The sequence below is a fragment of the Plectropomus leopardus genome, chromosome 17 (genome assembly GCF_008729295.1).
Source record: "Plectropomus leopardus isolate mb chromosome 17, YSFRI_Pleo_2.0, whole genome shotgun sequence".
In the NCBI taxonomy this organism is placed as follows: Eukaryota; Metazoa; Chordata; class Actinopteri; order Perciformes; family Serranidae; genus Plectropomus; species Plectropomus leopardus.
This window is the reverse complement of record NC_056479.1, coordinates 1355489-1491158: the sequence shown is the minus strand read 5'-3', so window position 1 is coordinate 1491158 and position 135670 is coordinate 1355489. Positions and strand designations below refer to the sequence as shown.

General features: G+C 40.5%; 7 protein-coding genes across 7 annotated transcripts; all 7 read right to left on the bottom strand.

Annotated features, from left to right (window-relative positions):
- Window positions 1-1775: 1775 nt before the first annotated feature.
- On the bottom strand, window positions 1776-15246 carry tspan4b (tetraspanin 4b). Its single transcript, XM_042505075.1, has 8 exons — window positions 14899-15246; window positions 10558-10627; window positions 10104-10295; window positions 9596-9670; window positions 8835-8930; window positions 7159-7272; window positions 4324-4407; window positions 1776-2284 (listed from the first exon to the last, which is right to left on the bottom strand). Exons 2-8 carry the CDS (start codon window positions 10624-10626, stop codon window positions 2216-2218), a joined length of 699 nt encoding a protein of 232 aa, XP_042361009.1. The 5' UTR covers window position 10627; window positions 14899-15246; the 3' UTR covers window positions 1776-2215.
- Window positions 15247-16883: 1637 nt separating this feature from the next.
- On the bottom strand, window positions 16884-25179 carry unc119.2 (unc-119 lipid binding chaperone B homolog 2). The gene is made up of 5 exons (XM_042504309.1): window positions 24918-25179; window positions 19079-19192; window positions 18518-18608; window positions 17944-18116; window positions 16884-17032 (listed from the first exon to the last, which is right to left on the bottom strand). The coding sequence occupies exons 1-5, from the start codon at window positions 25177-25179 to the stop codon at window positions 16884-16886; spliced, it is 789 nt and encodes a 262-aa protein (XP_042360243.1).
- Window positions 25180-27405: 2226 nt separating this feature from the next.
- On the bottom strand, window positions 27406-41515 carry LOC121957152 (synembryn-A-like). Its single transcript, XM_042505674.1, has 11 exons — window positions 41426-41515; window positions 39664-39711; window positions 35380-35553; window positions 35012-35133; window positions 33462-33597; window positions 32112-32300; window positions 30176-30270; window positions 29838-29988; window positions 29494-29589; window positions 28228-28372; window positions 27406-27692 (listed from the first exon to the last, which is right to left on the bottom strand). Exons 1-11 carry the CDS (start codon window positions 41513-41515, stop codon window positions 27406-27408), a joined length of 1533 nt encoding a protein of 510 aa, XP_042361608.1.
- A 2540-nt stretch (window positions 41516-44055) lies between these two features.
- On the bottom strand, window positions 44056-91367 carry prr12b (proline rich 12b). The gene is made up of 17 exons (XM_042504911.1): window positions 90904-91367; window positions 79393-79550; window positions 77768-77929; window positions 72906-77464; window positions 69724-69930; window positions 67462-67536; window positions 63348-64188; window positions 62440-63053; window positions 62234-62350; window positions 60365-60498; window positions 57548-57812; window positions 56749-56980; window positions 56529-56648; window positions 51743-51840; window positions 51480-51611; window positions 47231-47326; window positions 44056-45088 (listed from the first exon to the last, which is right to left on the bottom strand). The coding sequence occupies exons 1-17, from the start codon at window positions 90984-90986 to the stop codon at window positions 44954-44956; spliced, it is 8028 nt and encodes a 2675-aa protein (XP_042360845.1). The 5' UTR covers window positions 90987-91367; the 3' UTR covers window positions 44056-44953.
- A 361-nt stretch (window positions 91368-91728) lies between these two features.
- On the bottom strand, window positions 91729-99892 carry prrg2 (proline rich Gla (G-carboxyglutamic acid) 2). The gene is made up of 7 exons (XM_042505432.1): window positions 99707-99892; window positions 99513-99609; window positions 98375-98547; window positions 97912-97945; window positions 95769-95886; window positions 94397-94540; window positions 91729-92119 (listed from the first exon to the last, which is right to left on the bottom strand). The coding sequence occupies exons 2-7, from the start codon at window positions 99595-99597 to the stop codon at window positions 92077-92079; spliced, it is 597 nt and encodes a 198-aa protein (XP_042361366.1). The 5' UTR covers window positions 99598-99609; window positions 99707-99892; the 3' UTR covers window positions 91729-92076.
- Window positions 99893-107223: 7331 nt separating this feature from the next.
- Window positions 107224-124708, bottom strand: rras (RAS related). Its single transcript, XM_042504668.1, has 6 exons — window positions 124109-124708; window positions 119420-119507; window positions 116676-116778; window positions 114966-115074; window positions 113710-113828; window positions 107224-111830 (listed from the first exon to the last, which is right to left on the bottom strand). Exons 1-6 carry the CDS (start codon window positions 124193-124195, stop codon window positions 111743-111745), a joined length of 594 nt encoding a protein of 197 aa, XP_042360602.1. The 5' UTR covers window positions 124196-124708; the 3' UTR covers window positions 107224-111742.
- A 2730-nt stretch (window positions 124709-127438) lies between these two features.
- Window positions 127439-135216, bottom strand: si:ch211-195b15.8 (dual specificity protein phosphatase 16). Its single transcript, XM_042504164.1, has 5 exons — window positions 135030-135216; window positions 134631-134725; window positions 130927-131086; window positions 130684-130807; window positions 127439-129109 (listed from the first exon to the last, which is right to left on the bottom strand). Exons 2-5 carry the CDS (start codon window positions 134721-134723, stop codon window positions 128299-128301), a joined length of 1188 nt encoding a protein of 395 aa, XP_042360098.1. The 5' UTR covers window positions 134724-134725; window positions 135030-135216; the 3' UTR covers window positions 127439-128298.
- Window positions 135217-135670: the final 454 nt, after the last annotated feature.

The following is a 135670-nucleotide window of genomic DNA, read 5'->3' as shown; positions in this document are numbered from 1 at the left end:
TTCTTTTCTTGTCATGCTGAATGTATTATTTCATTATCTGTAACATTTATCCTGTGCAGGGTTGTAAGGGCTGGAGCCTATCCTAGCTGACAGAGAACCATTCACACTTATATTCAAACCCATGGGCAATTTATAATGCGTGTATGCATTTTTCAAACATGGGTAAACCCACTAAAAATAGGCCATAGACCGCCTTCCCATTACCAGTAAGGCAGAGCTGTGTACACGGCTGGATGGAGGATGGAGGCCTTTGACAACTTTACAGTGGTTATTTCTCCTTATATATCTGTAACTTTTTTAGTCTTTCTTTCAAACTTGTTGCAGACTCCTTTTGATGGATGTTTTAATGCTGTTTAGGTGGAGATGGAGGGTAATCAGTGGTGGCTCATCATTGCATCTCGCAGGTTAAGGAGCCAAAATCAGTGTGTTCATCTGGGTGTTGTGTTCCATCAGTGCCGGTCAGAGCCAGTGGCGATAAAATGTGAATGCTAATTGTAACCTTTCCCGTTGCGTTAAAAAGCCAAATGTTAGCAGGTGTTAGCAAGTATTTTGGACAGTGGGAAAGAGGCTTTAAAGACAGACAACCAATCATGGTCACATTCACACCTACAGTCACCATTAAACCTTCATGTGTTATAACTTTGGGAAAACCGCAGAAAACCCACGCTGACACAGGGAGAACACGTTAACTGTGCAAAAGGCCATCCACTTGTCATGCGTACTTCACGCAAACAGACGTTGCCAGGATCGATCAACTTTTGCACCAATCACGATCCTCCTTTACCTGTCAATCTTCATTAGTTAGTTAGTATCAGTTCTGCAGCTTCGTGGGCTTTTGTCGGTCTGAGACGGAGAGAGAAGCATGTCGCCACACACACATGTACACCCATTTCTACAATAAATGAGTGGTCATAAGAGAGAGAGAGAGAGTGTGGATTCTTTCATCTTGTCATTAAGCCATCATGTTCTAACCGGACAACCTGTGGTGATTGCAGTAATTCAGAGTCAGCTCCTAAATTCATTCACCTCAATCACATTAACACCAAACAAGTTCTTATCCAGCTCTGTCAGTGACCTTTCATGTCTACTTATGGTATTTTAGGTATCCATCTGCATCAGCTGTTTATGCTCCAGGATGCTGTTACCATGATGTCAATAAATGCACATAGTGGGATGAAGCAGCACGGTCCTTATGTTTACACAACAGCACATGGCAATCAACGCGGACCGTCACCATGGTTAGAATTAGGCAACACAGTCACCGACATTTAGGATTAGGCAAAAGAGGCACACAGGGAGGTGTAAAAAACATCTCACATCCACACAGGAAATAAACTCCAGATTCCTGCATGAAAGTTGGTTGTTTTGGGACCCATCAGCTTCCCCACCCGCACCATATATTATGTTGTTTGCGGTATTGTTATTGTCTGATGCTGTTCCTCAGAGTTTCTTGTGCATGCGACCAGTTTCATCATGCATTCTCAAGTGACGCCACCTGTGTGAGTTGCATGGGGATGTGCCAGGTGCCATCTGGCCGACCAACAGTGTATAAAAACAAAAACGCTGGTTCTGTCCAAGCACGTTCTCATCTGATGTCATCCTGTCGCTTTCTGATTAGACGCTAATATGCCAAGAGCACTGACAGAGCGGATGTATCTGACAAGTTCAGAGTGAGAATGAACTGAAACTCCTCACAGAAGGGCCCTATCCGGACAGTGGGTTGGAACTGCAAACCTCTGCACCACCGTGTCGACCAATAATGGAGAATGAAATCCAAATAATGAAATTATGATAGGTGACAACAGTTACATTCTTCTTTCAGTTCTACTGAGTAACACAATGCATCTCTTGTTGTTTTGTGAAAAAAATATGAACAAATTTCACTATTATGTTCTGTGACAAAAATTCTAGAATAAGCAACTCTGGAGACAAAATACTGTAAAATATGGAATGATAAATGGAATTTTAAAATAACATTTATACGGCTGGTATGCAGACAACCAGCCTCCTCAGTGTGTTTCCTGTCCCACCTGTGCCAATGGGGCAATCTTAAGGGAAACTTTTAACCCAGTGCCCCAGGGCATTTAAAAAGTACCCATTTCAGGTCTGGAGTCTGCAGTCTTTGAAAGTTATGATCAGGTGTTAGGTGTTAAAGATTCCAGAGGAGTTTGTGAGAGGCCTTCCTATCAGGAGCCAGAGAGCAGCTGGTCTGTAGTCAGTCCAAATGTTTCTCAGCACACAGAATCTGACAGTACATCAGCATGGAGAACACCAGGGCCAAGATCTGACAAGACAAGAGATCAAATACTATTACAACCTGCCAGAGACTAAAAACACATGATAAAACAGATAAAATCCATGTAAGTTTGATCCTGTTTGAAACACTGTTTTTTCCAAATTTTTACTTTTCAAGTTGAAAGAAATGTGGTTGACTTAGATTAAAGTGTTGGAGATATTTAGCCACTTTTACACTGCCTGTTCAAGACGGGAATATTGCGGCATTATGTTTATAAGGTATGATTGCAGGATGGGAGGACAGAGTGGTCTCACCTTTAAGCCAACATGGGAGGTAGTAACAGCGCCAAAACAGTGTAAGTATAAACAGCAAACTAGCAGGACAAGACCACCACCACCAGAAATTTATAAAGCAGCTAGCGACCAACTCAAAGAATAAGAGCAGCAGCCTGAAATGTCCATTTGAAATGAGCAAAGGACGAGATCACAACCAAATAACAGAAGGCGGGTTTCCATTAATCCCCAAATTGTGCAAACTGAAAATGTAAATAGAAAATACGCCTAATAGAATCATGTCCATATTAATAACTCCCAATATTGAAAAAAGTGTTTGTACTCGCATGAGCTAGTATTTCAGGCACTTTAACGAAGCCGTATTTGGCAGTATGGAACTGGCTCCCTCATGATGCAGCAGGAGCTACAAGAGCTGTTATTACATCACATAACTCTTCAAAAGCTGAGAGGATCATACGGAAGTTTTGAATCCACAATTCCTCTGTGAAACCGTGGACTATCAGCTCCCAGAAATCCCTCACACATGGCCGCTCCCATGTGTCATGACTCCGGTCGTGACTCCAGGTTTTCCTTATGTTCCTTTCCTGTCTCCCTTATGTTTCCACCTCCCCTGTGTGTCTGAGTGCTTTGGGTGTGGCTTTCCTTCACCTGGCTCCTGATTCTACCTACACTCCTGTCTTCAATCATCTCATCAGCAAGCAGTATAAAAACCCATGGACATCATTGTTTCATCAGACTCTGTGGTTGTTATGTCTCGGCCGCGCTGCAGTTTGTTAACAGAGTATTTTTTCCCTGTGCTTTTGAGCCTGTTTTTTGCCGATTTTATCTTGTGCTACAGATCTCCAGCTTCTGCTTCCATGCCATCTCCACATCTCCATCTGTATTTCCTCACACTGCTTTTCCCAAACCTGTCCCTGCCTCCTCTCAATTCCCCCAGCACTCTTCCCCAACATGGAACTGTATTCACTTGCCCAAGATAGTTCCCCAACACAGAACTATCTTCATAACTCATCTGTGCTCGAGCCTGCTCTTGGGTCCTACAAAAACACCAACACCTAACACTTGCCTTTCCATTACAGCTCCATAACACGCCTATGTGGCCTTGGATTGGAAATAATTTTGTAAAATATTACTTAAGGTTTGTGCAAATCTGTAATGGACACTTGCCTTGAGACGATAAATGATTACTACTGCCATGTTAATGCCATTGTTATTGTTTATGAAGCCCTGCCAATGCATATTTTTAAAATCACACGAGAGGCTGACGGTGTCATATTCAGTGTCATATCCTTCATGCCTCTTTTGATTCCGTGATGCTGGATACTATTTAAACTCACACATTGAGGCAGTAAGATGGCATATGTCATTTTGCTCTGTTTAAAAATACAAATGAGGCTTAAAAAAAGGACTTAGTGGCAGCCCTTCTGATTCTGATTCTGATTCTGATTCTAAAAAGGGCTAAAGGGTATTTTCAACTTGTAGCAATATGTTGTATTTCAGGGATTCATGCATATTACTGTATGTTAAAGTACATGATATTTTTAAAATAAATTCAGAAGTGCATCTCTGCTGTCCTGCTGCTCACACTGTGATGTGTATAGTGTTTTTAATAATCAGTGAAGTGCTTTACTCCTTTTAAATAGAATATTCAGCACACACCACCCTCAAAGAAAAAGTGTCTTTTTGTGTTTTTGTTTTTTATAATCTTCTGGAGTTTGAGGCTTTATGAGCCCAAAGAAATACAGAATGTTTCAACTGACAGCATAACAGCAAAAAAACACTGAAGAAAACTACCTGCACAACACCAATACACACTCCGAACACCAGGACTGAGGGGATGTTATCCAGCAGCCACTGCCTGGCCTTCTGATAACACGGCTGCAGAGGAAACACACACACACACAAACAGAGTTAGAGAGGAGGCAGCTCACACGGAAACAATCACATGTAGGAGAATAACATCAGTAAAGACGAGCTATAAGTGACAGGAAGAAATGATTCTAACTTATTTTAGACAGCAATTAAGCCTCAGTGTGGGACTTTGTATGTTACCGTCCCAGTTTATGATTTGCATGATAATGCTCAGAGTTATCAGACCAATAAAAACACCTCACTGTCTGTGCTGAGGTAGAGCGTCTCAGAAGCTGTGTAGATGATAACTTCTGTTTAGTATTACAGCTTTCATTATGTTTCATCATGTTCGTTTTGGCCATCATTCTTCTTATCATCACTGACACTGTGCTCAAGCTGATTGCTGAAAGAAAGACCTACAGTAAGGCAGTAAGCAGTAAAAGGATTCCCCAACATTATCAGAGAAAAGCTGATCCAGAATGAATCTGTATCATTCTTAAAGCTGTGGGGGCAATGCATGAAAGTAAAGTCTTAATAATAACAATAAAAATAAAACCCCATTTGCTGCCAGTTGGTCTAAATAGTCCCTAAGAGGTTTGACCTAAATGCTGCATCCAACATTTTTTTTAACTGCCTGGTTCTCTGAATCTGAATGTCTTCCAGATGAGATCTGATTCTCACACACGAAGAATGTAAGGAATGTTTCATTCTGCTCGACTTTTCCACAGCTCTGTGTGTACACTACTTTAACTTCTCAGTAACCAGTTTCCAAAGTGTTCCCTTTATCTGCACATTGCACAGCTCTGACTGACATGGCTGCACAGATCTAAGCTTGTTGTTGCTGTGCATCTCTCTCTCTCTCCCTCTCTCTCTTTCTGTCTCTCTCTATCTCTCTCTCTCTCCATGTGTCATTTTCGCATGTGGATTACTGTAATTTTATTATGTAGATATGTTGTGTAAAAATGACATCTATTGCATGTCTGCCCGTCCTGAAAAAGGGATCTTTCCGCAGTTGCCCCTTCTGAGGTTTCTGCCATTTGATTTGATTTTTTAAAACAGAGGGTGACATATGTTGCAAGGATTGTAAAGCACCCTAAGACAAATTAAGCTTTGAGGCTATATAAATAAAATTGAACTGAATTGAGCTACCAGTCATTTCCTGGCATGCTTTAGTGTTGATTCTTTTTACTACTCCTCAGGCAGCTTCTGGTCTAAATCAGGGCCGCATTAAAGTTACTTATAGAGACTTGCTCCTTGTTCAAGTTAATAATTACACTGAGTAGTCCTGTGTTCACCTTTGAAAAAATAAAAAAATCCATCTGCTCCTCTGCAAAACCAACAACAACACGGTGGCAGCTGACAGTTAAATATTCATAGAAGTATTGAACGCTCAAAGTCAAACCAATCAAGAAGATCTATGTAACAGGCCTGAGGCTCCTCTGAGATTCACTTAGGGGCTGTTTACATGGCAATGGGTCTTGAATGAAATGTTACATTTGTGTTGCAGTTTGATTTTTTTGTTCACACAACCACGGCATTTTCGGGTTCTGAAAATGCAAACTTGTTCCAGAGTATAATCTTTTGATTACGCTGTGTAAACTGGCAATGTATAGATCCAGTGCAAACAGTGATGTCCCAGCTACACTTCATGCAGGCGCGTGGTCTTCTTCTATAGTGTGTCATTACAAAGTTACACTGCCAACGACTGGCCTGGCATGCATACTTTGTTATTTTTGCGGATTTGTGTACACAATGGTCATTTTCACAATGTTATTATTATTTTCAAACACAAAGGAAAGACTTCTCCATATTTAGTAGGGCTGTGCTCGTCTAAACGTGGCCTCAGTCACTTGTCTTTTGAAAACTGAATCTGTTGACTTGTCAGCCATGCTGCTTTTATCACCAAATCAGCTCTGGTTTTTAAACTGGTTCCATTCAGGATTCTTGGAACCTTGGTGCTACTGAACGAACAATCCTGAGTTTGCATCAGTTTTGATCAGAACCATTGTAATCAAGGATGTATCATCAATAAAGGCTGTTGCACAATGGAAGTAAACAATAATTCACAGATTACCTGTGAGATTTGCTTTTACAAAAAAAAAACTAAAAAAGCATTGCCCAACTATTAAGGAGTGACTACATGCTCTTTTTTGTCTGAAGTCTGTCTTTCACACTTGACTTCTCCTTTGTTGCCCTCACCATCCTCTCTTTCAGACAGATGTGCAAAAGATGTTGTAAATAACAATTAAATGACAGTAATGACTAGACGGGGAGAGATGCACAGCAATAATGGTAACAATAAAATAATACATGATAGACATAAAATTAATAAATGCAATATATGATAGCAAGTAATGTTACATGCAAATATCATAGGTGTTGATAAGAGTCCCATGTGTACGTATGATTGTGTCAATTTATGCCTCTTACATGCATTGTGTCTTTTCAAAATACACTTCAGTACACATAAAGCCTCAACTGGACATACACTTCAGCTGTAAATAATTACCCCAGCCTTGCTTTGCAGCAGGACCTACTGGTAACTGAAAGATAATCCTCAGTGGAGTCAGCAGAGCAACTTGGCCACAAACACTGGAGGCAGTGTGCACTTACTGCTATGAGTCCTTGTGGCTTAGTTTTACTGACTCATTTGTTAAAAGTATTCAGACTCAGCATCACATCTGGAACACATTTAAATTTCATCTGAGAATCGGGCAAAATAAAAACAACATGTTGGTTGACTCTAAAGCCTCGCCTCTAACTGAGCAGCAAACCCACCTCGCTCCATCCGTCCACACACTGGTCCATCCCCACAGAGCAGCAGGACGACGGCAGCGTCCCATTCAGCACATCATACCAGTCTGTTTTATTTGTTACTCCACAGCACTTGAACTGGAAAAAGAGACAGTAAAATTAGAGTAAACAACACCTAAACAGTCACTACTGACTGCCCAGAGTGAAGAAACAACTCAGGGACACACTGACATCACTTTTTTTTTTACAATCCCGGTACTTCCCCCACCACCGACACCGACACCGACACAAGCTGTAAGATGAGAACATTTGTGACCTGGAGGCCATGTTGGAAATCTGAGCACCAGCCACAAGCCAGAGCAAACATTTTTATTTTACAGCTAAAAAATCATTAAAATTTTCATTAAAATCATTTGAGGAGAGAAATAGACTATACAGTAACAGAATTTGGGTTCCTATTTGATAAGTGCTGCCAAGTTTGACAATTTAACTGCAATTGATCAGTAGAGATTGGCATGACTAAGGGCTGCTATGATTGGTTGTTTTCCTGTAGCTGTGGTAGATTAGTGAGAGTCATTAGATGCACAAGGAGTGGGAGGACAAACATGATTTTTTGATGAGGTTATCTGTCATGAACTTTTGTATGAATACAATGACACTTTCCATGTGGACTTCTTTTGAAGAAACATTTTAAATAATAAGTATTGAAGCTTTATATAACATTATATAAAGCTGTGTTGAGTTGTGATTGGTCGGTCTTTTTGGTAAAAATGTTCAACAAAGGTCTGTTGGAAACTGCAAGATACTGTAATGATCGTATTCATTCCTTCATTTTCCGTAACTGCTTGTCCTCACAAGGGTTGCAGGGGAGCCAATCCCAGTTGTCATCGGGCAGAAGGCGGGTTACACTCTGGACAGGTCGCCAGGCTATCGCAGGGCCGACACATATAGACAGACAACCTTTCATGCTCACAGTCAAACCTAAGGGCAATTTAGAGTCACCAATAAACCTGACCTGCATGTCTTTGGATGTAATGATAGTAATTAAAGTAAATTAGAGGACGAAAGGGAAAATTAATGCTATCCTGACATTTGTGTGTGTGTGTGTGTGTGTGTGTGTGTGTGTGTGCGCGTGCGTGCATGTGCACAGCTACTCCATTGCTGCATAACCCAGTATTAAAGAAATTCTGGAATATGCAAATACCTAAGGATTGCAAAGTTATGTAGCTTGGAAATGTAAATGATTGTGTTATGGACTATGGTAGATATTAGACCAAGACATTATTGATCACAAACAAACAAGCAATAACAAGGAACTGGAAAAGACTGAACCCCCTGAACTACAGAAAACTGATTAGAAATTATGAGAGATTTATACCATGGAAAAAACACGACCTGCCAGCTCAGAATGGGAGGAAGTGTTTTTGATAGCAAATAGAGGAAATGGATGATCTAAGACACAGTGGAAAAAAAACTTTTGGACAATTACATGTATTTGTGCTTGTTTTTGTGTTGTTGTTTTTCCATCTCTCTGAAAAAAAATAAAGTGATAAACTAAAACATAATAAAAAAAAGTTGGCAACTACAGCATTAGAGGTGGAATGACTGTTACAACTTCCAGCTGCAGAGACATCATTAATTTTACTGAACACAGCCTGTCCTATATGCGTAAGACGACATACATTGCTTGCTGTGCTCACCATTTTCTGGACATTGTCCCAGGATTTTTTCAGTCCAGGTTCTGAATTATAAATCTTCATCCCTTCCTTTAATTCACCCTGTGCTTTGGAATCCAGCTGACAAAAACAGAAAGAAGGAAAGAAAGAAAGAAAGAAAGAAGGAAAGAAAGAAAGAAAGAAAGAAAGACACTCATTTATTTAAATGTTCCATCCATCCATGAGCTATACTTGCTCTTACTTTGCAGGATCTCTGGGGCTCCCAGCTAGGATGGGCAATCCATGAGGGTAACACTTTACAACAAGGTCAACAGTAAAAAAGCAGTTACCAAGGAACTAATGAGCAACTAATGAGCAACTAATGAGCGATTAACTAGTTAATGGTTCTTGAGTAACTCCCAATGCAATATCACACACTAGCTACTGATTATTCAATAAGAACTGAGCATCAAGTTATAATAAGTTGCTCATTAGTTGTCTCACTCATTTCAAAATTAACAACTCATTAGCTACTCTATGACATTTGATGGGTGGTTACTGAAGAACTGACCTTGAAATTGTAGTTAGCTTTCTCTGTTAGCTGTTTTCTAAATTACCTAATCATTCACTAATGATTAGCTACTGATTGATTTATCATGCTTTGGCGTATTTTATTCTCATTCTAATTTCATTCTCTTCATTTTTTATTTTATTAGACTGTTGCAAGTTGGTATGGTATGGTCAGTTAAAGAGTAAAGAGTTAAAAAAAATGCGGTGTGCATTGTGCTGGTAGCTGGTGAGCTCACCTTGTCATGGAAGACGTGTATGACCACCATCAGAGTCACCTCTGTCAGCACCAGGAGCAAAAGGATCACAAAGAACTGCACAGCAGAGAAGACAAGTTAGACACTGACATTATGTATGTTATCTCTCTGCAGATCTCATGCAGGGGACCTATCACCACCGCATCATGAAATACAAGATTACAGAAGAAAATTCTAGAAAAAACTGTGCTGAGATAATAAAAATTACGTCAACTTAGTATTGTATGAAATTTTAACTCAAATTTATGTGTTAATTGAACTAAAACAAAATTTAAGTTGTAGTAAGGTGATGAAATTGGCTTAATATTTTAACCCCTCCACCTCACATTTCATACTTCCATACTTCAAAACTTGTGTTTTGCTGTCAGTTATTAAATAAGCTCTACTTAAAAATGATTATAGAAGAAAAGCTCTCCCTCATTACTGTTGGCTATCATAAAGAAATTCTCCCCAAAATCCCCCCAGCCTCTCTGTGATGTGGACCTCTCACCATGAACAACAGGCAGCGCTGCTCTTTCAGGGCTCCGAGACAACCCAGGAAGCCCGTCACCATGGTAATACCACCGGCCACCAGCAGCAGATTGGCCGCTGAGAGGGACGGGAAGGACAGAGGAAGAGAGGAAAACTCTGCCTGCGTGAAGGACAGCCAGACTCCAACACCGAACAAACCACATCCTCCCAGCTTTACAGGAAATAGAATGAAACAAAATGCACTATTAGTAACAAAGCAGGGTCCTGAAAATGGTTTCTAGTGGAGAGTGAGACATTGTGACAGATGTAAATGATTGACTCGGCATGATGTGACTCAGCGTTAAATCATTTCCAAAGCATGCATGAGTCTCACTCTGCACAACTGTTTTATCTCAGAAACACTGAAGATTTCTTTGGAAAGTGTGACAGAGTAAAGACATACAACAGCAGCCTGGGACTGAGCAGATACTGACCCAGAAGATGAGGTTAAAGACAAACATCAAATATTTGACACAGCACAGACACCTCCGGGACACCGACATCCTGCAGAGGACAGAGGACAGAAAAGATCAGGAGAGAACCATGTTTAAACAAAGCTGCGTGACACCTCACACTCTGCCTGCTGACTGTATGTTTGTGCCTTCATGTGGCTTTCTGTGGTTAAACAGCATACTGAGGGATATATGTCTCTTTTATAACTCTGTTGTGGTGCGTTCGGGGTTTCTTTGGTGAGAGAGTTGGCGTGTGAGGGAAAATGTGGAGAATGTGTATCAAAATGTTTTTCAAGTCGATCCAATTTCTTTTGTGAGGCTCAAACTCACAGATTTGTCTCCTTACAGCTTTACAGTTGGAACACAAACAAAACCCTCTCATCTCTGTGTTCAGGGGCATGTCCAGTAAGTGGACACCCCTAAAATCTGATTGGCCAAACCATTATCCTAAACCAGGTTCTCAAACTTAATATTTAATGGTCCAAAACGATCAGTGATAAGCAAATTACTTTTATTAAACTTGCTTATAACATTCAAGTTTAAGGCAGTCGTAGACATAATAAAGTCACATACTACACCATCATACTTGGATAATAACATCCTTGGATAATAACATCCTGACTGCATTGTCGACATGACGTATACTGACAGAAGACGCCGCAGCCTCTTTCTCGTGCCCGCAGGGCACAACGTGAACGGCCAGTAGCTGTTAACTAACTTGCTTAACCACTGAACCTCAAGTTGCTCCCGATGCTGCATCATCGGAGTGTGCATGTGTGTGAATGGTTACTGAGCAGCAGGTGGCACATTCACACATGGGTAGCATCGGCCACCAGTGTGTGAATGTGTGTGTGAATGGGTGAATGTGACGTGAAGTGTAAGAGCGCTTTTAAGAATTGTCAAAAAGACTAGAAAAGTGCTATACAAGTACAGTCCTTAATACAGTCCTTAACAATGTGTGAATGGGTGAAGGTGACATGTAACCCAAACCCTGATTTTCAGTGGCCCCATTTGGAGACTGCATTAAATAATATGTGGGGACTGCTAGACTTAAGTTTTAACCAAAATTGACATTATTTTAATACTTTAGTGATCACTTCACATTGTAAATGCTGTTTTGATTATGTCCAGGACAGTTGTCATTAATAAATCTATCTTGTGCTGTGTTATGAAAGGCAGCTACAAGCTTTTTTGGCATTTCACTGTAGCACATTGTATTCAGAAATGTATTGTAGCTTTCAAGTTTTCCCCATTTTTCCTAATACAAAATATTGCCCACACAGGCTCATCTATTTAAATTTTGTCATTACTTCATACTTTGACTGTATTTTGAAAACTGAATTATGTAGCCTAATTTTGAAGATACAGTTTCTTTTTGTGGAGTGTGGAAATAAAGTAAAAATAAAGTATTGAAGCCATTTATGGTGCCACTGTGTTGAGTTGTGATTGGTCGGTGTTTTCGGTAAAAATGTTAAACACAGGTCTGTATGAAACTGTAATATACTATAATTATAGTTATTAAAGTAAATAAGAGGCAGGAAGGGCTAATTAATGCTATTCTGACATTCGTGTGTGTGTGTGTGTGTGTGTGTGTGTGACCAATTAAAAAAGTCTGGACACACCAGTGTTTGTGTTTCCACAGTGCGTGGGTCCGTGCTGTACGGTGGTGGAATGATACATTCTGGTGGTCACATGTTTGACTTTGTTGCCATGACACAACGTTCTGAAGTTTAGTTTCCTGTTCTTTTTGCACAGAATGAAGATTGTGGTTTTAGACCCCACATCTACCAGTGGAATCATGTCGGTAGGAGGTCACTATAGAAGGAGGAATAATTGCAGCATCTAACTCTCACAGTGTGTGCTCATGTGATGAGTATTTAACCCTAACCCTGGATCAAGGTCAGTTTTCTTGTGCTGCATTCAGACACACTGACTAGCATTTAAACCTGTAAAACCTGAGAAAAATGGTTTGATTTCTCTATAAAAAATACGGGAAAAAATATAATGAGGAACTTGGCAAGAATTATTCAGTCAACTGCAAGAACATTAGTTAAAGGTGACTGTTAATGGATTAGATTTTTTAAAAAAAAGAACAGATTTGATCAAAAACGAGGGAAAACGGTATTTAAAATTCTGTTCATTATATTTTTAAAATGATGTTACAAAAAAATGCATTTTTTAAAAATCTTGTATTTATGTAATTTTTATAATGCTTAACCAATGTCTTGTATACTTTTGGTCAATTTCTTGTTAAGCTGCTTGTCGGCGTCTTCTCGTAATTCTGAAAAAAAATCAAGCCAATTTAAAAGAGTTAAAACTATCACTTCTGCAGGGCTGTTTCCTGATGTTTTCAGAGGCCATTCGTAGTTAGTTTCACAGCATCAGCACGCAGTCACCTTTGTGTTGGTGTGTTTGTGAGCAGGGTGGTGGTACTCACACTGACCACACGGTCTGACACAGGAAGTCAAACTGCTGACAGGAAGGAAGCTCCCTCCTCTCCTCAGTAGACCTAATTATACTGCAGAAGGCATTTCCCATGACCACAGCAGACCTGTGACTCACAGGAGAGCTCCGAGCTTACAGACTGTTTCAAAGGTGCTGTGGTCATGTATGATGCATATGAACTGTAGGGATGTATTCACTGTATGAACTGTCTGTATTTCTTTCAAAAACATGGGAAGAATATAGGGGGGTGACAAAAAAACAGGGAAATGACCTGGAATAGATAATAATTTTGAAACATTATTTAAAATTTGTAATTATGACCATTTTCCCTATCTTTTATCTTTTTCCACAGACATTTTTTCCAAATTTTTGAAAAATAGTTTTCTAAATCTACTGATTTCTTGCACTTTGTTGATCGTTTCTTACTAAGTTACTACTAAGTTCTTACCAAGTTTGCATGTTTTTGAAAGAAATTGCACCAAGTATCTCAGGGTTCAAAGGTTTAAATAACTGAGTACAGTATCTAAAAGCAGCACAAGAGGAGTGATGTCGCACCAGGTTTGAAAGACTTAAATATGGGGGAACTTTGATTTTTGTTCTTGTCATGTTAGTGTAGGTTTCTACCAGCTGGGGCAGCTGTGGCTCATTGGTAGAGCAGGTCATACTTGGGTTGTTGGTGGTTCAGTCTTTGGCTGCTCCAGGCACATGTTGAAGTACTTTTGGACATGATACTAAACCCCAAATTGCTCATGATGCCACGCCATTAGAGTGTGAGTGCATATGAATAGTTACCAAGTTGCAGGTGGCACCTTGAACAGTAGCCTCTGCCACCAGTGTATGAATGTGTGTGTGAATGGGTGAATGTGACATGAAGTGTGAAAGCGCTTTGACTGGTTAATAAGACTAGAAAAGCGCTGTACAAGTACAATACAGTCATTAACAACAGCAACCCTCACACATCACAGTGTTTGATGAGATGTGCTATGTTAAATGTTAGTAGTACTTTGGGGCATGAAATGTTTAGTGGTCGACGTCGGCTACACGTAAGCAGGTTTTAAAGATTCAGGGGCACAGCTTCCAGGAAAACGTCCCCTTTCCAGAGCCTATGGTAGAAACATACTCCCCCCCAGCAACCCGTGGCTATTTTTTAAAATCCCACCAGCACTACTCTTTTGATCACTGCTGTAATGTAACAAAATAATAACACTTTGTTACAGTACTTTAGTATTTTTTGGCAGTATCTGTACTTGACTTGAGTTTTTACTTTTCTGTCACTTTCATTTTTACTTCACTTCACTTCCTTAGTATAATGTATACTATTACTCCACTATACGTATTAGAGTGAAAGTGTTTTCACACTTTCCAATCTATTTTGGCTTGTGGCCCCCAGGTTGCCCCTTACTAAGTATTCCTAAAAATTCTTACTGTTTTTTTAATTACCAGCATTTACTTGTATTTTCATAGTTAGATTTAACATCTTAAAATGACTTTTGATGCTTAGGAAGAGTAAATATCAGATACTTCAAGACTTTTACTCAAGTAATATTCTAATAGGTGACTTTCACTTCTACCAAAGTCATTTTCTCATATCTGTACTTTTACTACGTATGGCTTCCAGGTTCTTCATCCGTCGCTGTATTTGACTCATGTTTTGGATCTGGCTCTCAACAGTCTGTCTGATGAGATCTTCAGATGCTTTGCACAGTGGAAATATAGTTCCATCCTGATGCATCTAAACTAAACATCAACATTAACACAGGGTGAAATATGCAGCCTGGTCATTTAAACATGCTTTTGCACATGGTACTTTATCAAAGTAGAGTTTCTGCTGTCCAGATTTAATATCTGTGTATTTACATCTGTAGCTCAAGACTTTACCTGAAGATGAGTTTGGGTTCTCTCAGATCTTGTCTTTGTCACACTTCTCTCGGGAACTTCGGCTCCTTCAGCTCTGGTTTTAATCTTAGTTTTCCTTTTCGTTTCTCCTTTGGATTGGTCCTTGAACGGGCCAGGCTTTTCCCTTTCTTTTCTTCCTCTGTATTGTTCCTCACTAGTAGATTGTGTCCGCCTGCTCTCCCCAGCTAACTTGTCCTCCTCCAAGATTCTGAACTTTATATTGAATGTATGTAATTTTCCATCTGGAAGGTTGTACCCCCTATCTTCTTTCCTTTTGTTAACAAAAATGCGTCTCTCTCTCTCTCTCTCTCTCTCTCTCTCTCTCTCTCTCTCTCTCAGTGTCTCTGTCTCTCTTCCTCTCTCCTCAATTGTTTCCAGATGTGTGTGTTGTTGCCCGCCTCCCTCTGTGTTCCTCCCCTTCCCATTTTTTTCTGCTTCTGCCATCAGCCTGTAAACCTTGGCCTGCCTGTCTCACTTTCCTCTCTGTGTTGCAGAGATGTGGAGTTGCTGCTGTGTTTCCTCTGTCACTGTGATGTTCTCTGACACTGCTCGACATGCACATACTCACACAGCTGCACACACAAGCTACACACTTTCTGTCCTGACCAAACTGTAGATTTAGTTTGACATTATTACTGACCATTTTTTGAGCATACTGTTGTGTTTTAGTGTTTTACGCTGCTTTCTATTCCTTTTACTCCAACATAAACATCAACTTGCAGAGATTAAAATCTTTGTGAACACAGGATCTGCTTCTATGGCCGTCAAAGTTAGTTATCATATCAAAGTTATCATTTAACAGCAATACACAAGTGCAGAATGATTTTAAAAACCTGCAGATCTTTTTTTCTTTTTTTTTTTTTCAACAATAAAGACAATTTTGTCTGTAAGCAAAATGGATATGTTTTAATGCCTGCTTAGATATTCCAGAGGAACCATTTTTGTGTCTCTAACTTCCATCTGCCACCCACAGTGATTTGGTGACCTGTAAAAGAAGTTTCAAACCTTGAAATTGTTGTCATTATACTATACTATACTATATTATAGATAAAATAGTTGTTATTATTATTAAATAATAATAATAATAATAATATTAATAATAATAATAATAATAATATAATTTTTTATTATTATTATTGCACACTCCATCTGTGGCATTGTGTTTTGTGATCAAACTGCACATTTTAGAGCTTCCTTTTACAGTGACCATCCAAAGACACAACTGTGTAGTAATGATGCTGTTAATCAGCAACTTGATATGCCACACCTGTCAGGAGGATGAATTATCCACCTTCTTAGAAGTGCTCATTGACACAGATTTTAACCAATCACAGACCAAAATCTGACAAATATATTGATAGAGTGCATGAAAAAAAGTCTTAGATCTTTAACGAAGACCTGTGAGAAATGGAAGTCAGAACAAGTGTTGTGTTTAAATTTTTGTTTAGTGTAATTTTTATGTTTTGCATATAGAACATTTACATTACTGCTCTGTGAAAAACCAAACTCATAACATTTCATTTTAGCTTTCATATGCTCCCTGGGAGTGTACAGAATATACATTCAAATCCAGACTGAGTTACATATGTAACTATAGTTCAATGAATTATGGGTAGTATGTAAGCTATATGTACATCTATATTTCCACAGTGTTGCAGCCAGGAAAAAAATATTTGTATTTTTAAGTGGGTGACAGAAGGGTGTGGCTTAAATTGAACACGATGTTTTTACTTGTCACAGTTATTATAATCATCTTCTCACAACTACAAGAAGAATATGCATGTATACATAGCAGGTGAAAAACCTACAACAGCGTTTTCATATTTGAATTTAACAATCATCGCTGATCCCAAGATTTAGACAATAGTTGAGATTTTCTTTCATCTCATATAAAACAACAATAATACAACCTGCATAATTTGTAAGCGTTGTAAATGGAACAACATTAGAGTTCATACTGCACCCGTTCATTGACTGTTTCCGTATTCCCTCACATTATCCCTATCTCTCTGTGGGCTAAAGGAGTACTCAGCTTTGTGATGCATGATCAGCTTGTTGTTGACAAAGTAGAAACTGTCGGAGCGAGTCTCAAATGGGCTGGAGATCATTTCCTCAACTAAACAAAGCAAAAAAGAAACAAGTTCAGAAAGTTAGACATTGTAAGATGTGTGTAATGCAGATTAAGAGCAACACACAGTGTTTTTTTATCTTCTAAGCATTGAAACATCATAACACCATCTTTTTAAAAATGTGTTAATTCCACTTTTAATGTGTGACATGCTTCTGTGTGATTATGGTTCCATGGAAGTATTAAGGTTTAAATGGGAGGGCAACATCTTCTTAAAAAGGCAGGTTATAACAACTCAATATTCGTATGGTTTTCTGTTCATATAATTTACCTGAGCAGGTTCCTCTGATTTTTCTCAAAATCATGCCAAGAAGGCAACAAACAACTTCGCAAGTCATTACAAATGTCTTGTCAAAAGTTAAAAAGTTTCATGAAAGTTACCTGAAAATAAGTAAAAAAAAAAATAATAATAATAAATGAATAAATAAAATGACCTTTAAAAAAGTGCTGAAAAGAAAGAAATACATGTATTTATTTATTTTTTTGTAAAATAATTTTAAACATAGAAATTTTATAATTAAAAAAATAGTTTTCTTGATATTTTACCTTTTTTTTAGCACTAATCCTCCCCTCTTTTTCATAAATATTTGTAGATAATTTTCTTATCACATTTTAATGACTGAGGGGGCATTTCTTGCCATGTTGGTCAATGCCTTTTCCCTGCATGTTTTCAAATAAATGGTTTAGGTTTCAAAGGGTTAAACAGCTTGTGAATGGCACAATAACACTAATGTCAATACAGGTTTCAAAGGGTTAAGATTGAGGGAAATCGCAATATGTGCAAAGAAAATATTAATGTTGGTTATTAATACCCCGGTAATATGAATACAGTTCCTATAATGGACTGAGCCTTACGTGACATTTGAAACCATTTTATTATTTGTGTGTGAAGGTGGTACCTGTGTCTGGGTCCAGCTCAGGCAGGCGGTAGATGTGCTCGCAGGTGTTCCTGCTGTGTGGGATGCAGAAGCCAATCTCAAAGTCAAAGGTTTTGAGCAGTAAGTTTTTGAAGAAGTGTCTCTCTATGAGACGGAAGCGGTTCAGCGCCCTGCTGCCCACCGTGAACTCCAACCTGAGAGACAGACAGCTTGTCAGCTCTAAGTGTCAACACTAAGGAAACACTTACATTAACTTAATACATGGTTCCACTGTCATAACACCTGATAGACTTCTGCACAGGCAGAGAAAAACCATGGGATCCCATGTGATTTCAGAACTTTTATTTATTGTTTACCACCTGAGAACTGTTAGGTTCTGTTTGTGTTATGAGCAGTTTTGAGATATTGAGCTCCAGAGTTTTGCTTCCCAAATAACAAAAATGATATGAATCAGTCACTGTAGTATCCCTGGTTAGTCTTTTTTGATTGGTTGTTGTCTTTAGGCAAGGACAGAAGGAATTGCCTTTTATTCACACACACACACACACACACACACACACACACACACATATATATGTATATATCTTTGACCTACGTAGCTCCGATCTCTCTGAGGGCCAGGAACACTGGGGAGAAATGATACTGGATGAATCTGTTTGTATCAAGTTCAATGACTTCTTGAATTTCTGGGGAAAAAAATAAAGAGAGAAAAAGAAAAAAAATTACACACTGAGTGATTATAGATGCAAGCCAATACATGCTGATGTATCTGAATGTTTCCAACCTTATGAATTAAAGGCCTTTTCAAATGCTTTTCAAACCATCCTGAGTGCATGGATCTGAATCTTTTATACCACAGTTTTTTGGTTATAAGTTCCTCCTTTTTATGGAGTATTCCCTTCTATGAGCAGTGGTGGTTTGAGGGGCACCAGAAGTACTCCTGCTGCTACTCTTTTTTCATTCACATAGGTAAGTTGAGAGAATTTATTTTCCTCTGTATAAAAATGCATTGTAAAGTTCAACCAAAGATAACATGAGGTTTGAGCATAGTTAATCAAGTTATCTCAGAATATCAATACTTTGAGTCTTATATTTTCTCTCCTCCTCAGAACATGAAGCATCTCTACACATGTAAGAATAAAGAGATAAAAGGTACCTGTTGGACTGTTTTTTTTAATATCGAGGATGACTGCTCCACTGGCCAGGTCCCTGATCTTGAAGCGAGAGAAGTTGACATTGTAGATGTTGTCCTCTGGTGAACACAGGTACTCTGCCACACACAGCCAACAAGAGTATTCACCTCCTCAGCAGAGTTTTATAGTCATGACACTGGATGACAGGGAGAAACTGAAGAGAGCAACACTTCTGGGAGTGCCCCCATGTTCCAACATCCCATAATTGATAGTAATGAGGATAACACAAAACAAGATTGGCTAAGTTAGCAGTTTCATCGAGATTACATATGCCAGCTGGCATGTACACATCCAGGTTTTTTTTCAGTATAAAATCATAGAAGTTTAAGTGCAGTGTGTTTTTTTTTGTTTGTAATTTAATTGTTATTTACGACATCTATTGCATGTCTGTGTTGTATGCTGTAAAGCCCTGAGGCCAATTGTGATTCGTGATAATGGGCTTATAAATAAAATTGTCTTGACTTTACTCTTGCTATGTTACTATTTACTTTTGGAGGAACAATTTCTTGAAGAAAGTATGGATGCTTTATTTTACATTTGTGTGGTGGTGTCACTCTGTTGTGTTACGATTGGTTGTTCTATTTATCCTTTAAATTAAACTTTAAACAGGAATATGAGACACTGCAAAGTAGGTAATTACAGTAGGTAGTAAAGCTATGCTGATGTGTCTGCCTGCAGCAGCTCTCGTACTTAATGCCCCTCTGCTTCAGTCAGTGCCCCACTTTGGCAAGTGTAAAAAACACGTCACACGTCACCGCAAAACTACCCTAAAATGGAAGACCACCAGTACCTGTATTGGTATTGTTGCTTACTATGACGTCATTTCTTAGAGAATTAAAATGTGTCATATCCCTAAAATCTGTACAACCTAACCTCAAAGGTTATGTCAATTACATTCAGTTCAATTTTATTTATAAAGCCCATTATCACAAAACAGAGTTTGTCTAAGTAGGCTTTACAGCATACAACATCCCCCTGCCCTTCGACCCTCACATTGTCTCAGAAAAAAAAACCCTGTAATGGGGGAAAAAAATGGTAGAAACCTTAGGAAGAGCGACTGAGGAGGGATCCCTCTTCCAGGATGGACAGACGTGCAATAGATCAATTTCAATTTCAGTTTTATTTATAAAGCCCATTATCTCAAAACACAGTTTGCCTCAGAGGGCTAGATGTTGGAAATAACAATTAAATTACGGTAATGAAAAAAAGGAAAGAGAAAGGGAGAGAGAAAGAGAGAGGGGAAGAGAGGGATAGAGGGGGAGAGATGCACAGCAATAATGTTAACAGTAGCATATCATATAACAATAGTGATAGTCGTGAAATTACTAAATGCACTCTATCAGTGTTGTGTTTTACACTGTTACATACTTTATTGTATATGCTGTTACACTCCCTGACCACAACGTGTCACTTTGGGACAGCGTACTGAGTGAGAGACAGGTGCGAAGAAGATGTGTGGTGGCAGAAGATAGATAGGAAGAGAGGAAGTACTCACACTGCAAGGTGTACAATACAAGTGTCACGCGCTATTAAAAATAAAGTGTTGAAGAGAACGCCAGTTTCTTTACTTGATTCACCGACACCACAAATTGGCGACAAGGATGAGTGTTTCAGTGCCGAGCCCATGGCCCTTCCTTCAACATGTTGGTGACCCACCAATGCCATTTGAAACGTGACCCCCATTTCAGGGGTTGTTTTTGGGGAGTTGGGCCTAAGGCAGAGGGATGTCCCATAGGCCCTCTGAGACAAATCGTGTTTTGTGATAATGGGCTTTATAATTACAATCGACTTGACTCTTCTACACTCTGCCAGATCAAGGTAAAACATTTTCCATGGCAGCGCTGGAAAAGCATTTCGTTCCTAAAGCAAATGTGGTAGCTTGCAGACACACATTTAGACAGCGCCTTCAAAGAACTTATGAAATCGCGAAGCAGTATGTGGCAGCTTTGAGAGCCTTAGCTACACCGTATGGATGAATGGAAAGTGAGATGATAAGAGATCAGCTCATTGCCAATGTTACTTCTCGAGGGAAAAGTTACTCCTTGAGAAAAATCTCACACTGAACAAAGCCTTTGCAATCGCATGCCAGGTGGAGGCAGCAGTTAAAAACAAGAGTGTCGATGATGTCAAGCTTGCGACTGTGGCTTTTGATAAAATTACCTATAATGTCAACATTGAAGTTCCACAAGGAAATCCTCACATCCTTGAGCTACTTGTAGATACCGGTGCATCTGTATCTATACTGAGACAATTTACAGGCTGATTTACCTGTCATTGGCTGCCTACCAGTTACAGTTTCCATTCCAGATCAAGCCAGCACAGTCCCAGCCTCCCTCTACATAGTTAAAGCTGGATCACCCCTGCTGAGCTTGGGTCTAATTAAAGCACTCAACTTTAGAATTGTTGGTGGCAAAGTGAGCTAAACCAAAGAGGACAATGCAAAAGCTTCTGCTGTCACTACCCCAAGATCCACAGTGAACAATGTTGATCCTGCTTCACCTGATCACCTTGGGTATGTTAAAGGGTTTATTCGCAAGGTACAAATAACTCCCACAGTGGAACCTGTACGTCAAAAGTTGAGACGTCTACTGCTGACTTCTGCTGTTTGCAAGGAGGTGTCAGCTGAGCTGAAACATTTACTTAAAGCAGGCATCATAGAACGAGTGGATGCATTTAAATTTGTGAGTCCCCCAGTGGTAGCACGGAAACACAGAGGTTTGTGTTGACCTCCGTGAGCCAAATAAGAGTGTGATAATGGACTGTCACCCTCTTCCTCATATGGAGGACTTGTGCGTAGAACTAACTGGTGCTACTCATTACAGCCAGATTGATTTGAGCTCTGCTTACCATCAGTTGCCTCTCAATCTTCATAGCAACTTCACCACCTACATAACCAATGATGGACTATTTCGGTTCACATGAGTTCACTTCGGCTTGGCTTCAGTGGACTGATGCAGCAGATCAAAGCTTCGCTAAGCTCAAAAAAATGCTCCTGAATAGCCCAGCATTTGCAATCTACAACTCCAGCCTGCCGACATTCATTACTACAAGCGCCTCAGACTATGGGTTAGGTGCTGTCCTGACACAGCCGCATACTGATAATAGTGAATATTGAATAATACTGAATTTCCTGTCAACGACACCAGAACTGCTGCAGAGTCTGAGCAGGACTTGGTGGCATAGATAGCTGAAATATCCCCTCTCCTGACTGCACTGCCCCTACCTGATTTCAAAGCTGAATGCAAGGATTGCTCTGAGTTTGTGCAACTATGACAAATCATTAGTTCAGGATAGCCTAGGGGGAAAAAGTCAATTCAAGGTGAGGTACAGCCTTACTCACTTTGGAGACACCACTGATCTTCCCTGGTAGTCCCAAAGTCTCTGCGAAAGCGGATTGTGCACCTAGCTCATGAAAGGGACCAGGGCATGGTTCACACAAAACAGCATTTCAGAGAGCTATACTGGTGGCCTCACATGGATGACCTTGTTCATACTGGTCTGTCATCATGCCCAATTTGCCAGGCATGTGACAAGACAGCCAAGACTTTTCCTGCCTCATTACAACCTGTGGAGTTTCCTGGGTTCCCATTCCAACATGTGCCAGTCAACATTGTGGGTCCATTTGAATGTGGAGCCTATGACTGCAGAGTTGCCATCACCCTCGTGGATTATTTCAGTAAATGGCCAGAAGTAGCCTATACGCCCACTGCAATTACAACCACCATCATGACGTTCCTGGCTTCTGGTTTTGCTCATGAAGGAAATCCCTGCACTATTACAACTGATAATGGGCCACAGTTCATGTCTTCCACCTTTGCTGATTTCCCGAGGGAAAGCGGCGTCAAGCACATCACCAGTGTGCACCAGCCTCAGGCAAACAGGTGTGTTGAACACTTTAACAGAGTGCTGAAGGACAATATTCAGGCGGCACAAGCGTCCTAGCTTCCCTGGAAGCCTGTGGTCACCGAGATGCTTCACAGCTATCGTGCCACGACCCATGCTACAACCAGTGAGTCCCCTTTTCAGCTTCTGAGGAAGAGAGCGATGTGGACAAAACTCAATATCTTGCCACCTCCTTGAGACAGAGGAAAGTATGAACATATCAGGGCCAGAGTTGGGGTACAACAGGCTAAAGTGTATTTTTGGGGGATTTTTCTCTTTATTGATAGGACAGCTGTAGAATGACAGGAAATGTGGGAGAGAGAGGGGGAATGACATACAGCAAAGGGCCACAGCTGGAATTGAACCTGGGCCGCTGCAAAGTCCTCAGCATAGGGGGCGCACACTCTAGCAGGTGAGCTAGAGGCTGCCCCAGGGGTACAACAGGCTAAAAGTAAAAGAAACACGGACACCAAGAGAGGTGCTAGGCCCCACAAAGTCACTGCTGGGGCTCAGGTCAGAGTGCGGAAACCTTTCCACATTGGAAAGGGAGAGACTCAGTTCAGTGATCCCTTGACTGTGTCCCTGTCTCCTGAGTGATGGAAGAAGGTGGAATGCAACACGCCTTTCTTTCTGCTCAGGGAGAGCTAGAGATTCACCAGAGGCTGACCCTACAGAGGAAAGTGTCAGCCCAACAGAGACTTCAACAAAACTGACTGTACAGCAAAATGGGAGAAAAACAACAGCTTGGACTAAAGACTATGTCTATGTCAAGTCAAATCAAGTCAGTTTTATTAATAAAGCCCTTTTCACAAAACACGGTTCCCCTCAGAGGCCCTTACAGTGTACGACATCCTGCTGCCCTTAGACCCTCACATCACCTAAGGAAAAACTCCCTTGTAATGGGGGGGGGGCTCAGGAAGAGCGGCAAAGGATGACGAGGGATCCCTCTTCCAGGATGGACATGTCATAAATAACAACTGAAATACAATCACGAAAAAAAGGAAAGAGAAAGAGAGCAGAGAAGAGAGGGAGAGAGGGGGAGAGATGCACAGCAATAATGGAAACAGACACGTCATTTTACAATAACCATAGTTGTAAATGACTTATCTTATCTTATTACTTAGACTATGTCTTATTTTTGAAATGTTACACAAGTGAAAGAAAGCAGAGCTTGAGGTTTGTTTTATATGTAAGTCAATAAACCATAATTGATAAAAAGCACTGAAATTTTGTCATTAAAAAAATATGTAAAATTGACATTTTGCAATAACGCTTTATCGACATTTTGAAAATGTTGCTTGAATTTTGTGCAAATCTGTTGCCACACTTTTATCTGTCTTTTAGCCTTATGGCATGAAGGGGCTAGCCACATCTACCTCTAGGCTCAAAGGCCCTGATCGGGCCATTGAATGGCTGTTTGCACATCTAACATTGTGAAACAGTTTTGTGATTTTTCCCTTTCATTAGGTTTCATTAAGGTTTATTAGGTCTGGATTTAGAACGAGCCCAAACCAGGAAAATTAGCTCAGCACCAGAAGTACCTTCAAGTATGTGGACACCCCTTTACACAATGTTTTGTGTACTTCACCAAAGACAGTTAAATCAACATCTGTGGCTGTCTCCAAATATAAACACTATAAATCTCAAAACAAGGAATGGTTTATACTATTAATTAAACTGGACTGTATTGTATTTTGTATTTGTTTCCTACCCCTTCCATTTTCAACAATAACACCTGTGTCTCTTAGTACTCTCAGCCACATTCTCCTTTCCCCATATAAACACACTGTATACTCACAGCTCATATTTCAAACACTGAACCACCTGATAATTCAAAGTGTTCACAGAATGCAAATTATTATTTCATGGTTATTTCATGTTCTGAGGAACATTAACTGCTTGTAAAAAAAGTTGACTAACCCTCAGTGTAACTGTCCAGCTGTAAGACATGCTGTGGGGTCACCGGTTCACCAGGTCTCCATTCAGAGACCACCTCCCCGTCCTCTGCTTCACCCAACACTCTCCCTCCTGAAATAAACCCATTCCAATCCTCCATGCCGCCATCCACCACCATCTCTTCATCTGTCTCTCCGTCTTCCTCCTGCTCCTCTCGGCCTTCTCCATTTGGTGTGTGGCACTCTTCCTCGCCGTTTTCAACTGTGGTTTCCTCCTGGCTCTCCATCTGGTATGACAATGTTCTAATTTAATCAGGCTTAATTTGTTAAATGTGTCTGTTTGCAAAAGTGGCAAGCGGCAGCTGCAAAGGATGCAATCCACAAATGAGCTCTTGTGCTCAGGCTGCTGGTATCTAAACTGATTATGTCTGTCTGGATTTGGCTACCTGAGTCACTCCTTAATTAAATCTGGACACAGACTATGATAACATCACCTGATGGTCAAATAACGGTGAGCACAAACTCTGGACAACATGCGAAAAGAACAAAGAAAAAACTTTTATTTGGTAATGTTAACATCTCTACAATGTAGACATACATATATATGTATGTCTACATTGTAGATATATATAGATAGATAGATAGATAGATAGATAGATAGTGCTTTTCTAGTCTACTGACCACTCAAAGCGCTCTCACATTCACCCATTCACAAACACATTCACACACACATTCACACACAGTCACATTCTGTACAATCCTGGAAAAAATAAATTTTATTTTTGTAACTGTAATACTTCACAACTTATTACTGTAGAAATGATACAATGACAGATACAAAGACGTTGTGATTATTTCCAGAAGTTTACTGGATGTAATTGTCATATTTCACAATAAATTGTGAAATTATTATAATATTATATAATTATTGTGAAAGCAATGCAACTAGTAGCCAGTAAGTTATTGTAAATGTACAGATAATCATTTTGCACTGTGGGTATGTAGCATGTAATATGACTCGATCCTTGAAGATGTATTTGTATGTGATCTCTTACAGTTCACATAATAAACTAAGGAATGTTCTCCTTCTATCAGCACTGATGGTTTTAAGACATTTTGCTCAGGCTCTTTGCCTGTCCGGCTCTAAATACTGCATTAAATATTTGTCTGAAAAATGTAAGAAGCTTGTGGACAGACAGGGCAGGTCTATTGTTCCATATTAGACTAGAAGAGATTAGACAAGTTGTGTCAAATTGGGGTAATATTCAGTATTCAGTAGTATTCCGATCCCTTACTTTACTCTGTTACGAGTAAGAGTCTTCATATCTTACCATTCACACGCACTCACTCTCTGATGGTGCAGCATTGGTAGCCATTTGGGGTTCAATATCTTGCCCAAGGATACTTCGACATGTTACCCTGGAGGAGCTGTCAAACTCCCAACCTTCCCATTAGTAGACAACCCGCTCTACCTCTGAGCCACAGCCACTCTAATGACATGTTTTTAAAATCCAATTCCACAAAATTTAATGATTTTGTATATTATAAAATGATACAAACAATGTTCAGAGCAGAAACCCAGAGTGTGTACAAAGTTTTTTCTTTAGTGCAGGAGAGCAAATGTGATTTGAGAGGTTTTTGTATGTTGAGGTTTTGTTTTTCTATTCCAAAAGCTAAAAAAGAAGAGTAAAGAGAGATGTGTTTCTATTGTTTGAGTTAAAATATGAAATAATGCCCATATAAATGTGAAAATGTGTAACTTATGTTTGTTTTTCAACAAATGGTTTACAACACTTTTTGAGCATTAAAAGTCTGAATGATATCTGTTTATTCAAGAATGTAGGACAGGAAGATATACACTTTTTCTTCTGCGTTAGCCTTTTCAGTCACTACTTCATACATAGACTGCTGATTTTGTGGGATGAATGAAAACACTACAAAACAAAAAACAAACAAACAAAGCAACAGCAAAAGGTCGATTCCTGGTTGCATTCAAAGCTGAAATGATTTCTGAACTTTTGGAGCAGCACACCTCACACAGTGCAGGACTGCAGTAACATGTCTGTTTCAAACAATGTCACTGACTGTGAATGTCCTGCAGCCATGTGCTGGAGCATCTGATTTAACAGTGTTTCACTACTGATGTAATACAGCAGGAGACATTTGCTCTAGAATCAGGTGGTGAAATAAGACTGCTTTTCACCTTTTCGCTAAGTCTACTCTCCCCAGTTTACGTCAATAAAACTATTTTATTATTTCTGTGGTTTACATCATTTTATTCCATGTGCTTGTCTTTTTTCCCCTGTGGCGTCAGATCACAATCCTCCTCTGATTCTTCCTCTTCCTCCAGTGTGCCGCCTCTCATCTGGCCCCAGAGAGGAGCCAGTCTGCCCTCTGCTGTCACACCCATGGGCTGGATAATCTGGTCCCTGTTAGACAGAGTCTCATTAGTTTCTCTGTGATCCTCCAAAGCAGATTTGTGCCACATTATAGGTAATATCAGAATTATACACTCACTGTGACAGTCTGTTGATCATGCTGATGAGGCGGCATGCCTCCGCCTCCTTCTCCTCCTCCGTCATGCCCTCCATCGGGTCAGGCTGCTCCGCCTCCACCCGGCCAGTCACCAGGTTAATCCTGGCTTTGGCCTCCCGGTACTCCTCTGTGTCTGAGTCGGAGTCACTAGAGTAGTGAGAAGAACTCTGTCTGTCTCCTGAATTCCTCCTGCCGTGCAGCAGTCCCCGAGCTGCCAGCAGCCCTGCAGCGTTGCCGTACCCCGTGTATTTGACAAAGCGGCTGACTGTGAAGGGACACAACATGCAAACTTAACTGCTTGGTACTCTTTGCATATAAAGTTGAGTTGAGTAGTTGTATGTAGTTGTTCAGCTGGTTTCTCAATAAATAGATAGAGCATACCAATAAAGCATGTTCAGCGATTTGACCTATGACCCCAAAAATGCACCAAAAGTAAGAACATTTTGGTTTTAGTTGAGGTAAACGTGTGGGAAAAATTGTAAGTAAGTTCAGTGGGACGCTCAGGATGGCAGCAACATGCAGTACAAAAAGTTCATGCTAACTACGCTGAAGCTGGTTCATTTTTTCCATCAGAAATACTAAAAGAGTGTATTATATGAAGTTGTGAGCTGTAAATTCACCACTTGTTCATGTTTGCGGTAAATGCTCTCAAGCACTGAGGACAATCATCTTTTAGCAACCATGGCTGCAGCTTTCATCAGTCACGCCTTCAAGAGTTCAACAAGACATGACAATCTACCCAGAGCCTCCCCAAACATTTCTGTCAGGAAGAGGCAAAAATAGGGGAGTAAACTAAATACCATTTTCCTTGCAGAGCACAAAGAGCAGCTCAGCAGCACAGTGTTTCACATCCGTGTCAACATGGGTCATCAGGCGCACCAGCTGGCCCCGCACTGTGGTGTCCTGCTCAGGTCGGATGGCAACGTCCCTCAGTGGAGGTAAAATCTGCGCTGAGACATGGGGTCAGATGACAGGTCAGTAGTGTTGTCCCAATGTTAAAGTTACCAGACAATGCAAAGTTTTTATTAATGTCTATGAAACTTTATGTACTGATGATTACACTTGACTACAACCTGCCCCCCTCTCTGACTAAAAGTGATTCGTTTATTTGAACCACAAGGCCAAAAATTTAGCAGCATATTACAGTACAGGAGGGGAACACCTGTCATGTTATAAGCATTACAATAACTCCTCTGTCTCATCCACAGTCATAAATACTGTACTAATAATAAACAATTTGTCTCCCCTATTTTGCTGCCAACAATGCAAAAATGCTCTAATAATGATTGTATGGTATCTGACAGTAGGAATCGATTCCAGAGTTTGGAGCTGATGTCAGAGAAACACTTTGAGGTGGACTCAAATCCAGTTTCTAAGTCTACACCTAAGTTTAGAAAAAAAGTTCATAACCCTTTCAGATGCATCTCACACACTTCCCTTTTACACCTGAGCAAGTTTGATTTCTTTCAAAAACATTGGGGGAAAAGGCAATGACACAAATTGCAAGAAATTAGTAAAGGTGACAAAAAATGGCCTGAAAAATAGTTTTAAAAAAGGGGGGAGAATTATTAGAAATAATTAGAAAATTATCAAAAACCAGGGAAAATGTCTAGAAAGTTATATGTGTAACCATAATAATTATATATTTTCTAATTATGTTACAAATCTAAAAAATATAATATATGATAATAAAATAATACATATAATATAAATATTTGGTGTTTGTTTTGTGCTTATTTTCAGGCAATTTTCTTGTAATTTTTTACTATTTTTAGTTCTTTTTTGGGCCATATGAAGTTAAATAGCTCATTGCCTTCTCCCTATGTTTCTGAGATAAATCAAACCAATTTGCACAGGTTTCAAAGGATTAATACTCAGTTTTAAGGTAAAGCACTGAGGGGTTTGGACTGCCAGGGTCAATGCATCAGCTTTTAGAGCAGCACTTAAACTGAACTGTAGGACATTGCTGCAGACTGAGGGGGATCATTTCCTGATGCTGTATCTGTGAGAGTGATGCTCACAATATTCACTGCACTTTTGCAAAATGCAATAAGAAAAGACATTACCTTTTGCCGTAAGTAGTGCCGCGTCTCCCTGTGTACCCGAGAGCTCTCAGTCAGCAGGTTGAGTACAGGCGTTAGTCTTTCCTTCAGCCTCTGACCCTGTGGAACAGCACATTAAAGCCAAGCACGTTCACATAAGTCAGTATGAGTCAACTGGACCTGAAATACATGACCATGTCTAAACTGGAAATGTTTTTTTTCCAACCAAATTGTATGTATAAAACACACATGAGCACATGTTCTCAATAAAGTGAGCATAGAAAATGTTTGCTAAAATACAAGTATTTATCATTCAGGTGACAACAAGTATTCCCGACACCTGCATATTTACTTCAACGCACACTTGCCCTGTTCAGACGTCTGTCCATAAACTGCAGCAGTGCGTGGACACAGTCCATGTTGACTCCCTCCCACTGATGGGATGCCTGGTCCACACAGACAGACAGCAGCACGTCCAGACACGTCAGCGGTAGAGCTGACAGGATATTCACAGTGTGTCTGCAGCGAGAAGGAAAAACTTTTTTAAATAATCACATGAAAAATAATAATAACAATAATAATGATCTGTGTTCTTTTCACTGAGGTATTGGCTTTGACTTTTATAGGCTGCAGTTGCACCTTCACCCTTTACATCAGATGGATTTTGTTAAGTAAATGTAGCTATGTTTAAAGGTGTAAAACTGACCCTTGGAGTTCCTCCAGCCTGTCTTCTGCATCACATGACAGCAGCAGACAGTGTCGCAGCACAGCAGCCAGGTGGCGATACAGAGCAGCATCCTCCTGAAAAACACACAGTTTTTAAAGGGGCACTCCAGGGGGGATTACACATGAAAAGGTCAGTTTACTTGTCATGGTTAACACTAATCAGTCATTGGCTCTGGAAGAAGTACAAGTCTGACGTAGGCTTTTTGGAGGGTCTAATGAAAGATACTATTGAGGGCTGTGGCTCAGGGGGGAGAGTGGGTTGTCCACTAATCGGAAGATCAACAATTAGATCCCCAGCTCCTCCAGTGTGCCTGTCCAGGTATCCTTGGTCAAGATACTGAACCCCAAATTACTCCCACGGCTGCGTCATCAGTGTGTGAATGTGTGTGTGAATGGATTAATGTGACATGTAGAAAGATATATTTTTTAGGCTTATTCAATGCCTTTATTTGATACGACAGATACAGTGTAAAAGGGGGGAGAGAGAAGGGATGACATGCAGCAAAGGGCCAAAGCCAGACTCGAACCCACGGCCGCTGTGGCGAGGACACAGCCTCTGTGCATGGGGCGCCTGCTCTACCAACTGAGTCACCAGGCGCCCAGTGACATAAGGTCTTTGAGTTGTCAGAAGAGATGAAAGGAGCTATACAAGTGCAGTCCATTTACTTGTTATTAAGTTACACTGTGGGATGTGTTGGATGCAGTGTTTTCTGGATCTTTTGGCAGCTGGTGACATGGCATAAAACCCATGGGTTCCAGTTGAGTTTAGCACAACGAGATCTGGAGCCTTCACCTTGTGGACTCATCTATGGCAATACTGGACATACAGGTTGGGTGCTTTGCCATTTCAGCAGAAGGTAAAGACAGGGCTTGGAGGGAGAGCCAGGTGCAAGAAAAGGAGTGGTACCACTTTCGTAACGATGAAGCACTGGCTCTAGAACCAAACCCCTGGATAGGGGCTGTGGAAGCGGCTGGGTGAGTGTGAGGATACTCCAGAGGATGAGAGGTTTGTCACTGCAGAATAATGTACTTTGTTGAGTACAATACACAGAAATGGTGCTGTAGAGGTGCTGCAAAGTCCCATCATTATTCTGCCTTTGCCTTTTTACAGAAGCAAACAACTGTGGCATTGTGTTGCTCCAGTGTGTGATTACAGACAGCATGCCGGCATGCCGGAAGCAAAAGAGGGGTAAAGTTAAACACAACAGCATCAGCCTCCAGTGGGACATAACATGTTAATAGCAATCATTTACCATCTCTGTTATCTGGCAGCTGATTTCATCCTCTGTTCGGAGGGTAAGGAGCTCTTAAATCTTTGGCTTCTGGTCTCCTCCTTTGAGTTAGCCGCCAACTACTGATTTTTAAATCTCCCTTGGTGGTTTGCACTGTTTTGGTGATTTCACTACCTCTGCTGCTGGCTTAAAGGTGAGACAACTCAGTCACCCCTTATGACTTGACTTTGACTATTTTTAAATGACATACTATAGATTAGACAGTTTTTGAGTTTTTGATTGTTGTGTAAGTATGAATGTTATGCTATGTTATGCTGTGTTATGTTATGTGATGTGATGTGATGCGATGCGATGCGATGCGATGCGATGCGATGCTATGCTATGTTATGTTATGTTATGTTATTTTATTTTATTTTATGTGTATTTATGTAATCTTGTACATGAAATATTTTAAATGAAAATAATGGAGACCCCAGGAAGAGTAGCTGCTGTTTAAAACAGAAGCTAATTTGGATGACATATTGTTCATTGACTTTTTTGTGCTCTTTTGGATAACATACTATACAATGACTTTTTTGTACTATTTTAGAGGACATTCCAAACTATGTCTTATTTTTGCTATGTTAGACTACATATGATTCTGCTGTTTCTATGCTATTTGGGGGGACATATTAAAGGAGTCACCTCGTCTGGCTCCTGCCTGTGGGACATGTGGGTGATGTTGAAGAGTGTCTTGAGGATCTCAATGACATCCTGGGACATCGCCATGGAGATGGGAGGAGTTGTGCTGTCACTCAGCACCTCATGTCCCTCCCCCCAGCTCACCGCCAGGCACTGTTCCAGAGCTTTGGTCAGTACGGATACCCCACGCTCCTGACAGCGACAAATACACCGCACATCATGAGACTGACCAAAGAAAACGTTTCACTGTAACTGAGCCAAAGACTGAAGTCATGCACAACATTACACGTCTACTTGCATACTATATATTGAGAATTTTGTGACTGATTTTCTGTTCAGTGTTTGACAAAGTGTGGCATTTTCAAATATATGCTGTATACTGAAAAATTCATTCTGATGTTTAATTGTGATAATATAGTCCACTATGTTTTGGTGACAGTATTGTACTTTTTACTCCACTAAGCGAGTAAATAAGTGAGCGTAAAAAAGTGAGCATAACTGTTTGCGTGACACAATAATATAATTCATTCATTCATTTATTCATTGATGTGTATCATAACTCCTGTTTGTCAACAAAACAAGGTGACTTTCATTTATTCATTCATAATACAGTAGCCTATGTAATATTCTGAAAAGGACTATTCTCCATAATTAGTAGACTACTTTTATGTTTTCTTCTTTGAGTATATTCTGAGATATTTTTGTACTTTTACTCAAGTAAGATATTTTAATGCAAGCCTTTAACTTGTAATAAAATATTTCTCCACTGTTGTATTGCTACTTTTTGTGAAAGACTTGATCATTCTTCCACTACTGAGTATTTTGTTATTGTGCCTTTGTTTTATGGTAATCGAGTTGCCTTTCTGATTACAGGAAACCTTCAGGTCTTCCTGTAATCAGTGTATTCAGATTATGATGTGATAATAATCTATGTTCAGCAGACAGTCCTTATTTCTATTTTAAGGTCACTATGTTGTAAAGTACTGTTGAGCATCACAAGGAAAGCCTCAGACCCTACAGTAATATAACTGATACAGTGCCTTTTGTCTGCTGGTGATTATCAGCTCCTTTAAATGACCTTCCTATGAGACAAACATAATGATCAAAGATATTACAGAGACTTTTCATGTGGTTGCAGCTGCAGTAGACTATTTAGATCAGTTTTATTGCCAGACAGGAGTTATGATACACCTGCCAGTGATTATGCATTATCTGATGATTGTCACATCAGATACCTGGCACATTTTCCATCTAACGATCATAAGAAACTCTGGGAAATGTTGAGATCACATTATCCAATTATTTTTTGTTTTTGTTTTAATAGAAACAAAACAAATTATATTTGCATGTTACCTGCTGCAGCTGCAGCCGGAGCTCAGGCCTCAGAGCTGTCAGTAAGAAGAGCAATCTCAGCTTGTAGAAGTGACCGCTGCACGGCACGCTGCTACACAGCCCCTGCTTCACACTCCCCCACAGACCCTGCAGCAGCCTGCCATGGAAACAGCAGCAAGAGAATCAGTGTGAAAAGGGACTGGCCAGCAACTGATGAGCATCATTCATACCACTTTATTGTGTTATAGAATACATAATATTATTTGAGTATAACTGGATGATTTATTTTAATGTAATTTCAGATTTTTAATTTTGTGAGTAATAATTTTCTTCATAATTTGTCGATTCACACAATCCACAAAGGCAAAATGAATCTTTCACATATCCCTATTATACACACGGCACACACATACAGTTTAGGAGCAGCACACGGTGCCTTGCTCACTTCTTCTCCAGTACAAACAGACCAGGTGAATAAAACATCACATCACAGACAGGCCACCTGCTCAACACCTGCTAATGTGTGCTCACCTTTTTCTCTAACTTAAGATCCAGACATTCAGGAGGGTTTTAGCAGGAGCTGATTTATCCACAGAGGTCTCCTCCTCTCCAAAACAAATGGACTTAAACCAGTGAAAACACTGAATAAAGCAGTGTCACATAAAAAAAAAAAATCAGTATTTTTGTCCAGGAGGGATTTATAACTACAGTAGCCGACTAACACGCAACCTGGTGGTCTCCATAGACCAGGACCTTCTCAGTATGTAGATAACGGCTCATTCTAAGGTAACTAAAACACAACCATTCTTATTTTAAGATGGTTATACACCAAAGAAAACAGATTTCTTATTAGTTAACATATACTAGTTAAGTCTGCATGTCCATATATCACATAGCCAATTAGCTAATGCCAGTCCGTGTCAGAGTACTCAACAAACCCAAAATCAGCTTCTTCTCAATTCTAATCAATGTTGGTGTTCATATGTGATGCCCAAAGGCGACAGGTTGCAGCCTATCATTCCATTTGATGTCAGATTTACTAAAACAGTTAGAATATACCTTTTATTTATTTAAAATATATTTTATTATTATATGATTGAAATAACATGAACATAATTTTTATGCCCAACAAAAAAAGAATTGCCCTTTTCTTTCTGGCTGTATGCTGCTAATCTTGTTGATGTAACACAGTCCACCGACAACTTTACAGAGTGATGTTCCTTTCCCTCAGATGCCAGCTTGCAGTGAGAACATGCACAAATTAATATTTGAACTGTTACCAAAACATTAGCAGTTATTAAGTGCAGCCGATAGAATTTGCTGCTGGTGAAGCTGCCTGAAGGTTTTTTACACTTAGATCAAAAGAGTGAAAAGAAATAAAAGGTTTGGTATCTTGGGTATTTCAGGTATTTTGCCAGCCTGGAGCTGCATCCAAAATCAAAGCAGCTGTTGGAGCTCAGCTCTTGCTGACATGGAGTGTCGCACACTGCTAGGCTTTGTTTAACTTCATTATTGTTTCAGCAGACATGAATTTTAAAAAATGTTTGAACTTAAGTTCTCAAAAGTGTCACCTGAGTTTACTGGCCCTCTCCTGGGCCCTGGGACTGTTGTAGATGACATTACACAAGATTTTGATGGCCTCCTTCTTGCACGCCTCCCCATCCTCTTCCTTCTCCTCCTCCTCACTGTTCTCCTCCCGGGTGTCCTTCTTTCCTCGAGTGAGCACCAGCTGACCTCCATCACCTCTCCACTCATGATGAACTGAGCCACTTGTGATGGCAGCACCATCAACCGCCACAGGAGAGGAGAGGGAGACTACGGAGCTGACAGGAGGTGGAGGAGCATCAGCATGTGCAGCATCCTCACAGCTCCACACTGCTCCTCTGTGTGCTCTCACTGACTTCTCCTCAGTCTTCTCTTCCTCCTGCTCTGGGCAGACCTGCTGTGGGCTGATGCCTCCCAGGTGTGCCAAGGTAAAAAGGGCGCCATCAGTGACCATGGACCCCAGGGCCCGCCGGTCCCGGGACAGGATACGCAGCGTATGCAGGCAAACCCGTAACACGGCTGGCTGCAGCTGAGCATTGATGAAGGACAGCAGGGCTGAAGCCAGACGCTGCACACACACATCAGGATCAAAATGTAACAGAGATGTGTATGTATGTGTGTATATACTGTCAACCTATCCTCACTCACAGCCCAGAATCACAACCATACACAAACACACACACACACACACACACACACACATTTGTATACACAGTTTCTGCCAGACCTCTCTTTTTTTCTCTTTTTGTTCTGTTATGATTGCATTTCACAATAAAGGATAAAAAGAGTGACATGTTACAGAGATAAAGGGTGAGAAATGAGCAGTAGGAGAAGAAAAAGAGGCAAAATGAAAGAAGAAACTGAGGGACAACAATAGCTACTGCAGCTCTAAAAAACTTTTTATTTTACTAAACCTGGAGTGTTATCCCCACCAGTTGCAGTCGTCATCTTTCTCCAATGCATGTCCCGCCGTTGGAGAGAGACCTCTAGTGCCTCATCCTGCGCACTACAGTATATCACCTCTATATACCTGAAAATGACACCTTCAGGATTTCTCAGATCCCTGGTGTACTAAACCGCCCAAGCCCAACATCCACTCCAAACAACCAGTGACTAGTTCTTACAATTAGTATTAAAATGTACGCACACTCAAACACACACACACACACACACACACACACACACACACACACACAAATACAACCTTATACCTACCTGCCGGAGAATAAGATCAGGTTCATCTTGGTCTGAGTCAGCGTCAGAATCAGAGTCGGCAGCACACTCCCTCACTTTGTTCTCCCTGAACTGATCAACCAAGAGCACAAGTTAGCACTGTCAGCTGCAAAATACACATAAAGACACATTTTGTAATTTGGGCACTGACGTTTCCATCTTCTTATCAGCAGGACAGGAAAAGCAAAATATTGATTTGCTATTTTCAAATGTTTTTGTAATGTATTTGTTGTTGGATGAAATGGCTACAGTCAAATATTACATTGACAAGATGACTCTCTGTATGCAGACACATGATGCTTACAAACTCTTTGTCGCTTTGTCCGCATTATATTAGGGCCATTGTATCGCTGGATAGTTCTTATATTGTGATACTAGGCTTTTCTGACAGTGAGAGGATAACTGTTCTAATACAAACTATCTGAACTGTGCATCAGTTTGACTTGATTTGGGAATCTGAGGTGTCACTTCACAGTCAAAATATTGACTGCAGATACAGTATGTCTCACTGTTGCTGAGGCAACTACATTTCATTTCCCTCTATCATGAAAAACAAAGTTAAAGCCATCATGCACAGGTCGCCTGCTGCCATCTCCACATCTACAGCACCTCCTCCCACCCTAAATAGTTTCAGGCTATCTGTTTTCTTTTAAGCTATGTTAATTTGTATTTTGGTAGATCATATTTGGAACTATCGCACATATTTGGACAACTGGATAATTTAAATCAGCAACAGACAGAGCTACAGGCGGTGTGCAAGGGCAAAATGCACCATCCACCTCAGCCAGGCTGTTCTTTCCTTCAGAGCATCTCATCAATGAAACACAGTACCACCATCAATTAGGGAGTCCTCAACGTATAATTCATTCAATTGTAATGTTAAGAAATGGTTTATTGACAACCAACAATGTCGGCACTGATTTTAACCTAATTTTACTTCATTTTAAATTGACTGTACTCACACTGTGCCTGCATCATCTGCTGTTTGGATTGTATCTGTTCATGTTGTCAAATTGTATTGTAAATGCTTAAATGTTTAACTTTATTTTGTGCATTTTTATCTTAATGTTGTTTGTCTTAGCCATTGTACATATTGCATCTTCATTTTCTTTATTATTATTTTAGTGGACTACTGATGAAAACTAGCTCCACAGCTAACTCCGCTGCATTTACATTTCTTTAAATGTGGATTAATGCACAGGGTCCCTTCTTAAAATAAATGAATAAATTAAAAATCATGTCTTCACCAGGAGCTAAAAACAATGCAAAATATATAACATTTATCAGCAATAATCGTCATGACTAATAATCAGATACTGCTCTGTTAAGAAAAGTTAAAATTGGTTATTCCAATTTTAAAATTTCACAGTACACCTATTTCACTTGCTAATTATTGCATTTATTTTCAACAGATTACTAAATCTAATCTGCAAAATGTCAGTCTACTGTAACATGTAATGACCAAAAAAAGACCACAAATAGAGATGCAAAACAACTGCAAAAAAATACAAAATATCTAAAGACACAAAACGACCCCAAAGATATACACACACACACACACACACACACACAAATTCTAAAGGAGGCAAAAACACAAAGTCTATGTATGCTGCTTCTGTGTAGGAGAGGTGGAGGTGCTTTTTACACGTCTGTGCCCAAGGGCCCATTGTCTCATAATCCGCCCATGTACACAAGGTGGGCTGCTGTCAGGAGAAGTTCACCTTTTCTCTGTTAGGTTTAGGACAAGGATCATGGTTTGGGTTCAAATGAAAAGGCAAACTTCTCCTGAGTGCAGGTTAGTTAGTGTTGCTGAAGGATCAGTTAGAGGTGAAGGTTAACACGGTTAACATGCTGAGTCATCAAGTGTCCAAGCAGCTTTGCAACACACAGCTAGACATGATTACACATACACACACAGGGAGTGAGTAAGCATTCACGGTACTCTTACAGATTACTGTAATACAGACTGAACTCACAGTCAGCTCACCCTCTCTCTCTCTCTGCTTATTTACCTCTTCCAGTCGTCTTTGCTGCAGTCAGTTTGTCCATGACCGGAGACAGATATGCATGTGTAAAAGACAAGATTGAGATGGCAGCATTAGAGACAGATGCAGTTGCGTTCAAACATTTCTGTTAAGCATCATAGAACATCATCTTTCAGCAGTCCAATCACAGGGCAGAACATCTCAAGGAAGACACCTCAACATCTTCATCAGTCACAAACAACTATTTAATGCACACACTTTAAACATGTGAAACTCTGCATGCAGGATGCAGAGCTCCTTCCTTCTGAAGGGTCATTTTAGCGCAGTCTGTAATGACGACAGCGCACATCGGGCTGTGACAGAGTGTGCGTTTGTGTGTGTGGTGGTGGTTGGTCAAGTGGCCAAACACATAAGATAAGTTAAAATATGATGTTTTGCTATAAATTAAATAATCAGTTTATACAGGTACAGCTGCAGCTATTAGTTGATTCATCAATCAGCAAGCAAGTAGAGTTGATTTATATAGCACCTTTGAAGACACCAGCCACAAAGTGCTTCACAAAAACACACACACAAAATAAAAGCACATACGTCTAAATAAAGCCCAGATAAAACACACAATGAGAGTAAAAAAAAAAGCACAGGATTGTGGAGTCAGTCGATTCACAGAAAATTAATGGCCAACTGATCTGATAAATATTTAAGTCATTTTCTTCAAGTTTTTTTAAAAATAATTTTGAGTTGACTGGGTTTTTTTTTTTTAGAATTTTGAGAGGTTTCTTTTATGTTTTTTTCTTTGTTTACTAATTTTGAGTTTTGGGGGGGTTCTTTTTCCTTTTTTTAAGTTTTTTTTTAAATATTTTTGAATAATTTTGAGGGGTTTTTGGATGTATTTAAAGATTTTTCTATATTGGGTACTTACTTTTAATACTTTAAGTATAGTTGAGTTACTTAATTTTACTTAAGTTACAGCAGGACATTAACTTGTAACAGAGTACTTTTACAGTGCGGTATAAGTTATATCAAGTAAAGGATCTGAATATTCCTTCCACCACTGGACTCAGATCAGGTTTGATTATAGTTTTCAATTTACAATGATTAAAAACAATACGCTGTACATGTGGCAACACTCATTACGTAATGATAACTACATTGAGGATTTGGGGATTAGGATTTGGGATAAGAATCTGATCACATGTAGGGATCAATATTTCTAAGTGAAGGCTGCTGTATAATAGGAGAGTGTTATTAAATGTGCAGACAGCAGCAGGCTGAACGGGTGGTTGATGAGAGCTGGAACAGTGTGAGAGTAGAAGCAGGCTGGACCATGGACTGCTGAGAGTTTGACAAAAAAATGTTGAGAGGGTATACACAAAGACAATAATGTAAAATAAGAAATAGGATGCTGGAGGGGATGAGGGCAAAGTGGAGGAGGGACAGACATCTGATTGTGTACTGACCTTTTTTCTCTCCTGTGCCTCAGTGTTGAAAAAGAAGCACTGTGCATGCTGCAGAGAAACAGGAGAACACAAGCGGTTAGGAAGCTGCAGGACACACACGACAACACAATGCAACAGAAAAATACACACAAACCCTGCAGATATAATAAACGCAGCCGATTTACAACACCTCTCTTTGTCACTTTTCCACCGGGAACGCTAACATATTCAAAACCTGCTTCGAGTAGGGACCAGAGAGTGCCTCTTGATTTTTTTTGCCTCTCGAATTGAACAACTTTGTATAATAGCTGGACTGGAGGCACTGCAGGGTCAAGGTCCATGCATTTAAAGAGCAGCTTTACACCAGACAGTGAAGAGGAGGCGGGAGAGCAGAGGCAAGACAAGAGAGGACAGGTGAGGACAGGTGAGGACAGGTGAGGACCAGGAGGGGCCCCAGTGGGCAGATACAGAGACCACACACAGAAAGAGAGAGAAAGAGAGAGACTTCCTCATTGGGTGTACCGTGTATTCTGTAATAAAAAATCCTTCACAGATCCTCCAACACTCAAATATTGATCCCATACGTCCTGGGAGGGAGCTGGACAACAGCTCCATCAGCTGCAGCCTGAGAAAAAACATACGTCTCCTACTGCAGACCATAAATTATGTATCTATATTTACGTCATTGTTTAACCCTTTGAAACCTGGATCTACATCAGCTTTATCGTTCAGATGCCTTTCACAAGCATTTAAACCTTTGAGCAAATCGGTTTGATTTTTTTCAAAACATGGGAAGAAGAAAACTTTGGAGAATTATTGGAAAACTATCAAATAAAAAAAAAAATTAAAAAAAAAAAAAAAGAAAGAAAAAAAATTAAAGAAGACTATCATTGCATTTTTAAAATTAGGTTACAGTAAAAAAAAATCTGTGTTTTTGTTCTTTTACACTTTCTTTCTTTTTTTTCTTTTTAAAAATGTTCAGGTGATTTCCCTGTAACTTTTGAGCCATTTCTTATTCATCTTTGGGTCATTTTCTGTTAAGCTGCTCATTGCCTTCTGTCTATGTTTTTGGCAGAAATTAAGCCAATCTGCTCAGGTTTCACAAAGGTTAAGGTTTTGGGCGTTATGGCTCAGAGGTAGAGCGGGTCGTCCTATAATCAGAAGGTCAGGGGGTCAATCCCCAGCTCCTCCAGGCAACATGTCGAAGTGTCCTTGGGCAAGATACTGAACCCCGAATTGCTCCTGATGCTGCGTCATCGGAGTGTGAGTGTGTGTGTGTGTGTGAATGGGTGAATGTGACATGTGGTGTTCAAAGCACTTTGAGTGGTCAATATATACAAGTACAAGTATAGTCCATTTACCATTTAAGTATTTGTTAACTTGTCATTATTGTGTTTTGTGTTTTAATAAATGTGTAACTTAGCTTGCAAATAATGAATACTGGCACTGATGTCAATAAAGCTTATTGAAATGTTTGAATTAGTGGTAGAGCAATAGTGGGTGTGGCAGCACAGAGATGGAGAGAGAGATGACAGAAAGGTGCCTCAGACAGGAGCTCAGTATTCTCCCTGAGCCTCTGATGCCTGCTCTTATTGTGTCCCTCCACTCATGTTTCACAGCTCAGGAATATGCTAAACAGCGGTACACAGCTGATTATTATTACCTTAGTTCATGGGAAGTTATTATGTTACCAACTGTAATCCTGCAGACTGTTTCCATGGTAACACAAAATGAATATTTCAAGTTACACACTGATGCAGTAGTCATGGCAACAATCAGTGACCTGGGTGTTGTAGCTGTCCAGTAGGAATTGGACAGAGTCTTGGTCTCCCTGGACGATGAGTTCAATGAGCCTCTCCATGTCTGACAGCATGTCTGCAGCCCCAAAATCCCCAAAACAAAACGGCACACAGCTTAGAAATGATGAGCCTGCATCACCCATTTCAGCATTTTATCATTTCTATCATCATTCTGACAGTTTCACCCAAAAACAGAGAAAAACGCCATGTGCAACTTGGTAAGAAAATGTTTCACAAATTGCAAGAAATTAGTAGATTTAGAAAATTATTTTTAGAAAGGAAAAAAGGTATATATATGTATGTATGTATGTATGTAATATATATATATATATATAATCCTAAATATATATATATATTAAAGGTATAATTTCCTAAACATAATTTAAATTAAAATTATGTTACATTATTATAATTTTTAAGCACTTTTTCCTGTTCATTTCCTTGATGTTGTTTTTTGTTTGTTTTTTAACTTTATCATTTTAAAAAAAAGGGTAATATTCTTGTATTTTTTAGTCAATTTCTTGCTAACTTTTGAGTCCATTTCTTCTTTCGTTCCTCATTGCCTTCTTTCTATGTTTTTGAAATAAAAATCTGTCCTTTAAAACCCTTTAAAACTCTGCTCAGGTTTTAAAGGGTTATTTAATTGTGATCAAATAATAATCAAATTGATCACACTAAGACAAATGATTACACAAAACAGTCTGCACAGTTCATTTAAAATGTAACATCAGTCAAAGTCATTTTCTTATTAACTCAGCTGTGAAAAACTAAATGTTACTTCAGTCCATTGAACCAAAAAAAAAAACTGAGCACAAGAGAACTGAAATGCTTACTTGACACTAATAGTTTTCAGATGATGATTTTTTTAACATGCAAATGTTGAAATCAAAGCATTTACTGGAAATGAAATGAAACCAAAGAATTTACCATAGTGATGCAGCTCAGTGTTTCAGTAGGTCCTGCACTCACCTGTTGGTTGGTGTTAAAGAGAAGTGAACACACACACACACACACAAACACACACACACAGCGTCTGAACAATAGCCGTGTATTCTAAGTCCTCTTCCACACCTTCCCTCCCTCCGTCACTCTGTAAGCCCTGGATTTACTCTGGCCACCTCCACCTGCACACGTTACCTGTATCTGAGCTCAGTCCCCACATGTCTTCAGCAGAGAGTGAGGAAATGTCTTAGACAGGTCTCCAGGTTCAAATCTCCACTGGTGCACATGGAATACATGACATTTACTGTGCAGATCATGTTGTCACCCTCAGGCTAAAATGTTAACTCTGAAAAAATATATAGCAGCCAGACTCACTGCAGAGTTTCAGTAAAGCTGACTGTGTATTCAAAGCAGACGGAGAGTGAAACCTCGTGTCTCTGCTGACCTCCTGACCTGTCCGCCACCCTCAGGGATGATTCCACTCTATATGGTTTCAATCAGATATCAAGTATCACCAGGGCCAGAATCACCAATATGATGTACGCATGTGGATGCTCTCATGTGCCATACGATAGGCATTTTTAAAGTGCAAGTGCACACATTTTCTCTGACTGCAGCTTGATAGTGTACACAAGACAACAAAAGAGTTAGTTAAAGGCCTACCTCTGACTTTGAAGCAGCTCATTGGCCCTCGCCTACATGCCTGACTGAAGCAATCATCACAGTTCAGGTGTTATCAAACAGTATCCTACAGCAGTGACGTATTTCTGGCTCAGAGCTTTTATTTTGAAGTGCCATTTATGTTTATTTGTGTTATAAGCCAGCTTCTTGTTTACATTTTATGAAACGAAATTGAAGATTTGGTAATTTATCTAATGTGTGGACCTTGAACCAATGACTAAAGAGAAATGTGGACCAGTGGGGAGCCACTGTGCTACTGCATTATAAGCATGTTCAAAACTGTGATCAGATGTCATGTTGATCAGGATTTGCATCATGAGTTGTGCAAAATATATCAGGAGCAAGACTTTCCACCACGGCCCTTTCCACAACAGATTCCCCAGGTATGTAAAAGTATGCTATTCCCTTTGCGTCTCTCTCAACAAAGACCACAGCTGCTTCTTTAACCCTTTGAAACCCAGACCGGTGTCACTTTTCTTTTGCTGTGCTTATTTTGTGAGTATTTAAGCCTCTGAGGCCTCAGCTAATTGGGTTGATTTCTTTCAAAACCATGAAAACAAGGCAATGATCAACATGGTAAGAAATGTCCATGGTAAAAAATTTAGAAAATCTAAATTTAGAATGATCATAAATATATATTGAAAAGTATGTTCTATTTCATTTTTTCTTTCTAATTATCAGGTAATTTTCTTGCACTTTAATAATATTTTGCTCATTTTTGAGTAATATCTCCTGAAGTTGCTTGTTTTTGAAAGAAATCAAGCCAATTTGTTCAGATTTAAAAGGGTTGAGAACAAACTGGAAGCCTACTGGATTGACCTGCTGCCTCGTGGATCTTTTCGTGCAGCGTCTCTGTTTCAGCTCAGATCCATATGTTCCTGTGAAATGACTGGAGCACAAGGTGTTTTATTCATCATCACTTTTGTCATTTGAACCATTTTATTTCATTATGTCAAATACAGGAATTTCATGTACAGAAGAGCAACTGGGAACTAGAGAATGAAGTAGCTGTACAGTATTTACACATCAAAACAACAAAATTGCTCTGCAAGAATATCCTCTGAGAGGTCAAATGATAGGAAATATCAATCAACAACAAACAGATAAAAATGACTAACATTAAACACTGACATTTAAGCTTTTGGATCATTTCACCTCACACTTCCTTCAAGAAAGTCGTGCTTTATTTTTTTCATTCCACGTCTTAACAGGCATTAAATCCCCTCTGTCATTGTCTTTTGAAGAACAAACAGAAAAACACAGCTTGGTTTTAAATACATTTCCCATCAGTCTTCACTGCTTCCTGTGTGAGGCAGCTCAAACCACTCAGACTATCACATAGTCCTCCTTTCAACCCCAGACTGACCTCCCACACAGAGAGAAGCAGGCGGGCCATTTTACGTATATCCCTTTTAAACTTTTCTCAAAAATAATCACAGCAAACTATCCCATCTTAGGATGGTCCTTTTTGGAAATGTCCTTGTATAAATTATACAAAGCAGTCGTCAATACGTACGTAGAGACAACCTGTGTGTGTCTGTCAATATTCTGTAGATCTTGACAAAAAAATCTCTTTTGAAGTGCTGACCAAATTATCATGTGGTCCCTTTTGAGGAAAATCCATCACATTCACGTGGTTCACTATCCTCCATTTTTCAATATGGAAATAAAGAGCTTCTTTAAAATGGACTCAATAATAAAAACGAACACCTTAAAAGTTAAACCTTCGACAAACAGAGCAGCTGCGGCTGTTGTCAGTGAAGCCGTCACACTCCTGCAGCGTCCGCACAGCTTCTGCAGTGTGATTCTTCATTCTCACAGATTCCAGGTGCCTCCAACTGGTTAATACTGCGGCTGGGTGTGTGCGGGTGGAGGACACAGCTCCTCCTTCAGGCCTTTCCACTGAGGCTCAGCAGCTCCATGAAGGAGTTGAAGAGGCTCTCCAGCCAGCCTTGGTTAGCCATGCACTGCTGCACCACCTCCTCCTGGCCGGGGTCCTCGGCTGCCTGCTCGATGCTGTCCGTCTGCTCAGAACACAACACGTCAGTTATACACACACACACACACACACACACACACACAGCCACGGCCTGAACACAGCTCTGCACCAAACTAAACCAGAACAGTACAGATACACGACTGTACAACTGGATTATAATTAAAAGTGAGTTATTTCTGTGTTAGTGGGAGAGCAGCAAAGACAACGCCAAATGATTTCATACATCAAATTCCAAAGCATAAATGAACTGCAGTCCAACTACAGTCACAGCACAGGAGGCGTCATGCCTCCACTATTAATATATGCTTGGGGCTCTTATCAGCACCTTCCATATTTGCATGTAGCATCACAGGCTATCATATCTTGCATTTATTCATTTTATGTCCATTACTACTGAGGTTTCTACCATTTTTTCCCCCGTTTTTTTGGGGGGGAGTTTCTCCTTAGATGATGTGAGGGTCTAAGGGCCCCCTGAGGCAAACTGTGTGATGTGATAATGGGCTTTATAAATAAAAACTTAAATTGAATTGAATTGTTTCAGCGGTCCTGACAGCAAACGTTAATGACTCACTACAGGTAAAATAATGATTCCCCTTCTCAGATAAGATAACGCTTTTTCACACGACCGTCTTTGTGTAAACATGTTTTAGGGCATAGTCACACATGTCCAGTGGTGGATGAAGTACCTGAAAGCCATGTTTGAATTAAAGAACAGATTTTTTTCTTTTTCACAAAAAAAATTACTTTGGTAGAAATTAAAGTCACCTGTTTGAATATTACTTGAGTAAAAGTCTTAAAGTAATATTTACTGAATTTAAGTATCAAAAGTAATTTTGTTATGTTAAATGTACTCATTTAAAGTAATGTAAGCATTTAAAGTAAAAGTACAAGTAATTGCTGTTAATTCAAAAAGCCAGTGGTCAAAATTTTGAGGATTCTGAAGCTAATTTCTTCTGAAAATAAATCCACTTTAATTAACACACACTCATATAGCTCTGTGCACAAAATGCGTTGTTTTTTAAAAAATTTTAACCAACATCAGCTCTTATTATAAATATCAAATTATTTTATTTTTTAAATGCTTTAAATGCCAGGTTTTTGTCATGATGTGCCTATGTCTTTAGATTGGAAAAAAAACACACAAACGAATTGCTTTCAATATACTAAATGCAAAGTAATTTTTTTTGATTATCACAGCAATCACACAATATGTCAATGATTAGCAGCAACATTGATTGTGACAGTGCACTGAGTGTAAACAGCATGTATTTTCTCCATGTGCTAAAGTGCTGTGGTAAAAATGACATCCCCAGGTGGAGAATATTAAAAATGACAAATTCCAAGGCAAAAGCTGGAAATTCCAAGATTAAACAAAAAATATGCAATCTTGCCAAAATCTATGACATATGCATGAACACAGCCAAAATTATCAAAAAATGAAGGATGAAAAGCACATAAAATGCGCAGAATAGTCCCTAAGGGTTAAAGATGGAGTGCACATTTTACTTAAAGAAAAACAAAGTCTCCTTCACATCCCAAAGGACTTAAAGAAAACCTTAAAGCTCCAGGACTGCCACGCTGCAGTGAAGCAGTCAGATATCTGTCAAAAGTCTTTATCTCCTTGAATCATTACTCTCCCTCTCTGCTGTAGGACGGCATTTTCTGCTTCCATCATGAAGTCAGTCACACTGTTGAGAGGAATGTAGTCTAGGGATGCATCATAATAGATTATTTTGCGGACACGCTGATATAACAAATCATTTGGCTAATAACCAATATCGATATTGATATCTATACATTAACTTTTTCTCCCACCTAATTTTAATGATCATCTAACTCTGGACTTTGAGCTGAGAGGCCAAAAACCAATGGAGAACCCCAGGAACGAGTCCTAAAACCCAGGGATGAATCAGCATTTCAGCACCTCCGGTTCCCTCGTCTTAAGGTCAAAGGGTTTTTGAATGTGTTTGTGGTTAGAAGCCTGAAATACAGTCTGTGATTATGACAAGCTGAAGAGACTTCTATGTTTGACCTCCAACATAATATCCTTCTGTAAATACCCAACTGTCAACTTTGAAGCTTTTATGTGTCTTAAAAAAGACGGCTGCTGGTGAGTGGCTAAATGACACTACAGAACATCATCACGCTGAACAGCAGCCAGCCTTACCTCCTTCTTGCAGTGCAGGAAGGTGTGATACTTGTAGTGGTGCAGGGAGTGATACAGACTGTAGATCCGACACGTTTCAATCGACAGCTTCAGATCCTGAAAAGGTTTTGGAAAAAAAACAGGTTTAAGATTTTTTCTCCAAGCACTTATTAGCAGGAGATCTTTCCTCCTGATGATTCCCACATTACTGAAAAAGCACGGCTGAAAATTAAAGCAACACTGACCTAAAAAAGGCACTAGTAACTAGTAAATAGTAACTAAAATAATAAATAACAACAGCAGATAGTGATGTTTCTTAATGCTTAATAATGAGTGCCAGCTGTCAATTATCTCAGGCTATTTTCTTTTGATAGAGATATATTTAAACTGTTCATCAACAAAACACAAAGATAAAGAGTTAGCTCAGATAAATAACAAAGTTTTGCCTCCACCTTATTAGTATGGTGAATATAAAGTGTGTAAAGTGTGTGGTGCTCACAGTGTAGTGCCATGGCCAGACTCTGCCTGCTCCCCTAAAACCATATCTCTGACCTCTTTACCTCTGCCAATCTTTTGGCCCCACCCTTATCTCCACACCAACCTATACAGGAATCCTGGGAAATACCGGAACTAATTAGGTGACCATTACTGCGGTGGCATCTCCCTCCTCGTGCAAGCTGTACTGAGAAGGGTACAATTTTCTGCCTGCAATATTTGCTCAACCCATGAGGAGCTCAGGTCATTCTGGCCCTCTATCAGAGACCTGTAGGTGGCATAATCTTGACATATAAAACATTCATTTGTATTATTTTTTTTATTTTTTATTAATGTAAGTGGTCTGTAATGATTAACTCTTTATTGATTGTGCTAGCTAACATTAACTCGTACAGTAACTTTAGTAACGTTACATTACAGCACTTCATCACTTGATTATATGTACTATGTAAATTTGAATAACATTAGGATCCCCATCCAAACAAAGTCCCTTCATCAGTAACTGGGGGCCACTGCCTAACATCCAAGTCCCCATACTGCTGTCACCATAACATAATAGCGTTATTGTTTGATACTGTATCTATGGCCGTCACTGTCAGCAGGCAGCAGTCAACTGCCACAACAGTAATGGCGCTGCTAGATGGCCGAACACAAATTGGTTGCTGGATTCGTCTGTATGACTGTCTTTTCTCTTGGGCTCATGTGAAAAACTGCACCTGGAGCACAGCAACAATGGAGACCTGCTGGAACTTCTCAGCCTGCAGCCTGTTGGCCCCCAGGTCCATCTCGACAAACCAACCAGGTTGCCCCTCACTGAATAGTCCACAGCAGAGACCCAGAGTGTCCCTTATGTCCTGTCTGAGCCCAGCTGCTTCAGCTCATCCCAGAAACCCAGACCAGTATTCACCTCACCACTCACGCTCCTCAAACTGCTGCTGAGGGCAAAAAGACCTCATGATGAGTTCTGCCTGTGCCGTACATGCACCCGCAAGAAAGTCAGAGTTTAGAGAGGGGGCACAATAAACATGATTTCCTTTATCTGATTCATATAATACTGTGTGGTTATAGTGACAGTTTCAGTAAATTTGACAAAATATATTATTATAAAAGTTCCCCATTACAGCTCTAAGACACTCTGAATGTGCCCCTCATGTTTTGGTCCATTAGGAGTCACTGCTGAGCTTTAATCTGAACTCCTCACAGCTTTTACATTAGCCCTGTGCTGAGTTGCCAAGTTTGTCTGTTTTCTGGAAATGAGCTTTTCTGATGAGGAGTGACAGAGTGGGATATGAGTGATACCTGATCTGATGACCTGGCAACCCGCTGTACTTCACACTGTTAGCAAGCTGCCCCTCTGCCAGCGGTAGTGTTGTCTGAATGGTGATCAATGAATGGCAGTTTGAAGTAGTTAGTATTGTTATTTTAACATTTAGAATGTAAAACATCTTCCTTGGATATCACTAACATCAGTTACCTGATATTGCATTTAAATTTGATGTGTGTTGGATAATACATCTTTCCTCAGACATCTTTTAACTTTATGATAAAAATGTCCCCTAAATGGGATCTAGTGTTCTATAGTGATGTTAACTGTTGAGCTGTTCTGTGATAGATCCAAACATTCATTATCTTTGACGTTAGTGTAGGATTCATATTTGTTGAATTAATACCATCCTTACCTCTCCACTTTTTCAGGAGTGAATCAGGACTTCAGTTATTGGACATTATATTATTATGGACATTATATTGTGGGTAAATTAGCTACAACATGCCAAACTGATTCACTTTGTGAACTTCAGGCATCATTTTATCAGAAATCCTGTCAGCAGGCATGACCACAGAGCTGCCGGCTCTCGGGTGAACTTTACAGTATTACATGCATGTTCAAGGCGGGAATATTGTGTTGATATTGTACCTCCCTGTTCTGTTTATGCTGTATGATCACAGAATGGGGGGGGCAAAGAGGTCTCCACAGGAGGTATGGCGTCTGTACAACAGGACAGTTGGGCAAGATGAAAGTGATGTTAAATGTGCAACCCACTGTGGGAGATTTAAACAGCAGTTGTTAGCATTTAGTGGCTAACTCAGAGAAGAACAGTGGCTGTAAATGCACACAAACAATAAGATTCAGTAGCTCCTTGCCCTCCGAGCAGAGGACAAGATCAGCTGACATATAACAGGGACAGTTAATGCTTGTTACTGACATGTAATGACACTGTTATTATTTAGAAATGGCTGTTGACACATATGTTATATGTCACAGAGAGGCTGCTGTCATGTTAAACGTCACACTTGAGATGCCTCTTTTGATTACACAATGCCAGATCCTATTAAAAGCACACACTGGAGTGGAATGAAGCCGTCATTTGGTTCTGTGTAAACATGTAAAGGAGGCGTAAAGAAGGGACTTAGTGGCAGCTCAACAGTGCCATCTCTGTAAAAAAAGGGTTAGTGAACAGTAATGATCATCATCCACTCTTTCCACTTATTGGCCTAGAATAACCTTTGGACCTGCCTTTCCTCCTTCTCTCCATCCTGCTCCTCACGGACAACAAGTTGCAAGTATGCTTGGGCAGTATAATAGTATCAGTGTTTACCACAAAATGACAGTGTATGTGTGGCTGAAACTTTGTTTTTTCTCTTTAATCATTATCATATAATGATGCCACTCTGAAATACATTATTGTGGGTCCCTAAATGCAGTGCAACAGGCGTGACTTTCTTTCCTCCTCTGCAGCATTTGTCATTTGCAGCTGGATGATTAACCCGTCGATCCATTCACAGCTGATCAGACCACATCAATGGATGACAGGAGCTGTTTGCAGATGTTTGTAAGTAAAAGTAACATTTTAGATCCTTCAGAATGAACGGTTCACTTTCAATGCATCTGACATTGTGCTGCGATGTCGCTGCTGCAAGTGCACTATAAATATCCAAATAGTATACATATTACAGTAGCACTCTTAATTAACAGTCCAACTCCAAAAATCTAGAAGTGGCAGCAGATGATGTATTTGTGGCGTGCAGCTACAAATATATGAACATGTAAGAAACCCTGAGGTGTATCAGTACACATGTATATAAAAATCATGCATATAAAAATCCTGAAGGTATGTTTTTCAATACCGTCAGAAATCCAGGTTCTCCTCATTCTATTAAACTTATTGTATGTAGTGCATAGCAAGCACCACCAGAGCTCAGTCTCTGGTCTCTACAGGTGGAACAGGCAGCTGAATAAGGAAAATAGGCGTGAGAATATTACCCTGCATAACATTTTGTTGGTTTTTATTATGAATGTAGAAGTCCGAAAAGGTCACAGTAAGCAGCACACTCACCATCAGTGGTTAGGGGAGGTGTTAGTGCTGAACACTTACATCATCATATACTGTAAACCTTTCAGGGAGGCATGAAGGCAAAACATTACATACCTCCCAAGCCTTATTGTAAGATGGATATTGGCCTGTTTGAGATGGTTTCTTGGGTTTTCCTCTGGTCTTTATATGAACATGTGTCTAAAAACTGCATGACCAAAGTTCCATAATAACACGTGAGTGGGAGCTCAGAAAGCTTGTCAGAGGACATTAGAGCTTTGACCACCTCATTCCATATTGTTTTGTGTTTCCAAAGGTTAAGAATGAACTTCCACAGTGTCGTGCTGTTTCTGTGGCTAACTTCCTGCACCGCACAGCCACTGATTTTCCACATGTGAAATCTAAAGGACAGCAGCATGCATCACAGTTGAGAGAACTGCTCAGTGTGAGGGGCTCTCTCTGACCTGCTGCTTAGGAATACTCCTCTTGACCCGGTTGAGGGTTTTGCGGTTATAACCCTCCCCACCGAGGTGAACTCTGACAGCTCCAGATTCCAACGGGTCTGCAGTCATTTTGGGGAATATGTGTAGAGCCTCCTGGAGAGGAGAGCAGAATGTAGTCAGAGACATGAACACAGCTCAGGTTTAGTGGGGATGGGATTGGTGCTTCTGCCTGTGGTCTGAGGAGTGGATGTAAAACAGACTAGATGAGTGTGCAGAAGGTTTACCTGGTGCTGAACACTCATGTTGACTCTCCTCAACAACTTCTTCTTCTGTTCACTGAGCAGGCTGTCGATTTTCCTCATGGGGGGGAGGTACAACTCATCTGAGGAGTTAAAGAAGTACAACACTCATTGAAATCTTCCATTTGAATCACTGTCACTGGATATTATCAAAAGAAAGCTGCAAAGAAAGTTATAAGTAAAAGTACGTTCCGTGCTTTTTTTAAATAATACAGTGCTGGCACTGGAAAAGGGGTTCCTCCAATTAACAGTAAATCTGCAATAAATGCATGTTGCCTGCACTTCTTTATCTAACCACTTCACTCACACATGCTCCATCTTAGCCCTCACTCATGATCACACATACCTGAACTCAATGCCAAACCTCATTACCTTCACAAATGGCAGAATCCATTATTGTGCAGCAGAGTGCTGAGGCGTCAGACTTAGAGGTGCTGAGTCGTCTCAAGTGTGTTAAACTCCTACATGCCCAAATGCATGCAAGTTGAGTACTTGTACATGTTTTCTATTCCCCATGACTATATCACAATCTTTGTTTTACCATGCATTTTTGGGGAATATTGTGATTAGGGATTGTCATTAGGGTTTCCAAACTGGAAGTTTTTCACAGTTCAGTTCAGTTCACTTAGTTCTTAGAACTCTCCTTTTTGTTGTGTCTGCACCATCAAAACTGATTGTTGTTCTTAAAACGCCACTTTTAGAGACTTTTTCAGCTTCACCTATTTCTTTTTTTTTTATTTTCTTTTTACACAGAATGTATTCTGCATACAGCTAGTTCACAATAACTGAGTCAATTTTCCCTTTCAAAGCAGCATCTTTAAATCACACATAAACTTCTTCCTCATTTTTTTACCTTGCATCAAAATAAAAAATAACCCTACTTAATTATATACACAAATAAAATTATGCCCCTGATATAGAGGTCATTTACTGTCTCCTGTACATTACGTTCTGTTAAACTAACATAGTTTTACCATGTTCCAGTGTAGCAGAAATAGAAAAATAAAATATACATATACATATAAAGGACAGAAACAGAACATTACAACTTGTGTAGCTATGAACTTTTTCTTCTAATGATGGACAATTCAAATAAAGTCTGCCTGGAGAACTTTTCCATCACATATATATTGTGTATAACCTCAACCCAGTGCTCAACCTTAGGTACGTCATTCTTCATCCAATTTATGGTAATCGCTTTTTTTGCTTGCAGTCAACATTATTCTGTAAATATGTTTGTCCTCTAATCTTGTAAAATCTATGTCCAGTTTCCCCAAATATAATACCTCAAATGTAAGTGGGAGGTCTACCTTCAGTATTTTATCCATGCACTTCTTAAGCTCCTGCCAGTAGCTGCAAATGGAGGGGCAACTCCAGAATACGTGGAAATGGTCAGCTTTATCAGCTCCACATAATCGCCAACACTTAGTGTCATGGTCCTTTGTCTGTGCTGGTGTTCTCAAAAATCTTATGATGTTCTTCCACCCATGTTCTCTCCAAGACAAGGAACAAGTTGTTCTCCACTGCTGTTCATTTATCTCTTCACATTCATCCACTGATATGACAATATTTGCCCCCCTCTCCCACCTCTCTTTTGTATATACTTTGTTATTTCCCTTTAAGTCTTCCACTCCCTTATATCATTTTGAAATAAGTTTTTTTTCCCCAGTCCCTGCCAGATGTATCTAGAGATCATTTCATCCCATTCCCTGAATTCAATATCTGTTTCCTCCACCGGTAGACTGGAAGAGTTACAGAAGCTTCGGCAGTACATTAATTTTTATCACCTCCACTCTTTGTGTAAAACTCATATAAGGTATCAGATTCCATCTGCTGATATCAGATTTAATTCTATTGAGTAATGGATCATAGTTGGTGGATTTTAATTGTCCTAAATCTTGAGGTAGATTAACTCCAAATATTTTATTGATTTTGATTCCCAGTTGAGCTTGTACTTGTCCCTAATTGCTTGGCGGTCTATAGCTGAAAGGAATAACTTGAGTTTTTGGAATATTTATTTTATAACCCGATAGGTGACCATAATCTGTAAGGGTTGTCATAAGTGCATCAAGGGACGTGTTCGGGCTTGATAAATATATTAGCACGTCATCAGCAAATAAAGCTATGTTTTGTATCCCTCCCCCCTTGTCTATACCTGTTATATTTTTATCCCAATTTCTATCTAATCCCACCACTACTGTCTCTATCTGATTTTTGATTACATGTTGCATTACATGTAGAGTGTGCCTGATATTGTCCTGCGTCTCTCTTTGTTTTATGAATTGCGTCTGGTCCGAGTGGATTATTTCTGGCAGAATTATTTCTAGACGTCTGGCTAAAATGGCTGTAAACAATCTGTAATCTTGATTAAGGACACTGATAGGTCTATAGCTGGAGCATTCCTGCTGATCCTTTCCCTACTTCTGAATTACAGAGATTATAGCTTCTCTCCATGAATGAGGAATTTCTCCCTCTGTCAACACCCTGTTAAATGCCTTCCGCAGAAGTGGGATTAATGTTACCTTAAGTGATCTGTACCATTGTGCGGTGTACCCGTCTGCACCCGGGGACTTGCCAGCCTTAAGATTTGAGATCGCCTTATTTATTTCCTCATCTGTAATTTCTGCCGTTAAAGCCAGATTCTGTTCTTCTGTTACTCTTGGTAAATTTAAGTTCTCTAAAAACTGGTCCATCTGAGTTTTGTTACTAGTTTTCGGTTGAGCATATAGATTTTTATAATACATTTCAAAGCACTTTTGAATTTCCCCTGTTTTGTCCACTGTTGATCCTGTATATGGGTCCTTTATTTTACAAATATTGTTTTTTCAGTATATATGCCAGCAATTTTGTTGATTTACCCCCCACTTCATAATATCTTTGTTTTATGAACAGTAGTTTTTTTGGATTTCCTGCATATAAATTTCATTTATTTTTTAATTTCCTGATTTATGTGCTCTTCCAATTTGTCTTTATGCTCTCTCGCGCCCCTCTCAATCCGTCATTCTGGTCTCGACCTGCTTCTGCAGCTCCATGAGCTCCAGCGTGGCTTCCTCCAGGTTCTAAGTGCGCTCCTCTGTTTCCTCAATCTGCTTCTCAGCATAATCTATCCTGTTGTTAGTCTTCCTAATATCATCTTTGATTTCTTTCAGGTTTTCAAAGTTCTCCCGGCGAAACTCATGTGTCTCTTGCAATATTGTTTCCAGGTCTGCGATACTTTTAGCAGGTCGTTGTGTTTCTTCTCCCTTTGGCTTGGTCTCGTTGCTAGCTTGGTTGTCCCTCTATCACCTGTTGACTCTGCTAGCTCATCAGGTAGCTCAGTAGTCTCCCGTTAATTCGGTTGACTCGCCTATTAGCTTAGCTGGCTCGTTATCTTGCTCTGTGTTCAAATTTGTGTTTTTACTCGACTTTTGATTTTTTCCTCTGGTCTTACTCATCACCACAACTACCACGTTCTTGCATTTATTGTCACTTTCTCAAACTGATAGGTTTATAGGGCCTTTTTAATCTTAATGTCTGGGAGCTCTCTTTTTAAGCTGCCGCCATGTTGGAGTTGGGCCGGAAGTCCCAGCTTCACCTACTTCAGAGTAAGTACTCTCAGCATAAGAGGAAACATGAGTAATGTAATACCCCTTTCCCACCAAAATTAGTGAATGTACTATTTAGAAGGCCCTCTATTAAAACAAAGCTGTCTATGCAGTACAAAGATGCAAATACCTAAAACTGGTGCTTCATGACCACAGAAAACACTTGTGCTCACAAGGTAGAAAACCTACAACTACCAGAATGAATGACCTGATCAGACCAAAACACACTCCTGCTGATGGGTGACATAATGTGGGAGGGTGTAGTGCCTCGTGCAAGGCTATGTGTAAGTGTGGCCCCCGGAGGGGGCCACACTTACACATAGCCACACTTTCAATCACACTTTCAATCCAAACCTCTGCCTTTTACTGCTCTCTCTCCCCCTTTCACACTAAAGCTGTCCTGTCAAATAAAGGCCAAAAAGCCCAAAAAATAATCTTAAAAAAAAAAGGTGGCTGGTGATCCTGTATTCCAGTTAAACAGTAGTTTAAAACATGTTTCCCTCTCTCCCTCCCTGTATTTCTAATCATTTTGTTGTCTGCTGTAATCTAAATGTTTTTTTTGACATATATTGCACGTCTGTCCATCCTTGAGGAGTCATCCTTCTTCAGTTGCTCTTCCTGTGGTCTCTACCATTTTTTCCCTGTCATATGGTTTTTTTTGAAAGTTTTTCCTTAGTCGATGTGAGGGTCTAAGGACAGAGGGATGTCGTATGCTTTGCCCTCAGCGGCAAATTGTGAGTCATGACAATGAGCTTTATAAATAAGACTGAATTGAAACATTTGAGGTAAGAAATATGCAAATCAGCGACAGAATCTTGGTTTATATAAGAGAGAGGGGCGGCTAAGTCTCTTGATCAGCTCTATATTCTTTGTGTCTGCAGTGGTGGGTAATAGGAAAAAGCAAATGTACGACCTATGATTTCAGAAACAGCCGCAGAGTCAGTTCATCTATATATGCTAACCACACCGTTTTCGATACAAAGCTGGTTAAAAATAAGCATCGACCTGAAACTTTACAGCATGGCCAAAACTTGTCAGCAATACAGTCCCTGTTATGGTCCTTGGAAACCAACCAACCTGCATTGTGATCTTTGACAACAGTGAAAAGGCCACTCTGTCTCTGAAAAAGTCATTTTTTGTCTCAAATAGTTGACATTTTCAATGTGTTCCTTCATGTGAGTGCTCACCATCAGTGTCCTCCAGAGCTTGGATCATGTCGGGGTCGAGTGCTGTGCTGACCAGCATCTCCACATAGCTCCTGAACATCTCCCTCATGGCTCGGCTGTTAACTCCGGCCCGCACAGGTCCTGAAACACACAGCAGCTCCACTGAGGGCCCCACACAGAGCACACTGACCTGAGGAGATTTATCAACACACAGACACAAACACAAAAAACATCAGCTGACCTTCATCCTCACTGGGCAGCGAGGAGTCGGACTCAGAGGAGGAGGACGGCACCTCCTTCAGCCACTTCTTCCTCTTCTTGGGAGGAGGCTCAGCCTTGTCCTTTGAGGTCTTGGCTCTGGACCGCCGCTCCGCCTTCTTCTCTCCTCCTCTCTTCTCCTCCTTCAACCTTGTGAACTCCACTGTGCCATCTCTCCTCTCTCGCTCCTCTCTCTCCTTTTTCTCTTTCTCCTTCTCTCTTTCCCTCTCTCTTCCCTCCTTCTCTTTCTGTTCCCTCTCTCTTTCCCTCTGTTCTCTGTCTTTCTGCTCTCTCTCTCGCCGCTCCCTCTCCTGTTTCTCCTTTTCTCTCCACTCCCTTTCTCTCTTTTCTCTCTCTTTATCTGCTCTCTCCCTCTCTTGTTTCTCCCTCTCTTTTTGCTCTCTCTCCTCTCTCTCCCTTTCTCTTTGCTCCCTCTCATGTTTTTCATTTTCTTTCTGTTCTCTCTCCTGTATCTCCTTTTCTTTTTGCTCCTTCTCCTTCCACTCCCTCTCCTGTCTCTCCCTTTCTTTTCTCTCCCTCTCCTGTTTTTCCTTCTCTCGCTGCTCCCTGTTCCTTCTATCCCTCTCTTTCAGTTCTCTCTCTTTTTTGTCTCTCTCATATTCCCTTCTCTCCCTTTCCTTTTGCTCTTTCTCTCTTTTCTCCCTCTCTTTTTGCTCGTTCTCCCTTCTTTCGATCTCCCGCTCCTTCTCCAACTCCATTTCTTTCTCCTTTTCCCTACGCTCCCTCTCCTTTTGCTCTCTTTCCTCTTTCTCCCTCTCCACATTCTCCATTTCTTTCCTGTCTCTCTCCTTCTGCTCCCTCTCCTGTTTCTCCTTCTTTTTTTGCTCTCTTTCCTCTTTTTCTCTCCTCTCTCTCTCTTTATTTTCTTTTTCTACTTTCTCCCTGTGCTCCCTCTCTCTTTGCTCTTTTTCTCTTTCTCTCTGCTCCTTTAGCTCTCTCTCTTTCTGTCTCTCCTTGTCGTCTCTGTCCACTCGAGGTGGGGTTTGATTGTGAATGGCGGGCAGCTGTTTAGGTAGCGACTGTCGTCTGTCAGTCAGAGAGGTGAAGAAGAGGGACACAGTGTTAATGAAGCTTCCATGTCTGAGGGCAGTTCACAATCAGTTGACAAATGTTTCTCTAAATTTGGTTGAGATATGTGGCTGTAAAGTGACATTTCACTCCACCATCAGTAATTTAAAGTTTCCCTCTAACCTGTAGTTCTATTTATCAGTCTGCATTGTTTTGGTGTAAACTGCCGAGTGTTGAGATATCGGCCGTAAAGATGTCTGCCTTCTCTACAATGTAATGAAACAAGATTGGACTCGGCTTATGTCTTTGCCAGAAATCATGACCCCATTACTCGAGATAATCCACACACCTTGTTGTGAGCTGTTTCAGCCCTTGCTCATTCCGCAGTCATAAAAATACTGGTACTCTGACAGTGGTTTTGGCACAAGATCGTGATACCAAAAGGCACCTTTTGCATGTGCATAAAACATTGCTGGACGGCGTCAGGCGAGAACGCAGCCAGACAGAACTGTTCACAGTGTTGTTCAACAATCAGACTGCACCTGCTGCAACCACATGAAGCACATACGGTATATAAGAAGCACAAGGGCGCCTAAAGAGCAGTCAGGAAGGGTGGTGGATGAGTACAGTAAAACCTGGACTTTCATTTAGGAGTCTGGTAATCACTCCTCATCTGAATGTAACGTCTTTCTTCTACACCTTACCATGTGCTTCCTTCTCCTAATCCTTACCATCCCTGCCGGCATGTGCGTTTGTTGACGTCCCCATGTTTGTTGCCATGTGCTTTTGTTGTCTAAAGATAACCACGTAGAGTGTCATTCCACCATGTGCTTTTGTTGACATCAAAAAGAAGGATACCTAAAACATAATAATAGACCCAGAAGTCCACTGCATGTGATGACTGATGTTGACAAAATGTTGGCAGTTTCATCTGGAAACTATTTTTTTTCCTACCAAACTATAAACAGGAGGAAGTGTGCATCTACTCATGCATTCTTTTAACACAAAGATAATGGCTTTAACATGAAATATTGGCATCAGTCTACAATGAACTTTTCTGCCTATTTGACAGGCCGATATCATGAAACTTTAATTATGAGACTTAATTAGTTGAAATCAGTCAAATTGTCCCTGGTTTTGGCTTTTGTCAGAATTGTCTCAGAGGAAGCATCACCCAGTGCTGTTAATGTGGGATGAATTTTACAGTTTAATTAAAATTTGTCAAATAAGAATAAATATGGCCTGTATTACACACCTGTCCTGTCCTGTCAGCTGTACCTTTTACACAAATGTCAATCCTGTGATTGGATCCTACCTCTGCTGCCATCTTTAAAATACTTTTATTGTTTTGCCCAGTGACTGCACTTTTTGAAAAGGAATGTATTTAATGTATGAATCTGCCACCAGTGAGCTATCATGATAAGAAATGTTATAACATGTCAACTCCACTACAGGAGAGACTTGATGTTCTCTGCAATTAGGTGAAAAAACATATGTCCATATATCAGTATCTGCACTGGCAATCAGCAAAAGTGAGTCTCTGAATATTGACATATCAGATATCGGCAAAAATTGTTATGCTGGACCCAGTGTGTGTTCTGGAAGCCAGAGAGACATGAAGGGTGGAACATGTAACACAATAGCAGAGCCCTCTGGTGTGACACATAACATATGCTTCAGCAGTGCTTTTTAAAACAATAACAATGGTACAACATGGCAAGAAAAATCTGTTTTATGGCGGCTGTCTTTGTCCTCTGTTCAGAAGGTAAGGAGCTCCTGGACCTCATTGTTTTTTTACTTTGCAGACATTCACTGCCACCGCTCCTCATTGAGTTCACTGCAAACTGCTGCTAGCTGCTTCTGAAATGTCCCCGCGATGGGTTGCACGCATTACACACCTGTCCTGTCCTGCCAGCTGTACCTTTTACACAAATGTCAATCCTGTGATTGGATCCTACCTCTGCTGCCATCTTACAGATGAGACAACTCTGTTCCCTGATTGCATGATTGTACCTTTTATATAGAAAGGTGAGGCAGAATGATGGCTTCACATTCCTGCCTTAAACAGGCAGTGTAAAAGGGACCATGGACAAGAGGCTTGTGCTCATGACAGCTAAAGATTTAAACATTACTGTCGTCCTCCTGGTTAATCTGTAAAGTTAGCTATCTCAGTGGTGCTTGGTGAGCTAGCAGTAGATGCACGCCGACTTCTGTGTGTTGATACTGTGTGTAGTTTGGTAGAAAGAAAGTAGTTCCTACATATTGACACATTGCTATTAAGTTTTTCATATATATTTTTTCAGCACTTTGAATTAAGGCAGACACCTTTACAGCAGATATCTCTAACATTCTGCAACTCACACCAAAACAGTTCAGACTGATAAGTTGAACCACAGGTGAGAAGGAAAGTATATATTTTTCATGTTTTTAGTGAACTGTCCCTTAAATTTAGCTTCAGCTCAGATTCATGTAATATTTTCCAGATTGTTTAGTTGTTGAGTTTACCTTCATGGCCCTGCCTCTCTGTGACAATCAGTAACATTTGACAAAAAGTCAGACTGATTTCTTACCTCAGAGTGAGTCCGGCTCTGTGCCATGGCTTTCGAGAACACACTCTGACATAATCTTTTTTGTTGACATTCTCCAAGAACTTCACATATAAACGCTGGTAGCGCATTTTGGCATCACCAAAGTAACCCAGATACTGAAGAGAGAGACATGGGGCATAAGAAGTACAATTTAGTAAAAGTTATTGGTGCATATGATTACAATCTGATTATTTTACAAAGGGTTAAAATGAAGATCAATCAAACAGGCTATGCTTAAATATCCCAGAGTGCAGTGGGAATGAGTTGATTGAATTCTGAGAGTTAAATGACTATAACTGTTCATGTTTTTTATTACCACAACTCTGATTTTCTCGTATGCCTCCATGGTGAACATAGAATCCAAAAAGGTGAGCACTCTTCATTAATTTAAATAAACAAGGACCATGTTTAACAACAGCAAGACTACATCAAAGCATCTGTTAAACTGTCACAACTCATGTAGTACTCACAATCATCCAGTTGTATGCTCAGCACATTCAAAATATTCAAATTTTTACTAAAACATTATCACTTTACTCACTTTTAAACTCTGCTAAGGTACTGAGCCTATGACTGGATGAATGGCCATAGTCACATACAGACCAATATTATCCTATTGTTCCAAATATGAAAATCTGTATCAATAGCATATTGCATTTAAATATTCTGAATTAAGCCGTTTTCCGAATTTAGCATTTTCAGATTAAGACATGTGGTATATGCTAGTAATATTTGGGTTTTAGCAGCATTATTTGGACATGTAAACAGCCAATTCACAATATGTATCTCAACCGGGGCTTTTACTGCAGTTTGCGACACAGCCTGTTTGTTTACAATCAGCACTGTATGTTGTCATGAAGATATTGTACACAAGCTAACTTGGCAACATTTTTTTAGGTTGGGGTAGAGATGCATGCAGAAAAGCCCACATTTCTGGTCAGAAGGAGACATGCTCTTGCTTTAAACTGAATGGAAGACTTGGATATCAACAAGTTTATGAATATGCTCAGCTATTGCAACACAAACCTTTTCAAGGTGAAAGAATGAACCAGGAAGGCTGAGTTTGCATGATCAAACAAGTCCACCACCAGTAGGAAACTTTGAAAAAATCCTACTTTGATCCAAAGATACAAAATGACGTCCGGCTTTAGCAGTTCGAATTTTTTTGTATTTTTCTGCGATAAATGACATGTAAGGACACGTTAATCAGAGTATGCATGGCTCTATGTAAACAGGAGTATTAGTGGAATATTCATTTTCACTAGCCATGTAAACAGTTTAGGAGGAATATTAGCGTTTTCATAATACGAGCAATAAACCTGACTATTTTGTGCATGTAAATGCACTCACTGAGACTGGGTTTATGCTGCGAAAGGTGTGTGAGAGTTTGTAAACATGTTTTTATATAGTTTTGCTGTTGATAAACACGGTCAATGTTTATTTCAGTTGACGAAGAATATTTTGATGTATTTATTTGGGTTTTTTTTAATTTTTTTTTTTAATTATTATTTATTTATTTATATCTTTAAATATTTTTTGCAAACTCCATTACCACGGAGGCATGAGTTCTTAATGAATTTAGTGTAACCCGCAGTGAGTCACTGATACACAGATGGTCATTTTGAGTGTGAAGTTTTCTTTTGAGATGAATTGGATTCTACCATCATCAGTCAAGATGATTTTAGTAAGTGAAGCCTTGGTGTGTACCACTCCACAGCTGCCATCGCGGATTTGTTTTAACCCCACAGAGAGCTATACACCAGCAGTTTTCTGCCTGATGTAGTTTAGTATTGATTATTGATTGAATCTGTGGGAGTCCTGAGTTGAATGTATATCTGAGGGAAAACTCACATTACTGGTTGCACAGAACTGCCTTTGACCGTCTTTGATCTCGGGGCTGAATTTCTGGAGCAAAGCTTTCTGCACCCTCCAGATGGGTGGGGGCTCCCGGCCTGTCTGCAGGGCCATCTGGAGACACAAACACACTCAGTTTATTCCACTAATGTTAGCTTTTTTATTCACCACACATGCCTCATGGGAGCTGCAGGGGGACTCACCTTAAGCATCCCGATGTCCTCCGTTCGGACGACAAACTCGTCCCGTTCACGGAAGATTCCCTCTCCTCCGCTCTCACTGTCCTCCTCCTCACTCTCCCCAGCTATGGCGGCGTCAGCCTGCTTCTTTGCCAGGTGGAGGGAGGTGAGACGCTGGGATGCTGGGGCCTCCTCAGGGGTTGGAGGTGATGGCGGGGGAGAGGATGATGATGAAGAGGGTGAGGAGGAAGCGGGTGAAGAGGGGGAAGCCTGCTCAGCTTCAGGCTCCTGGTCTTGATCAGAGGATGATGGTGGAGGTGTGGTGGATGGAGGGGGGATGGACTGGCCCAATGGGAGGTTGGAGAGGGGTGAGGATGGGATGGCTGGAGGGGAGGTGGAGGGAGGTGGGGAGGTGCCTGCAGTTGGAGCCGGTTGGTAGGAGGAATGCTGCTGCTGCTCAGACAGAGGATAAGTTGGATTTTCCTCTTCTTCTTGTGCATCTTGCTGGACTGGCAGGTGCGAGGGGACGGAGAGACTCAGGGGAGGGAGGGGCGAGGGTGAGGAGTAGGTAGGTGAGGGGGAGATGGACGGTGATGGGGATGGAGGTGCAGGAGCAAGCGCAGGTCCTGAAGGAGAATCTAAAAGACAGGAAGAGGGGAGGAAATAGATAGACCACGTTTTTAAGGTGACATGAAATGACACTGGGATCACATTTTCATCCCATCATTAAGTCTGTTTGTGCACAAGCACGATTTTTAACCTTTTTCTTCTGCAGGTGCAGTTCCTTTAGCGCTGCACTGCAAGTCTGCAAGGCTGTTTTCATGCACTATCTGTACATCTGCCTTTGAAATGTAAAGCACCACCAGGGTTTAAGTGTGCAGAGGGGAGAGACCGTGTTAAAGAAATCTAACAGACAGAAACAGACACATTACCTTCAACCTTGGGAATCTCCAAAATCTGCATCTCAGACATCCTGTCCTCCTCTTCCTCCTCTTCCTCCTCCTGCTCCTCCTGCTCCTCAAGTGCTTCCTGCTGCAGATTCTCTGGACTTCTTATTGTCTCTTCATCGTCCGCAGTCTCCTCACCTCCCTCCTTCTCCTCCTCTGCTCCCTGCTCTGCCTCCCTCTCCTCTGCTTGTTCTCTGTTCGTCTGAGGAGAGACTGACTGTTGCTCCTCCTTGTCCTGTATGTGATCCTGTGTGTATGTGAGCACCTCCTCCTTTCCATCCTCCATGCTGGGGATGAGGGGAGGCATGGCAGGGAGAGGGGGGCTGGACGCCGGCTCCTGGGGTGTGGGCGGGGATAAGGTGGGCGGGGCTTTGATCATGGCAGAAGCCATTGCAGCAGCCAGCGAGTGTGGGGTGTCATAGAGGGCAGAGATGGCAGACGAGATGCTCTTCTGCAGATCCTGGTTTTTACTGACTGAGTCCTCCTCGTCAGAGGAGAAGGAGGGCAGCGTCTCCAGGTTCCTCTTCAGCTCCTCATCCAGGGGCTTGCAGGGACTGGGACAGCCGCTGAGAGCCAGCTCCGCCCCCTCACCCTGCCCTCCCTCGCTGAAAGTTCCTGCAGGTTGCTGTGGAGGAGTTGGTGGGAGGGGAGGAGGAGGCGGGGATAAGGGCCTGATACCTCCCTTCAGAGAGGAGCAAGGGTTCAGGGACTCCTGCTCACCTTCATCATGTCCAAGTTCAAGGCCTGACTGTTTTTTGCCCGTCTTCAGAAAGTCCAGAAAAGAGGCCATGAAGCCAGGTTTGAAGTCGAAAGCTTTCTCATCAGCCTGCAAAGAGCAGAATCTCATCACTGATATGATGATGTCACTTCCTGTCCACTGAAAAGGACAGCTTTGCTCTTTACACTGCAAACTGTGTTCACCAGTAATCTGCTCTCAAGTTCAGTCAACAAGACATTAACTATAAAGCAGCATTCACTGAGTTTGTTTTTTTACCACTAGGTGGCAGCAGAGCATCCTTAGCATAACTTTCACATCATTACCAGAGACCCTTTACAGTATGTTACATTTCTTGTCGAGCCATTGTTCATATATTAGTTGGTGCAGCTTTTAACTACAAAAAGTGTCAGTGCTATGATAGAGTAGTGCTCCCTCTGCTCACTCCATTTTTCACTTCCATCATCAATAAGATGATTAATTCTCAATTAATTGACCGAAATAGTGAGAAAGTCTCATATGATGTAATCAAACATCTTGTTATGTCAAACCAACAGGCCAAATTACAAAAGATATTCAGTTTACTGTCACATAAGAGAGGAAAAGCTCAGAAATCATCAAAATAGTTGCAGCTTATTTCTCTGATTGGCTCGTTCAACTCTATATGTTTTGGTGATGATAAAAAGTGAAATAACATCCAAATGAGTTCAAGATTTTGGATATTTGTATGTAGTTTGGAGATTATTCTTCCTAGCGGGTCTACTACACTGTGTTTTGTTTCCAAATACGAGCTCTTATTTCCTTGAAACAAGGGAACAAGGACTGTTGTTTCACCATATATTTCTGTTATATGTCATGAGATGACATGTTCACTCCGAGCATGAATAGTTAATCTGACTACATCTGCTACATTTTTCATCCTTTAAAAATACTTACATTTTCTCAGTGATATGTTTTTTTAGGCACAAACTTGAACAGCAATCCAATATATATAAGTGATATGAAAATACATCATCAGTACGTCAAGGAAATTATGAGGACAGATTAGGACCACACTAACAAATGCAGAACGTGAAGGTCCATCAAGGAAAGTGACTGTATACAAAATCTGTTACAGATTTTTTCCTTGTCTGCACACCTGAGGAATGCACATTGAATGTGTTATTCACCATGACCAGTGCTTTATTGTACAGCCATACCAAACACGGTGTTCACCTTGACTCTTTTCAGAGCCCTCTGGAGTGCTCTCATATCTAACAATATCTTTCGTCTGAAATTTGTGAGTGCAAAATAAAAGTGAAGGATTTTAACTCACTGAATCATTTTAAGATTTCACTTTCAGCAGCTGAATAAATCCAGGCCGTGGACACTGGGTTATAGACCAAATCACTGACATCACACTCACAACAAAAGTCACTTCCAGACAGAAAACTGACTTCTGTTTGAGTTGCAGTGATATGTAAATCAGCAAACCTATAATTTCTGTTGTCACTTTCAGTCATAACTGTAACATATAAAGAGTTAAATATGGTGTACCGACCTCTCTGATGTTTCTGTTGTGCTTATTTTATGAACTGTGTTGCTGAACTAACATCTGATAAACCAATTCTACAGGAGTGTCAACCTGTTAATGCAAGAGCCTCCCTCAGTGATTAGGAATAGGGACTGTTCTTTTTTAAGGAGTGGTGCAAAACAGGTAAGGTACAGGTAAGGCAGTGGTGGTATTTATGGTGGGGCTAGGGTGATTGATTAGAAAAAAATAGAAGAAAACAAAGTCAACCCCCAACCACCCCCCTCCTATGATAAATAAAGTACAATCCCTAAGGGGGTTTGGGTTAGATTTCAGTAGGGGTAAAACACATTGACAGGAAACAGTCTTCAAAACAATAACCAATACGGATGTTAAGTGATGTCCTGCTGTAGATGGGGCTGCAGTTAAACATTAAACATTTTATCCACCTAAAAAAAATCAATATCAGTTTAAAAGCATGCTATATTTAATACTGTCTCCTCTTTAGCTTCCACAGCAGCTGATGGAGGCAGCGGTACAGCTCTGCTGTTCAGTGGAGTAAAATGACTTTGACTCCCGTCAGTAAGGGCTGTCTGACAGCAAGTTCAAGCACTGAAAATATGGCCTACACTTAGACTGATATTGATTTTTTTAGGTGGCTTAAAACTACTAAACGAGGGCAGATCTTGTGCAGCATCATTTAATCATGTGTACATGACGCAGCATTTTTCTACCCTGAAGTTATTGTAAAATTATCATTGTGATTTGGTCTATACCAGAGGTCGGCGACCTTTACTATCAAACAAGCCATTTCTGGCCCAAAACAAACAAACAAAAAAAGTCTGTCTGGAGCCACAGGTAACACAACACATATAGTCAAACTAGCCTATCAATATTATTAATGGGTGTATATGAGCATTCATTAATATGTTTTACCACTATTTATTATTTTTTGTTACATTAACTTTGCAGTGTTGGTGGTAAATTAATAGATCTATCCATGCACTATTATTATTTTCTATACAAACTATTAACTTTTCCATTTTACTCTGAGACTTCTCCTATCTTGGATTTGGAATCCATAGCTAGTCAAGCTTTTTTGCTTCAGGACCGCCCACCACTTTGAAATTTGGCAAAATTGAGCAGAAAAGGCACCAAGGCCACAGAAATATGATGCATATTTTAGTTCATGAAATGCTAATACATTTTCATATTCTGTGTACAGGCTACACATTTTTGCAACTGAAAAATTTAATTAAAATCTTTAAAAAATAATCTCCATGCATTTCCATATAATTTTTAGTCAGAGACAAAGGAGCCCCTGGAGAGGGGCTAAAGAGCCACATGTGGCTCTAGAGCCACAGGTTGCCTACCCCTGGTCTATACCCTAGGTACAGAGCTGAACAGACAGCAGGTTATACTGTAGGTAATAAAGCTGAACAGACAGCAGGTGGCAGCAAGGGCTCTGCACTGAAAAATGTAGTAACCGTGGCAACAGCTGCCCTGGTAACAGCCATCTCTCTCCTCTCTCTTTTGTCAGTCAGAAAGAACTGGCTGTCAGTCAACTATAACCTCCTTCTCTCCAAACCTCAAATCACTAAATCATGACTGAAAATTAAAACAGAGTGTTTTTGTTCCACTGTAACAGACACCACTGAATCATTTTGTAAATGTATTTTGATCAGATACCTGGAGGAAATGCCACCAATTTACACAGGTACTGGCATTAATTGGCTTAAGTCACCTGAGGTGTGAAGAAGGTGGAGAGAGTGTTGCTCTCTCTGGCAGTGGCTGGAGTTTGAATGGATGAGGAATGAATTATATATGAAGCTCCTGGCTTTGCTCATTTTTGTAGAGGGTATGAAGCAACTTACTGAACTGGAGAGTTTCTGCATAGCAGCCCAGGTTTCAGGATTCAGTGGATCATCCATTTCTTTCTTCCACATCATCTGTGTGAGAATCAGAGAAAAGTGCTTTAAAAACCTCTCCTGCAGAGCTCAGGACAAACTCTCACACAGCTTGTTACATAGAAACTTTACTCTCTCTTTACATGAACATCAACGTTATGTGACTGCTTTCAGATGTTCACAGATGCCTGTTTTTTTTTCAAGATTTATGGTGGCAGATACGTAAAGTCAGGGACACATGTATCCATCTAGATGATATTGAAGAGACCGAAACCTAACCACGCTAACTTGCCTAAATCTCACCTCTGTGATTTTATTTTAATAACATAGATTTACCTTAAGGATGTAACGTGATAACATGTAACATCATTTGTGGGGCTCTAATTTGTACAATCATTGTGTGTGCATTTTTGCATTATCATATGAACTGTTTATAAGGATACATTACCTCATTTATATGGCATTTTAAAACACACACTTACAGAGTGCTTAATGAAATATTTATAGATATTAATTTATCATTTTATTATTGTTAATTCATTGCTAATATCTATAATGTCCATTTGTATTGCCCTTTTTGAACCTGAAACGTAGAATAACTATAAATGAAAGGGTTTTCCGAATATTTCCCCTGAAGGAATAAGGAATAATGTATGAATTTTGAAAATGGATGTAGTTCCCTTTTAGCGAGTAAAGAGTAAAAGGTTTTCAACTCATCAAGCAACCAATATTTATATTTTGCAAATTCTTTGCAGTTGGTGACTAGCGCAAGAGCCCGGAGCTGCTCTGCTATGTTGGTCATTTTGCCTTTACTTTCTGGACACATGCTCAGGTGAAATAATTTCTTGTGATTTAATTGGCCAATCAAGAACATATTGATGGTCCTTACAAACACCTTGGTTGCTTTGTCTACACTATATTAAGGGCCATTTTTCCGCTGCATAGTTCTTACATTGTGATACTAGGCTTTACTGACAGTGAGAGGATAACTGTTCTAATACAAACTATCTGAACTGTGCATCAGTTTGACTTGATTTGGGAATCTGAGGTGTCACTTCACAGTCAAAATATTGACTGCAGATACAGTATGTCTCACTGTTGCTGAGGCAACTACATTTCATTTCCCTCTAAAATGAAATACAAAGTTGAAGCCGTCATGCACAGGTCGCCTGCTGCCATCTCCACATCTACAGCTCCTCCTCCCACACACCCTGACATCAAGAAGTGACAGACCTCAGCCAACAGTGAGATGGAAGCAGCCCACAACTGATGAACTGACAGTTTCCTTACATCATATGGTCTATCTGCACACACACACACACACAGACACACATACAGACACAGACACAGACACACAGACACAGACACACACACACACACACACACACACACACACACACACACACACACACACACACACACACACACACACATCTTTGTCATTTTCCGATTTTTATGGAGAAAAAAAAGCATCTAAGACAATAAGTATAAAATTGTTGACTAACAATCTGTTACAGAACAGCAATTCATACAAAGTTACCTTGTTAAGTTCTATTAATTTTTTTTTTAAAAAAAAGGGTGGGTTGGGGGTAAATAACACACAAAAACATTAAAAAAAATCTTTTTTTTTTCAAAGGAAGCAGCTGATTAATACTAGTAGATCAATAATTAGTGTATTGATACTTTGGATGGATTACTCTAAAGAAATGTATCTAAGCCTCTTTTAGGTTAATATCAGGTGACAGCTTCTACTCTTCCAAAAAGTTTTCCCTTTGATCCCCCTTTGTATTAATAAATCCAAAGTTAATATAATTAGACTAGATTTTAACCTCCGATTCCTTCAAAATATTTAGTTTCGAAGATATTTGTCATTTTGCCCTTCCCCATGTGAAAAAAAGCCACTCCCGTCAAGCTGTTGACCATAATTTGATGGGCCAGAAAATAAAACTCTTAGCTTTGGTCACACATCACACAGTGCCAGTCCACTGAAATTTGCATTGTAAATTCTGCATTGAATTAATGTGAGGATCCTCCCACCACTTAACATTTTAATACTTGAGATGATTACAAATTAATTTATGCTTCAAGATTGTCTGTTTTATCCGAACCAAGAAAAGTTTGGCATTCAGAGAGAAAGTGATAAAGGAGTTTTGCCGGTAAAATTAGTGAAAAGTCACATGAAAACTCTCAGCTTGTCTCTAAGCTTTTCATGCGTGCTCTTTACTGTACCTCTACAGCTTTCTGTTGATGCTTCATCATCTTGTCTTGGTTCACCTCATTCCTGTTGATGTCCATAGCGGCACTGGGTCCTGGACTCAGACCCAGAGATGGTGCAGACCCCACCGATCCATCAGACAGAACCGGCTCGGTGCTGGACAGAGAATCTGTCCTCAACAAGGATTCTGATGAAGGCATGGTGGGAATGGGCAGTTTGATCTGAGAGACAGACAGGTTGGATGGAAGGGTGAAAAGGAAGACATTCACACTTTTAGCACAAAGTTTACAACATCTGATTTGTTGGAATAAATGTAGCTTTGCTACCTTGGATATCTACAACATAAGCGAGTAATCCGAATTGTGTCAGTGGTTAGTTTCACAGAGATATATCACACTAGTCAACAGGCTTGGGCAGTTTCACAGTATTAAGGTATTTCAGAGTATTTAGAAATGCCAAGGATATGTTTTTCAATACTATCATGAATACAGGTGCCCCTCTTTCTTTTAAACTCATTGTAAGTAGTGCACAGCACGCACCACCAGAGTACTTATACCCCTAAGTCTACTAGTCTATAATGCTAAGCATAACTTTTCGTTCATTTCTGCTCCAAGACTTACCTTCTTTTTGGTCAGTCTGTGGTAACAAGCAAGCTTATCAAGAAGTATTGTACACAGACTCAGGGGGAGTAAACACCCCCCCCCCCACACACACACACACACACACACACCCATATATACTGTGTATGCACACATACCTGTTGCCGTTTTCCTGCATTCACTGCCAGCAGCAGCAATGCAGCCTCTTCTTCTCTAATGTAGTATTTCACCATGAATCATTAAAAACAATCATCCCTGACTATTGAGTGAATGATGGTGTTACCGCACCCTGAAACAACTGCACAAAAAAGAAAAAGACTATTTTTAAACCTTAGAGAGAGCCACTGTACTCGTAGGCTATCTCTGAGCTCAGTCAAAACCATTGTATCAATCAATTAGACCTGCTGACAACGGTAAATAAAAAAGAGAGACATATCACTATCTGTGGCCTGCTAGAGTTTTAAAGAGAGCAATAATTGTTTTTTCATCTGTTGTTGCTTCACTTGAATATGCTAGTAAATGAAGCATTTATCTGTCCAGAGCTGATACCAAATCAGTCTTAAAAGGGGAGTACATCAATTTTTTTAAAATTCAAACATGTTGTTCCTATGGTCTAACAAGTCCAAAAACATTAGTAAACATGAACAACTCTCTGCCAAATCCATGAACTAGAATGCTCAAACTCAAATTTGTGATGTCTTCAGGTAAAAAGTCTGGAGCTGCTCCACGGACCACTAATAGTAAAATGTTAAAGATGACACTGAGATCTGCCAGAAGAATGTTCTGAGTATATAGGAACATTTTCTGTTTCAGCACAGAAAACACTACAACAGAATTAAGCTCATTTGGGTATATAAAAAATAAAAATAAAAACATTATAATGTCTATGGAGCAGCTCCAGACTTTAGTCTTGATGACATCACAAGACTTGTCTCTCTGGTTTCTTTTGACAGAGAGGAGCTCATGTAAATGGTAAATGTTAATGGACAGCACTTGTATAGAGCTTTTCTAGTCTTTCCACCAGTCAAAGCGCTTTTACACTACATGTCACATTCACTCATTCATACACACACTGCGGGCCGAGGCTACCATACAAGGTGCAACCTGCTACTCAGTAACCATTCACACGCACTCAGATGTCGCAGCATCGGGAGCAATTTGGGGTTAAGTATCCTGCCCAAACAAACTTTGACATGTTGACAGGAAGAGCCAGGGACTGAACCAGCAACCTTCCGATTGGACGACAACCTGCTCTACCAGTGAGCGACAACTGCCCCATGTTCACAGACAGTGATTGAACTTGCCTAGGCTGTGCAAATAACATATTGGAATTCTTAATTTATGAGGTGTGCTGCTTTAAATGAAATATTTCTTAACAAGAAAGCTTGATGCCAAATTTATACTTCTGTAATTATTACTACTGCAACCGCATGTAGCATGTCATTTCACACATGCGAGTTGTTTGAAAATCCCACCTCCCAGCTTTGATGTCCAATCAAACTTCTGCAGTGCCTGGCACACATTTTTCACCAGGGACAAGATGCAGCTCTGCGGCGTCTCCGCGGCTCTCTGCATGTCCTGCAAAGCATCTCTGGGGCTCTGCAGAAGCTCTGCACAAGCTTTCCCGCATGAGTATAAATTAGGCACAAGTCTGACTACATGCTAACACTAACTCTGAGTTAATGTCTTTCCAATATTAATCATAAAGTATCTTAAAAAAAGCAAACTTGCCAAACTGTCCCCAAAATTCTCAGTTATATATTTGGACTCTACTTTCATGCAAACAGTAATTAATCACCACTCTGAAGCTAAGACGGACAAAACCAAAGTAGCAGTATTAAACTACCTGAATTGTTATTGTTGATCCCATTTTATCTGCAGTATATATGCAGTCAGTATAATCTGTACCCTAGCTGCTGGAGGTCATTAACAATAGGATGAACTGTAATTTGTTCATAGGTGTTTTAAATACTCACACAGTCTATTTGTTTTTACAAATTTGCACAGATTAGCAGATTAGCAGATGCTAGGCTAGCAGCCCATCTCTAATGAGCCTAACAGCATGTGAAAAACACTCATTTGCAACATGACATTGCTTTATTCAGTGTTTTTACAAGTTTAAATCACCTGTTCTGTTTGTTTTGGAGAGGAAGAGACCTCTGTGGATAATTAGGCTCCTGCTTAAAACCTCCAATGAACACTTAAGGACTTCTAATCAAAGGAAGTTTCAGCTGGTTGCAATCTGCAACTCACCACTAGATGCCACTTAATCCCCCTAAATCTTACACACTGGGCCTTTAGGAAACAAAATGTAGATATCATTTCATATTTAAAAACTAAAACTTAAACAATACCATCCAAAGAACTAGAAGTGAAGTTTACTAGATACATTATATTCACACACACAGCATATGTAATCATCATCATCATCTCAGTGTCATAATTAATGAGTTCATTCATCATCAGAACTTCTGTTCTTTTCCTCAGTTCACACAGGAAGTTGATTAATGTTCAAATCAAAGCTAGGATCATTTTGGCCCATTCAAACATTTTAGGTGCGACTATGATTCTTGATAAAAACAGAACAAGATAATTACCTTGATAGGTGTGATTGGATCTGGCTGCTGCTGATGGGACGGTTGCTGTTGTTGATGATGATGATGCTGTTGATGTTGCTGCTGTTGAGTATGCGGTTGTTGGTGAGGACAGGGGACATGCTGTTGCTGATGATGCAGGTGATGCTGTTGTTGTGGTGCTTGGTGGTGGTCTGCCTGCTGTCTGTGAAGTTCGTGTGAATGCTGTTGGAGATGCTGCTGTTGGCTGAATTGCTGCTGTCGATGCTGTTGCTGATGATGATGATATGGGAGGCTTTGTGCTTTGTTCATATCTTGATGCATCTCAACTAGAGCTTCCTCTCTCCTGCCACGCCCTCGGCCCCGCCCACGACCCCGTCTACTTTCTCCAGCCACTGATCCCATCAGCCCCCTGCAGTAAGGAGGCTCTGGAAGAGGACGTATGCGTGGTCTACCTCGTGGGCGAGGAGGGCCTTCACGTTTTGGTTTAGTCGGTTTTCGGCCCCTTTTTTTGGGGCCATCATGGGGGAGGAGCTGTGGAGGGTGTCCAAGGGAAGGGTAGCTGGAGGGGTGGCAGAAGTCCATGTCACCCATCAGGGGACTGAGCCCACTTACTCCTGATGCCCCACCAGCCTTCCTACAACTAGACACCAAGTCTGGGAGCAGGTCAGGAAGGCGTCGACTGTTGAGACGAATATCAGCTGGAACATCAGCTTTATCCTCGTCATCTTCAAATTCGTACTCTTGCGCATAGTTTTTCTTTGTTTGAGGTTGCGGCTCACGCCGCTGTTTGAGCAAGTGAAATGAGCTGGTCTTCAGTAGCTTTTTGGGTCTCGAGGAACAGAATATAGGTGAGGTCAGACCAGGGGTACTTGGACTTCCACCCACCCCTACAGCTCCCATCATCTTGTTGACTGAGCCATCTCCTTGAACGGCTGAACTCAACCCCATCGAGGGTGTTTGGGATTGGATGAGGCCAAGCTGGTCAGTATTCACAGTGGAGGGAAGCTCGTGCGTCTTCATAGAGTCGAGGTCTAAGTGTAGATTGCCATTCCCTGTTCCTGGAAGGCTGTGGCAATACTGTCCATAGCCTTGATCACTGTGATGACCAACCATATCATAGCCCTCTCCTGTTTTTAAGGCCTCCATACCCTCTTGCCCCTGCCCATGGCCCTGGGTAAGGCTTTCTTGAGCAGCTTGTCCTGCCCCAGAGTCCTCAGCACAGCTTGACTTGTAATCAGCTGGACAAAACATGTCATCCATCTCAGGAAAGAAAGAGCGATCTTCATCGTGTAACAGAGAGTCAGGAAAGCAGATCGATGTTAGCGGTGCAAACCGCTGCTGTTGCTGCTGGACTTGATTCTGTCCCACTTTACCCACTGGGCTCACTGTGTCAAACTGATGCTGTTTGAGCTGGTCTAACTGGGAGTGTGACAGAGTTTCAGGTTCTCTTTGTTGGGGCTGCTGCTGTTGTTGGGGGGCTCCCATATTTGCTGCCATCCGGTGGGAGTGTGGGTGAGCTAACTGAGAGTGTGCCAGCTGATGGTGAGTGTGTACTTGCTGTTGATGGTGGGAATGGGGGTGGGCATGGGCCTGTGGCTGGTTGAGGTGGTGCAGGTGTGAGGGGGTGGACAAGCCCAAATCTGGCTCAGAAAGGAAGTCGTGGAGATCTGAGGCTGTTTGTTGGGGATGGTGGTGGGGTGTAAGTCTTTGCTGCTGTCTATGTCTGTCTCCACCACCTCCCTCCCCTCCAGTAACCCCAACCCCTGTTCTGTCCAGAGCTCCTCCACTGCCTCTGCTGTTTGTCCGGGAAAGAGATTGGTCTAGCATGTCTAGTGGAGACACTGAGTTCTGACTGGTTCTAGTTTGATCTCTTGGCGGTGCTCCAAGGCTGTAGTGGGTGTCCATACCCTGGGTCTGGAGCTGGAGTTGCATCTGTGCGGACTGGTTCTGTGGATGGGACTCCACCCCAGCAGGCCCTGCCCCTCCAGCTGAACCCATCATGACCTGCTGGCTCAAAGGATGCTGCTGTTGCTGCTGCTGCTGTGGGGGGGCTTGCGAGGGATCCATCTTAGTGCGAGTGGTATGAGAAAGGACAGACTGCAGCATGTGGGTTTGCTGGGGAGGGTCTGGCGATGAATCTATCAGCGAGAGGGGAACCTGGCTTTGTCGAGCCTGCTGCACATCTGGTGTGTTACACAAGTAGGCATTGTCATTTGCATCTGAAGGCTTCTTTAGCTCCATGTGAGGGTGGCTGTGAGAGTGGGAATGGGGATGGCTGTGCTGAGTGTGCTGAGAGTGCTGTGCGTGTTGAGAGTGCCTAGAGTGCTGAGATATTTGGGGATGCTGAGAATGTTGCTGTGAGGACACATGTGAGGTGTGATGGGGATGTTGGGAGTGTTGATGCTGTGTGTAGGGGTCCCCTCTTCCATAATGGACCACAGATCCCATGGAGTCATGTTGTTGTTGATGCGAGTGGGTAGTATGGGAGTGTGACAGAGAGTCAGTAACCCCTCCTACCCCTCCAGCTGTGGACTTTGATATGGACAACTCTGATTTGGCCTGTTGCTGTTTCTTCTGTGATAATTCCAACTGACTGTTCAAGCTGCTGGCTGCATCACCAATTGCTGTCCCAGGACCCGAACTGCTGGCAATGTTATTGGTGCGAATGACACTCTGAAGGTGGTATCGCTCTTCTGACATCTTGTTAATGTCATAGGTCACCCCCTTGCCTTCCACATCCCTAACTTGTGGGAGTGGCTGGGGTAGTTGCTGAGGAGTGGGGTGATGCTGGGAAGGATGGGGAGTTGAACTCTGGGCATGTAGTAAGTGGTGGATGAGGAAATCATCATCATCCTCTTCTTCATCTTGGGATCGCTCAACTCCCAGCATGTTGGTCTCTGTTTTTGACTTGGGTGGTGTTGAGTGGTAGGACTGGCTCTGCACTTGCCGTGTGTCAGGATAACCTTGTGGTGAGGGCATAAAAGAAGGCGAGAGGATAGATGACAAGTATTTGTTGGCCCCTGAGCCTCCGGGGGACTGTGCAGGGCGAGCAGAAGCAGGAGAGTGCAATCCAGGGCGACTGATGGTAGAATTGATAGAAGGTGAAGGACTAGACTCAGGCATGTGGTAGGAGCTGGTGCCGCCATTACCGACACTAGAGGGTCCGCTGGCGGATCCTGCAGATCCAACTCCACTGCCAAGAGGAGCAGCTCCTGATACAGGTCCACTTACTGCTGATCCTCCAGCACTCCCATACCCTAAGGAAGGACTGCCTGCTCTTCTGAGAGAAGTTGAGCCAAAGCTGGAGTCCCCAAAGACTATCTCTGCAGAAAACGAGCGTCCTCCTGAGCCTATACCAGTGAAGGCCTTCCCTCCAGTACCCCCAACTCCAGAGCTCAGGTCTTGAGCATGGGGTGAGTTAAAGCCTCCATAAGACTGGCTCATGTGTGTAGATGGAGGTTGGTTGGGAGAGTAGGACTGAGCATGTTGCTGGGGAGGGGTCTGGTCTGGGAGGCATGTGCTGGATTTAGCAACAGGTGGAGAACCATAGGTGGAGAGGCATTGTTTGGGTGCTGGCTGTTGAACAAGGTTGGATGACACCACTGGTAGAGGAGGTGGTGCAGTTGCTGACTGAGGTGGGGGCTGCTGACAAGAGGGAGCAGACAAGGAGCCAGTGCTTGTCTTGGAACTAGAAGAGGATGAAGAGGAGGTGGAAGAGGCTGATGGTGGCGTGTGTGGGGTACGGGATGAGGATGATGCTGAGCCTGAAGAGGAGTAACCACTACTGGAACTGGAACTCTTGGCTCCCTTAGTGCCAGATAAGGAGGGGGCTGAGGAGCTGGATGACGAGGATGTGTAGGGAGTTTGGATGATAGGTCGGTATGTCTTGGATTCCAACCGGGGTGAGGGCTTGGGGTCAGAGGATGGGCTCTGCTCCCCCAGGGGGCTGCAGGACAGTCCAGAATGCCGGTGGTGGCTGGCTATCTGCTGGTAGCTCGATGACCCACCACAGCTGGGATATTGCTGTGGGGGGAGTGTTGAGGACTGGGCTGGGGAAGAGCGTTGGTAATGCTTGATCACACTGTCCTGTCGGGAAACTGCCCTCTCTGGAGGAGGCTGGGGCGGAGGTGGGGCTGTGGGCAGCAGAGCTGGTGTGGAAGAGAACATGGAGGCATTATAGAGCTGGGAGGACTGGTTGTGGAGCTGGGAGGACAACAGGTTGAACTGGGGAGGGGGCAGGTGGCAACTGGAGGAGGTGGGAGGGGCTTGGGTCTGTGAAGGGGCTGAGGGCTCCTGGGAGCCCCTGTAAGTGGCACTCTGGGAAGACAGTAAGCGATCAAAGCCCAAGCTGGATTGTGAAGGTGTTTTGATGTGCAGTAGGGGATCATGAGGGGATAGCAAACCATTGGAGGTCGGGCTAAATGTAGGCGTGTCCTGCAGGGATAGTGAGGGAGTGAAAGATCGTCCAGAGAAGGAGCCAGGATGCTGGTATGCAGAAAGGGCTGAGGAGGAGGGGAAGGAGCTGGAGCCAGGAAGTGCTCCTGAAATAAAGAGCTCCGCTGGGGCCGGTGTATGCATTGCTACAGGACACAACATTACATGGACACTGTTAGTTAAAGCTAATCACTACTGAAATGTAACTAATTAGCAAATTTACAATTTCTTTACTTCTTGTATATTTTTGCAAATGAAATGGATACATAAATATATTTCAAAAGTACTGGAAATGAAAACAAGTTATTCTGTAAATTAAATCATTACTTATTATTTCAAACTGAAAATTGTATTATTATGAAATAATAGTATTTTAATAGTAACAAGAACTAATGACACATGAGAGTTATTATGCAAACGTAGCATTATCATAACAGGATGACACTCACCAGTCTGCCAAGAGGGAGTGCGAAACTGAGAGAGGAGGGAGGAGGCAGAGGGTGGCGGCTGTGGACCCCGCGATTCAAGAGCCGAAATCAGATTCATGACGGAAGGGTCAGGACCCGAGGGGCTAGCATGATGGAGGCTGGCGTCAAACAGCCCCGACAGACCTGGTAAGAAACCGCAACCCTCGCTTAATTCTCACCAAAGACTACATATAAAAATGGACAACATGGCAGCTCCAAAAAAGTGAGGCCAAAACATCTCGATTGCCTTTTGGTGGCTGGTTGCAATGCAGGTCATAGAGCCCACCCCTCCCTGTTAGTGAATGGGAAATAGGCCAACCTATGAACTCAAAGTGCATGACTAATCATTTTTTCCAAAGATGTTCTCTGTTTTTTCATGTCATTTTTATTCATTTTTTTATTCATTTTTTTCTGACACAATTGGTTTTAATTAGTTATCTGATGCTATAAAAAGGGGATGATGATTGCCATGTCATGATTGACAGCTATGTGTACCAATTGATGTGCTAGCTATAAACGGTTTAATTTAATAAACAATTTAATAATTAAAAGTGTGCTTATTGTTATTCAATATGATCATACTAAAAATGTTAGAAATGTAATAGCAGCTAAGATTATCAATGAGAAAAGCTATTAGATATCTCCACAGAATTCTGCCCATTTTGACACTGGATCATCTTGATAGTATAAAAACAGCAAGAAAAGAAACAGGTCAACTGAGTAAAAATCCTTTTTAGTTATAACATATGAAGCACATAAATACATAAATAAATTACTAAAATACTTAAAAAACAAGTGGTGTAGGCTGGGAAAATAAATGATGTAACAGCTGCACATCTTTGTAAGGGCATCATGTTGTGGTAGAATAATTCTTTGAAAAAAAAGAGATGTATGACTTATCATTATTATGGTAAAAGAATCTGAGGGGTCCCATGATCTTTCACACCTATATACTTTGTGTGAGGAGGTTTAGGCTGTCTGGTAGATAACCTGGAGACCTTGGAGATGCCACATCTTCATAATAAACATGAATGAGACCTGGGGCCTTATTTATAAACATTGGGTACGCACAAAAAAAGGCATACACCACTTTCTAAGAAAACTTAGGATTTATGAAAAAAAAAAAAACTTGACAAGACAATGTCCACTGTTTTACGGAAACTTTGACCCATGTGTACGCACAGAAACTTGGGAGAGGACAAACTGCAACTCCAACGGCAGGAGGATGACACACAAGAAACATGAAATTGATAACGTGTAAAATAAATCGAAATATTAGCCCTCCCATGTCATTTATGAAGAGTGTATTTGCAAAGACAGATAAACATGAATAAACACCTGTTGATTGATACTTCTTGCAGTGCACACACAAAAACATGATTTAGGACACTAAATACAAGCGAAGATATCTGTTAATGTAAAGGAACCCTTCAAATATGTTCTGTAATTAATAAACAATATTTGCATGTTATGAAATGTATTCTCAAAAATAATAAAGTTAACAGCAGGACAAATTACGTTCACAGCGCTGCCGGTTTTGATGCCTCAGTTGGACAGGTACAAGTGCATACTTTAATATATTATTATCATATATTGTAAATCCTTACCGAGCGTGCGTCCAGCAGCCCCCCAGGCTCCTCCCTGTCTGGAGCTTCCTGGGTGGTGGTTGGTTGCATAGCCCTGGAGGGGGTGAGGGGTGCCGTAGGTCTGCCGGTGGAGCAGCTCTGAGTCTGGATGGGATGACCTGGAGCTCCCATACACGAGGCTGAGGAGCACATTGGTATTAGGTTAGATTAATCCAGGCTTATACACAAGTACACTGTCATATACTGGACACACCACACTGCTGGGCTCACAGTTTTGTACTCAATTTACCTGTTCAGAACATCCACACTCATCAATGTCCAATTCAAATCTCACCAATGTGTAGCATCTCTTCCACTAGCATCTATAGCATTTGTTCCTGATTTCTGAAAAGCCGATTCATATCCCCATCATTTAATGGTCTGATAATCTGATAATCTATGAAAAGTTAGCCTATTAACTTCTGCAAACAAGTCACCTTTTAGGACTTAAGGGGCTCTGTAATAATCAAACAATTTTGACAGCTCACAGACCTGTTGTTCCAAAGACTAACTAACAACCAGTTTACAACATCAGCATCCAAGTTGTAATTACAGTACACTAGCATTTGCAAACAAACATGGGTGCCACAAGTCAGCCAAAGTCTGTGAAACAAGGTAATTAAAAACTAATTTAAAGATCCCCTTTAGACATGCTTTATCACATGTAAATAGTCATTTGTGTCCAATGTGTTTTTCCACAAATATTCAATTACCATGGTAAGATTCCTTAAAATTATATCTATGCCTTCTGCCAAAATGACGTTACTTTTCATTTTGACACAGAATGTGTGCAGCATCACTGAGTCCTTGCTCAGTGTGTTACCGGCACACTTCACACAACCACATCTCACTTGTGCAATTTACATACTGGATCATGATCACCTTAAACTAGCTGTGATGTGGTAAAATGCTGCTGGCACATCCACTAAATCTTAGGTAAAACATTCTCCTAGAGTCAAACTCTGCACATCCATCACTCTGCACTGTAACGCTCAAACATCACAGTCAAGGAGCATAAGAGCATAAAACGTTTTTAATAAGAAGGGATCTTTGATGGATATAGTGTCTCATTGCCAAGCACTGTGATTTTAACCTTTACATACATGGCAACCTCTGCATCAAACCTCTGTCATCAATTGTAAAAATTAATATCTTTTCTATTTCTAACTGTCATCCCACATGATGGTAACACAGCATTATTCCCAATCTTGGCCTGTATGCATGCCAAGATTGGGAATAAGTATGCAGTGTGGGCACTGTTGTGATAAGGGAATAAAATCTCACTGGCCTCCCACCCATGGATGTTGCCAGTCAGTTTCAAAACCACCAGAAAACCCCTCACTTACCCTTTACCACAAACATGGAACCAGTTCCTTTCTGCCTCCTGCACCTAATGTTGAACCATTCAGAGCATTTCAACCTACAATAAATCAGATCGAAACCCAAAAAGTTGGTTCTCTTCTGGAACCAAAATATTTAAGGTTTTTCTTGACTTGAAGTGCAAATTGAGACGATATCAGTGGGTGTGTCTCATTAATTAGACCTCTGCATGTGTATGTTTTTTGGGTAAAACATGTCTTTGATAACACAACAAAAGTTCACCAGTAATCAATGTCACCTGCGAAGCTGCTTCTTCTGTTTACTTCTATTGTGCATTGTGCAATGCCTTCTGCTGATGACACATCCTTGATTACAATGGTTCCATTTAAAAGTATCCTGAACAGAACCAGTTCAAGAACCACCAGAGCTTATTTGGTGGATAAAGGGGTATATGAGGATGTAACATGGCTCTTTGTGCTGGGGGTGAGTTGTTTTCCTTGCCTCACTGCAGGGAGCAGCTTACCTTAAGTAATTATACCTTTAGATCCGTTTAAATTTTCAGAAACTTGACTTAAACTACCAGAAACTACCATGTGCCTTGATGAAAACATATGCATCTGGTCCCAATTATCTCTCCTTGAACACATCTGTGAGAAATGTACATACATCTTCATACATACATACTGTATATGTTCTTCTCCTGTACCTCTAGTCTTGAGTGTGTTTCGTATACTGTTCGTGTATCCTACATTTCCTTTGGGATGAAAACAGTAAGTGTCTATCTATCATACCTTTCAGTGACCACAGGTGGGTGAGGTTACCAACCCCCACTTCATGTTAACACGTAATTTTTACTGGAGCTGCTGAAAAGGGTAGGCAAAGAGGAAGACAATAAAGACGACAACACGACAAAAAAAAACAGCTTTTAACCAAAAATACAATGACTGCTACATAAAATATGGATTGAATGAAGCCGTCAAAGTGACACTTCGAGACAAAACATTCCACTCTTCATGACAACCTCAGTTAACATAGTTGCCTTGAAGGCCTCATACCTCTTGGCTGATAGTATTCCAAAGGCAAAATGATATCTGGGAGAAGTGAGTATTTTTATTCATACGCAAGACATATGCCTGCAATCTACTAACTTACTTTAGTGCATGCTGCACTCTCTGATAACACGATAAAAAATGTGAAACGGCAGATGATGTTAAGTGTCAATTGTTTTTCTTTACATAGAGTATGACTCCATGTGTTATTTGACTGGTTATGATGGATCAAGTTAAGTTAGAGTTGGTTTGCCAATTCCACTGGTGTGAAACAGTCCATGCATCACTGTGGAAAACCAACTGACGGCTCAGTAGGAGTATCGGTTTTCTCTGAAAGCATGACTGAATTTCCAAAACTTCTGTCATGCTTTTCCAAAAATATGATATGTAATTGGTTGTTTCAATTTATCTCTTTTTTGGTAGGAAAAAATATGTATTAGTCCGTTGCATTCTCCCTAGCTAAACCGATCACTTGCGCATCATACTGTATATCTACTTTTTGCATATTTTCCTATAATAGAATAGAATAGTCTTCACTGTCATCAACAAAATTGAGGGTGCTCCCACAGAGCTACCATACACCACAGAAAATTTAAAGGGACATAAGACAATAACAACATACAGGGGAGAGGCAGTGTGGTTTATTAAAAATCTTAAAAATAGAGACATGAAAGTGAGATAAAATATGTACTGCTGAGGTGTAATATACACAGCTAAAACATATACTGTGCTAGTATATACTGAGGAGGTAGTGCAGTATGAACTATATATAAACATGAGTGTAAACAGGGTAGTAATATGAGTATAAACAAGCAATGTATGTACAGGTAATGCTTAATAAACCACACTGCCATATATATATATATATATCACACACAAACACACATTGGGGTATTGTTCTGCTCACACTCACTCAGATGTTAATCTGGTGCTGCGTAGGGACCTTGTGTGTGTGTGTGTGTGTGTGTGTGTGTGTGTGTGCTAAAAAGGGAGGCAAAGGGCGGGGGTAGACATTTGTCCAAAATTAGACAAAAAAGGATAAAGTAACAGAAAGTCAGTCCCTTTATTATATGAACTGTATTGAGTTTGCATGGTGCATGATTTTTTTTTTATTATGTAGAAAATAGGGAGAAAACGACAAGCAAAGGAAAACAGCTGCATGATAATTGAGGGCAGTTGTATGAAACTGTGAAGTTATGCTGAAGTTATACTTGAGGAATTATTGGTATCATGTTATGGATCGAAGCTCAGTGATAGGCCCATAAATCCACTACTGGCCCAACAGGATCGAGTTGAGTTTAGGTGTTGGTTAACAGATATTTAGATTTCGAAGTTAAGACAGCACGGTCTGTTCACCCTGCTGCCATCTGGAAAAAGATACAAAAGTATCTGCTACAGAACCACCAGACTACAGAGCAGCTTCTTTCCCCAGACTGTGAGACTCCTCAACTCCTCCTTCAACACCAAGATGTAGCAGGACTTCAGATCACCTTAAAATTTCATTTCTTCTTAAACTATGTTAAAGAAAAATGAAAATATATCTACCTTGTACCTTGTCACATAGCATCATGTGACCTAGAAAAGCCAAAAAAGCATTTCCTTTGCTGTTTTGTTCTCACAAACAGTTCGTAGGTTTTCCTTCGAAAAATGAATGCACCCAAATTTGTGTATATTCCATGTTTTTTTTATTTCTTTTCTAAGGCTACAATCATGTGATGGAAGTAAACAAGGAAGCAGTCCTCAGTGATAGTGAGGCAGGCTGATGTGGTGGATCCATCACAAAACACCGGACTTCACCCCGAGACCTTTCCACAGAGTAACATGTATGTAACAAAGGTGTTAGAAGCTGTGTGCACTTTTAAGGTATGTCCTCCACATGTTTCTCTTCCTTAACATAACCATGGTAATTGTTACTTTAATTACATTACTGTACATTAAGGACATACCATAATTCGAGGGGAACTAATTCATATGATATCACACAAACAGTTGTGTGTACATTTTTGTAGGATATGATGAGAATACATTGGTATACTAAAAGTCTCATTTATCCAGTCGTATGCTCACAAACACATACAGTACACATACAAAAACGCTTGTATTTACAACTGAACTGAAAGTGAAATGCATCTTTGCTCTCTTCAAAGCCAGACTCCAATACTAAGCTTTTTGATGAGTTTTACTTCATGAATTCAATGCAACACAGCAACAAATGGTCATTTTTGGGGTTTTAAGTTTTTTAAATTAATTCTACAGATATCTGAGTGGGAGGGACTTCCTTGTTGGCCTGACCTCATGGCTTGACCCACAGAGTGTTTCCTTCTCTGTCTGCGCCGTGAGACATCGGCTTGAAGAAAATATACTCACTCTGTGTTAGAAAGGAAAAACAAACCAAGAAGGCTGTAAAATGCTAATGGAGAAAAAAAAGTTCAACGCAAAAAAAGGCAACATAAGAAATGGATGTAACGCGATGGAACATCATGGCAAGGCAACACTTGCACTAAAATAATCTCTGCACAGTTTTTGCCGACTATGCAGAGTTTATAGCAGATAAGGGGGGTTGATGGCACTCTGCGTCATGCAGATTAACACCCCTTAGCTGTACCAAAATCACTGTAAACCTGCTGTTCTCATAAACTGTTAATTTGTACTTTTCTTAAGAAAAGTAAGTATTCATACACATCCCACGTAACTTGAAAGGATGTGATCACAATGCATTCAGGAGAGTAAACAAGGAAGCACTGCTGTGCGGTCTGTGAGGAGGCAGGTTGTGGTGGTGGGTGGGTCAAGGGACTTTACCCTGGAGACGCGTGTTTGGGACAGTGTTAAGTTTGAGTCATTTCAAGGTATGTCCTCAACATGTTTCTTTTCCTAAACCTAACCACAGTAACTTAACTTGCCTAAATCTAACCTCTGTAACTTTAGGTTAATTACCTATCTTTACCTTAAGGATCTAACATCATTTGTGGAGCGCTACTTCATATAATATACAAACTGTTGTGTGTGCATTTTGGTAGGATGTCATATGGACTGTACTTTCGCAGGGGCTGAGGCACAAAATTGACATTTTGCAGCACAGAGTTGCAGGAAGTACACCATCATCTCAGATTCTGGATATTGTAATATATTGTTAAAAAAGGCATTTACAAATGAGTGAACAGATATAGATATAAGCCAAATAGTGACTTTCATGATCATTAAGCATCACTATGTGGAGTGATATGTATCGAGACAGATATGACTGCAAGTAATGATTATCTTAATTACCCTATGGCGCATGAGGGCACGTGCTTGATGATTTTGGTTTTAGTTTACCATTCTCATCTGTGCTCCTCTTGCCCTCAGTGTTAAAAGACATGGCTGTTCTGTCTGCTTAGATCATCTAGCATATCACTTTCATGGCTTGTTGGCTGAGGCCCACACTCTCCAAATTTACAAAAGAACTTTTTTCAAATAATCAAAACAAAAAAAAAAAGTCTATCAACATGATTATTAAAATGAGTTTTCAGTTCATGTTTGTTCACCATTCCACATGATACTATTTACACACATTTAACAATACAGAGTTTACTGTTAAAAACTTTGCGGGGCCTTTCCCAACTGGACGCTACTCACTTCCACTTTGTCTCACAGTGTTACTCTGTTTGTAGTCACCTTCACAGCTGAATGCAGCTCTCTCCATCAGGATGTAGGGTCAAAAATACATCAGCAAGCTTTGGAACAAACTTTCCTCTCTGCGACGGAAAAAGGAGTTCTTGTAAAATAACACTTACTCCCATTTTCTGTTCTTTTTTTAATTTGATCTATACACTGTGCAACTGTTTACCTAATTTTTTGCAAATTTTAAGCAATAAATAAATCAACAAATGATACATAAATTGGAAAATTCACGCTGAACTTTTTTTGCATGGAGCATCTTCATGATGGACACAATATGGTGTTAGATGTGGTCAAAAAGTCGGCATCGGTGCAGACTCGCTGTCGCAGAGTTTAACATGCCACACTCCCTGCTAGTTTTTTCGGGACAGCACTTAATGTGGCGGACACTCCACGTGGACGTGTAAATGGAGTGGAAGTGGGTTGGCAGAGGGTGAAGCGGTGCTTTCGGAAAGGCCCACAGTCTAACTCTGCACAGCAGATCATCTCACAGCCTTAATACAGTAACACAACCAAACACTTCATCTATGTTTGAGCATCAACTCTGACAACATCCGTCTCCCTACATGAACACACTAACACAATGACCTCAATAAGCTTTACAATAGGTTGTTTGTTTGTTTGTTTTCCTTACTGCAAAACAACAATCAATAACTACACTAGAACAAGACATTGTGTTTATGGAATACACAACAGCAGGATGTTGCAAAATTAACCAGAATTGCTGAAATATGCCACATTATTTTTTGTGTATTGCAATATACACAACATGATATTACAGTATTGTTGAACATCCACTGTTCATGTAGTGCACCTGATAATTTATGAACAATCTGTCGTCCACATTTGGCCTCAAGTAGGTCCTTGGTTAACATAATCAGCTGAGTTTTTACAGTAATTATCATTTTTGACTTTTTTAGATGTAGCTGCTAGTCCAGAAAAAAAGGTTCTCTTTAAAATGAATCACATGTGAATGCCAATGCACTGCCAATGAATTCTGTCTTATTTTTGGAATTTAATTTAATTTGGACAGTTTCTAAAATATCCATATAGGGCTGGGGGATATGGAGAAAAACCAATACCTCAATATTTTTTTCCAAATACAGCAATATTAATATTGTGAAGACACTGCAGTGTTGACTATTGGTACTTTAATAAAATACTTACACAATGAGATTTTTGATAAATAATCATTGTTAATGAGTATGTATGACTATGTGGTTAAAGGTGAATAATAGAGCCGCTACAATAATCTGGTAAATTCAGAAAATCATATCAACTTGCTGTAATGTAAGAAGCTAATAATAATATTGGAAAGAACACAACTTCCCAAACATTGTAATATCCTCAAAATGTCTCCCCCAATATACTGATTTTAAAAACAGTGTTAAAAAAGGACCATTAATATTATATTCTAGTGTCACAGCAGACTGCAATCCTGCATCTGGTCTGCCCATTTTTGGTGAAAATGTGCTAATTTGTTAATGCTAATACTATCAGACCACTCCTTCTCATCAGAATTGGCCTCCCTTCATGCTGACTCCCTAGCTGAGACCTTGCTGTATTTCCACCTTTAAAACCAGAAAAAGCCATCACTTACAGTAATAGAATATTCAAAATCTAAGACAATATCTAAGCTCATATCATAATATCAAATAATGTAATTTTATTGCTAAGCCCTGACCAGTAGTATGAACATGTGCAAACTTGCTGGTGCTTGGTGTTTAGTGAGGCCAAATTAATCATTTTTGTAAGATGAAGAAGTGAATACGTTTTGTGTCAAAGCAATTCAAAGTTTTCCATATTTCAGTCTGCATAGACTGCTGCTATGCTGACTGTGTGAAGAGTTACCAGAGGCATGCGTAGAACCAAATGTAAAAAAAAAAATAATAAAAATGCAGCTGTTTTTAACTGTTATACAAACAGCAAAACTACAACCCTTCCCTTACAGATGTGTTTCCAACCCTAACATCAGCTTCCCTGTAGCATTCCACGATTCTCTTTTCCTCCAAACAGCTGATTGATTGAAGTATCACAAGTCACACCAATGCTGCACAAACTGTAAGCAAGAATCTCCATTTCATCACTATTTTGAGACAGGCAAGATCCAAAGTTACCTGCTATTACACCTATTATTATCTCACACGTTCATGCAAACAATTCTAACATTTAGACAAAAATGGATGCATGAATGGAACTTTCTACACAAACCGATTCTTTACTTTTGCTGCATATTTTCATTTAAACATTTTTATTCAATATGCAGAGTGGCAATTATCAGTTTTTGCATGATGTTTGCTCATTCTTATTCCTGTTGTATTTGCTATTGTGATGACCCAGTTTACACAATACAAATTTTGTCTAATTTCTGCTGTGATTTTTATCCCTCACACAGGAAAGTTAAGTACATTGTGGTTCTTTTCAGTCAGTTGAGGGCTCTTTTGGGCTGGTTTCCTAAACAGCATCGTCTCTCCTCAGTTAATTTCTCTGTCTGTGATGCCTGTAGTAAAGGCTTCCCACTGTTCATCTCTAAACTAGGTAAGGCCCTTCTTATTCACTCAATCACTAAATCAGTTGGGTGGCTCAAGACAAGGGTCAAACCGATTAATCGGCCGATTTAATTGTCTGATTTTAACTCAGCATATCGTTATCGGCAATAAGTTGGCCAACAGCCAACACAACTGTTAACATTTTTATTTTTTCCTGATAAAGTGCAGGGACTGTTTCTTGGTTTTACTTAGAGATGATGTCTTCAGATGTATTTCATCATTCATTTATAGACCTGCCCTTTTCTATATGGTTATTTCATTCAGAGAGGTTTACTGCAGTTTGCACATGCAGTTTTGTACATTTAAGTTCTTTATTGTTGAAAAGTCAAAATACTAAGGGGGGCTTGTGACAAGAATGCAATGTCATAATTATTGATATGCTGCTTGCCCCACACAACGCATTATTACCACATCGACGTTTACAATAAAACATTCCTGCACTCATTTTTAACAATAAGAGTATTGTAAAACAGTAAAATGTTCTGCCTTTCAACTCATATCTTTGTGTTTGTGTTTGAACTATACTTGAGGGATCAAAAAACAGTTATTGGTGTATATATATACAGTATATTTATTTTTCATTGAAAATTTTTAATCAACCGACATATCAGTTATCAGAATTTTTTACTCCCTTTTATCCTTTTATCAGTATCGACATCTGCACAAAAAAATCCATATTGGTCAGAGCCTTCTCAGGAGTTCTCTGTTCACGCCTTCACCTTTCATGTTTTTTCCTCAACTACCTTGTAAACTAATGAACATGTAAATTAAAAAAAATTACAAAAAATCTAAAGCTGAACATGATGAATCTATATACATTTTGAAAATCAATCCATATCATATATAATTTGCCTATTTGCTCATGAAAAAATGTAGTGGTGGATTCAGATGGTGACAGGCTCCGGTTAGACTGAGTGACAGAATACCTTAAATCTAACAGGCCATCAACAAACCTTAAAGGGAAACTGGAACACTGCCAAAAACAGGACTTCCAATATGTTATTTCCATGGCCTAGAAAAGTTTGATTATATCTGTGAACATGAGCTCCTCTCTCTCTCAAAGCCAAAAACCAGAGAAGGATGTCTCAAACTTGTGATGTAATCAAGTATGAAGTGTGAAGAATTAGCTTTATTCTATTGTGGAGTTCTGAGTTCTGAAAGAGAAAATGTTGCTGTCACCATTCACTGTCTGTGGAGCAGCTCAAGACTTTATACTTAGGTACAAAAATTTGAGTTTTAACACTTTAGCTCTTGGACCTGGGAGAGAGTTGTTCATGTTTGCTAATATCTTAGGCTGTCTTAGACCATAAGAAGAACGTGTATGATTTTTGAAATTGGGTGAAGTCCCCCTTTAAATGTACTGCAACCTGAGCTGGATGAGGCAAACCATGTACTACTGAAAGCAAGAACGTGCACAATTTAACTACAGCATCAGACATCACCTTCAGCCAGAGCAGGATGACACAATACAATCAACGTCTGTGCATTTTCATAATTTTTTTGTGTCTATGAGAATGAAAAGCACTATGCACACAACTCAATTTGCATTTGTGCATCTGCCTTCGTTTTAAAAATATACATTTAAAAAAAAAATAAATTACCCAATAATAATGAGAGAGCACAAGTAGCCCACAGTGAGGTCCAGAGATGGAAGCCTCTGAGTCTGACGGAAGACTGATGTGGTTGTCAAGGCGACCGCTAACGTGGAGCAAAGCTAACAGCAGCTAGCTAACGTTAGCATGGCTCGTTGCTGCGCTTCATTCCAGCACTAAACACTGACGTGTCAGCAAAACCCACTTCATTTGTCACCTATTAACAGTGTCATGACAGGTACGCCGAGCCACACGGCCAGAGGGTTGGAGTTCACTAGCATTTCTGACGGCCTTACCTGTCTTTGTGGATAGTTAATTAGCCTGTTTTGCTAGCGTTTGTTGCCTCGCGGAGCAGCCAGCTGAAGGGGGAAACAGGCTGCAGCTGCACACAGGCGCTCACTGTCTGTTATCCTGCTCACAGTAATGCAGCCTGACTGTCTGAGAGCTACATGTGTTAGTTACCTACAGAATAACGGATAACCTTAACGCCAGCGGTGCGTTGCAAGGCTTAACTTTAATTAGATTTCGGTGACAGTCAGGGCACGTCTGTCAGTCACGTGACATTATTGTAAAGTACTGTTTACTAATAAGGCAGAATGTCACCCCAACAAGTTCACCGGAGCTTCAGCCATATTTGAGACGTTTTTATGAATAAATCCATGCAGCTGCTGCAAGCAGAATCAGCCAGGGGAACAGTTTGCTTTCAGTTTGACCATCTCTGAATGATATAATACGAGCAGATCAAACAGATGAATCTGTGTTTGGCACATGATTTCATTCAGGTTGTGCTGTGGGATGCAGGAATGCAGGTTTGTTTGCATGTGCAGGATGACAGGCAGCAGCTCTCAGCATCACACTGCTTTCATTCCATTCGTAGCCAATTAGTACAGTAGCAATCACCCTTGCCAACCAACCTGCGACTGTCCCTGTCATGCATTTGTGAAGTCCAAAGACAAAGCTGCAGCGGAGACAATGCAGTGCTGGAACATACATGTGATCTTTCTTTCTTTTCTTCTTCTTCTTTTTTTTTTTTTTTTTTTTAAATAACACTCGGCTTCCAGCATCCCATCCCCCTACCTCTCTCCTCCCTGTATGTCCCCGTATCACTAACCTTCCATCGCATTCCATGCATTTTGGAGACAGCCCCCATGTCCCCCTCCTCCCCTCCCCCAAATGACAATAAGGCTGGCTGTACCTGAGCCTGGTGGCTGGAGCAGCAGCATGCAGCCCGGCTGAATGCAGAGGCAGCGCTGTGCCCGTGGCATTGTGTGATGCACCCACCACAGGAGCGGATGGGTGCCCATGCTTTTGGCCAGCGAAGCTTACCTTGCTTTGGCCGATCTGTCGTAACTCCATCCCGTCCCAGCCCCTAGATCTCCGAAGCCTGCAGCGGGATAATTCCTCTCCATGAAAGAAAGGACTGGATGAAGATGGACAGATAGTGAGGGGGAGGGGAGGGAGGAATGTCTTCTCTTCTCTGCGCTCGCTTCTGTTTATTTCTCCGCTTGACGAGCCTGTAGACTGGGAGGAATGGAGGGAGGAGAAGGAGCGAGGGGGGGAGGTGGAGGAGTAGGAGGAGGGGGGGTCACAGCAGCCAGGAGCACCTCCTCCCTCCTCTCTTCTCCCCATATATTTCACTGTCTATTGTCTCCTGTGTTAAGCTGACGGGTCGTAGAACAGATGCTCCGCGTTCTTTAGCAGTTTTTAATAAGCGACGCTGCGTTCACGGACTGATCCAGCGCGCACAGCTGCTCTGCTGCTGCTGCTCACACCGCAGCTCCGTTACTTTCGCTCATTTTGTTCACAAGACGCCATTTTTAAGAAGAATGACTGGGCTGGCGTTCATCCTCTCCTTCCCTCCCTCGCTCTCTCCCTTACGCACACACGCGCTCACACACACACACACACACACACACACACACACACACACACACACACACATTTTGTCATGCACAGCCGCGTAGTGTTGTGTAGTATTGTGGAGGACAGTTCAAATTGAGTCTGCTGAAGGAGCTCAGTTGTATGATACACAACAAACACACAAGTTGCATCATGTCAGAGATGATGTGCTGACATTCTCCACACTTCACACACGTCTCTCGACTGACTTCACAAGTTAGAATGGATGCATAAAATGACAGGAGTCATGTGCAATAGTTATGTAATTTATTATATAAAACATGTTTGGGTTTTCTTGAAGAACCAGTATCTTTATGAATTGACTGCCTGTTGTTGATCTGCTCAGAAATACCTCAGAAACACAACAGTTTGGCATACAGTGCAACCACAAAAACGAACCACACCCTCAGCTTTAAAGCATCACATCTGTCAGACTACTGGCCTGCCTATACACACTTCATACTGTCAGCAGTGTCCGTGGTGGGAATGTGTCAGAACTTCACTTATAAATACAGTATATAAAAAAAACATGCAATATTCAAAAGTTCACTCAAACCACCAGTGCCCATCAACCATAATGAAGAGGCTGTGCCAGCCCTCTCACTCGTTGTCTCCAGGATCAGCAGGCTCTGATGGCGCTCCCCTGTGGTCAAAGAGAGGAAAAATCTCTGTGAGCATGCTTACACTCAGCAGCACAGTCCATGGAGGTCCAACAGTGTGTTTTTTTCCTGGAAAGAGGCTTCAGAAAGAAAGGGCTGCAGCACCATGTGAACTACATCTTCAGTATCACTTTGATAATACATATGAAAGAGACAATGCATCTCAACCCACTGAATATAACAGAATTACATGAAAAGAGATGGGATGTGTAAAACAAGTACAATTTGTTTCAAATACAATTTGTTTTTTATATAATTGCTGATTAGCCTACTTAATCAGTGTAATATTTCATCTAATTGTTTTTGGTATGCTGAATTGCTTCGGCCTGCCTTTTGAAGAGGTTTTCAGGCTTTGCTTTCTAGAAGTTTCAGAAAGAGGCAACTTCTCATGAGGCTGGTTTCCATTACAGATTTACACAAAACTTGAGCGATATTTTTGAAATTTCGATAAAACATAACTGAGTGATGTTCTGCGACTTCTCCTCTGGTGATAACATTCCAAGAAACATGGTGATGGATGCTGAAAACATTAGCAGCTTTATTTCTATTGCAGCCACCACTAGCCGCCATTATTTCCAATTCAAGGCCACGTAGGCCTGTTATGGAGCCATAATTGAAAGGTAAGCTCCTTATATGCGGGAGTGGCCACGTATGAGGGATTTCTGGAAGGTGATAGTCCACAATTTCACAGATGAATTGTGGATTCAAAACTTCCAGATGATCCACTCAATTTTTGAAGAGTTGTGTGATGTAATAACAGCTCTTGTAGCTCCTGCTGCATCATGAGGGAGCCAGTTTCTACTGACAAGCACATAACCAAAGCATCATGTGACCTGTAGAAGCAAAAAAAAGTGTTTCCATTGCAGTTTTGCAAAATATGGCTTTTTCAAATCACCTGAAATAGCACCTGCGTAACAACCTTTATGTGATAAATGGGAGGGTTTTTTTCCAAAATTGACATGTTTCTGTTTGGCATATTTTATATTCGCATTTCTAAGTTGCGCAGTTAGAGGGTTAATGGAAACCCGCTTGCTGCATTTATGGATTCAAATATTCATCCACTTAGCTTTTGAAGAGTTATGCGATGCAATAACACCTCTTGTAGCGCCTGCTGCATCATGCCCGAGGGAGCCAGTTCCTACTGACAAGCACATCGTAAGGAAGGATAACTTAACCAAGGAGCTGATTGCTGATTTTAGAAAGAAGGAGGCAAAGACACACACCCCTGTCTACATCAGTGGAGCTGAGGTGGAGCAGGTGAACAGTTATAGGAACCTTGTAATTACCATCACTGAGGACCTGTCTTGGTTATCACACATCACCAGCCAGGTTAAAAAAGCACAGAAAAGGCTCTACTTCCCACGGAAACTTAGGAAGGCTAAATTCCAGAGTAAGGTCCTGACTGGAAACATCACAGACGTGGTTCGTGCACAGCCAAGGACAGGAAGGCTCTACAGCGGGTGATTAAAGCTGCCCAGAACATCACTGGTTCCCATCTACAGAGTATCAGTGACCTCGGTGAAGTGAGGCGTCTGCACAGAGCCCAAAGGATACTGAAAGACAGCAGCCACCCCAGCCACAGTCTGTTCACCCTGCTGCCATCTGAAAAAAGATACACAAGTATCTGCTGCAGAACCACCAGACTACAGAGCAGCTTCGTTCTCTGGGCTGTGAGACTCCTCAACTCCTCCTTCAACGCCAAAGAGATGTAGCGGGATTTAGGTCAACCTCAATTTCATTTCTTCTTAAACCCCGTTAAAGAAAAATGAAAATATATCCTTGTACCTTGTCACATAGCATCATGTGACCTAAAAAAGCCAAAAAAGCATTACCTTTGCAGTTTTGGGAAATATTACTTTTTTGAATCATCTGAAATACAACCTCATGCAAGTGCAAAAACTTTTTTGCAATAACGAGTTTTTTTTTTTAAAGTAACGTTCTTCCATTAGGTGTATTTTAGATCTGTAATTTCAGTTTGCACAATTTGATGGAAACCTATCTACTTTAAGTTCCATTTTGCAACATTCTTAGGGTCTATTCAACCCCTTCCATAGCATCCTGTTTAACTATGCAACAAGAGAAGTGGATCATATGGGTGAATCCTGTTCAGGAGGTTTGCCAGCTCAGCTGCCCCTGTTCATTAGGATTATGTAGTATTTAAAAACCAGAGATGTTTTAAAATCTTAACTTGTCTAGATCTTGGACCACCAGACACTTCAGGCCTATGTAAGGTGCACGTGCATACTGGAGCAAGTACATACCCAGAGTAAGGCGGTGGGGGGGCATCATGTTGCCCGCTGTGGTTCAGAGCCTCATTGTAGGAGGGTAGACCTGGGGCCATGATCCCAGACAGGGGCACTGTCTCTGGGGCAGGACGCCCATCTGCTGCCATCCTCACTGGAGCTCTGGACCAGCAAACAGAGAGTAGAATTAGACAGACCAGGTATGTTACTCTAATCAAGCCTATAGCTGGTATGAATATGCTCAGCGACTTTGCTGGCAAACATGTTGGATTTCCTGTTTTTATAGATTAATGTTGTGTACAAGTGGAAATGTTCACCAGATGGTGGTGCTAAAAAAAAGGTCAGGGTCAGGACTCCAGTCTCAAAGGACTACAGATCAGAAAAGCATCGGCTGTGTGGGTTATTATTACACTGCTAACATCAAGATCACAGAGTTGTTAGAATAGTTATACTGTGATCTGAAATGATCATTGATAGTGAAGTCTGTTTTGGGTTTTTTTTTTCACGTGTAGCCAGGCATTCTGTATAGAGTTAACCCTCTGAAACCTTGATTGACATCATTTTTCTTGTGCTGTGTTCAGACCATTTCACAAGTATTTAAAAGGGCAATGAGCAACTTGGCAAGAAGTGTTCGGAAAGAAATAATTAGATTTTTGAAATTGTTATTATCAAAGCTAGGGGGAAAGGATCTTATCTTATACATTTAAAAAATATTCTACAGAAATAATTTTAAGCACATTTTTCTCAGTAATTTCTTTTTAAAAATAATTAGTCTTACTTTTTTGTCTCTTATTTTATTAATTTATTTATTTTAGGTAAAGTTCTTTTACTCTGTACTTTTTTTTTGTTAATTTTTTGGTAATTTCTTACTCGGTTACTTCTGCTTATGTTTTGAATGAAATTAAGCAAATTTGCTCAGTTTTAAAGGGTTAAAGGATTTGTTTGCCAGGCACATAAGAAACTGAATACTGAATTAATTTGTGAATGTATGAATATAGAATATTGAATAGGTGGCATAGATGATTACATTAGAATTAAATATAATAAAAGAAAAAAGTTTTTTTACACTGCTGGCTTCATGTCCAACAACTAAATTAGTAGAAGTCTATAATTCTATAATTGTCAGTCAAATTGTTTTCAAAAGACTCTCTTTGTTGGGCTTGACAAAAGGTCAGGGGTCACTAAAGCCCTTAGATACCATTATTTGATGACCATGACTATCCATAAAAAAAATCACAGCCAGCAGTGTTGGGATATGTTGGTCTGAGCTCAAGTGTTGTAAGGAAGGCCTGATGGAACAAAGTTACTATTTTATTTCACATTTCGAAGTTAATTGGGCAAAATCATTTCTCCGTAATTGTTCACATCAGAGTGACTCTACTGGGCTCACCTTTGTCCACCTTTGTTCTTGGCTTTGTAGCAGTAGATTCCCAGCACAGTGGCAATAACAGCAATGACTAGAAGAGCCAGGATCCCTGCCACCAGCCCTGACACATCCACTCTGGGTGCTTGTGCAAACAAACATCATTAACATCAAACCATTGCTTCTTCATAAAGTTCTCATACCAGTGAGCCAGCTCATCAGTCACCAGCAATGACTTCATGACTGTCTTCTGTTGGTCGGTTTTTGTCATCATTGAAACCTACAGTATAAATGTGTTACTGCAACAAATCCCTCCTTTCAATGCTCCATGCAGGACCAAATATTACACCTTCTGCACTTTGAACTCTGTACTGTCAGTACAAAGTTTGCTGCATTATTAAGCATGGATGGACTGCAGATATATTTTGACCATAACCTCATATTTGATTATAAAGTACAGCCTTCTTTAAAGGGTCTTGAGATATTACAAATGACCAAAAATACTCTTCTAGATATTGTGGTACCATTCCAACTCATCATTGGAATGGTACCACATCATTCCAAAGTCGTCACATATTGCTGCTTTGTCAGTGGACTTCTGCATCCACATATTACACTCTAGGTATCCTTCTGCAAGTACTGTTGACGTTTTGGGATGCAGCTACCAAAGCTGATATTTCATTAAAAGCACATGGTGGGATTACATTACAAAAGCACATGGTTATGTTTAGGCAACAAAAGCACATGACAACCAATGCCAGGACGTCAACAAAATCGCATGCTTAAGATTAGGCAACAAAAGCATGGATGGTTAGGTTTAGACAAAAAGGGCACATGGTTAGGTATAGAAAAAACATCCAATTAAGACAAGAACCAAACATTTTCACTCCAGGTTTAGTGGGCCTATCTACCCCCCTTCCACCTGCCCACAAGGGACCTTCGGTTCCATGTATTACGTCCCTACCAGTAGCACTTTAACCTGACGCTGTTCACGAACCGTTCTGTATAGCCAAGTCCTCAGCTGATGCCGCCCGAGAGAGTATCATACAGCCGTGATAGGTGGCTTTTGGCATTAGGGTCTTACGCTGAAATAACTGCAAAAGGGGTGACATTTGACAGTTTTGGAATTCGGACAGGTTGATTATTCTATAGCAAATCTAAGATTGCAGATTGTCCTCCACTGACAATCATGTGAGGATTTGGAGCTGTGGGCACTGTTTCAGTAGTAAGGACCACATTATTAGCAAGATATGTTCCAACAATTTACCAGTGAAAATGACCAATGTATGAGGCTTGGGTTGAGGATAACCTTAGAAGTGGTCCACCAGAAGAGTTCAACGTGCAATGGGGATAGTGAGATGGATTTAATGGCCTATTCATGACATGACTGGATGGAATTTTTTTTCATTTAGTGTAAGGCAGTAGTTTACTTCTCTGTGTGCTCATGACAATTGCATGTACTCTCTGTTCTGATGCAGATTGAAAGAGAGAATGAAAGGAAAGGGTTAAGTAGGTGTTTATGCCCAAACAGGCATGGTCGAGGTGGAGTCCTGCTCACTAACCCTGTGAAACCTGAAGCGACGACACTTTCAGATGCCTTTCACAAGTATTTTAACATTTTTACTGTGAGCCAATTATTGCAATTTCTTTATTAACATGGGAAAAAAAGACAATAAGCAGTTTGCTTGAAATGTTACACAAATGACAAGAAATTAGTTGATTAAGAAAATTATTTTTAAAAAGCTTGTGGAAAATATCTAAGAAACAATTCTATTTGTAATTATCATGATAACATTTTTTTAAGTTATTAAATTGACATAAGTTATTTCTTTGTTGCTGTTTTTTTTTTGTTTGTTTATTTATTTATGGTGGGGTTTTGCTTGTTTTCTTTTAAATAATAATCAGGTAATTTTTTGTACTTTTCACTAATTTCTTGTTAATTTTTGGTTAATTTCTTGTTGCTTAATTCTGCTAGAAAGCGTTAATAAAATCAGGGAGTGCACCTTTATCCAAGCAGATGTCAGAAAAAAATGTAATTCTAATTCTTACTTCTAATAATAATATTCACTATCATGATCATGTTCATTGTTAAGCATGTATTTTCTATTTGAAAGCAATAGCCTACATTTTGACTACAATAATGAATAAAATTCATCTTTAAAAGCCTTACCTCCACTGTCGTTGTAGTTGTTCCAAAATAAATCCTAAAAATTAAAGCAAAAGAAGATTTGATTTAGCAGCTTCATAAATAAAGAAAAAAGAAGCATCAAACTGCCACCACAAGACATTTCAGCCAATGTTTACATGCCTTTAAAGTCCTTTTCTCAAGTGATTTATATAGTATTTTTATCTATTTTTTTAATGCAATTCACACAACAGGTTTCCTCAACTCCAAAATGAGAATGCAACAGTGCAGTGATAGTAATGTAAGGCATGCTAGGAACGCTTAGTGATATCTGGTTTCTTTGAAAAAAATCTCCTTGCTGTTGTCCTAGCTGTCACAAACATTCAGGTCACCCTCCCCAACCTGGACACTGAAGTCAGGTTTCTCCATTTCTGTATGGGCACATTAAAAAGGCTGTAGGATTCCAGATTAGTAGGCAACAGTAAAGACAATCAGCCAGCAGCTTTACCGTCTGGGTTTTGTCCTCAAACACCTCTCTGGCCTCCTCATAGGTACAAATCTCCTCCACACACTCTCTCTCCAGATTGTCAGCCACTATGATCTCAAAGTCCCAGCTGTTATAGAGCAATGAGCGTGACAGGAAGGAGGCTGCTGACTGCCCGTCTATCAACACTGGATCTCCTGCAGGACACACGCCAAACACACTCAGAGAGTAGCCTACACACCAAGTGACAACAGCAACACAATACCAATACAACCTGATACAGAAATACTATTCATAAACACTGTGGTGTGGGAATGAAAACTTCACACTATTTTTCAGTGTTGATTCAGCTAATATTCAGTGGTCACATGCAATGACATGTTTTGACCATTGCAGTGACATCATTTTTCTTGCTGCTTTCAAATGCCTTTCACATGTTCTTGACCTTTGAACCCTGAAAAAATTGGTGCAGTTTCTGTCAAAAACATGGAAAAAAGGCAATGAGCAAATATTTTTGTAAATTTAGAAAATTATATTTTAAAAAGTTAGGAAAATGTCTAGGGAAACCATATTCATAATTATTGTAATTACATTTTTAAAATTATTTTACTTATGTAATTCTTTTTCCACATCATTTTGTTGTTGGGGGCTGGGGGTTTGGGGGATCTTAGTTACTTTCTTTTTGAAATTTTCTTTTGTTTCTAACTTCTTTTTTTTTTTTTTACACAAATATCTTGCTATTTTTGAGGTCATTTCTTTTTTTGTTGCTAATTGCCTTCTTCCCATGTTTTTGAAAGAAATCAAGCCAGTTTTCTCAGTTTCAAATGATTAACTTTGTTTTATTATGCAAAAGTAACTAAGACAAATGAGTGTTGTTTTTTTAGTTCAAACTAAATGTTAACACAGAATATTGTCATATTAGTCATATTATATTAGTCACATGTCAGCCACACAGGTTGTATCGCATTTATCAGAGAAAATCTAATGGTTACATTGCCTCATATCTTATGATCCCATTTCAAATGTGAAGCTCACCTGTGACACTATAAAATGACAAGCTTTAATTATGATTTACAAAGGTCATGTCGGGACAGTTTTTTGGTGGTTGCCATTTGCCTTTGTGTGAACTGACCAACTGTCAGCGAGAAGAGGTGTGGTTTACCTGGAGCACGTCTGTAAATGACAGAGCAGTGGGCCAGCTGCAGTAGGAACAGCACGGGGATCCACAGCGCTGACGAGGCTGCCATTGCTGCAAAACACTACACAGAAAATAACAAGAAAGAGCCTGTGTGGAAATGGATCCAACACCTGTGGCCAGAGGCCTGAGTATGTCGAGGAAGAGCCTCCAACACTCACCTGTTTAACCTGCCTCCTCTCTTGTCTGCAGTTTGACCTGTCTTTTCAGAGCTTCCTGGGAGAAAAACAGCACTTCTTATTTTAGATCTTGAGAAGCAACAAGACACCAATAATCCTTCAGAGTAAACAACTTTATGCTGAGTCTTGTGTTGAAAGCGTCAAGACACAAATGGCCGTGCTGTTTTCCCAGAGAAACATCACATCATAAACCTGTTGGACAGCATACCAGCTGCAGGGAGGAACCTCCACTAACCTGTCTCTGTATGCTCGCTCCTCACTGGCTGTTTACCTGTTCTGATCAGCAGCTGAGATAACGAGAGAGTGTGTGTGAGTGTGTATGTGTGTGTGTGTGCATGCTCAGTGGAGAGTTGTATTACACTGCTTAGGGTGCTGTAATAGTGTAATACAACCTTTTTTTTTTCAAATTAGTTTTTCAAGAGATGCTGACTCATTTTTGGAGTCTAGTTTAAATCTTTGGGGCTGTTTGGGGCATTTTACGCACTTTCATTCTTTATTACATTCTATATTAGATTCTATATTTATTACTTTTGGCTGTGTTCATGCATTTGGTATATATTTTGACAAGATTGTGTGGAATTTGTTTTCTGTTAATTTTCAGCTCAGCTCCTACTTAAGTCTAAAATACACAGTGGAAACAATATTGTTACATCCATACTGTTGAGGTAAAAAAAATGCTCAAACAAAACCCATTCAAACTACAATTACTGACCCCACAGCCATCAAAACATAAGCATGCATTGTATTATTTCTGGGTGCCATTCTGGGCTTTTGCCCTGGAATTTGTCATTTTTACTGTTTTTTTCCACCAGATAACATAATTTTTTACCATATTTGGCATATGGAGAAAAGACATGCTATTTCCTCTAGCTGTCACAGTCAATGTTGCTGCAAATCATTGACATATTCCAGGCTTACATCATCAAAACAGTCTACTTAGCATGTAGTATATTGAAAATAATTCATTTTGGGGGAGGGGTTCATCTAAAAAGATAGTGGCATCATGACAAAAACCTGGCATTTAAATGGTTAAAATTTACTAAATTAATGAATATTTGATGCTTATGATTAGAACTGATGTTAGTTAACAAAAAAATCATTGAAAGTAGAAAATAAAGTATAATAATATTTAAAGCTTGATTTTGAAAAGCGCATTTTGTGACATGAGTGTGTGTAATATTAAAGCAGGCCCAAAGGATTAAAGTCCTCGAATTATCAGTTATTCAAATGATGTATGAGGAAACTGAACATACAGCTGGTTTAATAGAATGAAACCTGAACAATGAAAAGAAAAACCTTAATACAACATGCCATGCTATGCTGCCCATCTATTGTATGTGTTTACAAATTAATTAATATTTTTTATGAATGAATGAATGAAATATTTTCATGTCTGGACATTTACATGACCAATCCTTCATGGGATTATTCAGACACATTAACAGAAAAACATACCACAAATTCTGGTAAATTAACCCACCATTATCCAACAGCACAATACATGAATATATGAATATAGATGTTAAGATATAAAATGTTTTCTGTACTATTTAAAACCAGTGATTAACAGTAACAAAATACACTTACTTGTGTGTTGTACAGTTTTTGAGTATCTGTACTTTACTAGAGTATCTTTTTTTGTTTGTTTTTGTGAAACTTATTACTTTGACTCCAGTACATTTGAAAGACAAATATGGAGTTCAGTTCTTTCTTTCAAATGTTTTTTTTTTATTCATTGACAATATTAAATAAAACAGTAACTGTACAGAGACCGAGAGAAAAAAATAAGAGAAGAGACAATGAATAAAGAAAATAAACGAGACATGAAGGGGAAATATGGAAGAAAAGGTAAGTAAGGAATGGAAAAAGGAAGAAAGAGGAAAGAAGGAAGGAAAGAAGAAGAGGAAAAGAGGGAGGGGTAGCTACTCAGTAATAATTGTGGTGGGTTTCTCAAAAAATGAAAAGATGGGGCACCATCCTCTGCTGAAATTACTCTCTGATCCCCGGATGGTGTAACGAGCCAGTAAGGTAGTAAAAGCCAATACTTTCAGTTTAGTTTTTGGCAAGTCCAAATCTGGAGCAATGCTAAAAAGTGAGGATTTGGCCCAATTTGATGGTGAAAGGTCTCTGAAATAGTCTGACATAGTCTGAAAGACAGATGTCCAAAACTTAAGTAAAGAGGGACACGACCAGTACATGTGAAAAAGTGAGGCAGGTGCTCTGTTGCATTTCTGACATGTAGAGTCCGCATCCGGGTACATTCAAGCTAATTTGGTCTTTGATATATGGATACGATGGACAACTTTAAATTGCAAGAGTGCACACATAGAGGAGGAACATCTGATCAAGGATTAAATTCTATTTGTCATCAGTGAAAGTAGAATTGAGGTCCTGTTCCCCAAGTGGTTGTTGTAGCTGCCAATGAGGGGCAGTGCAATTCAGAGATAAGACTGTAAAGCTTGGACATGATACCTTTTGACACAGGGTTAACAGAGAGAGAAATACATCAACAGGATTAGCTGGAGGTTTCTGAGGAAAATTGGGTATTAAATGCTGTACATAACGTCTGACCTTTAAGAATCTCAAAAAATGAGTGGCGGCAATTCCAAAGTTTTCTGTCATTTGAGAAAAACTTGCAAAGTCATTTTCAGGGAATAGATCAGCAAAACATTTCAAGCCTTTTTTTGTGACAGATCTGAAATGCACCATCAGTCGTTGAAGGAACAAATAAATGATTTGCTGCAATTGGACTTCTAAGTGAAAAATTCTGCAGTCCAAAATTTTTCCTAAATTAAGTCCAAATTTGTAAAGACTGTTTTACAACTGAGCCACTGTTGGGAATAGAAGAAGCAAGTGGGAGTGCAGCACCTAAGAGTGCAGGTAAAGAGATTGGGCCACTAGGCTTTCTGTAACCGGGGATGTTTACCATTCCAGATATAAGATGAAATTAAAGAGTCAAGGGCTTTAAAAAACGATTTCAGAATCATAATAGGGAGGCACTGGAATAGATACAGGAATTTTGGAAGCAGTATCATTTTAACTGAGGTTATTCTGCCAATAAGGGACAAAGACAAAGGGGATCATGTAGATAAAACCTGTTTTGATTGATCAAATAGACTAAGAAAGTTTGATTTAAATACATTTTTAATTTCTCTGGTGACACACATCCTTACTAATTGGAAAAAGTTTGCTTTATTTAGATTAAGCTTATATCCTGAAAATCCCCTGAGAAGCTCTAATACTGAAAGTGCTTCTGATAAGGAAGTAGGTGGTTTTGAGACAAGCAGAAGTTAATCATCCACATATAGCGAGCCCTTATGCTCGACACTTCCCCTCCAAATCCCCTGTATCCCCCTGTTGCTATAAATGGCAATCACAAGTGGCTCGATGGCAACTTAAAGCAACCCTGCCGAGACCCACGATGTAGATTAAAATATTCAGAGTAATGACTATTTGTTAACACAGAAGCAAGAGGGGATATATACAATAATTTAACCCAGGAACGGAAAACAGGACCAAAACCAATTTTTTCCAGTGTAAAAAACTGATAATTCCACTCCACTTTGTCGAATGCCTTTTCAGGGTCCATAGAGACGAGGCATTAAGACACATTATTTTTGGGGTCTAAAATATTCTTGGAGTCTAAAATATTAAATAACCATTGAATATTATAGAATGAGTGATGGTGTTTTACAAATCCAGTTTAATTAGGGGATATGACAGATGGAAGAATATCCTCCAATCTATTTTGTTTTCTAAATTGCAAACATCCATAAACTGTGATGATATGGTTCAGTGTGTGTGTTTGTTTGTGGAAGAGGCGTTCCCGTACCTCTACCTCGAGCACACTCTGCTCAGACTGCTGCTCAGACTGCAGCTCATCATTGAAGACAGGTAGAGAGGTCAGGTCATCATCATCCATTTTAAATGTTCACTCTGTTGTGCACAAACTTCATTTGGGGCTATGAGAATCTGCATTGAATTAAACTTGTGTTAAATTTAAAAAAAAATGAAAATGACAGTTGGCATTCCTGTAGGTTTTGCAGCATATTCATCAAGCTTTTCATTCTGCAGGCTGCACAAGCAAGTCAGTGCAGTCAGTGTGTTGTTTTATAGTCATTCGGTTCAGTAAATTGTGCCAAATTACAACAATGTGTTGAGATAATAAAATGTAGGCCTACTTTGAATTAGAGCTGCAACTAACGATTATTTTGACAATCGATTAATTGGTCGATTATTTTTTCTATTCATCGATTAATCAGATTTTTAAAATAAAAAAGCAGATTATCACTGACAACAGTGCAAAAAGTGTATAAACAGGTGGTTATTATAAATAATAAATAACTAAAAAATCAAAGATGAAACAATTCAAAACCTAAAAGTTGACAGCTTTTACAACATACCGTTATGTTTCCTTACTTTAAAACTGAACATACGTGGTGATTTGTCACTGTTTGGTGACTTACCCTGCTGAGTAGGGTATAGCTGCAGTAGAGGAGGCTGCACTTTCAGCACTTTTTGCCACAGCGTCACCTACTGAATTGGACGACCCTTTTGGAGTTACAGGGAGTACGACCGAGTACAACAAATAAGTGTGAGTACTGAAAGTGAATAAAGTTTTATTTGTTTGACGTTATAAACAAGTCCGTTGTCTTGAACTGGACAGGAAAATTAACATTGGCTCAACAAAGTGTGCAATAACTTTGTGTAACGTTAGCTAAGTATAATAAAGTTTATGACATTTTGCTGCAGCTGCATTAGCCTGTTGTGTAACCATAGCGTGATTTAGTAAGCCCAACTAGGTGTTTTTTTTTTAAATGTTGACTTATTGACTACTGTAATTAATTTTAGCCAGCTTCAAAGAATGATAAAAGCATGTCAATATGATCAGTGTCTGTCAACTATGTTAAATCAGAGGTAGCCTGTTGTCGTCATTGTAAATGCTTGTTTAATCCTTTGTTTTACCCTGTTTATACATTTTAAATAATCTTCAACTGTGCCAACTGCCTGTTTACCCCACAATACCAGACAGCGTCCATGCATTTTGACATAGCTGTGACATTTGACATTTTTTCACAGGTATTATATACAGTCCTGTAGCTTATTTTGTAGCTGCTTCTGTAGCATGCTCCTGGCTTTTTAAAGCTTTAATAGCCAGCATGCTTACAGTGGTGCTACTTGTGTAAAGACCAGTGTAGAGTGGCTTGCTATTCTCTATTGGTTTAATGGTGTATTTATTGAAATGTTGAAATTAATCAATTTACTTTTGGTAGGCCATCATACATGGCTTGGCTGGGCTACGGAGTCTGTCCTTGCAGGAGGCTGAACAGGTGTATCTCTCAGCTCCAGTTTTTGATCAGAGGTAAGGACAGAGAATGTCATTTTTAAATAAATATACAAACTTAATAAAATATTTTTGTTAACCCAGCAATGATTATGTTGTCTGTTTTACTAATTCAGTGAAGTAAAAGAATTTAACCGAAGGATAGAAAAACAATTGAAGACAGAAGTAGTGCTGTTAACTACTTCACAATCTGAGGTTTGAATATTGAAGCATCAGGAAAAGTAAAAAATTCAATTTGGTTTTCTCTCTCTCTCTCTCTCTCTCTCTCTCTCTCTCTCTCTCTCTCTCTCTCTCAGAGTGGTTGAGGCCTGATTGACAGGAGATAGAATCACTACCTTAATGAATAACTTCTGTTTTTATTGGTTATTTTGTTTCTTGGTGTTAATTGTTAATCAGTTTTCTGTTTGTTGTTTTTTGTGTGCAATATATATCTTTAATCTGCCGACAGAGTCATCTTTGCAATTGCGCTTTTCTTTTCTTATTTAAAATATCTGGTTAGAATATCTGGTTGAGATTTAGTCAGTTTGATTTATATCAAACCAAATCATAACAGAAGTCTCTGTTTGTCTCTCAGGGCACTTTTAACATGGAGGTCTCAACTGTACATACATTTTTGCCCCTGAGTATAATTAGCTAATTCTGCTAATTATACAAATTGCAAGTCTTGGCAACCAAGGTGAATTGCAAGGCAAAGTAGTATTTAGATGGAATAAGTCTTTAAAACCATAAGTACTTGGAAGAAAGTAGTATTTGTGTGAAATCAACCTTTAAAACTATACACAATAAATCAAAGTAATTGAGTGGAATCAACCTTTAAACTATGAAAAATGAGTCGGTACGTGTCGCTGTTGCAAATATCTGGGGTCCTAGAACTGCGGTCTTGAAAGTGCAGCCTCCTCTACCGCAGGAATGTAGTATTGGCCCTGCTGGTAAGCTCTCATCCTCACTTCTGCTTTCGTTTCAGATGCTGCATCATAACCATTGTGCTCACATGCCATGCCATGTCACTTTTGACATTTCACATATTTTGCACTTAACACACTTCCTTGTTTTGCATAACGTGAAGTCCCACGGCAGATTAAACCTATGTCAGCCTAACTATGGGCTTGTCCGGGCAACCTGAGCCAGCCCTAATTATAAACCTTATCAAAGAGGAAGGTCTTAAGTCTACCCTTAAAAATGGAAACAGTGTCTGCCCCCCCTAACCAAAACTGGAAGATGGTTCCATAGGAGAGGAGCATGGTAGCTGAAGGCTCTGGTTCCTATCCTGCATTTGGAAACTTTGGGAACCACAAGTAACCCTGCGTTTTCAGAGCGCAGTGCTCTTGAGGGTTGATAGGGAACTATGAGCTGCGACAGATAGGATGGAGCCTGACCTTTCAGACCTTTGTAGATAAGGAGGAGGATTTTAAATTCAATCCTGGATTTCACAGGGAGCCAGTGCAATGAAGCTAAAACAGGAGAAATATGATCCCTTTTCTTGGTTCCCGTTAGAACATGAGCAGCAGCGTTCTGCACTAGTTGGAGAGACCTAAGAGATTTGTTGGGGCAACTGAATAATAGGAAATTACAGTAATCCAGTGTAGTGGTGACAAATGCATGTAATAATTTTTCAGCATCTGTCTGTAAACAGTCCTGCTATGCAGCGTATGATGTAATAATCGCACAACACAACAATTCGATAATTTTATTCGATGCCAACGCATTGAATTGTGGATTCTAATCGATTTTATCGATTTGTTGTTGCAGCCCTACTTGGAATACTTAAGTTGTTTTTGGGGGGGGGGGTATTTTTTTATAAAGCAGGTACTCCAGTACTCAAGTAATTGGACTGCAACTTTCCCTTGTATTGCAGTTAGATTCAACCAGGAGTAATTATTTTTTGACTCAAGTAATAGAGATTTTAGAAGTATTGATCAGAAAACTTCATCCCAAATTGCTCTTGATAGCTGTTCCATTGAGTTGTGTGTGCATTAAAGCCAAATAGAAGGTAGCACCTTGAATGCTGGCCTCAGCCTCCAGTGTGTGAATGGGTAACAAGTAGTGTTTAAGCACTTTGAGTGGTCTGAAGACTAGAAAGAAAAAAACATCTCTTGTTGCCCTAAAAAAAATTGCTCAAAACATTTTTAAAATCACATACACAAGACACACGAGGGCATGTTTGAATAAATGTTTTAATGGTGTATAAAAGAGACTTAAATTTCAATATAAAACTGATGACGTGAATTGCAGGTTGTAAGGTAGATATACATAGGATTTCTTATTAAAGTAAAAAGGAGTAAAAACCAAAGCATTACAAATGACAGAATAGAAAGTGGAAATTTGGCTACATGGTGAAAGTTGTTTTTTTCTTCTTTTTTTCACTTTTCAAGTGAAATTGAAGCCTTTGGATGAGGATCTCACAGTGACGACACATCTTTAGCATTAGAATGCAGTCCAGAGTCCAAATTATGACTAAATAGTGGCAGAACAAACACACCCTGTAAACCTCTTACTCTGGACACCCTCAGAGGATTTATAATAAACTCTATGCAGAAGGACCTCAGTCACTTTTAGGCTCCTATGAGACTGTAAAGGAGATTATGAACTCTCTGCTATAATATGTCACAGAGTTTCCTTTCCACTACAGGACAAAATATACTTTAGGCTGAGTACTTGCTCCTAACTGCACGTTCCCTTTGGCACGATGGCTGCCTTGTGAGCTGGTAGTGAACATCCTCCAAAATGAATGCTGCGAGTATGCAAGATGCAAAAGGCACATATAAGGTAGAGGCAGTGTTACATATGTACTCGCCATTGTCACAACGTACTTGATTTAGAGGCCCTGCTTCAACCTATCATCTACAATGACACCACTGTCGCATTTTCTGCTGTCATCTCAGAATGAACAATATAGTGACCTCCTCCAGTGTCGCAATGTTTATTGTTCACATCATGCAAATCCTGAAGCTCTAGAGTGCTGTCAGGAGAAGTTTGCCTTCAGGAGTTTCGGCCAAAAAGCCTTTCCTTGGTTAGCTTTAGGTACAAGATCACAAGGCAAAGCCAGTGGGAAGAAAGTGTCCAGTTTGGGGACCTCAGACTTTCATCTCTACTCTTTACAGATGATGTGGTTCTGTTACTTCATCACACTGTGACATTCAGCATGCACTGGGGCAGTTTGTAGCCGAGTGTGAAGTGGCCAATCAGCACCTCCAAGTCTGAGGCCATAGCTCTCTGCTGGAAAACGGTGGATTGCCCCCTCTGAGTTAGAAGAGTAAGTGCACGAAGCAAAGGAAGTACTTTGGGTCTTTGGTGTGGCATCAGCAGTGATGCAGATGGTCATGGTGAAGAGGGAAGTCATAACCCTCACCTATGGCCATGAGCTTTGGGGAGTGACTGGGAGAATGAGATGTGGATGTCTGGACTCAGCCTTAGAGATGTAGAGAGGAGCTCAGATATTCTGAGGGAGCTCGAGCTGCTGCTCCATCCTGTGAAAGGGGCCAGTTGAGGGGGTTCGGGCATCTGATCAGGATCCTCCTGGGCACCTCGTTGGACCTCATGTGCTCTGAGGGGCAGACCCAGAACGTGCTGGAGGGATTTTTTTTTATCTCATCTGACCTGGAAATGCTTCAGGGTCCCCCTGGAGGAGCTGGAGAGCATTTCTGGGGAGAGGGACAACTGGAGTGCTTTGCTCAGCTTGCTGCTTTGCCATTGGCCTCCGCTAACCGGATGAAAATGGATGAATGATTGGACAAGAATAATGTCTGACTTAAAATGATAGATTTCTGCCAGAAACCCCTGACGGCAAACTCCTCCCATGTACAGTCTATGTCCTCTGGTGTTTATTTCAGTGGAATCCTTCAACAACATACTTAGTACACACCTTTGTATAGTTATGTTCGTGACACAGCTAGATGTCTATGCAAGCAGGTGGTTACAAGCAAGTATATCTCTGGCCTAAGTCAAGGTCCACTTACTAGATTTTTCAGAATTTACACCTCTTAACAATGCCTGAATTGGTGAATACAGCTTGCTCTGTTGTCTTAGTGGTGGCTTATTTGTCACTGTGTGATCTCAGTTAGAAACAGTCGCATGATAACAGGTGGATATATAATGATGAGAAGGGAAACCCAGAAGCATCCAGAAGGACTACGCCCATGAGCAGGACTTCCTAACATTGATGGACTGTCAGAGCAAAGAGTCAGCTCTTACCACAAACCATTCAACAACTTCAGATCATTTTTTGCAGCCATTACATGATTAAAATTTCAAACTAAGGCCACGTGATGACAATTGAACCATCTCCATGACTGACTTTCTCCATTATTGGATGAAGACCATGTAATGTAGTTGAAAGCTCTATAAAAAGTGAACCTTATATTTGGATTAACTGTTACACTTCGGTGAAGAATTAACTTTCACCATGTGATCACCTGATTTCTGTGAAATAAACATTAAACATTCAGTGCGCCTCATTTCTTACACTGATAATATAGATGTAAAAAAAAAATGAAAGGAGAGAAAAAAACATGAGTACCACAATGCAGTCCACCTATCACCAAAACAATGAACATCAAGAGAGTATTTGTGCTGACACAACATCATGCCCACCATTTAAATGTTAAAATGTGCAAACACACAAACAAGTTCTGCTGTCATGACCAATGCGCTGTCAGGCTGAAGTTCACAAAACCTGGAATGAGACTCTTCTTTATCCAGCTAGCGACCAGGAGCTGAAACAGTCTGCATCTGGATCATATCAATATTCTGTCTCGTTTTGGCAACCCAAGTAGGGTGATGGAACAAGGCAACTTAAGGCTACACTTCCCCCCTGTGCTTTCAGCATCCTGCTGTGGGGCTCTGCTGCCCCTCAGAGGACGGCATGGAACATGACAGCACATGGATCTTATGGCTCGTTTGTGGGAATGTCACATGTCATGAGCAAGGTGGAATGTTACAAGCACATGTTTGACATGACCATTTCTGTACAAGACAGGATTGGGACTAACTGTTGCATTTTCCCGACACCGTTTTAGACTGGAGATATACTTCCTTTTCACTATGCATTCATATGTGCACGATCGTTGCCTCCCATATATGCGTCTGTTTGGCACGATGGTTTTGCACGTCTTTAAGACAGGGTTCATATGCATTTTTACCAACAAATTTCAATGACTTTAAGGAAAATTTTCAAGACAATACAATCTCTAAAATGAACATCAATACTCAGTTCTTTTCATAGCTTTTTAAAATATATATTATTTAAAAAACAAAACCAAAAAACAACAAATTCAGAATAGGATTAGAACTGAATATCTAAATCTAACTAAGGGACTGTTTATTATCTATGTGAGGGGAGCAGTTGGTGAAATAAGGGGAATGCATGTCAAATAATTTTTTAAGCACAGTGGAGGGACTTATGTTTTTATTTTGGCTTTAGAGGAAGGGGCATTCAACTTCAAATGGCTTTATTTTGTTTTTATTTACTGTCAATTTTACAAAATGTTGGCTATTTTTTTTCCTTTAAAAATATTTGGCAATTTTTGAAGAAAATATTTGTATTTTTTTCTATAAAAATTTGTTGGCAATTACAAAAAAACGGTGATTATTAAAGACAACATGCTTTACAACCAACATGTTTTCTTTAAAAAATGTTGGCCTTTTATTCCCTAAAAAATTCTGTCGCAGATTTTTAAGGAAAAAACGTTTCTGTTGATTTTTACAGAAAACGTCTTCCAAAGCCGCAGGTCAGCAGGCATGGAAGTCATCAAAAAATGCACCATTTATTGCAGCCAGAAACTGTAAAAACAGTAATTATCATTGGATTTTTAAAATTGCTGACAATCCTTTAACACATCATGTGTTATTTTTCAGGTTTGTGAAATAAAATTCCACAGCTTCTCCAAAACTATTTCAGACCTGGAAAATGCTACTTGCAATTTCCATGACCTTTCCAGGTTTTTTATGACTGTATGAACCCTGTTAAAGGTAAACGCAATGTGTATGCAAGATGTGTATGAAAGGCATATGAACTGTCAGGGCAGTGTTGGCAGAACATACTCCCCACATGCTTGATACATACCATCTATGATGGCGCCGCTATCATCTATGGTGACCTCCTCGAGTGTTGCTGTGTTTATTGTTTTCATCGTGCAAATGTGGAAGTTCTATACGGTCTGATTTCTCTGCTTTAGTGGAACAGTACATGAGCAACATGTGAAAAATTAGAATCAGGATGCAGTGCACTGTCTATGCAAACACGTGGTTAAAAAAAAAACTATATCTCCGGCCTAAGAGTCAGCACTGTGGTGATGATGTCACTGCTGACATCTGTACCTGCAGGATGCAGCGCCAACAGCAGTTTGGTCATTTCTACAACACATGATGGCGTTTGTGTCTCTGAACACTACTTGTAGTAAGGTCATTATTACTCCATAACAGCAGTACAGCAGCCGCAGCTGTGACTTTTGTTTCTCCACCAGACCAACTCTCCTGCTGCTGCATCTCCCTTTAGATCCTCACTAACATCTGAAATTACACTGATTTAAAAATGCTTTAGACAAAAGTGCAAAATGAAACCATTTGGAAAGAAAATGATGCACCGTATATTTCTCTTTCTCTCTCACACACTCACACAGATACACACACACTCACATGACGCGCAGACGAGGCTTTGGCGTTCATAGTAACAGTGCTTAGAGGAGGACACAGGGACAGCCACCACTCTTCTGTTTCCCCGTGTGATGAGCTGGAGGAGGAGGACTCTCCATCTCCTGAAACCTTCTGTGGACGGAGGAGAGAAATAGAACTGAATCATTTGAAACTCTGCTGCTGGTGTCCTCATGTACACATTACACGGTGTCACCTGACTGACTGATGATAGTAAAAATATTGATTAATGCAGGCTAAAGACGTTGGGAGAGGTCTATATAGAAACTGTTTAAGAAGGTTCTTGGGCGTATGATAAAACTACCTATAGGACTCAAACAACATGTAATGTGGAACGTCTGTCAAAGGTTCTGCTTTTGATTTGTTCCCTGCTTTGGGAATTCTTTGAGCTTTTGGCTGCGTACAGGCTGACAGTAGCCCTGCCTGGAAAAACGCAGCCCTCTCATTCCTGTCCTGCTATGCAATGCAGAGAGCTCCCTGGCCAAAAAGTGGGACCAGGCTCAACTTCATATTTGTATTTGTTTGATATGTTACTTTTTAAATGAATGCTATATTTCTACTGTTTACTTCACGTTCGTGGTGACAAAAGAGCAAAGTGTTGCTGCTGTGATGACGTTCCAGAGTTGTGCAGTTCTGTCTGAGAGGATCAAAAACCTCTGTGCAGGGTTTTGGCATGTGAGGAGCCTCTGGGCCTCATGCAAGAAACAATTTACAAACACATTTTCTCTTATTTTTGTTCATATCCATGATTTGTTATTATTTTGTTACTACCCACTGAATTTTGGGATTGACCATATTACATTTTGCTTTTCTCTTCGGTAGGAACATTTTACGAGTGGTCCAAATCACTCTGACCAAGATAAGAAAAAAAAATCTCATTTTAACAGACCACAGATTGTAAAATAGGAGAGCAAAATAAAATATAAGCAAAAAACAACAACATCAGAATGGCCATCAGAGAAATGCAGTGAACAAACGTCCAAAAAGGAGTAGAAGGAACTGAATACAAAAGATCAAATCCTACTCCCTTTTTTTCACTTTTACAAAAAAAGTTAATTTTAGATGTGAATATTCCCAATTTCTGCACCATTATTCACCATACACCCCTTAATCTAGTCAAACAAGAGTAAATTCAAAGTAATTATTACATCTGAGGAAGATTTTTTAAAGAATGCATGAATTGGGGTGTCCAGTGGCTCAGTGGATAAAGCTGTCGCCCCATGTATGAAGGTAGTGTTCCTGCCACAGGTTCGATTCCAGCTCGTGGCCATTTGCTGCATGTCACCCCCCCCCTCTCTCTCTCTCTCTCTCCCGCTATCAATCTTCTGCCCTCTCTAATAAAGGCAAAAATGCAGAAAAAATCTTTTAAAAAAAGAATGAATATCAATTAAATTATGTTTTAGAGTAATTTTAATCAATAATTATTGTATTAGGGCTAAAGAAATAATTGTATATTTGATGCACTGATTCCAGTGACTGTGTCAATCCCTCTGTTGACCAGTGCTGAAATGTTACTAAGTGCATTAACTCAAGTACTGAACCAAAATACAAATCTGAAGTACTCTTACTTTACTTAGGTATTTTAATCTCATACTGCATTGTACTTCTACTCCAACACATTTCAGAGGGAAATATTGTACTCTTCATTCCACAATAAGTACATGATAACTTCAATTTTTAACAGAACGTCAACTTTTTTGGTGTCATGCACATGACACATCACCTGTCCTTACACTGTGTTTATGACTTTACCAGTGCTAACATGTGACTTATGATCAATGGGATTCATCATTGAACTCACCTGGTCAGAGTACATTTGGATGGTACAGAGCGTTTGGTGCAACTGGAGTTAACTTCTCTAATATTTTCTCTTACCAGAAAATTAAGAGAAAATATAAGAGAACTTTAAGAGAATGTTGCTGCATGAGGCCCAATGTCAGTTACTCCAACCTGACTAAATTAAAGTCAAATAAATAAGGAATAAGAAGTGTACCTGATAATCTGTACCAACTCCATGAAGACTTCATCCACGTTGTAGCGATTCTTGGCCGAGGCCTCCATGTAGTGGATCCTGTTCTCTCTGGCGAACGCCTGAGCATCCTCCCATGAGATCTGCACACAAAGCAAACAATCTGTTGGCACACTAAGATCCTCCTCTGTCACCGCGTCCCTTTCATCCTGTCTCACACACATTCACGTCAGTGATGAGCGGTCCACCTGTAGACGGTAGATTAAAGCTTACACTACAGGCAGAAAACTGTCCGCCTCCCTCCACAAAAACGCAACAGCTGAACAAAATAAAAACAGGTTCCCAGCTAGCAGGGAACGTTCCACCAAAATTAACATTACCTACAAGTTGCAATAATGTTTTACAGAAAACATTTTAATCTAAAGTTCAAAGAACGTTTTAAGGATGTTTATCATTTCAAATAATGTTCCTGTAAGGTTAAAGCTGACTACAACATAACGCTGTAACTGCAACTGCAACATTCTGAGAATAATTGGTGATGTTGAGAGGTGACAGATCATAGAATGTTTTTATAAAACGTTCCCATAATGTTACATAAGAACAAAGCAGGAACATTTTCAAAGCAACATTCATAACATTATTGAGGACTGAGATTATGGACCATTTTTATGAAAATGTAAGTTAATGTCATATGTTTTAAACATTTTTTGATGTTTATAGTGAATATTATCCTAACTTTAATAACAAGGTTATGGGAAATAAAAGAAAACTTGCCGCTGAAAACATTACTAAAACATTCAGTGGTTGCATTGTACCATTCTCAGAATGTTTTTAGAAGCAAAAAATGCTGGTTGGGATGCTGTTGTTTTTGTTGCAGTGTCATTTCCGTGTAGATGGATATGTAGGTGTAGGAAAAACATTTTCAGTTGAATTATAAGCTGCATTTCATCATGTTTTTTAATGTGCTGCTGGGCTGTGGCCTTTCAGCCCTCTAAATCATAGCTGGGTTTGAAATTTGCTGCTCCTCCTTTAGATTCGGTGGCCTCATCCAGCAAATCAGATGAGTTTGCCTAATAACCGAGGCAAATTTGAACCCATAAACCCATAGTTTCATACACAATCTGATATTTCTCAACTTTGGATGAGAACTGATATAAGTCCACCCACTCCACTGCGTTCGAGTTGTCTGTTCTGTCTGATACCAGCTAACTATACTCCCCAAAGCAAGACCAATGGGAGAGCTAACTGAGCCCGTACAGATGCATGCAGGTGTGCCTCACCACTCTCTGCTGCTCCAGGTCAGCCTTGTTTCCAATCAGCACCATGGGGAAGTCGTCTCGGTCCTTCACTCTCAGGATCTGAGTGTGAAATTTCTGGACCTCGTGGTAGCTGTCGGGGGACAGAGGGGCAGAGTTAGAGATCACAATGTCAACAAACATGGATTCATATGGATTCTGATTTACAGGAAAAATGTCCTATATACACACAACAATGACCAATAAGAACAGCGGATGATGATGATCATGATGATCATGACAATGATGAGAAAAGCTCTCTGAAAACTTGTGTTTCAAAAATGTAGAATTGTATAAAACCAAAACACATATGCTGTATGCATGCTTTTAGACATCATACATACATTAAATAACATTTTGTTGAAAGTATAATTTGCATAATTTATATTTTGCTTGTGTGTCTCTTGGACGCAGTAAAGTTTTTCAATCTGGATCATCGCTGGTGTCTGACTGCAGGAAAGGTCATAAAGCCCGCCCCTCCATGTTAGCAGATGAGACATAGGCCAAACTAAACACTCAAAGTACATGCAAAATAAAATTTTCCCAAGATGGTTTCTGTCATTTTATGTCATTCCTATCACCCAGTGTCGTTTTCTGATAAGTTTGGTTTTAATGAATTATTTAACCTGAGCAAATTAGCTTGATTTCATTCAAAAACAAGAAATAACCCAGAAATAAGCCAGAAATGACTATGAAGTTACAAGAAATTTACCTTTGAATTAAATCGAAAATAGAAAGAAAAAGTAAGACAACAAACGAGAAAAGGCTGGTAGGGACTTTGTTGCGGACAGTCACACTGAAAGTGGCTCATAGTGATGATCATTAGGGATTACTGCTGTATGAGTTTATAGATTGTTAGGAAAATCCTGCATTGTATACCTTTAAATCTAGAGCAGTATAATTTATTTTTTGACAGAAATCAAGCTATACATACAGTACCTCATGTAATGCACATGAGCACAATTCATAACTCCTGTAGTTTTTTTAATGTGTCAGGTTTGTGATGTAATTTCTAGGTTTTCTGGCCTCAAACAGGACTGTGCCTCTTTTTACTTTCACTTTCACTTTTATAAACTGCTAACCATGGACTCTTTGTCTAAGATAAGATTATCTCTTTATCTGCTGGTGTATATTTAGCTCTGCTACAAACCACATGAAGACACAGACAGGAACAATCAACCGACAAATGTTTCACAACAATTAAAAAGTTACCACACACTGGGTTGATTGAGTGTGTGTGAGACATGTACATTCAACTAGTTGGAAGTTTAGTTGGAAAAGAACACATGCAAATGTACAGTTATCCATGACATGAATGAACAAGGTGGTGCTGAGTATAGCCCACCTGATTTGTGCTCCTCACTGTTTTTCTTTGTATTTTTTTAATGCCTTTCTCCTGTCAGTTTTATTGCTGTTCTTGCAGCTGTGTCAACAAGCTTATACCAGAGAATTTTACTCCACTACTTGTGTAAGTTGTGACAATAAAGGAATGTTAGATCTTGAACTCACTGCACCTCTCTGAACTGGACAGAGAGCGGCCACGTCAGTGTCACCGCCAGCGACACCTCACTGCACTTCCTCTTTAGCAGGAATTCAGACTTGATAATGTGAGTGACAACTTCACATGGTTACACTGACATACCAGTCAGCTCACAGAGTCCACCTCTGAGGCACTCATCACACAATGTCCATTACCTGCCCCGGTCGTTGAGCGCAAACACCAATAAGAAGCCTTCTCCTGAGCGCATGTACTGCTCCCTCATCGCTCCAAACTCCTCCTGACCTGCTGTATCCAGGACTGAAACACACACACACACACACACACACACACACACACACACACACACACACACAGTTTATTAAAATGCACTGCCTTTTCCTTTACAGCTCAACAGAAACAGTTTTTCCAGGACAAAGTGTTGGTTTCCATATGTTATCATCAGTTATGTAATGGTACAGTGTGTTTCAGATCAGTGAGACCAGTTTTGTCAGATCAGTGTTGTCAAAAATACAGATTTATCAGTATAACCATTCTAAACATCTGAAACAATTTTAATACTTATTTCACACACCATCAATAAACAACTACCAGCTGCACTTTGTCTCTCTCTCTCTTGTTATTTATGTTTCCAACAGTCATTCTGCTGCTCTCTGCTACTAACAAAGTCAAAAAAGTCCTTGTTGTCATGTTATAGTTTTGCTATATTTATCTTTAAATAAATCCAATATCAATATTTTTCAAGAAACTGTATCAAATTTAGGCATTACTGTTTTGTGAAAACCCTAGACCAAGAATAACAAAACAACATGTCAGCATAAAAGCTATCTGTGTTTAGGTGTGAGCTTAGCAACAGTTTTGTTTAGAGCTGATTATTATTACTAAGTGGTGTTCATGATTGGTAATGTTTGTGCTGAAGAATCAACAGAAAGTCATCTGATTGCCAGGCTGCAGTGATTTTAAATATTCCACAGGACTAGCTGCCCATGCCTTTTAATGGTTGGTTCCTGCTTGTTCTATAAAAAGCAAATGTCTGTACTTATAGAACAAAAGTTTGCAGATAATCAATGGGATCCTCCATTCTGCTATGACTGTTTACTTCCGTTGTGCATTGTGCAACACCCTCCATTGATGACATCCTCTATTACAATGGTTCTGCTCAAACCTGGTGGAAACTCGGGCTGGTTGGCTAGATAGCACCAAGATTCTAAGAATCCTGAACCAAACCAGTTCAAGAATTAATTTGGTGAAAAAGGGACCAGTTTATGCCTCTCTTGTTTTATCAACAGATTTATGTCAGAGCAGAGAATGTGTTTTTTTCTGAAAGATAAATCTCTACAGACCTGTCAAAACCCAACAAGAACAGCACTGACTGTTGCGATGTTAGTATTTCTAGAATCCTCACAGACTCAAACTGAATCTGAATAAAAAATGACTGTCCACTGCACAAGTTCCTGACTTGCTTTACAACTTTATTTACTAATTCAGAGGTGGTTGCCAAAAATAACGCAATGTCCTTGCATGATGTCCTTGCTTATTTGGGCAACAAACAACAGAAAGAAATGTTGATATAGGGAAAAACACTGATAATTAAAGATTAAAATTTTGGTTCATGGTGAACAAATCAGTGCGCAGAGTATGTAATTAGGAAACAGTCAACTTGGGAAAGAGGTTATAAATCTTTTCTTTTCTATCTGGATAGTTAGCAGAGTCTTTGAACGTTACCTTTCAACCACTTAGTGTTGTTAAACAATTTTTGGGGTGTTTTCAGAAATCACCAGGGATTTAATTCTCAGAGAACAAATTCTTAGCTCAAAGACCTAAAGGGGTAGTTTGAGATTTTTGAAGTGGGGCTGTATGAGATACTTATATATAGTCAGTGTATTAGCTGGCGTTCGGCAGTCTGCAGAAACAGATGAGGTTCGCACCCCAGAGAGGTTGATATCAAAATGTATTTTACCCACTTTAAAAAGGAATACCTGAAAAATTTATATCAGTTTAAGTGGACGCTGTATTTAGAGTATTTTCGCTGCTTTATTTCCCTGTCACAAAGCCTTTACCTTTGGCACTACATTTTTCATCTCTCAACAGTCAGCTGTTCGGGCAGCTTTTACAATCTGACTGAAACAAAACTTCATGTTGAAAACACTCTCAACACAGCGTCCACTATAGTGGCGAAAGCATGTTTCAATACCAACCCCTCTATACAGCAGGGTAAGGCTGAGCTGAAGGGTGTGTGCACTGTCTGTTTCTGCAAACCAGGAGAACGCCGACCGCCACCTATCATAAGTAACACACTTAGCTATACATAAGTATGTCTTACAGCCTCACTTCAAGGCATTCCTTTAAATGTAATGCAATAGAGGCACAACTTGAGCTAACAAAAGCTGTTCCGGTTGAGGTCTCTGACAGAGCTGGTGACTAGACAGAGCATTTATGTGTCATAATATGCTGGTCCCACCCTGAACCCCACCCACAGCACACACTGCAACATCTGTATGCATATACAGTCAAGAATATCATGAGTAATATAATAATGACGTCCTCCTACTTTTCACATTTCTCCAAACTGTCTCATGTGGTGTGCTTTTGAAAGTGTAGAGAAGAATGCACAAGACTCTAAAACTGGAGCCAACTCGATGGAGCTGTAAACAAACATGGAAGCAAATTGCGAGCAGCCAGACAGCGAGACAAACAGCAGCTCTCTGATGATTCACATATTACTGAGTGTTGAAACAGGAGTGTGACCCAACACACTGCAGCCTGGCTCTGTGCTGCAACACCAGCCAAATACAAGTCCTAACAAGGGAATGAAAGAGCCAGAGAGCAAGCACACTGCCTGTGTCATATCACATCCCAGTGCAACACACCCTCTGCTTTCAAACAAAGCCTTTCACACACTCTGACGAACACATTCATATCCAGTGTGACGGAGCCTTACTGTCCAGCCGGGTCTCCTTTCCATCCACAGTGCAGATCTTGGTGTAGGAGTCTTCAATGGTGGGGTCGTAGTCTGACACAAAGTAGGACTGTGGGACACACTCAGTGTTAATAAGAAACCACTGCTGTGGGATCAGATCATTGTGCAGCTGTTTGGCTGCTGTCAGCAGGCAACTCCATCTCTTAAATACAGCAGCCTGCCTTACAACAAATACCTGGCTCCTTCCTAAAGCTCTGCTGGTGGGAGGCCTTTTGTTACTGCTAATGATTAGATGAGACCTGATGTGCACGCCTTCATCAGAGTCTGTCATCAATATTCCAGTAAAGATACATTTGTTTCCAAATATGCTCCTGTAACCATTTCGCTGAACTTCTCACATTAGCCTCATCCTTCTCTTCACGCCTGCTGCTACTAGGTGACCTCAATGTCCACATGGGCTCCCTCACCTCCAAGCTCTGAATTTGCCACTCTTCTGGACAATTTCACTCTCACCCAACATGTCACCTTCCCCACCCCTGACAAAGCTCATATCCTTGATATTGTCTTCTCCATAAATCTACCAGCACTTACCCGCCTACTCAGAGAAATCACCTTTCGTAACCTATAATCCATCAATCCCCAACATGTCTCTGACCAGCTCTCCATTACTCTTTCCCTGGACTCAACCCTCATCTCACCTGATGATCTCACGAACCATCTTAACTCAGCCTTGTCTTCCTCCCTCCACACTCTGGCCCCGCGCAAAACTAAAACCATCTCTTTTAACATCTCTTCTCCACAGTGAGCAACCTCCTTAAGCCCTACCTCTACTCTTGCTCTCTGCAACTCTTTCCTCCAGTTCTTCGCTGACAAAATTGACACTATCAATCAATCAATCAATCCAGCATCTACCATGGCCCCTCTTCCCCCTATCTCCCTGGATCTCCCGACCCCTCCTCCCCACTGCCACCTCTCCCAGTTCGACCTGGTCACTCTTCCTGAAGTCTCCAAACTCAATAACGCTTCCAAACCCACTACCTGCTCCCTCAATCCCCTTACCACTCCCCTGTTGAAGTCCTTCCTTCCTGTCATTTGCCCCTACTTTACTAACCTTTTCAACTCCTCACTGTCCCACGGAACTGTTCCCTCCACCTTCAAAACTGCTGTGGTCACCCCAATCCTTAAAAAACTGGCCTTGCCCCCTCCTCCCTTACTAACTACCGCCCAATCTCTAACCTCCCCTTCATTTCTAAAACCCTGGAACCATTTCTAAAACGCATCGTCGCCACAAAACTCCAATCCCCTCTCCACACAAATAACCTGTTTGAACCCCTCCAATCTGGTTTCTATCCCCTCAACAGCACAGAAACCGCTCTTCTTAAAGTCCTCAACAATCTCATCACCTCTTGTGACACTGGTTCCCTCAACATCCTCATCCTCCTCAACCTGAGTGCAGCCATCGATACCGTGAGCCATAACATCCTGCTCACCAAACTCAAAAACCTCGGTATTAGGGTACTGCACTCAGCTGGTTCCGGTCCTACCTCTCCAACAGATCCCATTTCAATCATACATCTGCCACAGCCACAGTCACACAAGGTGTTCCTCAAGGCTCTGTACCCCTCCTCTTCATCATCTACATCCTACCCCTCGGCCAGATACTCCAACACTTCAACCTGGGTCTCCACTGCTACGCTGACGACACCCAGATCTACCACAGCTCCAACACCCCCCCCACCCCACCCCACATCTACTCCTGCCTGATTTCCTCAAACTCAACAGTGATAAAACAGAAGTCCTCAACAAATCCAAATATAATCTGCAAAATGAATAATCCCACACTCACCACTGTCTCCGCCTCTCCTCAGGCCCGCTACCGTGTACCGTGTGGCGTGATCTTTAATTCCACCCTCTCCTTTGAGCCTCATCTCCACCAAGTTATCAAAACGTCCTTCCATGACCTCTGAAATATTGCCAAGATCCGACCCTGTCTCACACCCCCCGCTGCAGAAAGACTAATCAACGTGTTAATTTCCTCCCACTGACTACTGCAACTCACTCCTTTATGGTATCAGCTCCACCTCCATCAATATACTCTAACAGGTCCAGAACGCAGCTGCCCATCTTACCAGAAAACACCAAATCTCGGCACCACATCACCCCAGAAATAAAAAACCTTCACTGGCTCCCTGTCTCCCATCGAATTAGTTTCAAGATCCCGGTCCTCACTTTAAAGAGACCTTAAGTCCTTGGAAGGTGCTATATAAATCCAATGTAATATTATTAACCAGATTATTTCCATTTTATACTTATACTATACTGAATTTGATTTCACAGGAAAATATAGTTGTCTTTCTTTACTCCAGCCCATTTATCTGACAGCTTTAGTTACTAGTGACTTTACAGATGTTCCAGTGTGGTATTGTTACATAAACTTAAGCTGTGGATGTAAATACTTGCTCCACCACTGTCTCTAATAGAACTTTAGTCTATACTATACTTTCCAAAACAAGTTCAAGTTCAAGCTTTAGAGGAGTCAGCTCCTTTGGTTTCTGGCTTTGTTAGCAAATACCAAGTCTGTAACTTATACTCTTATTCAACAAAACTTAGCGCGCGTATGCTTTTTTAAAAATGGGTAAAGCCACTAAGAATGGGCTGCTGCTTTCCCATTGCCAGCAGAGCAGAGCTGTGTACACGGTGCTGCAGCAGACAAGTATGCCTTTCTGTGAGGGTGTTGGTTTTTTTTTTAGTGTGTCACATTTGATGCTATGGACAGGTCAGATAACAGGTTAGTAAACAGCAGAAAATAGCATGAAGGCCAGTGAAAACTTTACAGTGGTGACTTTCTTTTATATATTTCTTACTTACTCAGTCTCTCTTTCAAACTCTGTGAGGTGTATGTAGATGCAAAACCTTGCTACTTTTTTTTATATTTGTCTATTTTTTTTATACCATGGCCCCTTCTGTTGAAGCACGACTTTTCTACGATAGGGTGGCACTTATCAACATCCAGAGGAGTTGTGTGCGGTTTGGACTGAATGCAGCAGACCACGAGAGGACCTCCACCGGTGGCCTGTGCCGAACGGCGAGTCAGACCAGAGGAGAGACAAAAAACCGAAGGCACCGGACGAAGACAGGGAGGAGAGATGGTATCAGGGCGAGGATGACCCGACTGGGACTGCAATTTATGATTGTTTCATTCAACTGTAAATTATGTCCGCCAAAGAAAAATGTGTCAACATCTGTTTTGTCTGACAAGATTAAGTTTTCAAGAAAGTTTTTTTTTCACTTCAATCAAATGTATCAAGTGGACTAAAAAAAACTTTGATTTTATTGTTCTAGTAGGCCACCAAAGGTTTAATTTGTATAATAAGTTTGATGGTTTTTTAAAAAAAGGATACTTGGTGTCAGTGAATCACAACAAGATTGCCACACAAAATATTGTGATATAGTGATGCACAATAATATCGGCATGTCACTGGTAACATCAACACTTGATATATATTTCTTATTTTGTACAATGAATAAGTATTACATATGTTGAAAATTATTGTATTTCATGTCTCAATCTGCTAGTGGTCCATCACGATAACAGTCTGCAGAATATGATGTTAATTCCACTACAGAAGGGACTTGACTTGACTTGAGGGACATTCAAATTAGGTGGGGAAAAAAATGCTTATCTAGGGTTGGGCAATATGGGCTGGTAGTTATATTGTAATATTTTTAGGTAATATCCCTATACGCAATATATATTTTGATATTTTTAAATATCCTCAAAAGCACTTAATTAATGCTAGAACTGGGAGACAGAATTGAACATTACAATTTTTTTAACCACATTTCCTCTTTGATGTGACAATATTGTAGGAATAACCATTAGCAGTAAAAATCATTAGTAACACATATAATTAGTAATGTTGATATAATGACTTAGTGGGTAAAGGCAAGTATTACAACAAGTAGAACTATCTGATAAGTTGAGAAAAGTACATCACTTTACTGTAACACAACCTTTAAAAAAAATAAGGAAAAAACACCATTCATTCAATATCATGATGTAACAATATCCAGTATCTAAAATGATATATAGTCTCATATATCAGTATGATATAGTATCTTCATGTTGCCCAGCCCTAGTAATATTGCTATCAGTATCAGCCAAATGAAATGTTAAATATTGGCATATCAGATATCGGCAAAATAATCCAATATCAATCAAGCATCCCTATATGCTATATCAATATTTTTCCCCACCACTACTTCCAAATACATCATAGATCAGTGATAAGTAACAATCAGTTATGGTGTGAACAACAATATGGGTTGCCAGGTTGTAAAAAATACTCCTCCTATGTAGCCTATAACGTCTTTGTTCTTATTGTTTCTAACTTATTGTTCTTACAATAAGACAGAGAAAGTGGGAAATCTGTGACTAATGACATGAGCATTAATGACTCACCAGCAAATGTTTTTTTCACAACCTGGCGACTTTTTTCCTTATTAATAGCCAGTAGCTGATCTGTGAAGCATTAATGAGTCAAAGTCACACGTTACAACTTGTACAGTCTTCAGATAACATAAACTAATGGAATTAAGTATAAACTGATGGAAATGTGACATTTGACAGAGTGTTCTGTGCATGCATCTACAGTCTGAGCTCCAGGCTGTGTGAGAGAGCATAAGCTCCAGATGTTATGCAGTGAATACCTGGATGAACTGGATGGTCAGGGCGCTCTTCCCCACCCCTCCTCCTCCCACCACCACCAGTTTGAATCTTTCCTCTTCTCCACTCATACTGGTCTGGAACTGGGATTTGTCCTGATCAAAAACCTTCAAGGGCCTGAGTCCCGCCGTTCACCAGCAAAACCAAAATCCAAAGTCCAGTCCTCGAGAGGGGCCGCCTGTTACCGATCCTGTTAGCAGACACCAGCATGGACGAGTCCAACTTCTTCACATGAAGCTCATTTTCTAACACGACGTTTTCAACACGAGCAGACCTGGCAACCACCGTCCAGCGGGACTCCACTGTCCCCCCGCCGAAGCAACAAGTAGCAGGCCACAGACAGCCGGAGACAGAGCCGTGTCCTCGGTGTGAAGCGGGCTGTGTCTCTGCTGCTTTTCTCTTCGTGTCTCGGCCTCCAGGCGCTGCTGGGCGGAACTGCTTCCTCTTTTCTTTTTCCTCCACAAACTAAGAAGCTCGCGCGCTACTTCACACACGAGCCGGCGCGTCGGTGTGTCAGAGAGGACATGATAGATACACTCTAACACACACACTTCAGCTGTGTTCTCTTTAGAAATGAACACGGAGCAGAACAAATTCCACTTTCATGTGTCACTTTCCTTATTTGGTCATTTGGAGTTTCGTTACATCATTTCGAGCTGGTGGCTCGCGCAGGATGTAAAAACAGCGCGAGGTCCGAACTATTTCACCGTCTGTCACTATAATAATCTACAAACTAATATTTCATTCAGCATTGTGTCATAAAACAGATGTTGTCTCGGTGGTTTACAGGCACAATCAATGTAACCTCACAACACCGCGTTAATGAGACAATAAGTTATTTTCTTAATGTTAAACTGAAGACGTTTTAAGCAGGTTATGTTGTGTTATCTACACGTTATCCACAGGAGCGCTACAACATTGTATCTGGATCCAAATGTGGAATGCTTTCTGTAGAAATGTGCGCCCCGAGGCAACGCATACCTCACTTTTCCATCTGGCCTCTAGCCAGAAACGTCTATCAGCAGTCAGATCGAACCCGCAGCCCACAATCCACCGTCATGAAGACACTCGTCTCTGTAACTACCACCAACATACCACAACACAGCACACAGTGAGATCCAGTCAAAACCCAGGACACATCCTAATGCAAGACCATCCTGATCAATATTTAGATTTAGCCTTTTCAAATCAAACGTGTGTTTTCTTGTCGTTGATGATCAAGTTATGAGCGTAAGTGTAACACAGTGTAGGCTAAGTAAAAATATTAACAAACTTTTACATCTATCATTTTCAGTTCATTTCATCTGCAGGTGAGAACAGAGAAATGTTAGGCCACATTCAGTGGTGGACAAAGTATTCAGATCTGTTACTTAAATTAAGATACTAATACCACACTGTAAAAATACTCAGTTACAGGTATAATATTAATTTTAATATTATTAAACCCTTTAAACTCCAGTTTCTTTACATAATGCTACTATTTTTAAATAGAAAAACACAATGAAAAATGAATTATTTTTCACATGCTAAATGCTAAGGAATTTTTTTGAGGGGGATCATTGTAGTCTGGGATATGTCAATGATTAGCAACAACACTGATTTTTTGGTTTGTGCACTTTCAGATAATTAGAAAAACTCACTCTCAGACCCCAAGGTCCCAAAATGGAAACTTTCTGAGAACTGCTTCAAAAATACTATACAGTATTTTTTTTTTGTATCTTTTAAACAACTTCAGACTTGATCATAAATACCAAATATCCATTCATTTTCAGAAATTCTACCCCTTAAAAACAGGGTTTTTTTTAAATGAGAAATATTTTCAATATTTAAACATATTCAAAGCCATATCTGCATATATTTATACATTTGGCTGTGCCAGCACTTGTATAAACTCACTAATGGTCTCAAAATCTCCTTAATCAAAAAAGCAGACTTTCCCACAATTTCTTTTAGTACACCCCACTTTGCTTTGGTGCCTCCCTAGGTGGCATCTTTGATGTTTTGAGCCAATGTTTTTATTGCTTGAAGGAGTGCAGGTTTGGGTGTCTATGGGCCTTTGTGGCCATGCGTGTGAGCGCGAGTATGCGTGTGCATATGATGATAAAATGGTGGAAAATAACAGAAAATGGTAAAAACAAAAAAATGAAGCCAGGAGTACAGGATGGCATCCTTACATAATAGAATTCATGATTTTATGCTGTTTGATGCCAGAGGAGTCAAAAATTGTAATTTTAATGGGGGTCAATAGGTCCCAAAATGGGACTGGAGGCTCAAAGTAACAATTTTGATTACACATTGTATTATAGACTGATGTGAGATTTAAAGTTGAAATCCTAAAATTAACCAAAAAATACACAACTTGATTAAGATTTATGCCATTTGCATTACCACAGCCAAAATTATTTAAATTTATTATTTAATTTAAGAAATAAGACATGAGGTCCCAAAAAATGTACTAAGGGTTCCAGAGGGTTATTATGGAGTTGGTCTCCCCTTTGCAGCTATAACAGCTTCCACTCTTCTGCGAAGGCCTTCTACAAGATGTGTCTGTGGGAATTTTCATTCAGTCCCATTGCCCTGTGGCATTGGCACTGAATGAAACACCTGAATTCAATGATCAAGAGGTGTGGCCCAATACTTTTGTCCATATAGTTTATATTAGTGCTGTAAGTACCTCCTGTCTTCCAAAACTTTCCTAAAACAACCTGCTTTATTAGTTTCATTCTTAAAAGATCAGATACTCACTCATACTTACATACATACATACTGCTGAAAAACTGGGGCCCACAGTTGAACCTAAGTGCTACCCCCTGGTGTACACTGCCCATCTGCTGGAGCGTTACATAGTTAGCTGTGTGGCAGGGCCGTATATCACCAGGAAGGTTAAGAGAGTATTTAACTCAACAGCATAACTCACCATTACAGAGAATTTTGAAACAAAATCTTAGACCAGGGCTTCACAAAGTTTTAATGACCAAGTCCCATTTTAGGGAGCTAGCTAATGGTTTTAGGGTTGCACACTTTACTTTCCAGTATTTGCTTTAATCCACTGGAAGCCTTTGAATATTGTGAGAAATACACATATCAGTGCAAATCATATTCTAATGTGCCCCTTTATGAACTGTATCAAAAATAATATTTTTTATGATTAAACAGAAAAAAACTGTTATAGTAGTATTTAATGTTTTACTTCCAAATTCTCGTCTGGGCTCATGAATGCGAGAGCTAAGTGAAAGTGATGACACCGAAAAACCAGATTAAATTGTTGAGAAAAGCTGCTGTCTAAACCACACTGAGAAAAAGACTATAAGAAATGGTGGAAATATCATCTTTAATCATCAGTAAATACATCTCAAACCATTGTACCAAAAGTCTTTTAAAGTCTTTTAAAATAACTGCATTTTACAGGATAAGATGTCCACTGTCAGTGGGTCATAAACAAGATAGATTTGTGTGGAGGTTTATTGTCCAGTATACCTCTTATATTCAGCTCTGCAATAAATAAATAATTAAATAGAGAACTTCTGGATGTATAGGCCATGTATGTGTGGTTTGGTTTCAATTTGACAAACATGCACAGACAAAAATCCCTCTTTTCCACCAAATGAGCTCCGGTTCTTGAACTGGTTCCATTCATGATTCTTAGAACCTTATCTGAACCAGCCCGCATTTCCACCTCTTTTGTGCAGAACAGTTGTAATGAAGGATGCATCATCAGATCTTGCACATTGTACAGCTGAAGGAAACAATAGTGACAGAAGTGCAGATTATATTGATTACCTGTGAATTTTTGTTCTGTTATTACAGATATTCATTTTTATCCCCAAAATTAAGCATGAAGCAAATATTACTGAGACCACTGCACGCTCACTTTGTCTTAAAGTTTTTAAATAGACTTCTCAATTGTTGCCGTCTTCATTTTCTCTTTCCAGTCTGTAAAATATCACAATCCCAATGATGTTATCACGATTTGCACTTGCACAGGAAAACCTGCTATTTTTTGGTTCCAGCTAAGAAACAACTTTTTGGGTTCTGAACCAATTTATTTTTGGTTCCAAACTCTCAGAACTGTTCAAAATGAGCAGGGGGACCTGGAACAGAACTGTTCCATGAGGGTGGAAAAGAAGTCAAACTGACACAAGAAGCATCCGCAGCATCAGCGGCTCCTGTCCCCTCAGCACCTGTACGGCAGGACCGGCTGTCCCATCCTGACCGGGACAAACACCCCTCCCAGCAGCACCCTTTCCCCCCAGCCCAGCAGCTTGTTGAGGGTGAAGCTAAAGGGTGACAGCAGGCCTGGCTCCTTCACCTCGCCTCTGCTGCACCTGCTGTGGGAGGGGCTCTGCTCCCTGTGGGTGTCCTCTGCCTGCCTGTGGGAGACGGGCTCTCTCTGTGTCTTTGCCTCTGGCTTATCAACTGTCTCCTTGTTGTGGAGCGTTGTGGACGTGGTGCTGCCTGGTGGTTGTTGGCTGCTCTTTGCTGGGGAGGGAGGACAGATTCCCAGAGGGGTCAAAAGGAGGGTGAGGCTTTTGCGTTTCTCTGATAGAGCAGCAGAGGCTGCTGGGAGTTGTGTGGGCTTTGCTGCTGGTCGGACTGTCTCACAGGGACTCGGAGCTGGAGGCTCACATGGTGTCTGGACCTGCTGCCAGTTTTGATTAAGAGTCAAATGAAGTTTCCCTGACAGGGAGGGCCGCTGCTTCCCTACTGAGTGTGTGTGTCCCTGTTGTGTGTTAGCTGTGCAGCTCAAAGTCTTGGTGTGTTCCTGCCTGACCTCTGCTGGGTCGCTGGTGTCAGCCTGACAATTCACATTGTGACTGCTGTTAGTGTGCTTCACGCTGTCACTGATGAATGGAGGACGGTTGTCCAGCTGCTGGGTGAGGAGGCCGTCCCCAGAGGCCTTCTGGCTCAGTGTGCCCTGGAAGTGCTGCAGCTGACCCAGGAAGTTGAAGTTTGGGGAGATGGTGGGCCGGCGCTCTTTCACAAACCTTATAAGGAAACAGACAGGAAGTGGGTTATGGCTCCACCTGCTGTAGTTGATATTCCACACTGATCTACAGCGCAGTCAGACAGTATCAGAGCAGTGATGTCATACATTAAGTGGAGCGCCGGTGGGGGCCAAGGGCCCATGCATGGGGGGGGGGGGCATTTTTTAACATCAATACGCAACAAACACATACGAACAAAACGTCATCCACCCCCAAGCTGTGGTGGTAAAAGCGAAATGTAAGAAAAAATCGAGCTCTCACTACAGTAGCTTTTATGTGTGTTGGAAAAAGCCTGAGAAAGAAGAGGAGGAGAATGTGGATGCGGTTATGGCAGGAAAAGAGGACAAGTTGGCATGCCAATTTGGAACAAGAGCTCTGAGTAAGCATTAGCATCTATTAGCATTTAGCAGTGTGCTAAACTATGCAACATTTCAGGCTGCATTTTTTTTGGTTGGTCAGTAAACGTAGGTCTTAACAGCAGTCACACAGTGAGATGCTCATCCTAAATTTCTGACACTCAGAATTTAATCCCTGGCTGTCTTTGATTGCACGACCATCACATGCCGTCCTTGAAACTCTCTCACTGTGCGACATTATTACCACTGTTTTAGAGCCATGTGATAACACCACGTTTCTATCACAGTGGTCATCTTTGCATGAAGAGTGAGAAAGTTTGCATAGGGTGGGAGGGAAGGGAGGTGATCATGTCAAACAAAGACAGAACTTTCATTTGGAACCAAAAGTAACAAATAATGATGTGAGTTAAGAAGAACAGGAGGAGCAGTACTGAGGATGGTTGGGTGGCCTGCTTTGAAACCAGCTCCAGTTACATAAGAATGAGGAACAAACATTTTATTTCTGTTAAAAGATTTGTACAGTAGCTTATGTTGGCGTTTGTCCGATACAATTATATACTCAAATGGACAACTGAGGAGAGAAAGGACTGTGACTTAACATTTTGGCATCAAACAGACGTCGAAGGGGAAACATTGGCATTACGACACTTATATTGATAAATAATGTATTGTATTGGGGTTTTTTTCCACACTGACTTTTTTTTGTAGACTTTTTTTTTTTAGTGGTGACTACTTCCAGTCACATAAAAAAAACACCCTCTCTGCAAAAGCACTATCACGGAAAATAACAAGTGACTGAATGAATATTGAACTGAATATTGTCACTGATACTGAAAATATACTGTCACTACAAAAGCACTAAAAAACACCATCACCGAAACAACAGACTGAAAAACACTGTAACTGTCTCTGAAAGAACATGACTGAAAAACACTGTCACTGAAAAAAACACTGTCACTGAAAAAAACAATGTCACTGAAAGAAAAAATCCTGATGCTGAAAAAACAACTGGAACGTGCAACTAAGAAATCAATCACAGGCTGGAAAAACCCTGCAGACAGACAGCTGTGGCAGTGAATGAACACAGTGTCACGCTGTAACACAACAGTCACACCCCAAAGCGACAGTCCCTCATCCATGCACAACAGGTGATGATGACACTGACAGATGGAATGAATAAGACCAAGGCTCAGATCCAGCCCCAGTGTGAAGGTGTACCTGTAGGCGTGGTCCAGGTCCATCCCCAGGCTGTACATGATGTAAGCTACAGCCAGAGCCGGGGAGCGAGAGATCCCTGCTGCACAGTGAACCAGCACGGAGGCACCGGAGGACATGGCTGCATCTGAACACACACCACACACTGACAGTTAGTCAAACTGTACAGCGACAGGCAAGCAGCAGGTAACTATCGTTCAAATAAGCCGGTCACATGATCGTGAGTGAAGAGTGAAGAGTCCTGACCTATGAAGTGCAGAGCCTGTGGGATCCAGGGCAGCAGGTCGTCCCACAGGGAGTCATCGATGGGAATGCGAAGGTATCTGGAGCGAGGCAGAAAGGAGGGCTGGGGGCTGCAGCGGCTCACACTCAGTACATAGGAGATACCCAGAGAGGCCAGCCGCTCCTACACACACACACACACACACACACACACACACACAAGGTTGACAATGAAGTAAATTACTGGCATTTTTCATGAAAAGGAAACTAGTCTGTATTTTCTTTCAGTGATGTTTCTCTATTTAAGATCTTTGGTCTGGGGCTGTAGTGAGGTCATAACATTCAGTTTACTGACACTATAAGTACTACTACACAATGGTTGAAAGTGACTTTTATTTATACTGCACGACTCTACGTTACATTTCAGAGGCAAATTTTGTCCTTGTTGTCCTTGTTTCTCCACTACATTCCATTGAGATGTCTTCCTTTCAAATTCAGATTTCACAGACATAGGTTACAATGAGCTCCACCTCAACCAAATACACCAGTAAGATACTGCTTACACATTAATAGTCCAGTGTGCAGGATTTAGGGCTGATTAGGGTTAGGTTTGATTAACTCCCGGTATGAACTCTCATCATTGTTTGTAATACGGCCAATGATGGTGGTGTTGTCAGCATATTTCACAACGGAGTTCTCCTGATGTCTGGGAGTGCAGTCATTGGTGTCCAATGCGAACAGCCCTGGGGCGCTCTGATGTTGAGCACTAATATAGAGGAGGTGTGACTGCCAATCCAAACTCTCTGGAGTCTGTTTTTTGAGGAAGTCCAGTATCCAGTTGCAGAGTGTTGTACTGAAGCCCAGAGCGTTAATTTTTCAAATCAGCTTCATGGGAGAGATTGCGTTGATTACTGAGCTGAAGTCAACAAACAGTGTCCTGATGTAGCTATTCTTATTCTATGTTAAACATATTGGCAGAAATGGAATATAATATAGGAACTGATGTGTTTTTGTACGATCAGAATGAGCCGTTCATATGAAGGAGTGGCTCCCGTAGATGTAAAAAGAGACCTGGATACAGCATTGGTGGTGGGGCCCCGTTCATTCCTCTAAAAGTTGTTCAGTGGTGCATGAAGCCACAGTGGTTCAACTGTATTAAATTACCTGGATGATCTGGGGATTGTTGGCTTACAGAGCAGGCCAATACACACTTACAGAGACTAAGTGTAACCGAGCACTGCTGAGCGGCCGACCTCCAGCAGCCAAAAAACTTCCACTTTAGCGCTTTACTAATATGAATGGGGATAAAATAAAAATATCTTGCAGCTCTATTAGACTTTCTAAATGTTATTGGACAGAATGCATCAAATCCTGATGGTGAAAGAGTCATTACATGACGGTGTGACCCTTAAAAAAATGTATTCACTGATTTACAACGCATCATGGACTGGTAATTGCAGTATCAATGTTTGGCTACTAGGAAAACTGGCTTCAAAGGCTTCCCGGGTCCTGGTGGGTCCTATTCAGAGACTTTAATAAAAAAAATTAAAAAGATGGCGCCTATCCATTCCTATGGAGCTGCTCGCCTGGCGCATTTGCAGAGAAAGTTTTACAGCTTCCGAGTTTACTTCTGCGGTCCCACCCTAGAGTTACTGCTTACGTCATAAAATTTACATAGAGTGGTGAAGTAATAAGTCCTAAAACGCGGAAGTCTGTTAGCCTTTTAGCACTTCTGGTTCCGTCGCCCTAAAGTCTATGGTTTTTTTGAATAGGTTTTTGGTAAAATACCTTAAATAAGGTCTGTGGTTAACAAAGGCTAAAGATATTGAGACGTTTCTCACTGCAACGTAAAATACATCCGATAAACCCAATTTTTGAACTTTTAAAATTTTACTCGTCTTAAAAAAGGCGGTTGCTAACAAGTGGCTAAATGGGACTACAGTGTTTGTCGGGGACATTAGATGTCATCCCACCGGACACAGAAATTCATTAGACCCACTTGTCCGCCTTTCCAGCATTATAGATTTTCAGAGTTACATTCTTGTAGATTTATCTGTGTAAGATATTTTTCAATCGTGTTTTAACATGTTTTTACAGTGTTTGTAGTTGTGAAGTTTAAGTTGTGCGATCGCAATGTAGTTCATATATAGCCTAACAATAGCTTATTTTTGGCGATAATCGCAAATCCCATTCAAAAATCCTCAAAGGTTTTTGCCGAGGGAACCAGTTCGTTCCGACTTCCTGGGTGGCCTACAAAAATGCGTCATCCCTTCACCACTCTATCGTGATGATGTTTTTCTCAGCTCTGGAAAACTTTTTTAAGTATAAAACCTCAATGGCTCAAAAGATCAGAATAAAAAGGATTCACAGTTGGCCTTGTTGCAGTTGGTGTCTAAGAACAGAGGGAGGTTGTATGCTGTGAAGCCTTCTAAGGCAAACTGTGATTTGTGATAATGGACTTTATAAATAAATGATCTTGACTTGACTGGCAGCAGTTTTACAGACAACACTTCTGTAATGAGGTCTGTGGGGAAAATGCTTTCTGGGCCACAGGGGATTTTATTTCTGCAATACTGCGAGTGGCCACTGGGAAATATTTGCCCAAGGCTGATCAGCTTTCCTGGGGGGCAGGCCCTCTTCTACTGAGTAGCTCTCCATGTTGTTTCTACAGGAGCCCAGAGCAGACAAAAACAAAAAAACAAAAACAAAACCAAGCTCTAGATGTTTCCGTGTTGGCCACCGTATTTCTCCTACAGGCTTGGCACACAGAAGGAGTTTGAGTTCTGAAACCTCACTGCTAAATGCCACTGAATCCTACAGACTGGACCTTTAACCCTTTAAAAACTGGGAAAAATGTCTTAATTTATTTAAAAACATGGGAAGAAGGCAAAAAAGAAATGACCCTGAAATTAGCAAGAAATTAGTGAAAAGTTAAAAGATAATTGCCTAAGAATTATCCCCCATAACAAAAAAACATAACAAATAAAATGACCTGAAAAAACTACATACATTTAATAAAATAAATTTTAAATATATAATTATGATAACTAGAAATAGCCTACAGTTCAATTTAAGAGACATTTCTTATCACTTTGCTCACTGCCTTTTATTGTTTGTTTTTTTGCTTTTTTAAACTCCAAATTAGCAAGAAAGGAGCATGTTTTAAAAGAATGAATAAAATAATACAACCAAAACAATACAACAAGAAAAAGAAAGTAAGAAAAACAAACAGGCAAAGACAGTAAACAAGGCTGAAAAAATGTTTTTAAAATGTGATAATTCTGTAACATAATTTTAAATATGTAATTATGATAATTATAAAATAGTATTATCCCCAGCTTTTTCTTTTTTCCTTTTTTTCTAGCTTTTGAAAATATTTTTCTAAATCTACTGTTTTCTCGCAGTTTGTGAAACATCTTTTTCCATGTTTTTTCAAAGAAATCGCACCAATTTGCTTAGAGTTCAAAGGGTTAAATATTGTGAAAGGCGTCAAGAAGCAGCACAGTGATGACGCTCCAGGTTTCGAAGGGTTAATGCATCAGCGATAACAACACAACAGACTAATATCAAACAATACAAGAACACTGCTGCATCATAAATACATTTTTCTTTTCATAATTTTATATCAATTCACTTAAGCACAGTGTAAAATGTTGGACTTTTCCAACATCACTGTTCGTGATGAATTTGATATTTTTTCTACATCAGTTTTTCCTCTCCAGTCTCACCTGCGTCACGTCGCTCTCCGCTCCGAGGTAGAGCCGCGGCAGGATGACGGACAGCTGGGGCCGCTCCGCCTCCCTCTCCCGGGACCAAACCATCTCTGCAGCATAACACGGATCACAGGGATTACAGTGAGACATGGAGTTGTTGTTGTTGTTGTTGTTGTTTTTTCTTCTTTGTTGACATAGGACTAAACTGTCTGTATTAATGCCCCAAATGTTGCTGTGTTCTGCAAGAACGCAGGAGGAGCGCGCGCAGCAAACTCCCTGCAACTCTGTCTAATCCGAACACACATATCAGACTGAAAAACACGCAGCATAGTGTGAGGACATGCTGCTTTTTGTTTGAGGAAGACTTTTTTTCCCATTTAAAAGGCAAAATTCTGCTTATTAATTATTACTCACTGTTGTTGTCCCTGCGTAAAGTGGCCGTATGTCTCCTGTGTCTGCAGCAGAGGTCCACGGCAGGCCTCAGTCCCAGCTCTGTGTCCACTGCTGCTCTCTGAGAAAAACTGTCCACTGCTGTTCTTTGAGACAAACGGTCCAGTGCTGCTGCCGCTGCTGTTGCTGCCTCTTCTGTCCTCACTCTGCCTGCACACACTGCCTTCTAAGCGATGAGCTCATCCTCTTTCCAACAATAGCTCCTCACTGGATGATGTCATCTCCAGCCAATCAGCGCCTTGCCAGATTTCAACACGCGCAGACGCATCTCTGCTGTGTGAGCGCGCGCCCCTCAGCTGCAGCCGACAGGAGAGCAGCAGGATGGAGTTCACTGAGCGACTGCATCATCAGGACCCTTCATCCTTCAGGGGCACTTTATCAGAGACAGCACCTGCCCCCCGTGGCCCCCGTGGTCCCCGTGGCCAGCTCTAAGTAATTATTGACTGACGGCTTTTCCTTCAGGTTCGGACAGGGTGTCAGCCTGTCCTCCTGTCTGCCGCTCAACACACACACACACACACACACACACACAGAGAGAGAGAGAGAGAGAGAGAGTTACACAACACGCAACCTGCAACACCCTGTTCTTCTCAGGGGCCACAGAG

What these genes read in the sequence shown, in the direction of transcription:
- tspan4b (XM_042505075.1), bottom strand. Translation starts at nt 10,626, where the DNA reads ATGTCGGTGTCCCGGAGGTGTCTGTGCTGTGTCAAATATTTGATGTTT. An exon ending in TCTTTAACCTCATCTTCTGG is followed by an intron (nt 10,296 to 10,557) that starts GTCAGTATCTGC and finishes TTTCCTGTAAAG; the next exon opens with CTGGGAGGATGTGGTTTGTT. An exon ending in TGTGTATTGGTGTTGTGCAG is followed by an intron (nt 2,285 to 4,323) that starts GTAGTTTTCTTC and finishes TTGTCTTGTCAG; the next exon opens with ATCTTGGCCCTGGTGTTCTC.
- prrg2 (XM_042505432.1), bottom strand. Translation starts at nt 99,597, where the DNA reads ATGGCAGCCTCGTCAGCGCTGTGGATCCCCGTGCTGTTCCTACTGCAG. An exon ending in AAGAACAAAGGTGGACAAAG is followed by an intron (nt 94,541 to 95,768) that starts GTGAGCCCAGTA and finishes TTGCTGGTCCAG; the next exon opens with AGCTCCAGTGAGGATGGCAG. An exon ending in CCCCCACCGCCTTACTCTGG is followed by an intron (nt 92,120 to 94,396) that starts GTATGTACTTGC and finishes CTTTGACCACAG; the next exon opens with GGGAGCGCCATCAGAGCCTG.
- si:ch211-195b15.8 (XM_042504164.1), bottom strand. Translation starts at nt 134,723, where the DNA reads ATGGTTTGGTCCCGGGAGAGGGAGGCGGAGCGGCCCCAGCTGTCCGTC. An exon ending in ACAGGCTCTGCACTTCATAG is followed by an intron (nt 130,808 to 130,926) that starts GTCAGGACTCTT and finishes GTGTGTGTTCAG; the next exon opens with ATGCAGCCATGTCCTCCGGT. An exon ending in GACCTGGACCACGCCTACAG is followed by an intron (nt 129,110 to 130,683) that starts GTACACCTTCAC and finishes TTTCCTTATAAG; the next exon opens with GTTTGTGAAAGAGCGCCGGC.
- LOC121957152 (XM_042505674.1), bottom strand. Translation starts at nt 41,515, where the DNA reads ATGCTGTCAGACATGGAGAGGCTCATTGAACTCATCGTCCAGGGAGAC. An exon ending in TGGACAGCTACAACACCCAG is followed by an intron (nt 39,712 to 41,425) that starts GTCACTGATTGT and finishes GTTTCTCTGCAG; the next exon opens with CATGCACAGTGCTTCTTTTT. An exon ending in TGTGCTCTGCAAGGAAAATG is followed by an intron (nt 27,693 to 28,227) that starts GTATTTAGTTTA and finishes GTCCCTTCACAG; the next exon opens with TCAGCCGCTTTGTCAAATAC.
- prr12b (XM_042504911.1), bottom strand. Translation starts at nt 90,986, where the DNA reads ATGGAGAGGAATTATCCCGCTGCAGGCTTCGGAGATCTAGGGGCTGGG. An exon ending in GACAGATCGGCCAAAGCAAG is followed by an intron (nt 79,551 to 90,903) that starts GTAAGCTTCGCT and finishes TGTGCTCCTCAG; the next exon opens with CCTCGTGTATGGGAGCTCCA. An exon ending in AGTTCTGTGCAACCAGTAAT is followed by an intron (nt 60,499 to 62,233) that starts GTGAGTTTTCCC and finishes CTCTCTCTTCAG; the next exon opens with TATCTGGGTTACTTTGGTGA.
- rras (XM_042504668.1), bottom strand. Translation starts at nt 124,195, where the DNA reads ATGAGTGGAGAAGAGGAAAGATTCAAACTGGTGGTGGTGGGAGGAGGA. An exon ending in GCGCTCAACGACCGGGGCAG is followed by an intron (nt 115,075 to 116,675) that starts GTAATGGACATT and finishes GTCCCCCGACAG; the next exon opens with CTACCACGAGGTCCAGAAAT. An exon ending in GAGTTGGTACAGATTATCAG is followed by an intron (nt 111,831 to 113,709) that starts GTACACTTCTTA and finishes CTCCGTCCACAG; the next exon opens with AAGGTTTCAGGAGATGGAGA.
- unc119.2 (XM_042504309.1), bottom strand. Translation starts at nt 25,179, where the DNA reads ATGGAGAGCCAGGAGGAAACCACAGTTGAAAACGGCGAGGAAGAGTGC. An exon ending in GCTGGACAGTTACACTGAGG is followed by an intron (nt 19,193 to 24,917) that starts GTTAGTCAACTT and finishes TGTGTGTGGCAG; the next exon opens with AGTACCTGTGTTCACCAGAG. An exon ending in CTCAGAGAGATCGGAGCTAC is followed by an intron (nt 18,117 to 18,517) that starts GTAGGTCAAAGA and finishes TCTGTCTCTCAG; the next exon opens with GTTGGAGTTCACGGTGGGCA.